The 144,179-nt window shown below is 43.9% G+C and overlaps 2 protein-coding genes and 1 long non-coding RNA gene across 4 annotated transcripts; 2 read left to right on the forward strand and 1 right to left on the reverse strand.

The window, feature by feature from the left end:
* Positions 1-1,792: 1,792 nt before the first annotated feature.
* Positions 1,793-77,169, forward strand: LOC310910843. Its single transcript, XR_014590407.1, has 4 exons — positions 1,793-2,477; positions 67,887-68,053; positions 69,267-69,461; positions 76,509-77,169. It is a non-coding gene; the product is annotated as an uncharacterized lncRNA (long non-coding RNA).
* Positions 77,170-102,650: 25,481 nt separating this feature from the next.
* On the forward strand, positions 102,651-111,775 carry ANGEL1 (angel homolog 1). Its single transcript, XM_083863875.1, has 10 exons — positions 102,651-102,810; positions 104,400-104,999; positions 105,525-105,751; positions 106,310-106,379; positions 106,761-107,194; positions 107,858-107,984; positions 108,833-108,943; positions 110,100-110,169; positions 110,593-110,750; positions 111,599-111,775. Exons 1-10 carry the CDS (start codon positions 102,747-102,749, stop codon positions 111,766-111,768), a joined length of 2,031 nt encoding a protein of 676 aa, XP_083720001.1. The 5' UTR covers positions 102,651-102,746; the 3' UTR covers positions 111,769-111,775.
* Positions 111,776-123,433: 11,658 nt separating this feature from the next.
* On the reverse strand, positions 123,434-133,783 carry VASH1 (vasohibin 1). 2 transcript variants are annotated; one of them, XM_083863877.1, is made up of 7 exons: positions 133,187-133,783; positions 128,319-128,407; positions 127,156-127,212; positions 126,037-126,111; positions 124,683-125,064; positions 124,169-124,281; positions 123,434-123,575 (listed from the first exon to the last, which is right to left on the reverse strand). In XM_083863877.1, the coding sequence occupies exons 1-7, from the start codon at positions 133,454-133,456 to the stop codon at positions 123,503-123,505; spliced, it is 1,059 nt and encodes a 352-aa protein (XP_083720003.1). In that variant the 5' UTR covers positions 133,457-133,783; the 3' UTR covers positions 123,434-123,502. The 2 variants fall into 2 exon arrangements, with proteins under 2 accessions (XP_083720003.1, XP_083720002.1); XM_083863876.1 differs by having other exon boundaries at positions 124,683-125,077; positions 126,020-126,111.
* Positions 133,784-144,179: the final 10,396 nt, after the last annotated feature.

Here is a 144,179-nt window from a genome sequence, read left to right on the forward strand (position 1 = left end):
TGAAGTTTGAGTGATTTCACTGCACAAAGCCTGCAGCCCTTTAGATCTCCCTGCTGTAAAGAAAGCTTGAATCCAAGCCACAAACAAACAAACAAAAACGATGAACCTGGGAATGATTAATAGGCAAACTGAACTCAAGTTTTAATTTTGTATTTAATGTTTGTATACAATAGATGGGTACATTGAAAAAGAAATGTACAGATAGGCAGCAGATTCCCTGCCAGTTCTCCTATTTTCAAGACCCATTCATTTTCCATCTAAGGGATAAATTCTTCCTCCCACTTTCTTCTACTCTCTCTTTTTCTGTGATTGGTCATTTTCTACATATATTATGGATTACTGTTTATCTTAGTCCGGCCTGCAAAGCAATTTCCCAAATAAATTTCAATGGACTAATAAATTCAGATTCTGTTTTCTCTTCTAAATTGAGGGAAAGAAAAATAGTAAGATGAAGTAAATGTTTTCTTTTTACCTAAATTGAACAAAAATCTGAGTTAAACACATATGCCTATTTCTGAATTCTAAGGGCTCACACAGAAGCCCTGTGATTCAACTGTTTTGTATCTTACTTTTGATTTTCCTTTCCCTTCCAGAAAAAAAAAAAAAATCTACTTGGAACTGCAGCCCTGAAAAATGGTGTGTACTGCTTTGAACCCACTGAAAGAGTGTCCATACAAGGACTAGCAGATAAGTCCTTCGTGACTGTTAAATATTTATCAGCAAGGCAAATTCCTCCTAGGTTACAGCAAGTACAGTTTGGAATTACCTGTCTCCGTGCTTTCAAAAATGAGCAGCAGATTCCTGCTAAACATCCATCCCCTCATTCAGCTAGGATAATGTTTTCCTCTCAAGCTTTGAGATAGCTTGATCAATATGTGGCATATACAGCAAATTTCTTAGGAAAAAAAGTAGTACCATATGGGAGCATTCAAGTTCCAGAAAGAAGAGTATAAATTGGATGTTTCCATATGGGTTTGGTCTGACGTGTCTGTCTATCTGCGTTTAGAGTGACCTGCCCTGATTGTACCACGATTGCATTACTGGCTCCAGTACTGCAAGGTGCACCTGCAAGCACACCCTCAGCCACACAGGTATTTCTTTTAGGTATGATGAGTTGTCTTTGAGCAACTGAATTTATCTCTGCTTACTACAGAGGCAGCTGAAACCAGATTCCCGACTTTCTGAGGGTTAAGAGTTAGGTGAAATGAATCTTTGCTCAAGCATTCAACCACAGCTCCTTGGCTTGTGCCGTTAGCTTCCTGAATTCCCAGATGACTTCCCACCACAGCTTAGCCAGGCCTGGAACTGCTTATTTTCTCAGAAGGGATGAGGTGAAATGCAGTTAGCTCAGCAAAGCCAGTGGCATTTCGAAATTATATGTAAAAGTATGTATTTGTAGTCTTGTTTTTCAAATGGTGTCGTAAATATTCTTTACAGACTCAAAATACTCTCTCCAGTTGTGATGTTTTGTAAAAAATCCTGTTCAAGTGTTTATCAAGCCATAAGGCAAACCGCCCATGCAGCGGTCAGTAAGTCGGTAGTACGTGCACAGAATGAAAGCAGATGCTTTCGTGCGCTCCTGCTGCCGCCGGGGCAGTGCCAGCCCAGGTGCTGCTCCAGTGGAGCCCGCCCTGGCCCCGGCCGGGCTGTGCTGCCTGCGGAGCCGCTGCCGGTTTGCCCAGGGTGGCTGTGCAAGAGCTGCGGCAGAGGCGAGAAATTCGGAGAGCAGCCAGGGGCTTGTGAGGAGCTTATTAATGGCGGCGCGTGTGACTTGCAGGTACTTGCAGGATTGCAGGGACTTGGTGACACCGGAGCTCATTCTGGAGACTCCTCTGATTCTGCTGTGTTTTTCTTTTTTAAACCTGGCCTTTGATTAAAAATGCCTCGCTTCCAGCTCACATTGCCTTTTAAATGGCTCTGTAAAGCCCTCTCGCGGTTCCCAGCTCACATCAGAAGCAGGGCTGGAAGTGTTTCACTGCAGAATAAACATACGGGCTGTAAATCCTGTGATTCAGAAGATCGCCTGCAGTATTCCTCCCCGCTGTTGCCATAGGTAACCGGGCTCTGCAAAACACCATTTACACTGGAATGCAAGGAGACACGGAGCTCAGCAAGGGCACTCCGGTTAACCCTTTCCTAGTAGGGGGAAAAAAATCCATCTGGTGATCCCGGCCGAAACTCTTCTCTCATGCGTGTAGGTTCACACACAATAAACCCGCACCATGTACGTTAAGGCGAATTCCCCTCAGAGCGCGGCCCCAGGCATGTGTCCATGCCCTCGGCGAGAATGGCGGGTTTCTGTCGCAGAGCAGAGCCAGGCAGGCACTGCCGGGGTGTTCTCGGCACTGCTGACTCACCGGGCTGTGTGCGCACAGCCTCGGCCCTGAGCCCGACGGACGGGTTAAACTGGCACCCGATGAAGGAACTGAAAGGCAACTGAATAAGGCTGGCCCGCTCTGCTGCAGTCCAAATCCAAGGTTTGTGGAGTGGTACTTGTCAAATTACTTAAGACAGGACCTTAGAAAGGAAGACTTTGAACTCATACTCACCACAGAACTTTTTGGGGGTTTTTTGGTAGCTAGCAAGGGATCCCTAAGGTTTACAAGGTTTTGCCAATGCCATCTAATGGAGACTTATCAAGTCAGACACTGAGTGCAAGTTTAACACTTCCTTTCTGCTTCACACTTCTTTGCAGTCCAGGCACTTTAATAATCTCCTCATGGTCTTCTACTCCATTTCCCGAGGCACTGAATGTTAACAATCAATAGTTATCTGCAGTTTAGGAGAACAGGGGCAGAAAGTGCACCCCACTTTTCTCCTCCTCTAATTCTGACCTACCTGTAGGTTAATGTGGATCCCAGCAGAACAGGAGCTCGAGTGAGCTACTGTGTCTGAACAGTGGGGTTTTTTTGCCACAGCAGCAATGCTGTCCAGAGAGCAGGAAGCAGCATATGCTCTTCCTTTGCCTTTTTTTCCCCCAGGAAGCAGAGTGTGTGTGAAAAGTAAATTCATAGCCCTGTGTTCAGGCAGGGGTTAATTTATACTGCAGAGAGGCTGCAGGTGAGACTGAAGACTTGTCTCATTTTTCAGTTTCACAAACCCTGATACAAGAGCCTAAATATGTTTTGTTCCAAACCGCTGCTGTCTTCTTTCCCATACTCCCCTCTGCAGTTCAATGCATGCAAAAATACACACCACCAAATTGGTTTTTTTTCTTTTATAACACAGTATTGCTGCAGGGTCATCTACATATAGGTAAAAATGGAAAATTCCTGCTCTGAAGTGTTAACAATGTTGATTATTTTTAAATCAAAAGTCTGATGGGAATACAGAGAAATCCGGAAATGTGGATAAGGCTGAAATTACATTTATAAAAGATCATGCAGTGGTTGGGAATCACAGCCCATGAATGGACAAGCCTGTATTGAGACTGCTGTAATCCCTGGGCAGAGCAGGGGGGAATGAAGGAGAGGTCAGTGTGCTTTGCGGGATTCTCTGGCATTACTGGGGCAAGGGGTGTTAGTCCTTCTCTGTTATTTGAACAGTGAATGCATATTTTCTTAAGGATTTTTTTTTTTAATGTTGCTAGAATAAAAAGGAACAGGCAAGAGAAAATGACCCCGAATCATAAGGGGATTGCTGTCTGTGGAAAAGTGCAAACACAGAATGAAATTGTTTTCCTGCAAAATTATTTTTTTTTTCATGGCTTGTTTCCATGCCACCACAGAGAAGAATGGTGAAAAAAAAAAGATATACAAGGAAAGGTACTTTTAAAGATTCCCAAGAGCTACTGATTGGGTGTTGCTGTTTCACATTCTCCAAATTGCTGTTACATCAGTCTGGATGGTGGAGATAAGCTGTAAAACAGCTTAAAAGCTATGGAACAATGCATGGAAGCACAGTGATATTTATGTGTGCGCTGACTTTTTTGATTTATAGGATTTATTTGCATACTCCCTTGGCATTGCCAGAGCTTCTCTGCAGACCTAACACTTGATCCCCTGTTGTGCTGAGTCCCCTGGGAGCTGTTGACATTGTGGGGTACCTGCTGAGGTGTCAGGAACAGGTTGTGTGGGTGCGGAAATGGGAGCAGGAGGTCAGAAACAGGACTGTCTGCAGGGCAGAGCAAAGTGATAACTGGACTAGTTGAGCCTCAGCCATTTCCTGAAGGTCTGAAAACCACTGCAAGCACTGAAGAAGCAGAGGCTGGAGCTTGTTCCTTTTCCTGGTTTTATATGATTGCCTTAAGTCAAGGGTATTTAAATGTCAAGTTTTTATGTAGTCCTAAATTTACTTAGGTTCGGGTGTTTATAGCAGAAGGTTTGTGTCCTTGTGCACTCCTATCTGTGTACTTGAATGATGATAAATGCCAAGGCTTTCTTCTGGGGCTTGTGTTTTTCCACAGCCGAGGTGACACATTCCCATTATGTTTAACCTTCTCCCCCAAGAGTTGATACAATTTATTTCTTTTGGAAGGGAAATATCAGAGCTATAGCAGGCCCAAAGCAATTTTCTTTGAAGGCTGCCTTGGCTGCTACTGCAGATACAGTGACAAAGAAGAGATTGTGGCAGAGCGTGCTAGCCAGGCGCTCAGGCAGGAAAGGGTTACTGTCTGCACAGCTCTCTGTGTCTGGAGCTCCAGGCAAAACCCAGAGAGAGACAATGATGTCAGCACTACCTCCAGGCCCAGGGCCCCTTGCCTGACAATGTGGGCAATCCAACACATTCCCATCTGCCACAACAAGAGCATTCATGCTCCTATTTCCTGACCTCTTTGGATTAAAGCATGTGGAGTTAAATATACATCCAGCCCCGTGCTCATGCACTTGCATTGCACCAGAAATAGACTTATGGGAAACTGGCTGCAGCTTTTGCCACCCGACACTCGGGATCTGTCTCAACGTTGTCATAGAGAAAAGCACATGCTGGTCTGGTCGGGAGATTGTACAGTCATGTACACATAGCTAAAATACAGTTCGCTTTTGTGCCTGGAAATTCTGCATGTAATCAGCACGCAGTCAGAAAGGGGGGGGGGGGGCGGGGCGGGGGAAGGGCAGCTTAAACAGAAAATGAAGATTAGTCAGAGGCAGTGATTTCAGCGTTTTAGCCATCTGAAACTTGCTGAGTTTTTTAGTACCACATAAAAAGTTCTGACAGCAGAGACAGACCTTGGCTGAGCTGGGTGTCTGCACTCCAGGCTGGTGGAAGAGGGAGAGCATGCGGCAGGATTTGCACGCTGCCATGCCGGGCTGGCAGACACAGGGAGTGCAGCTCTGACAAGGAGAGCTTTTTGTTTGCTTTATAGTGAAGCCGGTCTGGTAGTGCAAAATTCTAGTAATTAGAAGCATTTTATTGCTTTTATTCAGGATGTGTGCGTGTGGGGGGTCTGTTGCATGCACATGGGTTTTGTGTTATTTTTTTCTCATGTGTCTGGGTGCTGTGTATCTGTGGCTCTATGCCCATATGTATCTGTGCATCTCCATATTTATCTGTCATTCTGTGTCTGCATTGCTCAGTCTTTTTCCTTTTAAGTGTCGGAGTTGCATTTATTTTCTGTGCACAGATGAGTTTTCCTGTACTATACACTAAGGGGAAAAGAAATGTAGAGATAGATTGCATTTGTTTTTGTCTTTGTTGAGAAAGTGCTTCACAATTGAGAAATATGAATGAAAAAGAAAATGAGGCTTTATTTTCCTTTCTTTCTCTTTTGTCTACAGTATTCTGTCTTATCTTCCCAGTCATGTATTTTCTTTTCTCTCCCTTTCCCCCATCACACTGCAAACTCCTGTTCCCATAACAAATGTTTTAAATGTTATCTATCCTGTCTGTACAATCAGACCCTTTTTCATAGCATGTTTCTTGTACAGTAATTTATTTTTTTTAACAACTCATAGTAGTCCTTAACACAGCAAATTCCTGTAGGCAGTTTGGTTTGGTGTCTCACCCCTTCATATGGCCTCTGCTTATGGCAGTCAGAATCTCAAAGAGCACAACACAGGGAAGCAGAACAAAAATAAACTCCCCAAAATCTGTAGTTCCCCAATGGCTCAAAGGGGTCTCGGAAGAAGCTTTAGCTGATAAAATCCTTAGAGGGTGGTTGGAGGGGTGAGGCCAAATGGTTAATGTAGGATAAAAACTGCAAACCTTTTAATTCTCTTAGTGTTTGGCTTAACCTTGCCTTGACTCTGAAGAGACGGTGGTAAGTAAGGATGAGCTTGTATTAGGAATAGGATTCTCTCTTTCTGCCCAGCCTTGCCTGTGCCAGTTCCAGTATTACAGGGCATCAATACTACAAAATTCTCTATCAGTTTCTGCTGGTAGAGGTTTGGAACTGTCTCATTTCTCAGTTAGTGTAATCAAAGCCAAGACCCTGGCATCTTTCCCAAGAGCTTTCTTCTCTCTTTTAAACACAGAATACTGAAAACCAGTCAGAAAAGTGGAGCCATACTGTAGCAAGCATTGGATTTCACCAGTGGTATAATAAGGAAGCTGCCTGTAGTGTCAGCCACTCTAAAGGAGATATACAGACAAGTTAAAGTGGTAATATGCATAATGTCTGTCATCCAGATATTTCAGAGCATATAATAAGCTGTGATTAAATCATTAAACTAAGAACTTCAAAAGGCTCTGGCTGTGTTGACTGCAGATCTAAATGCTAGAAATCTCCAGTCTTCTTTCTACCCTGGTACCTGATTTGCCACTGCTACAAGCTAGTCATTTCACATGGATCTTTAATTTTCCCATCAGTACCACCAGGAGTTAATAATACTTAAGCAGAGCAGTGCCTCTTACAGAGTTGTTTTGAAGGAAATGGAGACTTACTGAAGAAGTCTTTGTGTGAATTTGCGTGCCAGTTTGAAGTTCTTCAGGAGCAAAGTGGAGGAAGCATGTTAAGCATCAGATAATCACAGAAGGCAGGAGATCATCATAGAAGGCATGAAGGTCTACAAGTACCGGGGAAAGACAATGTTAAAAACAGGAGCACTGCAGTTTGCAGAGACCCTAAATTAGGCTGTGGAAGCTAGGAAGAGTTAGGTTTGCAGTTTGAACTGAGACACATGCAGTACTTATGATCCGGTCTTGGTGCCTGGTGGATCTCTCCTTTTATAACTTGTCTCAACATTGCAAAGCCAAGTAAATGGATGAGAATAGAATGTCTATGTCATGACACCCCATCTCTTGACATGAGTACTTAGACCAGCCACCAAAAGTGTGAAGAATATGTCCTGAAATGTCTCTGCTTTGATTAGGACCATTATTTTGATGATGAGCTTTAATTTTTCCCTAGAAATCAAACAGTTTCTCTGTTTATAGCTACACATACATTTCATATGTCTCTCTTAAGCCAGATATAAGCAACCTTGTGAGAAGTGCTCAGGAGCTGACTTGGAGCAGGGTGGAGGAAAAGAGGAAGCCTGAAAGTCACATCCTCCTGACTATCTTCCTCTTCATTAATGTGTGCAGTCACACTGCCCAAAAGAGCCATTCCAGGAGGTTTGAGAATGTATGGAGCAAGTGCTTCATTTCACTTACGATCAAGATAAACAAGGGCGTTAGCTGAAGCAGAGCTTCTGAGGTGTTCTGTGTAATTCAGTGCCAGGCAGTAGTGACTGCTGCTTAGGAGATGGATTTATTAAGATTATTAGTAAGTGTTATTTGGAGGTGACTGAAATCGCTGGGTGGACTCCAGAGGATTAGCTTTCCAAAGATAGCAAATGCAAAACAAAAAAAAGCAACCCCAAACAAACAAGTCACCAGTACCAGCTGTGTTTATTTAATAAAGTCTCTGCACAGGATTAACTCACAAGCATTTGCTTGTTTTTGTGAGTGGAGATATGGGGGATGGGAAGGAGGAACCACCTTAGCATGTAATTCCCCAAGTAAAAGCAAAGCTGCAGCACAGCATCTGGCGTGGTTCACAGAGTAGGTGACAACGCGCTGTGAGCAGGGCAGGCAGAGGAGGAATCACCTCTTCCTGGATTGCACTGGATTTAGGCAGCCTAGTGTGCAGCAACTCTGCTACAGAAATAACCTGTGTGAAGGAGGCTCTGCTCAGGAGCTGTCATGTCCCTGTACAAAGGGCATGAGAGCTTTAGGCAGGGCATCATGCTGATCTGAGCCCAGGAACTGGCCTATGGGAGAGACAGCAGCAATCAAAACCAGTAATTTTCTATTGTAAGATTGTAAGAGGACCTCAAAGTGATTGTAGACATGAATTCACCAAACATCACCCCCACAAAGCCTATCTCTGGGATGGATGTTGGTGTTGCTAAACCCAGATGTCAAACTGGAGGCAAAGAGAGCTGTCCAGGCTTCCGGAGAGATCAGGCCAGATGTGAACACAGGGAGGGTAGCAAGAAGGGAAGGTAAAATCAGGAGAAAAAAACCCATCCCTCAGAAGAAAACTGATGGGGGAAGGGCCTTAAGGACCAATTTAGCCCATGTTTTAAATGTTGCTAATGTTGCTAAACAAGTCCCTCCAAAATGCTGGTGGTTGGTGATGTAGAACCAACCAACTGTAGAGTCAGTTCTGAAGTGTAGCCTGGCTGTCCTGCTTCAGTACTGTCACCAGAAGGAGAGACACATGGGAGTTCCCTGCTGTCCCTTCAGCCTTCCCCAGCACTGGCTACCAGAGGCATGATCACCTGTTGCTTTTTTGTAATTCATTTAGGCCCCATTGGGATGTGGCAGGAGGGACTGAGGGATTCTCCATTCAAGCCAAGATACTGAAAAGGTGACCAGTGCCCTTGCAATTTCCAGGGAAATAGCTTGTTTTCTTTCATGAGAAGCTGCTTACTTATTTCCTAAATCCACCGGCTCCTCTTCCCTCTTTCACAGAAGTCCCTTATGCAAAGCTAGGCCTGGTGTGCTATTGCCTGTGCTTCTCAAGACTTTCCTAGATACCACGGCAACAGCAACAGCGACAGAACTGGATTTTGTAAGCCTTTAATCTTATACAGAGTAGAATGGCACCTATGAATACAATTCAGCAACTTCATTCCTCAAGGGTGGGGGTTGGGGCTGGGAGGATGAGGATGGGGAAAGGGAGGGGGCAATGCACTATTTAATGTTCTTGGCATAAGCTACAAGTGGAAATAGGAGGAGGGAAAAGCTGCAGCTCACTGAAGTGGAAGAAAAAGAATAGGAACCCCGTGATGCAGTTTTATACTGAGGGGACAGAATTGTCTGGTAACCTGTGTACTTAATCCCACGCTGTGATTGAAGGATATGTCAGCAGTAACTAAAATAGAAGCACAGTGCGAGGTATAGAGCCCTGGATCCAAACTACTCAGCTTTTACAGATGTCTTCAGTGCTAAAACTTGTATTACTGGAATCATTGATTCCTACTACAGGGAAGGTAGAGAGTGTTGGACTAGGAGGCAGAGGAAAAGGGAAGAAAATGGAAGAAAAAGGGAAAAGGGGAAACAGAATCAGACTGTAGTATTTCAGGATCATGTTTTCATTTCTTTCTATTTGGCTTCACATTTTTTATAGGAAACATTATTTTCTTTTGAGAAGTTGATGGGTGAAGAAACTATTTTCTCTCATAGATTCTTTCATAGATAAAATAAAAGTACCCCCTTTTAAATAAAAAAGGCAGGATTTTCCTTTTTCATGAGTTCTTCATACATTGGAGAAATATACTCATTCTCAGGAAAGGAAAGAGAAGCTAACATTTATTTGGAAAACACTTTGCAGTAGGAATAAAAGATAGTACATGCCTAGTCTGCTCTAACTCTCGATTTACAAAGAAGTCCAAAGAGCTTATTGCTTTCACACTATGAAACTGGTCAAGAGGTGCAGGTTGCAGTGTGGTGCTGGTGAATAGATGGGGCTCTAGTGTAGGCCCTAGACTGCTGGAGGGTCTCACTTCTCCAGACAGAGAGAAGTGCTGTGGCACATTTTACTGCCAGGCTCTGTGAACCCATCCACGGTAAAGGGTCTTGACTTTGTGCCTGTGACTGATTTGCAACATCTAGAAAAATATCAAATCCCTTTAGTAAGACTCATTTGCCCGCTCTAATTTACATCAGAGAACCCAGCACATTATGGCTGGTGACACCAAGGGTGGTTTAAGACCACACCTCTGTCCTTGAACTTAATACATATATAGAGTACTGCCAAGACTAAGGATCTGTCTCTTTCTGTGATAAATACCCACTTTTATGGGATTGTGGCCATGAGTTCAATTTAATATTATGAAGTAATTTTCTGTGACAATTCAGGTCCCAACTTCACTCTCATCTTTCTTTCTACCTGATACATTTTAGTGTTTGGTATTATGCCTGATATGGAAAGATTCCAACGAATTAGATGAGGCATTGAATAAAGGGGATGTCTGGACAGTGAGAAGTTTTTTATCTCTGAAAAGTCTTCCAGTGATTGTTGGAATATTCTATTTTAAAATGGGTTTGGCTTAGAAGGGCCACATTTGTATGATTTGTCCTCAATAGAAATTAGAGCCTCTCGGTATTTCTACATGGTGGAATGATTATTTTTTTGAGTTATTCATTATAGTCTTCTGAACCTCCCAGGAGTCCATGAGCTCTTTATGAGCCATATAAAAGGATGCAGACTCACTAGCAGAGCAGAGAAATTCCCAGGAGGAGAGAGATTTGTAACTAAACTGAGATGGATGGAAAGAGATGGGAAAAGTAAACTTCAGAAAGCCTGGAGTAAAAGCAAATTCTTTAACAGCCTAACAATGATTTAGACTCCTGCAAGTCAGGAACAGAGCAGGCTATACTGAGGATGTTTAGGAAAAAACTCACAGGACTAACCTGCAAAGTTTTGTTTCATATCTGTTTTGGCAGCTGGAGAAAGATAGAAGAAGGTTTGTTTTCTAAGGCTTTCTCAAAACAGTGACCCTGAAAAAAACATGCCTGTTACCTTCAGAGGACCTACTCATCTTACTGACATGCAGAATACTCTCCAAAAGAGTAATTTCTCCAAAGTACAATAAACAGGGCATACAGGTCAAAGTGAAAAACAGCAAACCCGGTATTTCAGAGAATTTACAAACTAAAGAATTTAAAGAAAATGCAGACAGAAGTTGTACATACTGTAAATGCCTAGGTCTCTTAATAAACACTTTCGGGATTCCCAGACTGCTTAAGAAAACATTGCATAACAAAGCCCTTTCTCACATAGAGACAATTAGATAAATGCCACCTGCTGACTGCAAAACTGGCTAAAATTTACTGGGATTCACACATTTTACAGGCTCCAGCTTATTTTCCTACCTGGAAACAAAGTCCGGTAGAGCTGCATATTAAATGGAACATGAGAGCCAAAGCTAGCTAACTAATGGAAGTGTATTTGTGAATATTTGTTCAGTGAAAATATTGCCAAAATTCTCAATAAAATTGATAATGAATTATTTAATCACCTCCAGATGAAACTCCAAGAGAATCCCTGTCTGTACTATTGTGCCAACAAGTATTTTGCATTCACAGCACTCCCTCTGCAGTGACTGCAGAAATGCGCTCTGCTTGCCATTCTCCAAGAAAGGCTTTGACTCTGCTGCTATCAGCTAAGTCAAAGTTTCACAGTACTGACAGAGCTACTCGGTCAGGGATGGACTGAGTCAGGCTAATGGCTGAGCTGGGCCAGTGGGATGCTCAGGGCAGGAATACACCAGGGATATGCCCAAACAGAAGTCTCATGTACAAATAAATGGGTGCATATGAGACACCAGTTTAGCTCGTGGTAGTGTTTCTCTCTCCATATAGGTTTGTGCTCTTTAAAAGTGTGCAGGGACAAATACATGGTTTTGGCCACTGTGCACTGGGGTAGATGTGCCTATGCAATATGGGTTGTCCTACCTGTGCACTTTGGGGCACTGATTCCATGAACAGTCTGGGGTAGAGGGAATTCCAGGCGTCTGTCCTGCCTGCAGCATCAGCCCAACGATGCCTCTGCCTCTTCCAGTGTCATCTGCAGTTCACCAGCAGCAGTTTCTCCCTTTGGCTTGAGGACTTTTGCCTGGGCTCCTGTCCAGATCTGCTGTTCAAGCAAAGGGCAGAGGCAGCACTCAGTGAGGAAGTCCCACATATTTCAGGCTGTTTTAGGGATGTTTGTTCCAGCCAGCCCAGTTTGTTGATCTCACTTGTTTTTAACTCATGGAAGGCACATAATTTAGGTCAGCTCTTTCCTCACTCTCCTCTCTGTCCTGCCCTGCTGGAGTACATGCTATTTCCAGATGAGGTCACACATACCCCCCTCTTTCTCCTACCATTCTTGAGCCTGTTCTTCCCATTAGGGTTTAATGAGAGGCCCACTAGCCGTGGCAGTCCCAGCCCTCCAGTCACTGCTGCAGCCAAGGTCAAGCCCGGGGCAAGAATTGTCCACAAATACAGACACCAGAGTGAAGGGAAGGAAAGAACAATAAGAGCCATTTACTTCCCAATGCACTTAAGCGCTTGAGAGAAATGCCCCCCCCGCCCCCCCTCGATTGCTGAGTCAGCAGCGGCTGACAAATTAGTCAACAGGATGACTGGGCCTCAGCTCCTGGCAATTAGCATGGACAAAGCTTTGTGTTGTGCCTGTGTGTTTTCCTATTAGCTGCGGCTTGCACGCCTGTGAAGGGAGGAGGGACTGGGGAAGGAAATGGCTTGCTTTGACTTCACAAACGCATGGAATCTGCATTCCCAAGGTTGCACAGCATTCATGTGGCTTTCTGTTTCAGCATCTTTGCAGGCTGTAGCCATTAAGAATAAAGTATGCTGAGAGCCTCTTAAGAGGGAGGTGCATCAACACAGCTGGAGGAAGGGTGAGCCCTGAATTGTAGTTGCAGAGGCACTTCAAATTGGGAGGGGTTCAGTTTAACCCTTCAGTGTGGCTAACAAAACCAGTACTTTAAGGATCAAGTACTGTTGGCAAGGGTTGGGCAGAAGAGTTTACTGGTGAGAACGGCATTGCTAGTATATTCAGTATGGGAGTAAGAAAGGTGTCACACAGATCCAGAGTGAGAGGCTTTGGCAGAGCTCAGGGTGATGAAATGATAGAGACAGAGGGGGATAAGGACTGGACTAAAAGAGGATTCTGTAGGTCAGGAGTTCAGTGTCTTGTCAAAGCGATTTGGGAAGCCGGGGGCTAAAAGGTGGAGCTGCAGGTCAGGATTAAGCTGAAAGTAGGAGCTGAGTTCTGTCACCATTTGGCAGAGGTCACTGCCTCCAAAGCAGGCTGCAGCGGTCATGGCCCATGCTGTGAACAATGAAACTTCCTGGATTCAGCACTAGTGGAATTACAAACACACTTTGTTGTTAAAATCCTGTCCATCTCCTCTTGTCTTTCCACCTCTGAGGCCAGGTCACCAGGGCTTTTGGACAAGGTGTGAGTTGCAAATCCTTAGAGGACCCAAGAAGAAAGGTCAAGTACATCTGTTTTTTTAGCCTCACCTTCACCCATTGCATATCCATGTTCCTGGTAAGTCAGACACTACTGTGTTATCATCCTCATTTACGATAAGCTGGTCAGAGTGATTTAGCCAAAGTTTGTGGTGACCCCAGCTCTGAAAGGCCTTGCTGTGACCCGTGAAGGTTTAGTGGGCTTTGTTCTGGGTGCTCTGAGACCCATCTCTGTGCTTACAGACTTTCACAAAAGCTGAGCTCAACTGAGAGGTGCAAAGGCATTGAAGCTATCAGTCCTCCTGTTTGTGAGAATGGGAGTGAGAGACAATGTCTTTGTATTCCAGGCACCACTACATGCTCCTTTGCTAAGCATAACTGGAATCTCTGAACTTCAAATCCTGCTGCTGAGAGCCTAGCAACAAGTGAATGTATCTACTTAAGCTTTTAAGGAAGGACTAGGTTAATGGAGGTGAAAGTAGGTCAGAATGTTTTATTTTCTGAGTTTGTTGGATTTCTTTCTAGGAATTGTAATGCTCTGCCTTGTAAGTCACCTCTGTATCAAGAGACTAGCAGTGCCATATCCATTTGCACACCTTTATGCCACGCTAAACCTGAGACAGTTCATTCCTTTCTGTTGACAGACTACAGAAGCCACAGCAGCCTCACACTACTTCACCTTTACCAAAGGAGAGGAGTATGCACCAAGGTGCTTCCTGCAGACCAGCTGACACTCAGCAGCTTGCTGTCCCTATGGTGATCTCTCTGACCCCTGTGATTTTCTGTTTGGCTGTAGGCTGACTTGGGGCAGATTTTTACTTATCTCTTGGCTGCTGAACAGTGTTTTCTGAAAACACTAGCTGGCATCTATCTGCATAATTAGGTGTCTAAATGGCTTTTGAATCTGGATGTCCCTTCATGCTTTGATTCTTCATCCAGTAGAAAGGTCTTACTGTAGTTTGGGCTTGGGTCAGAGTTGTACATCTACACATGAATGTGGCTGTGGAGGAGCTGTGGCCATCTAGGTGCTCCTGTTCTCCTCTCAAGGAATGTGGCTAGGGCCTTCCTTCTGCTCATCCTGTCATGGCAGTGGTTACACAGCACTTCAGTTATGCTGCTGTACTTGAGCTTCAAAATTTTAATCTGTGAATTTTCTCATCCTGTCAGCCAGGACAAGGAGTTACAAGGAGTAAACCCATTTCACCTGGGATACAAACCACTACAGATGCACGAAAATAGTGAGTCCTCATTGCTTGGCCTTCTGCAGTACCAACAGACTTCGTAAGTCTTGCACCATACAGAAAACCCCACAGCTATCTGTTCCATGTAACACACGTAATTTATCAGATATGCATCCCATAAGGAACCATGGACAAAGATCAGACAAATTGTCTTTCTGTTAACCTTTCTCGTGAATGTCAGAAAGTGGTTTATCTCTTTATCACAAGAGATAAAATTCAGGGTAGCTTTGCTGCAAATTCAGGCCCTCAGTTTTAGTTCCACAATTTTGCAGCACTTAACTTTCTACAGTTCTATGATATGCCAAACACAGTTTCTTAAAAAGTCCAGACTTGTTCATATGAGGTGCATGTCCAACTGCAGTAAGATCCATGTTGACTGCAGCATTTACAAGAACATCTGAAGGGACACCAGAGTATCGTAACAAAAAATATGTTAAGGACAAGGTAGTGCCCCAGTGTTATGGCAAAGACTCAAGGTTGTCTAAGATACTGTAACTTTGAGAGTCAGGTACTCATTCTACTGAATTTCATTCCAAATGAGCCATGTTTCCTGCAGCAAACAAACCAGGGATGGATACAGCGCAGGGGTGCAGGTGTATTTTAGTAACATAGTAGTAACATTACAACAGATTGTTACTAACAGTAATTCCCAGATTCCCATTTCTTTCTGAAGCACATTCCTAAACAGCTACTTTTGGGAAAGTGCTTGCAAGTAACACTCCCTGTCTACTGGTACCTACTTTCTCACCTCTGCTCTTTAAAGTGGTATTTTTTATGATGGAAGGCGCTCAGTTAATTTCGGAGCCTAAAAGGTACATGCAGGACAGGGCACATTTCATTAACATGGCCTTGACATTATTCCTCCTGCCCTCCTGGATGTAATGTGTCTGGGGAATGCAGTGGCCTCTTTTCTGGCCTGGAAGCAGTGCCATTTGTAGTGTTGATACTTGTCCCAGTGGGACTTGGGCTGAGATTTTTCCATCCTTCCCTTGCCCAGTTCATTTTGTCCAGTGTGCCAAAAGGGTGTCAAATGGCATTTTTGTATTAATCAGTCTAGACTGGGCTGAACCTGGTGACATGGAGGTGAAAGGATCTGGAGTCTGTTTTCCTGTCCTGCTAAACTAGCCAGTACCTCCTTGTGCTTATTCAGCAGGTTAACTCTGATAATGGCTGTATGAATCTTTTGCTGCCATTTAGCTAATAGCTACATTTCCTGGTGCAAAATCATGTAAAGGGAAATAAGGGAAAAAGAATTGCTGTGGCAGGAGACAAAGGCATAATTCAGTGGCTGGTTTAAGGTGTGCTCAAGCTGTAGGTCGATTACTTTTTACCAGCAGGTCTGACAAAATGTTGAACATACATCCCTGAAAAGGGATATTTGATTTTTACAAACCAAATGCTTGAGATTATCATTTCACCATTTCTGCTAGCTGTTCTTAGGTCTCAGATACCATGTGCAGAGCAGATCCAGCCTAAAAAGAATGAAAGGACTATGGCATCTAAATAAGATATTATCAATGGCGCCCCATAATATCAGTAGTAAAAATAATTAAGTCTTTCTGCTTCTCTAGCGTGTTCCATCTGAGGGTCTCAAAGCATTTTACAAGCATTAATTAATTAAACTTTCATCTTCTCCCTGAGGCTTTTTCTGTGCTGGAGGTGGTTCAGTCCAGTTGGGTAGATGTGGCTGTTGAAATCACAGCTGATTCTCAAACCAGTGGTTAAAACCTGCCTCCGGAAATCTTCAGTTCTTACAGCTGCTGCCTTTTCATCTTGCAACTGTGCTTCCCCATCTTAGTTTGGTGTATGATTTCTCTTCATCTGGCCCATGAATGCTCAGATCTGCAGGTCCCATCTTCTAGCTCTGCCTCATTTGAGCAGGTGATGCCATTGGCATGATCCCTAGGAGCTAAACTGACCCACCACTAGCCCCAGAATTACTCAAGTATTTAAGTAGCTTAAAGACACTTTGAGTTCTGTAATCCTCCCTCCCACTTAGACCAGAGGATCTGGACTAGAAAGAAATTAAAAGAGAAGGCATAAAGATCACTAAGCACAAATATTTGAAATTAACTCTTTAGGTAAGCATTTACATTTGAAATATGCCAAGTGTTTACACATAAAATACAGAAATTACTTATCCCACTGTTGAAATGCAATCATTCTTAGTTGTCATGACAATTATTTAACAGTACAGAGTAGCACTTTCATAATCTCTTATGGAAGGAATCAGATTATATCCAGCTGAAATTGAATAGAAGTGGGAGAAGATAGAACTGCCCAAACTGTGAGGTGGTCATTGGGATGACCCATTCTGGTCCCATCTGAAAGGAAATATATCAGACTCTCGAACAATAATTACAATCATAATTAATATATTATATTACTTGACTTAAAAAAAAGTTATAATAAAAATAGTAATAGTAATAAACAACTATGCAAAGTATGCAGAAAGCCATTAGGGTTTTGTCAGCGAGAAACTGTAGAAATACTTTTGCATTGGTATTTATGTAACATCTTTTGTCTTGGAGATCCCAAACTGTATCACCAGCTGCACCAATAAAAACCTCCTGAACATGGCAAGCCATATGTTGTTCTGTTAACAACATAATTTTGGAAATCATCTGTAGCATTTCTAATCGGAAATATGTAAAGTATTTGATTTCATTAATTTGAGTTCAATATTGTGCATTCCTCACCTAGAAACCAAACCAACTGGCACATTATAAATATGCTGGCATATAGAATTGCAGGCTGAATGACTAATTTAATAATGTGTACTGCTAACTGTGTATTATGTTTCTTTCTGAGCAATGAAGGTGCTTTACAAAGACTGGTGGCAACAGAGAATAATATTTTCAGTTAATTGGAAATGCATACTTTCTTCCCAAGATACAGTTATCCATTCATTGAATTCTACACTTTTCTTGTGTTTAGCATATTTCAGTGCCCACGTTTTACGGGTAAAGTAATAGAAGAGATACATTAAACCCTTCACAGTCAGTGGCAAGACAAGGACAAATTAAAGTCTCTTGATGCTCTCTCTCAACATTGAGAGCATTGTTTTTCTCTCTGTTTTGCTGGGCAAGCAACACAGGACTGGAAGAAAGGGTTTTCTAGGATGACCTGGGTCATCCTCTCCTGTCTCCTGCCATCAGGGGCAACATGTCCTGTTGTGGCTTTTGTGACTGTGACAAAGAAAGAATGAGTCACACTTTTCTGCTGGACACCAGACCACTCATTGATACAGTCCAGGTTGCCTTTCTGAAAAAAGGCAATGATGGTATCTTAAGGCAGCTTGCAGTAGGAAAAGGTTGGTCTGGTTTATGTTCTGGGATTAGAGGAGAATGGCAGCCTTCCAGTGTCAGGTGCTGGGAATTTAAAATAAAGGTGCTGCTGACTAGGGGTTTTCTCACAGACTCAGCTTCAGCTCTGCACTTCGCTAACCATGTCAAGCAGCACCTTCTTAAAGCCAGAAGGCTACTTTTAAGACACAAGAGAAAATTAATTCAGGAAGCATCTTGTAGGAGCATCTTGCAGACTACGTTTTAAACCAATATCTGAGATTACTTAGGTTGGTCACAGGATTGGAAGGTAGGATTAGATCATTCCATTCATCCTCTTATTCCTCACAAGACAGTATTCATGGCAAATGTTAGATGAATTGTTCCTGGGGCTTTGTGATGAGAGTCTCCACATCCTTCTAAGTCCTTCAGGCCTGTTCACTGTAACATTTTACCATCCCCCTCACCGGGACTCCAGGGCTGTTTTATCCCTCTTTTGTGCTCTGCATGAGCTAGTGCTGCCTGAAGAGGTAACTAGCTGGGTTATATGTTTGCAAGTCCCTGGATGTATTTGGTTCAGTTTTCTCCACCTTTATGTCATACCAGTGAATGTGCACAGGTGTCAGCAGGGCCATTAGAGAAGAATTCAGGGAACACAGTGGGAATGTCCTCAGTCTGAGAGCTGGGACGTCTCAGCTTGGCTGAACTTCATGTTTTCCTTGGACTGTACAGTTCTTATCAGGCTGATGACAAATGGGAAATAGCCAGTTCTGTAGCCAATTTTATTCTTTCTCATTTTATTGTCAAAGGGAGGGAAATTCACAAAATTTGTGAGGATCTTACCCATTTCTCCTCTTCACTGCAGAGCTACTCATTTATTTTTGTTTTATACTATAAGTAGTTAGAGAAGCAAGGCTCCCCAGACTTTGAAGTTAATCCCTGCATGTAGCACCATATACATGGCAAATCTGTGTGGTCATGCTTCTCATCACTGCAGGATTGCCTGCATCCTCCATACTTGGCTAGTAATTTGGCTCCTGTCTTAAGCTCTGTCTCTCAAGTTTCAAACTATGAGAGGAGCAGAAGTTGGATGGCAGGGACAGACAAGAATGTGGTGTAGAAGATAGGAAGAATGGGGAAGTATATGAGTGACAGAAAGGTCACAGGAACACTGATGAAGCTGAGAAAAGCATAAGAAATCATAAAGCACTCTCCTGTGGAATCTGGATCACAATTAATTATACCTGCATACTGATACTTCTCATCTGTCAGCTTCCAGCTGTGAAATCTGCTGGCAAGGTGTGCATCACTGTCTTTAGTAGGATATGCATTTGAAAAAACATCAAGCTTTCTAGTAGTTCTAAATCCCTTGTGCATAAGCTCAGGATGTAAGAAGCCTGGAGAGGGAAACTAGATATTGAAATCTGAATTTGGTTCAATCCACTGGACTGGAAGGAAGTCTGATGATGTCCTCATTTGCTGAATACTTTAAGATGTCTGGTATACTGAATAGGCAGGGATTTGAAAGAAAGGAAATGAGAGGTAAAAACTGGACTGCTGCACGTGCATTTCTTACCTCTGCTATCTTTACACTTATATGTAGGTTTTTAAAATACCATGTATAGTGTGCTGAAATTAGTAGTACTACTCTCTCCAGGCACATTATTAACACTTGTCTCTGCTTTGTATTTCTTACTCCTTAATTCTCATGCAAGCTGGTGAAACTTCCTCACGCAAGTCGTGGGTTAGGACAATCAAAACTTTCTTTTTAGTTCTTAGATCTTACCAAACACCAGATGTTATGCCATGGTGCTTTATAATCTTTTTTGCTTCATCCCCATGTGCCGTTCTGAATCAGACCTGGACGGATACTTGAAATGGAGACACTGTGTTCAAAGTGGAGGCTGTGGAGAGCTGTGTCTCTGTTGCCTCTAAAGAGAATTTCCTATCTGGTGTACATGACTGAAATAGTCTGGAGGGGATAATCTGGCACTAACTTCTCCTCCCACCTCCTGGTTGGAGAGTCGATGGGAACTAATAGGTGTTTTCCTGCCTAACATCTGTGGTTCACGAAATTTTCTGTGGCTGACGTGGTGCCAGGAGGCAGAGGGGTTATTTTGGAGCAGAATCCTTTTAATTTGTTTTGTTTTCCTCTTTCTATAGCAGTGTAGCAATCACCGTCCTGGCAGCAGGCATGCCCTGAGGAAAGGGAGAGGAGCCGCTTACGAAGACAGTCAGAATACTTCATGGCTGCTTGTCCTCTCTTTGACTGCGACATCAGCTGGGGGCAGGGGGAGGAGAAGTGCCTCAGGCTCATTCAGAGTTGACCCATGGTTATTTTTAGCTCCTTAATGTTCTTTCCAAGCCCCCTGCCCCTCCCCTTCCTTTCCCCCGTTCATTTCTCTCCTCTTGGCAAACAGCACTTCGTGAGCTACTCAGTCACAGGTTAAAAAGCACTGGAAAAAGTCAAAGGGCAGGCAACGGAGGTACTCCTCCGAGAGAGGCACTTGAAAGGTCAGGAAATGCCTGAGCCGTGGGTAGGAGCCCCTCCTAGCCTAGCTCTGCTTATTAAGCAGACTTGCCAGCACAGGCAGACAGGATGATGGGGTTCAGATCTGAAACACCATATGAAGGAGAGAAGGGGAGGACAGTAAAGGAAGAGTAGGAAGAGAGATAGGGAGATATAATGGAGTTGTGGTAAACAAAGGGGACTAATTGAGGTGAAGGACAGTATGCACTGATTGGGTATGACTGAGAGAAAGACGAAAGAAGAATGAAGAGCAATTTTACCTCAGTTTGGAAGCCTGAAGGATTCTGTCGCCAAAGGGCTATGGGCTCCCTCATCCCTGGCAGAGTCCCTTAATATCAAAGCCAGACCCACACTCCAGAGGTGTGAGGAGAATACATGTAGGCAGCTCCACTTAAGGACATACCTTTTACCTTGCCATTAAATGGGACTTGCCAGTGAACAATGAACAGCTGGACAAGCAAGAAGGTGCTGGGTCCTGGAGAAAGTCTGGTCTTAGCCTTTAGGGACAGAATGAGACAGTCATTGTGGAGAGGCTTTTCCTGTGCTTTGCAGAGCTGTTGGCAGCCCACCCTTGCTCTTGGCTGGTAAAGCATCAGATGAGGTCTGAAGCTGGGCCCAAATCCTAGGACTTTGGTCAAAGCAGGCGTGAAGGATCTGACTCACCTGCACCAGCTGAGGTAGAAAGCAATGCAATAAAGGAGGTTTTAATGCCTGAGGTGCTTGTCTGTGGAGGACCTCAGCATGGGCCACTCTGATGTCTCACAGCATCTTCTGCCTGCGTGTGTTGTTTTGTCTGTCTGTCCATCATGGTGCAGGATTTGAGCTTTCCAAACAATATAGGCAGGAGGCAGGATTATCGTGTACTATACTCCTCTTGGCTCAGGAGCTGGGGAGTGGCTCCTGCAAAAGGCAGGGCAAGCCCTTTCCCCATGCCCAACCTATGGGAGAATGAAAAAGTTTTTTCCTTTCCCGTCTCTTTGTGGAGACCTGGAAAGAAGCAGCTGAGTGTCTTAGTTGGCTGCTGCAGCCAGGTCCAGTGTCATGAAGATGCCAGGGCAGAAATAACCTGCTCAAAATAACATGGCTCCCCCCTGCACCATTTTCTGTGCTACCCCCATGTAGCCCAACCCTTACAGTAGCTTCTTCTTAGTTTTCCAAAGTCCCAGCTGTGTGTTCTTGTCTCAGGCAGGGGAAGCAGGTTGCCTGGATACAGTCCTTCTGCTGAGCAGTGGAGTCCCCTGGAAATCAGTCTGCAGTCCCTCCCCTCCCTTTCCCCAGCATTGCTTCACACTGTGGAAGATAGATTTGGGTCTCTGGAGGACTTCTGGATGCAAAAAAAAGGCGGGGTGGGAAACAAAGCATCACAAATGTCAGCATTCCCTCTTCACCTCAAAGAAACAGTCAGATGAAGGGATTGCAGAGAAAGGCAAGGCAAGGAAACTATTCCACCCATTGTTGGAAGCCAGGATGAAGCTGGTCCTAACCCAAAAAAAGAGGATCCCACCCCTGAACTGAGCCAAGAAGCCACTCAGAAATTGCATCACTAGCAACAGAGGCTAGGTCTGATTGATATAGTCCAGCAAGAGCAAACCCAACTGAGCATACCCAGATGTCAGGATAATCATTTCTCTGAAAATGAGGTTGCACAGAATGGGGCAGGGTTTGGAGGGGATAAAACAATTTCCCTTAGTCTTGGTGTGTGAAGGGATAAAAGAATTCCCATTCCTCTTAGTGTGTCTTTCTTCACTTTCGCAATTGCAGAGCTTCCTTGGCAGCAGACAGCTTCCTTTGGCTGATGTTGCTAGAAAAATCTGTAAATGTGGAAAAGTACCGTGATGTGCTTACAGGCATCTAAACTGTAAAGACCACAAGAAATGTTCACATTGTTTCAAAAGCCTTTAACCAGGAAGAATACAAGAAAGATGAAAGAGCATTTACTATCAATATCAGAAAAAAAAAAAATCATTCAAGTAAGTCCTTCTTCCTTGCTTTATTCCCTAATTTTCTCCGTGCAAGAAGCCACACCTGTTTCATTTCTAGTTAAGAAGTACAAATCCTTACAAAGGATAATTTCTCAGCAACATTACAAAGACTCCATAAAGTAAAATTCTGTAATTGAAAACTGCTATATTACTGCAACAATTCTTGTACTCAAACCATCTGTCATCAGTGGTCTGTCTCCACCTTCCCCATAATCTTCTGACATGGGTCAGTTTCAGAGACAAGGTAACAGTATAATTGGACTTAACTGGTTGATTCCAGAAGGAAAGTTCATGTTTCACAGATTCAAGTAAAGTAGGTGGCTTTTGTAGCAGACATTAAAACGCAACAGACAAAATGTAAAATTCAAATATATTTTAGGACCATAAGGAGGAAAGAAACCCTAAACTAAGTCTCTTTTATGTGGTTTGCCCTGCCAGAAGCACTCAGCTTGTTTGTCACTACAGGCAGGGCATCAGCTGAAGAGTCTCTGCTGACAATGGCACTGCAGGATCTCAGTGGGAGGTAGGTATCTCTCAGTTACACTGGTCTTACTCAGGACTCTAACAAACCAAAAGAACCTTTCACATTCCCCAAGAAAAGCAATGGCCACCCACTGCAGTTTGGCAAGCACTGGTAATTCCCAGTGAGAAAGTCTATTCAGCTGGCAGTCATCTGCATTCAACAGTAGTTTCAGTTTTTTAGTGCACTGAGAGTACATCCCCTGATGCAGTGCCTTAGAGCGCATTGAGCGTGACGTAAATCATAGATGACAGTAGGGATTTCTGCTCTGGGGGGAATGATTGCAACCCTTTAGCCATATTAAGATAGAAAAATGAAGTCTTGGACACTGGCATGTATGGTAATCTAAAATCATTCTGGCTTTGATACCCTCCCTGTGGGGTGAACTGTGAAAACTGGCTCCAGCATCCTTGGTTGCTTTCTTCAACCCATCACCAGCACCTCAGTCATCTCTTGATGTAGTGTTGGAGAGTTACAGCCAGGCAACTGCAGGTTAAGTCATTTAGCTGCATCATATATGCAAATAGAAAAAGACTAACCACAAAGCTGGGATTCATCCCTGTATCAAAAACGCCACAACCTGTGCCTTCTTGCGGGCCCTTTATTAATCCCATATCAATATCAAGTAATGAAAGTAGCAAAACAGAACTGCATAGCACCCAGCAAGTGCCCTGGAGCAACTAGTATGGTCCTAAGATAGGTGTGGAAGTTTCTCTGGGCAAATGTCCTGAGGGCAGGGCAGGGAAAGGAGAAAGACAAGATCGATCTCCAGCAGCAGCAACGATTATAAGGATCTGTAGATGGGGAGTTTCTTTCTTTAATCTCAGATATTAGAATTAATCAGTGCATAACAGGACAAGACTGATGAGACCTTTTAACAATGACGGCTCCTCTGCTCCATTTCCTTCACATCAGACACACTAAAATCAAGAGACCAGTTATAGCTGTCACTGGAATTGGGGTCTGGCTGAGGAGGGAAGAAGGAAAAAGGGAGAGAGAAGTCTAATCACAGGGAGTTTTTTTACATTTTTTTTTCTCATTCCCATTTCAAAGACAGAGAAAAAGAGAAAGACACACAGCGAAAGAGAGCGTGAATCATTTAGCATGAATTTTTCTTGAGTGAGGACTGACATAAGTGTGTGAAATAGGAAGGCAATGTATGAATAATGCAGAACAAGACTCCATGCAGACGGAAGACTGTTATTGTGTCCTTGTTTACAGCTACTGAAAGCACAATCAAACAGATACAGAAAGAGTGCAAAAAGCCTGCATGGTCATCTCATGATGAAAAGGTGTTAAATACATTGTGGATCACAAAATACCACTTCTCAATCACTGCACTGAATTTGCTCATCTGCTCATACCAAGACAAAGAGGAGTTGGTGTTGCTTTCAGTTGGAACTGCAATGACTTCTCTGCAGGTTAGGCTTGCTCTAAGTTGTGCCCAAGCTGCACTGGCTGCTATAGTAGACAAAGGCAGAAATATGAGGGAGAACATCTGCAGAGTACCTCTGTCATGCAGTCTTTACCATGCACTTCTGGAAGAAGGGTTTGTAGATTTACAGAGAACAGGTATTTTTATGAAGGTGACCCCTGAAAGAATTCATGTGTCCTTCTGCTTATTTACAGTTGGTGCGTGCAAGAAGAAATGAACTCATTTCTTATTCCTTTTATGGGAGAAAGTATGGCTAGGAACTAGCACAATCTCCCAGGACGCTTGGGACAGCTGGTTTCTATTTGTGGTCCTGCCACTGGCTGCTTTTGGCTAAATATCATCATTTTTGTGCCACTGGTGAAGCACTTTGAATTCTTCTAACAAAAAGAACCATGTAAGAGCTGGATATTAATTCAGATTCTTCTAACAAGCCCATCATCATACCATGTGGTCTCTTATATTCTGTAATTAAGGCACACTTCTGCCCTAAGGAGGATATTCTTATTCCTTCCCTTGCTTTATTCCAGTTCTGGGTGGAATTTGCAATAATTTCTGAGGTAGCCTGTTTGATCCTCTCCACATGGCTGGTCCTTTTCCAGATCACATTCCAGGAGTTCATCCGAGTAGTCACAGGAGACTCTGCTTGTATTGTGTGCCTTAAGAATTCAGTAGTGTCAGAACTCACACTCCATGGCTGCTGAAGATTTCTCAGAAAGCTTTAAGGAAAAAGGGTGGCATACTGAATAACTCTCTCACTCTCTAATTTACCATTGTATTAGATTAGGAAGAGATATAATATAACATTTTGTAGGTTTATAGAAGTGACTGGAGGATGTTTATATTTTTTAACAATATTGAGAAGTTTACCTGGAGGTCTAAGGAAGGGTGTCTTAAAGAAAGACCCCAGAGAGAAACAGAAGGAAGGCAGGGGGCAAAGCCAGGACATTAGGGCATAAAGCAAGGGAGATTCAGAAACATTGATGTTATATTTTGGATTGAAAAAAAAAAAAAAAAAAAAAAAAAAAGGGAAGTAGTAGTGTCTTTGAGGACAAGAGAACAAGGTAGGATGAGAGCCTTGGAAGAGAAGGACACACTGTGGATTTATCCTGTTTGTAATAGAAATACTATGGGCAAATAGGCATTCTCACATTCTGTCTGTCTACATAGTTAACCCAGTATCATATAAAAAGGCAGACTGTGGAAAGTCCGTTTGCACAGAGACACACAGAGTTATAAGTACAGCACTACAAGCAGCCAGGATGGAGAAGCAGGGATGCTGATGCAATGCAGTGATGAAAAAGCATTCCTGCTACTTCAGGGATAGAAAAGGCACATCCCATCTGCCTCCTAGAAATCTGCTGCACCCTTTCACCAGCTAAAAGAAGCAGCTAGCTTGAGTCAAAACCAGTCTGCTTTTGGTTCCTTACCTCATGCTTGCCCATTTCCTCTTTTTGCCTGGGAAAAGGAGAGGTCTGCCGGGATTGCCATGTTTTCAAGACACTGTATTTTTATGGTAATATTGCAGTGCTGTCTATTTGCTTTTTATCTTTTCACCTTGAAATGGGAGCTGCAGGTGCTTGTATGCTGTGCAGCTATTGCACATAATGAAAAGTGACAGAGCAGTTCAATCTCTGGGGTCCTTTCAGTCCACAGGCTTCCCGCTGAGAAACCCAACAAGGTGGGCACTTGGGTTGATATTTTTCCCGAGCTGTTCTGACATATCTCCTCTGGGAATTGTACTGATGCCCTCTAACTCGTATCATGCAAGCCCCCTGGCTACATCAACTAGCATTTATTTCTGGTCACTCACTGGTAATCTGAGCTCCTATCAAATCAGTACCCTAAATTTGAAAGGCTCCCTGCTGTGGTGTCCACAAGAGTCCTGTGGTGTTAGATGCTTAATAGGTGATTAAAGGACAAGTCACACTCCTTTCAGCTGTGCTTTGAGCTGTTTCGAGGGAGGATGATATGAAGGATGGTGATTAGTGTCTTTTGGAGACAAAGACAAGAAACCTGAAGCAGCCTGAAGTAGCAGCTCTAAAATGCAGTGACATCAGCTTTTTCTGCAGACTGTGCAATGCAGCACAGGAAAATCATGCCAGTAACAGGTCTGATGTAAAAGTAGGTTGGGTTCTTGTGCATCTTCCCTTTTCTTCATAGCAATAGACCCACTTAATTTTGCTTCACTGTGCTCTGAGGAGCTGTAAAGAAGCACTTCCTTCTCAGACATTCAGATAGGCTGCTACAATGTTGTCATCCTACCCCTTTCTCTCCTCCTACAATTAACGTACAGTTCATATTAGCTCCCTATTAGGCATGATAAGGAACAGTGAATCCAGCTTTTGTAAATGAGGGAGCCCACCAAATCTACCTCTGCATAAATAAAGAACTTCCTTTAGACTGTCTTCTGTAGAGGAAGATATATTATGCTGAATCCAGGGACTTCCACATACTCTAATACAAATGGAATCTTTGCCTTTCATAAATAGGAAAGCATAAACAGAAGTCAGAAGCTCTACTGTGCAGAGTCCACACTCCCACTGTATTGAACCTGCCCTTGTCATCCCAGTGCTATTGTTGAGCTGATTCACCTGTGTTACTGGTGAATCATATGGTATCCAAACCTTATATATATATATATATATGAGGGCCATACTGAATCATGTCCCCCAGTCCCCCATACATAGAGAGATATATTCTGCCAATTTGCTCTAAAAGCAGATGAACCTTATTTAGTCCAAAACACCATCCCCTTTAATGAAGGTTGAGATATTGATCTCCCTGGTAAATCAAGGTGAGATCTATAGATCCCTCCCAATAAATGATGGTGAATTTATTGATTCTTTTCTTCCCACCCCCTGAAAGTGAAAGCAAGACATATTAGTTCCTCCCCATTAAATGAAAGTGAGCTGTATTACGGCCACCCCCATAAATACAGGGTGGGCTATGCTGACTTAGACTTTAACCACATAAATGGAGGTGAAATGTATTGATTCCATCTTCTGTAATTGAAGGAGTGTTGTATTATGGTGCTCCTTCCAACATAAATGATGGAAAAACATATTGATTCCATCACTCTTGAATGAAAGGTTAGTTTTGCTGAAAATCCCCAAAATGAAGAAGGAAAGCTATGCAGAATTTAGCACCTTATCCAGAAATTTATTTTGACCCATTATTTACACATGAAGGCTTTTACTGTATTTGGATGGCAGAGGTGCTACTGCTTAAAGCTCTGGGCACAAATTAAGTGATAAGGAACCATGCTTTCATTGAAGGGATGTAATGCCTAAGTAGAGGGCCTCCTGAGTTCCAGTACCTGTGCTCTCATAGACCACCTGATTTAGGCAAGTTTCTTGGCTCTTAAGTGTCTTGCTTATCCAGTAAGGATAATGATCTTCCTCTGACATTAGGCAGTAGAATAAATTTGTTCATGACTGTGTACAATGTTCTGTTTGTTAATGGGACCAAGTAAGTTCTGGATATAACAGCAGAAGTTGATGAAACATTATAGGGCAAAATTGTTTTAGAATAAGGTGTACTGTATAAGCCCTGTGCTCTAAGAGAAGCTAGGCCTGGACCCTGTGGACCCTGTGGAAATGTTTGCTGTTTAATTATTCCTGCTCTTTCCTACTCCCTTCTACTAACAGCACTGTTTTTAAATTGCTTTGGCTGATGGGAAAGATACCAAAGTTACCTCACCTCAGAGCCATTCAGAGATTTGGTCTTTTGGACTGTGACTATTGCAAGCAAGGCAGCTGGGACAGTGCCCATCTGGAAAGCAAAACATTCAGACTTAACTGCACCCCTCCAAGGAGAATCATGTTCAGCCCAGCAGCATGACAAAGCCCAAGACAGCACAGGGACAGCTGCTGATAGTGTAAAAGAAAGGTGCCAACTCCTTGCTTCCCCAAGGAAATACACTCATTTTCCCCACAGTACTCCATTGCACAGCTGTTGTCTTTTGTTAACCTGTTACAAATATCAAAATCCTTAGGGAAGCTAAGAAGACAACTGAAGAGGACAGACCCAGTGGAGCCTTGCAGAGAGACCTGCCTATGCCTTCTTCACAATTTGTCCTAACAGTAGCAACAAGATAGGAAAAAAGGAAAACAAAGAAGACAAACAACAGAGTGAATGCAGGCACACGTAGATGACACTAGGAAGTTAAAGACAAAGCCCTTACATATGCCACACAATAAATCCTATCATTGTCACCCTTTTGCCTAATGTCACAGAAGAGAAATGCACCTCTGGTAGTATGTCTTGTGATGAGCAGGCAGTTACGGTGCCTTGCGGTGTCGCCATGCATTTGCACCTCCCACCTGATGTCTGGGGAGCTACACATGCAGAGAGGGGGACATGACTTGGATATGTGTTATTATTCTGCAAATCTGTAACAGTACATACCTAAGAGAGTCCCAGGCATCCTAAAAGTAGTCATATCCAAGATACAATCATGAGTAATGCAAGCTTTGGTCTGTTCTTTAGGATGAAATACTGAGGTATATTTTACCATGCATTTCTTAACACATAATAATTTATCTTGAGATCTTACAGAAAGTAAGATGTGGTAGCTTTTACATGAATTAGCTGTTCCTGGAATATCTTGTGTTCTTCCCATGTGGGTATTTCCAAGCATACTGCTTTGCCCAGAACAGACTTTGAAAATGCCAGTCAAGTGCCAGCCTCCCCCTAAGCCCTTCAATGGAAAAGCCCAATTTCTTTGCAATTCTCTCATATCACCAGCTGTCTAAAACCCTCTGTGAGAGGATTTAAATTGGATTTTGTGCTGATTTTATACAGTTGTCTTATGTCTTCCCCATGTGTGGTGAAAGAGATTTGTTCCATACAGCACTGGGGATGCAAATATCATTCCTGTTTCAATGCGTCGTTTGAAAGGAGGACCAGACAGTTGCCATGGCAACTGCACATCTGAGCCAGCTGTAGTTGCCATGGAAACAGAAACGATGTGAGCCAGAAAAAATAGTCTCAGAGGACAAAGCATTTTAGAACACACACAAAAATTCCCTTAAACTAAAATAAAATCTTGCTGTGAGATTCTAGGATCTAGGCTCTCAGAAACAAGGGGCAAACCAGAGGAGAATGCCAACATCCTCTTCTGATCTTCCTATTTTTTTTTTTTTTTTTTTTTTTTTTTTTTTTTTTTTTTTTTTTGTGATGTGTGTGAGAGGCAAGGGACAAGTCATTGAAAATGATCCAGTGGTTGCTAGAAAGGAGGTGAAAGCAAATTCCACCATACCTTTGGCCTGGTCTGCTGACCCCTTGGGAATGTGAATGCTCTGCTTTTTTTTGGGTAGCTCTGTGCCATGGAGGCACAAATCAGTACTCCTGTCAGGTATCCCTCTTGTTCACAGCAGGCTCTCCTTCTATAAACCTAACCATGTTTCATACAAGTGCTTTCAAATAATGACATCATATTCTTTAGGGGACAAGATGCACTGAGATGTCCAAGGCCCAAGTCTGGGATCTTCAAACAATGGCTGGATGCCTGGCAGCACTGCAATATGTGCTCCAGCCTTCAGGGGTGGACCAGTGTGTTTGATAAGTACTAAAGAGAATAATCCACAACATCCTACATCTCATCAGAGTCTTTTGTTACTGTTTATCTGTAACTCTTTTTTAGCTTTAATGTTACAGCTAATCAGAGAGAATGATTAAAATGGAAAATGAATGATGCCATAGAAGATACTAAGGCAAACAGCTCCAGCATCCACACAGAAATGTGTGGGTTTGGGGTCTTCTGAGAATGTAATAAGGGCAGACATAAGGGCTGACACTGGGACTGAGCAAAGAGAAGAGACCAGATGGAGAGAGAAGATGACAGAATAGATCGAGTAATAGGGAAAGGAGAGGGAGGAGAGCCTCAAATTGGGAAGTGATAGGGATGAGGGTAGAGGCTGGAGCCATCTGTGGTAAAATAAAATGCAGTGAGAGGTGAGTAGGATAGCGGGTGAAGTTTGAGATAAAGAACGAGGATGGAAGCAGGCAGAGATGAGGATACAGAGTGGAGCCGGATGGGAGACCACAGGATAGGAGGGTGAGCAAGCTGAGGGCAATGCAGTTGGCACAGCAGTAAGGGACAGGAGAGGGAAGGAGATGAAGCCTGGCTCAGTACACATAGGAGCAAGGAAAAGCAAGAGAAACACAACATGTGGAGGCCAGATAGGGCACAAAATGGTTTGCAGGGTAACAGACTTTCAGATGGTTTTCTTAATATTGCTGTTGTTCAGCATATTTCCCTGGCTTTTCTAGAATCACTGCATGTGTAAATACTTTTGTTAGCTGGTTCACTCATCACACTGTGGTGAAGGCAGCTTAATCCAATGTAGTGTTGTACTTAAATTTTTCAAGTATTTCTTTCCTTGCTCTATACAGCTAATGTTATAAAATCTTTCAAGGTGCAAACTTTGATTATTTTCCTACCAAAAGCAGATTTACAAAAGCAGTTTATTATCTCAGGTGTCTTTGAATTGTCACTGCATTTTCTGCCTTTTCACTTTGTGATCTCAGTTCCTGCCCCTTCATTTCAGTCCCACTACTCTCTTTCTGTCTATAATAAAGAGAGAGATGGGATGCCACAATCTGCACACACCTGTAATTTCTGTTGAAGCCAAGGGAATCTGCATGCATGTGACTAACAGGACTGGAGGACTTGGCCACGGATTGCTGTTTAAAGGAATAATAAACTGTTCACGTTTACTGAGAAGGAGAAAGAAAAAAGTCTTTATTCAAAATGTAGATATCTTCCTGCTGAGGAGCAAACCCAAAAGTCAGCCTTCAGGATATAAATATTTATGCCTCTTGCATAAACAGCAGATGTAACATTTCCAATTAACTGTCGATCTTTCCATTTCTCTGGCTGCTGATGCTTTCTCTCACAGTATCAGAATGAGCAGTTTGCTTGATTTGCCTGAGCTCAGAACTGTCACAAATTTCCACAGTCAGTAAGATGAAATTGTTCCTGAAAATGTTTGTTTATCAGAGCCTAACAATTTCCCTGTATTTTTTATCCCTGGTGTTCAGTTTAAGATGAATTCTATCCTGCTGAAAGATGTGAGATTCACAGCCCAGGTAAGACAACGGAGAAGGAGTAGAAGCAGGCACTGGTGAGAGTACAGACTCAGTCACTGCAGTACAGTCCAGTCCAGACCTAGAAGAAGCCTGCCTGGCATGAGACATCTCTGACCCATTTGGCCATTGGCCCTTCTACCAAGGCTGTCAGGCAGGGGGTGGGTAGTATCAAGTATAAGAGCTATTATGATATAGCCACCTGTTCATGAAGAACTGCTTCCATCAATTCTTCAGTGTCAGCTTTCTCAGGTGTCTGACATTTAATTTCACTCTGCTAATGGCAGCCTCCCTCTTCCATGACTTCTTCCTCTCTGGGAGAAAGTGTGAACTGTGTAAGTAAGAAAATGAACCCTACTAGAGCTGGTAAACATCAGTTTTCATTGGCATCATGCCTACAAAGCAGAAGATTTTGCTGGAGCACTGGAAGGGAAGGTATGAACAAAAAGCATCACCAAAGAAGCAGTAGTAATACTTAAAAGATGGAAAGACAGGTGCAAGGGGAAAGAAAAGCACTTGGAAATATGTCAGAAAAGTGGGATCTCTCTGTTCTTTTCTGCTGAGAATTCTTTTGTATGTTCTCCTGTCCTCTGACCTGTCCCTCAACACCACAAAATTTAGCTCAGTATCTTAATTTCCTGGGAATCCAAAAATCGATTGAGCATTGCTGCAAATCAGGAGCTGCTGTTCAGCTGATCCAGCTTTCACTGGGAGCTTGAGGGAAGAGCTCTTGGCCTTCCTCCTTATAGGGAAAAGTCTGGCCTGGAAGCTGCACAGCTGGCCTGGGACAGGGCTTTGTGCTGCCGGTGGAGTTAGTGTGCAGGTAGCTCAGCCTGGTTCTTTACCTTCCTTGGGAGCTGCGTCCTGATGGCTGGCAGCTCTGGTAGGTGCTGTTGCTATGGTAACTGGCTCTGCTTTAAAACCATCCATGTGGCAGTGCAGGGATGGAGGCACCTGCAGTCCTGCCTGCTTAGGGGTGCACCCTCCTCATACACTTCTGTTATCTGCTGCCTGCTTTCCTCCAGGTTCCCAGGACTCTGAGCTGCATTTTTGTCCACTCCTTTGGCTCTGTCTGTCACATTCTTTCTTCAGGTTCAGCAGGATTCTCTCACTAGTGTAAACAGCTGGCCTCTTGTGTACCATGAGAAATCGTCAAATACTAACTTATAAGAGATGGTCCAAATTCACAAGTAACTGACATTTTAATTGCTTAATAAGCACAATTTTCACTCTGTTCTGTGGTGTGCCAAAAAAGCATATGTAGAACTCCCTGTCTGTATTCAAGTACAGTCTTTACTCAAGCATCTGTGGGCAGTGATAACGTTATCAGCACTATAAACCCCCAAATCATCACCAACATTTGCTTCAGATGAGCTAACTGAAGTGCATTTTGACTACAATTAAAAGCTAACTTTGTTGGCCCACTTAGTGCAAATCCTTGCATATGTAGGATTCCATCACCAGTGAAGCAGGTGCTCTGACATAGCTGAAGTTATTACCAGCTGCATGCTACCTTCCTTTTCTTCATATCAACCTCTCTGTGTAACCAGTTACTTCTAAAAGAACCTGAGGTAGCAGCGGCAAAATGTCCAGACTTTGCCTTCCCATGAGGAACAGGAGTCAGGGTAGCACCAGTGTTGAACTGACTCCTCTGTCATGCCCTGTCCTTGCTGGGACTCACACCATTCCTCCTGCCTGGGGAGCTTCAAGGGGATGAGGTGGCCCTACCAACTTTCTTAACATGGATCAGTGCGTATTAACAATTTAGAATGGAGCAATCTTGGAGAGACTGAAAGTCAGTTTTCTTAAACCACAAGCTTTTTTTTTTTTTTTTTTGTGTTCAGCTCTCTTGACTGTGGCTGACTGTCTGGTATTTCTCTTGAGTTTTCACTGCTGGCTGAAGAGTCTCTCTAGTTTAATGGCATCCATTAATCATACAACAATGCATCTCAGCAGCACAAGAGCTTAGAATTCAAGTTACAGTACTGATGAGCATTGGACCAGCTTCTCAGGTTGAGGGTGCTCTAAAGTCAAGTCAGAGACTTCAGGTTCTGTTCACATTTTGGATGTAATGTAGGACACCCAGGATGTAGGCAGCTACTTGTTTGGGCACAAGAACAGATTTGCAGCTGAGCATGCTGCATGCTCCAGGTCACTGTCACTTTGTGGATTTGAAGGAGATCTGAGAGCTGCAATGACCCTCCCAAGAGTTGTCCCAATCTATGTCAGCAAATTATGTTAGCAAAGATTTTTAATCCTTACAAAGACCAGGGCCTCAGTCTCTCATGCCCACTGGCTGCTCTTCTAAAAGCAGATGATCATCTTATGCGCTCTTTGTTCTCTGTGTTTTCCCTAGAAAACAGGTTGCTGCCAAGGTATCCAGTTTTTCCAGTGCTAAAGGACCCAAAGTCAGCACTGTCTTCTCTCAGATGCCTTGTAGATGCTGTGATGATCTGCAGGTACAGTGAGAAGCAACTTTCCAGACTATCCTCCCCCTCACAGCTGGACACAAAGGCAATTGAAGAGCCTGTGGCTCGAGTTGGCAGGAGTGAACTAAAAATGGCCTTCAAGGGATTCCTTAATCAGCTTTTCCTATCTCTTCTGTTGCCAAGATGGTATTCAAAGGAAAATGTCATGGCCTGATCACAGCCCACAGATTGCCAGTCAGACAACTCTGTGCTACACCCTCCTGGGTTTGCTTTTTGTTTCAAGGCCTTGGGTCAGCATTATGGTGTGCACTGCAGAACGGCTGCACCGGTACCTTTCATCTGTGCAGCCAGCAGTTGTTTTTGTCACTTTTTTTAGGATACAGGATCCTTTGTGTTATTATAATACTGTGCTTTACGTGTCTTCAGGGCCCTGATACAGCTGTGAAAGTACACTAGTGCAAAAGCAGATGACATACATCCTTTTACAACTCCCATGTAGCCTCAGAGGGCCCTTTAAGAAAGGTCCCTTTTGAGAAAGACACAGCCTGTTTGTGCATTACATTATTCCCCTTGTACATATGCTCACAGAGTATTTGGAGTAACTCATCCTCCTCAGATTTTAAACTATGTTTCAGTAGCCAGGCCCTTGAACTTGCACATTAAGCAGCAAGATTCACTGAGCTGATTCTCTGGAGTCCTGACATGATCCATCCTGCCTTTCCCATGTTTTCCATGTACCCCATTCCTTTTTCAGTCTGTGTCAGACAAAATGACTCAGCAAATACATAGGCTTCTTGTTGGCAGGTAATGTAGGAATTTGCCATGTTGAATATTATATGTCCTTTCATTTATCTTGCCCAAGTGCAAATTTGACCACAGACTGTTCCATTGTCACTATAATATTTTGTTCAACCTCCCAGCTTCCTTCAAGAGAGGAAACAGCCTGCAGGTGCTGCAAACACTTTTTTTTCCTTTATGACTAGAACAAACTACTCTATTCCTCTAAGGCTTTTAGTCTGACTTGATCCTGGCTCACCCACCTGCCTGCTTTCTCTGGAGAGGTGGCAGGTGAATATTTTCAGTAATTTACTTTAGAGCTGTTCTATCATCCTGCTATTTATTTCTGCCATAAATTATGCCCAGAGGTTAGGATGCTGTTATTTTCCCATTCACAAAGGAACCAAAGGAAAATATTCTGCAGGGCACAGAGGCATCTTTGGGTGGTTTGTAAATATTTCCAGAGGCAGATACACTGGGGATTGAAAAGAGCTGTAGTCTCTACCTTGTAAGCATTGCCTGAATTAACCTGCATCTTCTAGGTTATGCAACAGGGAGCAGTTGTGCTCACACAGCCCCCTCTTCCCACTGTGATTTACATCCAGTGTCTGCGAGATACACCAGCTGGTGCTTCAAAGCATATAGAAGAAATAATAAAAAAAAAAGCCTTGAGAGATTATAGCTTACTCCTCATGCAGTGGTTTGACTCATTAAAATCAGTGGAGCAATTTTCAGTGACTTCTCTGGGATTCGATCAAGCTCTAAAAGCATAAGCCTTGAGAACTGGACTGCAGCCAACTAACTTAAGGGAAGCAGAATTCCAAGTGAGTTTTCATTTTTAATTCAGAAGCGAAATAAAATTGAACATCGGTGCATTTAGATGGGTTAGCTCCAAGAAAAATCCAGGGAACTGAAGGAAGTGATATTTCTTGTGTGTTTGCCTCTTCTTAGCTATACCCTAAGGGGCCAGTTGCTCTACAAAGCAGTATCAGTTACCCAGCAATAGACTACTGCTCTTATTATTACTACAGGTTTATGTGCTCACTGTAGACCATGATTCCAGCAAGCTGGACAATAAACAAGTATAGAGCAAAGAGACTGGCCCTTGTCTTCCAGAGAATCTCAGTCTAGATTTACCATTTTATGATCAGTTTGCTGATGGGTGTTGCACCACAAAAAGTGGCTTTTTTTTCCCCCTGTTGAAGTCAATTATGTTCCTAGTGCCCCAAGAAGGTGATAGGGAGGTTTGAGCTTCTTGCTTTGACAGAAAATATAAAACATTAAGTTCTGGTTTTGCCACTCAAATTCCTCTATGTTTTGTTGGAAAACACTTGCAGAATCTTATTCAGCATGAGGGTGAACTTGGTTGTATCCTACAGGCCTATTTACAAAATGCAGCATTGCCTGCCTGAAGGTCAAATGGGTACCTTGTGCCAAGGCTCCCTGCCCCAGTCTAGGTACCATTGGAGAATTAGCCTACACTGTCTCAGTACTTCATAAGTAGGTGCTTTCCTCAGAAATATCTCTTTTTCTGCATTTTTTAAAAAATTATCTTCCTCAGCATGCACTTTGATATCTCTCTTTGGTTTTTTCTTTTCTGATAGCATCACCTAGTCACCCTCTGCAGATAATTCCTCTGGAGAAGGGCAGACATACAAAAATAATAGTTGTAAATCTCTCCCTACGATTCACTTGGTTTGTGAGGTGCAAGAATAGACTTAATTATTTAATTTTTGAGAGGCTGCTGTGCTCCTTATGTTTAGATGAACCATAATCATGTTCCTCCAGACCCCAGGAAAGGAAGCTCAAGAAATCCTGGAAGAAAAGGTTGTCCTTGTTTCCAGCTTTCCCTGTCAAAATCCTTGCCAATGTGAGATAAAAACCCCCAGTATGAGCAAAAAAAGGATAAAGGAGGAGAGAGGGAAAGCAACTCAGAAACTTGGGGGCAGTTCTGGTTCTGCTCCAGCAGTTGGTGCTCATCTTTGACAGGTACAGGGAGAAATCAGACTGAAGAGGGATCTCAAGCAAGCAAACAAACAAATCACCTAAATGAACAAGCTGGGTAATAAAGCAGAGCTGAGAATCAGTAGCTAACGAACACATCTCTGTCACTGCACTGTTTTCTCCTGGGTAGAAGGGGAGTCAATTACCCACCTTCCAACAAGCTATTGATCAAGCTGCTGCCATGTATTGAATTGGAGACCTGGCCACCCTGTGTGTGGCTCTTTGATTTTCTCTCCCTCTGTAGTAGCACGTGGATGGAAGCTAGATGAGCCAGCACAGGACTATCGATCAATCCACCTCCTTCCTCCTCCTCCTCCTCCTCTTCCTCTTCTTCACCCTGGTTGCTATGGCAACTACAGCTGCTGCAGCAGCAGCAGCACTGTTTACCTGGCCTATTTATTTTCCTTTTCAATATCCTTCCCTTCCCCCCACTGCTCTCACCTTGGCATGATATTGGCAAAGCACTCAGCAGTTGTAAAAGGGATGAATTTTTATGACTCTGAGGAGGACAATGCAGTTCTCAGCTCTACTTTATCACCCAGTTTGTTCATTTAGTTGATTTGTTTCTGAGGAATCATTGCCTATAAACAACAGATATCTCAGTCACCAACTAGGTCATGCTTCAGACATGGAGGAGGACCTGTTATTCCAAAAATACAGGTCTCCTTCATATGGTTTAAGTGTGTCTATACTAAGATGTACATTTTCTTCTTATATATTGCCCAAGAGTGCCAAGAGAGAACTGGTATTATTCCTCGTATGCCATCATTTCCCAGCTGTTAATCTCACATCGACTCCTGGGACAGTGTATCATAAATGTCAGATGCACCAGCATTTCTTTCAGGTCTTCAGCCACCTTTGTAAGTTGTGTTGAGGGTGCAGTGTCTTACAGGGACTAGCTGCTATGGAAAGAACAGTGACCAGAGTCATCTCCCAGTAGAAAGCCTTTGCAGAATGTTCACCATGGCTTCCAGCTGCATACAATGAGCAGTTCAGTTTCTGGCTCTTCCCAGTTCAACAGCACGTTCAATCATCCTTGCAATCTTCCCAAGTGGCAATGCAGTCTTGTCCCATCTCTTTTCTCATAGTGCTTTCATTGCCTGAAACTGTCTTCCCATTTCTAGGGAGGATGACAGTTATGCTGCAAAGACCAAAGAGTAGATAAATGAACAACATTCAAGGAATAGCTCATTTCCCCCCTCTTGAATGTGTTATTTTTTGTGCTGAATCATCCATCTGCTGACTCTCAGTGTAGGATTCTCTGTTTAAAAAGGCTTTGTGCAGGGTATGAAATACAAGATACACAAACAAAAAATATTTCTTACAATAGAATACAGGTGTCCACCTCGTCTCAAAAGCCTTCCTGGCTTCCTTTTAATTGAAATTCTTCACCCAAGTCTCATATTCCTGATTCTTTCCACTGTAAAGCCAGGAGACTCCTAGTCTCCCAAGAGACTCCCAGTTTTCCTCGCAATTCAGTATGATTGATACAGGATGTAAAAAATCAGTTGATATAATCAAGAATGTATTATCTCTCCTTGAAGCAAAGCATTAGGGGATAAACTGTGGAATTTGCTACTGCATGATATTAAGGAAGCAAGTACTGTATTTTAAAGAAAAAAAAGACATCTCTAAGAAACAGAAAGGCACTGGGAATTGGGTGAAAAGAAGTTCCAACCCCCAGTGCTGCGAGGCACAGAAGAGCTGGGGTCAGTGAGGAGTCCTACTTAATCCTTGTGTTTTGTCTACCCTATACCACTGCCATGCTGGGAGTATTACAGAACCATCATCCTTGCCTCTGAACAATTTGGCTAATCTCACTGTCAGATACACTACCAAGTTCAACTAGCCCAGAGTGTCTCTTTACGCAGGAGCTCAGATCTAAGATTGGCTGGGCAATGGATTCATTAAGAATGAGCAAGTCTTGGACAGGCTCTGCAAAATGAGACTGGAATTGGGTGCCCAACCACTACCACACATGGGGGCCTCACCTCACTGGGGGACAGTTGATTCAGAGTGCCATGAGATAGAGGTACATGTTTGACTGGCTGGAGCAGTGGTCTGATGTGACATGGCAGAATGTATGATACTAATGAAATTGTTATGCTCATAAGGCACTTCACACTCTGCAGGAACAGAAAAGAGCCTGGGCTCTGCCCTCAAGAGCAGAAGATATAAAAAGGCAAGCACAGACCAACAGTGAATGGAAAACAATTAATACAGAAGAGTAATGAGAAGCATCACATGGTTTTGCAGTCACAATTTATGTCTGGTTTTGCAAAGAAAACATCACACATCTTGTGTGATCACAAGGTGTTTGGTGGGGGAAGAGTGTATGACATCATAGGTCTGTCAGATGCATGTATGATTTTTGATACATTGGTCAACTAAAAGCAAATTGGATGGGTGAGAAGCTGGTTCAGATATACTTAATTTCATTAAAACAAAAAAACCAAGAGAAGACTTTTCCTCAGCTCTGAAGTAGGTTGCAACATGACTTTGTATTTTCTCAGACTTCAGAAATTCACACAGGCTGCAGCCCTTAAAAACACATGGAAGAAAGAGCTTTTAACTGGTGCTTGGCATCAATAGAACACAAAATGGTAGGAGATCAGACTTCCTTAGCTGCAGAAAGCTGACCTGAGTAGATGCTGCTGCAAAAGGTGGAGCAAAGAGGTATTAGAAAATGCCATGAAAGGGCATGAGGAGACTGGCAGGGCTAGCAAAAGCTCACAGTATTAGTAGAGGAGACAGGGAGAAGCATACTGGAAAAGATGAATGCACAGTCTTGCACAGGTGACTTTCACTGTAAGAAGTTCCTTAAACTCAGTTAAGTAGGAAGCAGTAGATAAATTCAAGCCAGGGACATGACAGCATGCTGCAGAGATGACCTTTCTAGCTCCATTTGCTGTGTACTGTAGGGAGGAAAAGTGCATGTCTGATCTGGGAATGGTAATAAAGATGAGAGATGCAGGGCCTTTGATAAAATACCTATAGGAAAAAAGATCTTGTGAACACTGGGTGTGAAGAAAAATTAGTTTGTCCACAAACTGGATGGATGAAGTAAGAGAGAAAGGAATTGCGATACCTAAGCCACACAGGGGTGGCTATGGAGTCTACCAGAAGAAAATCAGTGAGCAGCAAGTGTACGAAAGATTACGATTTCATTTTTATCCAGTATTTTAATTAATGGCAAGATGTGCAAGAGGGAGTATGCATTCAGGATACCAAATGACAGTCTGATCCAGCCCAGCCCGTCTTTTCCACAGAACATTAGCGTTTCACTAAGCACACGCTGCTGTGCAGTTCCATCAGCCCCGCCGCTCTGGTGTGTATCACATGCCATGGCAGCCGCTCCGGCAGGCGGGGAGCAGCGCAGCCTGTCATTTCCTGGTCATATGTAGCTGGGTGGGGAAGCGCCTGATCCTTGGGGTGAGTAATGCTGAAATGGTACCATGAGGCAGCCTGCTCTTGCCTGTTCGAGGCAGCTGAGGTGTTTTAGCAGACATTCCCCCGAGCATCCGAATGCTCCTGCGCTCTGCTACACTTACAACACCCTCCTCTAACCCGTTTTGCTGCGCACACCCGGTCACTTTCCCACCTTCCCAGCCTTTTGCAGGCGGTCGCCGCTGCAAGGACCGCGGATCCGAGCGCGGCACACTCGCCTCTCCCCTGCCGCGGGGGTGGGACAGGACTGTTTGTCTCCGCCGCCCTCGCTGCCGGCCCCAACCGAGGCCGGCCCGCGCTGCGGCGTTTATTTGGGAAAGGCTGCAGGCGCTGAGCCCGGGGGGAGCCCCTCCGGGCAGCTCTGCCGGCCTGCCGGGGCCAGGGCCGGGGCCGAAGCCGGGGCCCGCCTCCTGCCCGCCACGGCCTCCCCGCCACGGCCTCCCCACGGCCCTCTCCAGGCGAAGCTTGCTTGTTTTTTTTTCGTTTTGTTTTCTTTGTTTTCTTTTTTTTCCCTCACTTCCATTTTTCCCCCCTTTTCCTGCTCCGAGACATTTTCCTACGTGCGTTTTTCTCCAGCCGAGCTAATTTACGAGCTGGGTTTGGCGCAGGCCGGAGCTGCGGGCCCAGCGCGGGGAGGGCGGCCCGGGGCAGGGGCTCCCGCTGGGCTCCCCAGCCGGGGAAGCGCCGTCTCCCCGCCCGACATGAGCTGTCATTTCCGGCAGACATTTGAGGTCTCCGACATCTGCAGCTCCCAGCAACCCCCATGGCCGGGAGCGGGACGGCCCCTCCTGCCTCCTCTCCTCTCCTCCCCGGCCATTTGTGTTTTACTCATTTCCTGCTCCCAGTAATGAGGGCAGCCATGCCGGGGTGGCGGCGGTGCTGCTGAGAGGGCGGATTGTCACACACACACACACACACACACACACACACACACACACACACACACACACACACACACACACACACACACACACACACACACACACACACACACACACACACACACACACACACACACACACACACACACACACACGTACGTTTTTGTTTCAGGATGAATTTTTAGTGCTCCTGAAAGGGCGGGACTAAGCGGAGCTCGCTGGAGCCTGGCACAGGACCAGCAAGCTTCCCGGCAGCCCTCTGCCATAAGAATGCAGACATCCAGCCCCCCGCCCCGGCTCCTGTGGCCCCTTCTTGTCCCCCCCGGCTCTTGAGGGGCCCCTATCCCTGCCCGGGGACCCTGCAGCCCCCTGCCCACCCACGCCCGAGCCCCTCCACTGTCCCAGCACAAGGTTCCTCCCGCCGTGCGAACACACTGCAGTCCTGACCCCTAACAACTTGATCCAAATTGTTCTTCTTGGTCGTTTATGGAATTACCGCAGGAGGGTGGACGGAGGCTATCCTATTATTAGGATATTAACATCCTCGGAGTCGAAAACAACTGGAGGCCAAATAGATTCATTGCACTAGTGACTTGAACTAGGTGAAATGTCGACAGAATTACTCAACACCACGGCCTCAAACTCTCAGTACAGAAAATAAACAAACCTTCTGGTCATGTTTTGTATAGTCTCTAGCCCAGCCCCAACCCACCCATCTGTTTTATTCCTCAAGGGACCGAAGGGACATGGGTCTCCTGGCATGTGACCGTGTTTCCCTACACATCTGCCACAGATGAACTCTGCCATTTGTCTCCTGTTACAGTGTACTAACAGGATTCTGCGGGTTTTGTTCTGTTTTGATTGGATTTTAAAAAAAATTGTCGTTAAAGAAAAAAGAGAACAAAAAACTTTTTTGGCTGCAGCTATCAGCTAATTTTTGGTTGCTTTCGAATGCCAAGGCCAGCAGGATCCAGGAATTCATCTACTGGTGCCAGCAAGAAAGCAGTGACCCAAACAAGGGAGCCAGAACTTGGACTGCAGTCCTTGCCAGGGATCAGCAAGAGGCCAGAGAGACCATGCTGCTGAGTCATCACCGCTCCAGCTGCTGCAAGCCTTTTCTGGGGACGCGGCTGTTGCTAAGATTCCTGGGAGCTGACTGATTGCTCCTTCTATAGTCATGTAACACACACACACACGTCAAAGGAGCAAGGAGCAGCAGCTGGGGCGAGCTCAGAGCGAGCACACAGCCTGCTGGCCGTGCGCCGCCAGGCTCGGGGCTGTGCGGGACCTGCGGGAACTGCGCTGCTGCTCGGGGCTCTTCTTGCAGGCATAGAGCTACTTCGGTCCCTGGAAGCTCTGTCTGCCTCCCACTCATGGAGGCATTTCAAAAATCAAACAGTCCAGGCAGTGATTCTGTACAAAGTTTTCTTTCTGTTTGTACTTGCATGTTTCACTGTATTTCCACCTGCTGCACTTAGGGGTAGGGACATGCTTAAAATCTGTGCAGTGCATTCCTTGCCGGGTCACTGTTGGGTCACTCTCTTCATGCAGTAAATAAATATGTTCAATCAGCAGCCAAGTAAAGCGAGCACTTTCCAGTTCTAGGACCCAAAACTGAAACAGGTGATATTTCTTATTAAGCCCCGTAAGGTTTTAGAGTATTCTGCAGTTTCAAACACTGCACAGGAAGGGAATGCTTGTTCATGAGCACTCTGCATTTTCCTCCTCACAGTTTAAGATTTTTAATCTTTTTATTCTCCTGCCTTTTATCTGCCTGAGATACTTGCCTTCCTCAGATGATGCAGTTACCCTTGGTTCCTGTTCCACATTTGACAGTCAACAAACTACATGCACTCAGGCTTTCAAATCTCATGCTATATAATCACGTTTAGGTTGTTAAAGCCTAAGGGTATAGGATGTGTCTTCTCTCTCTGACATTAGACACATCACTGATTTCAAAGGAATAACTAATCATACTAACATTTAATAGTAACACTAATAATTCCAGAGCCCAGTCTTCCTGCTTCTCTGCTGCGTGTTTGTTGAGGTGTCAAACTCAGAATTACAAATTGCCAAACGAGGATGCAGAATACTTGAGTTTTGTGGTCACTCTTTTTTCAGTAGCACCTCAGAATCCTACCCATGATCCAAGATCACTGTATACCATAATGCTAAAAAAAGGCTCTCTGCTCCAAAACGTTCAGGTCTAATAATAAAACAAGGGACCAACAGTAGGCAGAGGTAGACAGGGGAGGATCAGCAGGAAATTAATTGGTTTTGGCCAGCATGGCAGGAGGTGTTTTTCACAAACAAGTAAACCAACTAAATTTTAGGGCAGTTTCAGGTCAGGAAGGAGGGAGTTTCTGAGATCCTTAAAAAGGCAGTTTTCAACTCAATAGCTCCTTTTTGCAGAAGAAAATAGGCACCTGTGGCTATTTCCAAGAAGGAGCTATAACTATAGCATAAGGTCAGTAGCACATTTAAATCTACTTCTGGCTAAATCAACACAGAGGTAGTCCCTCAGCATATGGAATTTGTTTATCGAGACAAATATAAGGTGTAGCCAACTGCAGACATGAGTAAACTTACCTGTTAACTGTTTTGAGAAAGATGATAAGAAATCATATACACATCAATACAGAAACAAAAATTGCTCCAAGTGGATGTGGGCAATCTCCATCCCACCAAATACAAGAAAAGCCTTAAGGACGCAACAAAACTGCTACGAAAAAAGTGCTTGGGGACTAGAAGAAGCCACTGAATACTGATTGTAAAGGAACAGTTTAAATGGGATCAGATACAAATTTTCTAGCTTTAATTTATAAGGTGGTTTAGGTATTATAGAAAACAGAGAGGAAAAAAGCACTACACTTGAAGTTTCTAATTACTTGCATACGCAGACTCAGAAGCTGCTTTTGGCTTGTGGTCTGATGGTATGCCTGCATGGGTGGTGAGAGACATGTATGATGAAGCTCATCTTTCCACTCCATGAAGTTACAGGCATGCTGTGCTTAAAAAATTCTGCAGTTACAACATCTGAATCACTCTTTTGTTAACCAAGAGTGATTTTATGCCCCTAGAGTGAATAGCGCTTCAGAGTACAGGGAAGTCTGTTGGGTATTGCTTTCAGAAGCTCACCACCACCAATACAATGAGAGAGTACACTCTGGCCTAATACGCTACGCATCATCCCCCATTCTCCAATTTAGGGCATTTTGGTATCATAAGACCCCTTAGATCTGTTGTAAAGCATCAGTAACCACTTCTATTTGAGACACATCTCTTCTGTGGCTGGGATGGATGACAAGGGATGCCTAGGAGCAGCTTAGCTGCAGATGACAGGAAGTCTTAACACTGGCTTTGAAGAAGAGGTCAAGCTCCACTCCGTTCTGAGCCATACTGTTGTTCAGCCAGTCCCTATAAATACTGTCTCTGGAGCAATCAGATCTTCCAAGCTGCTAATTGGTGTTGAACCTCCCACATTCAAACAAGATAGTAAAGTGGCCCATGAAGAGATGCTCCCATACACCTGTTTGTCACTGAAATCAGGTGAAATAGGACAGTCCTCAGCAGAGGTTCAGGTTTGGTTGTAGTATAAAGAGTGCTGGTAGCCCTGTATTCGTTCTCCTGGGCTTGCCTGAAGTGCTAGCTTCAAGCTCCATCTAGCCTCTGGAGCCTTTCTTACTCCAGACACCAGTGATAATTACAGAGCCTTTGAAATGGATCCTTCCTCCTTATAAGAATGTTTGTTCATCCGATATGGACAAGGATAGCTGCTTCCTCTGCCTTCAGAGAAGTCATGTGAAGAGCCCCAGAAGGCTTCAGCCTTCCTCCACTACCTTCTACATCAATTCTAGGTCTTTATGTTTATTTTCAAGGCTGCCTGTGAAACTATCCAAGAATATATTAGAAAAGCCTCTTTCTTTGCATGTCGATAGTACTGTTCTTCTGAACCTTAGGATAATGAAAGACAAGGCATTCTGTAAGCAGGGTTGTGGCTTTACAGATCACTCTGCTTGAAGATACAAATCTCCTTTCTTTGGCTTTACTGAAGACAGATCTGAAAACAGCAGAGAAAAGACAAGAAGACGAAAGAAACAAGAGATGAAAAGAAAGCACGAGAAAAGAGCTAAAACAGTGAGAGAGAGGGAGTGAGGAAAGAAGCAGCTTGAAAATACAATTAAATCAGTTACAATGAAGAAAAAGGTTTTACCTTTCCTGAGACGTGGGAAAGAGAATCAGCCCAGTAGGATGCCATGCATTGTTATGCTCTTAGATACTCTAGCAAGAGTTTGTGAGCATATGGAGAAAGGAATTCCATGCAGTACAAAGAGAGATGCTTATATAGGTGATGTGTCTGCTTATACAGCTTAGGGCAGTCTAGCTCTGTGCGGTACATAAACAAAAGTCCTGTACCAGGGGGTTTGCAGCTGTTTTCTAATGTCATTCATGAGAGCATTTGACTGGATGGCAGCAGGGATTCCATGTGGCATTGCACCCCAAATCATAAGCTTTTTATGGCATGTAAGTTTTAGCCTTTCTGATATTTCTATTCTGAAGCTTTAAAATTACTGTAATAATACACTCTTCCAAAGGTCACCAATACTAAACAACTCTGATATCCACAGATACTGAACAATCTCAGGACCACTGTGAGATTATACTATTGTCAGTGTAAGGAGTCTGTCATGGGTAGAGAAGTCCCCATTCCCATGTAGATGCTTTTGAAGGCCCACAAACCTTTAGTCCAAAAGACTCAATAGGATTGTAATTCATGGAAGTGTCATGCTTTAGTGTCAGTGTCATAAAAGTTTAAAAAAGTGTAGTTAGTCATTAATTGGTTTGTGATACTAGAACACATCAATTACATTTAAATCATAAAAATCTAAATAAAGCACACATATCTACTATCATTTTATAGTGCAAACCTTTAATGATATCTCAGTCACTGTTACATTCCATTGTCCAGCTTCTGACGCAGAGCAAGCCTGACAGTGCTGTTTGTACCACTTCAGCCTTACCAACAGACAAATACTTCCCTAGATTTTCTTTGTATAAACTACTGGCAGGTTTTATTTCATCTATGGTAGAACCATCTCTTTCTGTCTCTGCTATACTATATTACAGTCCACTTTCTTTCCCTCTTCCTTATATAAGGTAGTCCACTTGCAAAATCAGGGTGCATCCCCATTTCTCAGAAAGGGTTCAATTGCAAAGTGCTTTGGTGAATTTTAGCAATAGCAAAATCTAGTTTTACAGACTGTATTGCATTACATTTCGAAAAAAAATTGAAAACCTTAACTATTGTTCTGAAGTAAATGAGCAAAAACATGTTTCTGAAGGCAGAGTAACTCAAAGGGTTCAGTAATACACAACAGGGTTCCAAGTAGGGAATGTATTAACATGGGGTTCCTCACAGTGGGTCATGAGGTACTGGTTGATCACATCACTGTTGAGCAGAGTACTTAAGTGCTTGCTCAGCATTAATACTTGTATGGAGAGGTTAAAGAGAATTAACAGAAGGCAAGGAAGCAACCATCTTGAAAAGGGGTAAAAGCAGATGTCGCGGTGTCCTTCACGGAGCAGCGTCTCCATCCACCTGGGCTAGCCTGACACCGCAGAGATGCGGGGAACACTCCGCTGGATCTTAGGAACCAGAGGAGTGGCTAAGGGAACCTTCCCTTGGTCATGGGAGAAGCCTGCGACGATGGCAAAGGAAGGAGTCTGGCTCAGCTGGAGGGCAAAGTCCAAGACCTTTATGCAGTCCCAGATGGGGCTCCGAGTCTCAGGGATGCTGCTCCAGCTGAGCACTTAGACTAGGGAGACAGCAGCTTATAAACGGGGGAGGTACAGAAGGAGGGATCAAACCATCAACCAATAGGGAACAAAGCAGGAGTTGATTAGGGTCAGAGGGACTGTCAGGGGATCCAATAAGAAAAACAAGGGGAGGAACTTCCTCTGTTCCTCATTCGACGCCCTTCCACGAACTTTCTAGAAGCAAAAGGGAGCAATTGAATGACAGACAGGACTCAGGGGAGGAGACTGGGAAGGGCACAGGAGGATTGACAGCAAAGAGGGGCAGGGATAAACTTGTGACATAACATTTTTTTCAAAAAACAGAGGGAAAAAGGAACAAACCATTATTACATAACACAATACAACGTCCAGACTTTGACATTGTGAGTCAGCTAGCTTTAATATCTGAAAGCACACTGGAATAAATTATCAAATGATCAATTCCTAAGCACCTAAAGGATTACCTAAAAGTAATCTAGGACAACCTGGCTTCATTTGTTAAGAAAAAATAATGTTAAAACAATCTAAATCCCTTTTTGACAGGGTAACTGCCTAACAGTGAATGGCAAAATAATAGGTATTTATGTCTGGATTTCAGTAAGGATTTCAATGTCTCATTTAACCTTTGTCTAAGGATATGGCAGAAATGTGAGGTAAACTAAATCATCATGAAATAGAAGCACAATTTGTGGAGACACATTTTTGAAGAAGTTCTCAGTAAGCTGTTTGCTGTCAAAGGGGTGGCTAGGATTTTAAAAGAAGCCCCCAGGTCTGTGCTGGTCCTACTCAAAGATCAGAATTTGTAAGTTTATGGTAAATGAAGTAATGGCCAAAATCTGGTTCAGTAAAAGTATCCTGTAGGCACACACTTACCATATTTTGAGTGCCATGTGTCCCACAAGACTAAACGAGAATATGTGGGCTGGAGCTTGTGATAGCAACAGCAATAACAGTTAAAAGAAAAGCCCAGCCTAAATCAAATCCCAGAATCAGAGTGATGTAAAAATTAATTTCAATGGGTCTTGTGGTGTCTGACTTGGAGTCGTTTTAAATTGGCAGTCATGGGTGTTATAGTCAGGTTCTATAAAACACAAAAGCAGCAAAAAAATCCCTGCATATACATACCCCCCTCCGTCTCACATTATACGCTTATCATATATTCAGAGAGGACAGTCACACAAGTATACACAGATATTCTCCCTTGACACAAGTAAAGAACTGCTGACACCTTTAGTACTGCCATCCCCTTAGTGATACTTTCAAATATTTGATGCATTGCCATACAGCAGTTTTTGTACTTTCCCTCCTTGGTAGTTTCCCTGTGACACCATGGCTGCAGGGGTCGCATGTCATCCTCCCAGTGAATAAGGGCACAAATCCTGGCTGTGGAAAAGCCACAAGTCAGAGGCTTTGCACTTCTGTCACCTTCTTCTCCACACACATTGTGCACAGTCATGGGTATGCAGGGCTTGCCTTAAGATAAGGGTCATTATTCACTTACTCCAGCGGCTCCTATTAAAAGATCAGAAAGACTTTGTAGAATTTCTCTCTCACTACTGCACACATAGTTGTGCTGGATGATCTTACTAATGAACACGGTTACCCACTCTGGTAAGGCAGTGTATGTAAGGGAGTGAGCTGGGTGTTGCTCTGCTTTGTACCTCCATCACATCCATGATAGCTGGGCTGTGGCAGTGGTTCAGGATAGGCAGGGATTAATCAAGCTAGAGAGAGGCTGTGCAGTGAAGTCCAAGGAAGGAGAGGGGATCGGTCTGTTTTCTGACAGTGTTGTGTTCTCCTGAGTTCAATATCCCTCTATTCTGAGTCCCTGTTCAACTTAGTGAGCCAGTGGCACGAGGACACTCAACTCCCACCCCTTTCCCTGGGCCCCTTGACACAAACTGTTCCACAAGTGACCTGCTGAAGAACATAAAGATCATACAGGTCATTTTGTGCTGGGTGTAGCTCAAACCATAGATCCTCAGCAGATGTTTCTGGATCAGTTGTGTAAGGAATGATCAAGGGCTGAGTGGGACCATGTTTTTACACTCTCTATTGAGTTAAATATCTCCAAGAGCAGAATTTCTTCTGCATCCCAGACAAGATAATTGACCTTACTGTAAAATTTTTTTTGTATTCATCTAAATCTTTCTTATGTCTGATTCAAACCACCAAATATTGATACACCTTTTTCCTTAAAAGCAATACAGTCAAGTACTGTCAAAACCCTTTTCTGTATATATCTACTTAAAGACTGTAAACAAACTATGTTAAATAAACAGATTAGGCATTCTAATCTGTTATAGAGGGATATATTTTATGGCTTCCATTTGTTTCGGTATCTTGCTTCAGAACCTTTTCCAGCTGATCAGCATGCTTCCTTCAGATGTGTGTATTTGGATTCCTCTCACCATCTCAGAATATTTTTCCAGATCCCTGCAGTCCTGGAGACACTCCCATTTTGGAAGCTCTTGTGCTAGTTCTATGACTTTGTACTTGACTGGAATCAGACATGTGTTGTTTGGATAAGCCCACCTTACAAAGATCTCCAGGTTGATCTTTATAATTACCACTACCCATCATTATTTATTTTATTGCCAGGTCTTCTGTCACAAAAAGGGATGTTCTGTTTTCCTTTTAGTTAATTAATAGATATATTGAATATTTTTCCACTCAAAACAGATTTCTTATGTGCTCAGTAGAGTAAGTCACATATAATGATAATCCTCCATTTACAATTACTTTTTAATAGAGCATCAGTTGAGTGGGAATTGAATTTGTTTAGTAAGGGCAACATTGATTTGTGTAGTGATTTTTTTTTAATCAAAGGCCAGAAAAGACAATGTCAGCTGCCTCACAGAAACCTAAATATATTGTACCAGTACCAGTTACCTTACCAACCAAATTTGTAAATGCATTGAAACCAACATTACTGTTTTCAGTGGTACAAGATATTCCTTGCTGTCACTTTGCTTGGTATCAGTTGTGTCACCTTCTTTTTATACTTCACTGTTTCCCAGTTTCACAGAGCTAATGCCAGGTTAAGAAGCCCAGAACACTACAGCAATATTACTTAGCTTTGTAAATATTTGCACACATCAGGTTGTATTCTCCAGTGCACTAGAATTATCTTGGTATTCTGAAGCTTATTGAACAGAAATCAAAATGAAAGATTCAGGGTGGCATGCATCATGCCTAACATTAGCTTTCTAAACCTCAGGACACCGCCTAAATTGGTCACTTAGGCATCTTCCATATTTTACCAAGAGGGCAATTTGCTTCTTTGTAAGGTGTATTTCTGAGTGGGTGAAATGAAATACCAGAGGATGAAATTCCCTTTGGTATGCTGCTCTGTTTATTTGTGAAGTGCATGAGGTGAGCAGTTAAATGATCTTTTGGGTAGGTGGCCAGTCAGGAGTTTTGCCAGCCTCAGAAAGTTCCTCATTCTTCCTTTTAATAGCCTTGTTTCCAGGCATACATAATCATTTTCACTCATCTAACCAGACCAAGTGGTCTTTAAGTACTTCCTTAGGTAGACATCTGGCTTCTCATTTTTATCCCATAAACTAACACAGATACACTGATGTGTTTTAATTATGTACCTGTGCTGGAGATACTCTGATGTCTAGGCAAGGCAACGGATCATTTAGGGATGGTACCTGCAGTCTTTGAAGGAAGGAGAGTGTACAGCCCTTCCTTTGGGACTGCCCATACAAAGAATGGCTGCAGATGCATTGCATAGCATAGGCCAAGGTGCAGTTCCTACGTTGTTATCAATGGTGACCTCAGGATGTTAAAGGAGACATGGTGAATATTATTCCAATATAAACAAAAAGGTTCCAGTATAAAGAATGGTTAAAAAGAAATGGAGATTTCTATACTTTTCCAGACCTTTGTATCAGTGCAAGAAATGTCTTGCTGGGTCAGATTATTGGTTCACTTTGCCGAGTTTTTTGATTCCAGCAGTGCCAGCTGGAGACTGTATTTGGGGAAAGCATGAGTATTTGATCAAGAGAGATATTACACAAATCAGCATTGCCCTTATAACCAAATCGGGTTCCTTGTGAGCCACGGTGGGGAGAATAATACTAAAGCAATTATCCTCCTACTTGCTGTTAGGATATCTCATTTTGGAAAGTTTGGAAAGCACAGGGACAGTGTCTTTCTGTGCAGTTTTTCTGTAGGCTGTTGTTCCTGGAGTAACTTTCAAGATTTGTTACATGGACACAACCTTATAACAGCAGATGAAAGATGGAAGAATTGATGCCTTAACAATTTCAGAAAGCAGTCTTAGAAAATGAACAGCAATATTAGAATTTGAAATAGTCTCATTGTTCTAGTCCTTGACTTTTATTTCAATGAATGCTTAGCACTGGCTAGTGGTTACGGTTAGTCCCTCTGTGCCTCTGCTTCTTGACTTTAAAATGCAGAAAGTAGTATCTGTCTCCTTCATGGGATATTGTCATTATGAATACATAAGAGATTATGAGATATTCAGATACTGAGGAATAGGCTCTATTTAACAGTCTGATCTAGAGATATATAAAATACAGAGGGTTCCAAGAAGTGGCTGGAATCTCTTTTTAAAGGGGAAAAAAAAATTCCATCTGAGGAGGTTATGAGAGCACTGGGAAAATGAACAAAATGTGAGCATGACCATTACAAAATAAGAATGTAGAAACATCAGAAGAAAGATTAAAAGGAAGCTTTAAGCAGGACATTTTCACAGATGTGGTTATAAGGGAATCACATGGGAATGGGAGAATTCTGCCTAGAGCTGGAAGACCTAGTGTGGACAGACTTTTCTTCTTTCATATTCCAAAGTCATCATTGACTGACTCTGTGGCTCTGAGTAGGTCATTCTATGTATGAGGCATCATCGCCTCCACTGGTGACACAGGAGTAATGGACCATGATAGGAAGATGAGAGATTACAGATGGGGAGATTACATTAACTGATGTCTGAAACATTGTAAACTCTTCATGGGGTATACTAGAGGAAGATCAAAAATATCGCCATTTGTTAGTCACAACATTGACTAGAAACATTTGGAAGATCATGGACTGCTGTTATTTTAAAAATAGAATGGATGTTGTCAGTGATGAAAGACAGAGAAGTGACATAGGGACAGTTGTTCCAGTGCAGGGGCATATCACTCATCTGATCCCTGCAGTGTTGGCGAGTAGTATCTGGTATCCTCATTCTTAAGAATCAGTTGTCAGGTCCAGCTGTGCCTCAGACCAGTCGTGGACCACCCAAGGATGAATAGCCTTTTCAGCCTTCCTCCTTTGAGAGGAAGAAGTGCCAAGTGTGATGTGGCTTTTAGAAGGTGAGAACCATGTGAACTACTCTGAGAACAGGTAGTGCAATTGCACTGGTTGCAGGGGGATGTTACACATGGTCTTAGTCTCATGGGCAGCATTGGAACAGGCAGCATGGGCAGGAAAGCATGGAGAAGACATCGCAAAGCCCTTGCAGTGTCCAATCAGCCTTTTTCCAGGTGGAGATTCATTCTCCTCTCTTTACTCTGAATAACCAAAACATGCTTTCAGCTGCTGTTTCAGGAGACAAACCATGGATATTTGGCACCTCTAGAAACCATCTCAGTGAATTAAAAGAACCAGAGTGCATACTAAAGACCTTTAAGCCACCTACTTGTTTCCAGGTAATTGAGAGGCTACCTCAGTGGTAGCCAAGTTGTTGGTCTGGATTCCAAGCATCTTTCCTCTGTCTGTGACACTATCACTTCTTCGTCCCCTTCATTCCTTTTGTAGCTCACATTTAATGTTGAAACTCGGCATTCCTTGGGCAGGGCCCATTCTTTTCTTCTATTTGCACGCTGGCTAACACAGTGAGGTACTGGTCCATGACCAGAACAACTGGGCACTATGCTAATGACTATAATGGCAGTAATTAATAATGCTTTGTTCTTTGATCTCTGGGCTTGCCGAGGCAGTCAGCTGCTGTAATTGTTCTCTGACCTAGGGCTGAGTATGTAGTCAGCTTGCTCTTTTTGGCTATATCTGTTGATTTGATCTTGGAGCCCCATTCTATATGGTCACCCTGTCTTCAGACTGGCAGACTGGAGTCTCCTAAAGTGATTTTGAGGGCAGTTAGCCAGTCTGCCTTTGGATCCACTCCTTTCACTGGGAATAGCTTGTTTTCCCTTGCATGCTCTACTGGTAGTGTTATCTTTCTCTGTGTTCACACCAGCTCCCAAATAAGGTGTTTATATTTTCCTGTTGTGTTGATGCCTTGTCATGATATGGAGGTGTTTTTTTTTTTACACAGATGAATATTATTCACAGACAGTTGTTACTTCCAAGTCCTTATATCAATACACAACTCCTGTTGGTTGATTGGGAATTTCAAGTGGAGAAATCAGAAGCAATAAATATCTGAATGACTAAACTGAACATCTCAGCTAATCCAAGGAGGAAATGTGAGAGGCTGAAATCTGACATGTGTTTCATGTCACAAATCATACATGCTTTTACATTTTATTTTTTTGAGGAGATACACTTCCAATTGTATGTGTAGTCCTGGAAATGGCAGTGGACATCCCTGTGCAGCTGTGAGGGAGACTTGTCCCTTGAGGGACAGAGGGAGACTTCTCAGCAAATGGCTTCTCTAGAGCATATTGCTTCTCCACTTAGTACTTGCCCTAATAAGAGAAGTAAGTGATGAAAATTTGCATTTCCCTCCCTTAAAAAAAAAAAAATTCTAAAGCCATTGCTAATTCCTTAACAATTGAAGAGGCTTCCATTCGACAATCTTTCTTGGTAGCTGAACTGTATCCTGCTGGTATCAGCTGTTCTGCCAAGGTCTGAGTGGTGTCACAGGGACAAGCCAGCTAAACATATTGGTGGATACCTGAGGTCCTAAAGAGAGGCTAGATAAGTGTGGCCTCTTCTCCCCAGCAAGACCTCTAACACCTTTTCCAGAAGTGGAGTGGTGCTGTCTGCATGGCAGGTCTCTGCAGCTGTGATACCATTTAGATCCTTATATAACGGCATGCCATCAGAAGGCAGAGTGTGAGGAGGCAAGAGTCTGGAAAAATGGGAATTGAAACCCTCTTGCCTTTATTCCAGACACTCTCAAAATAATTTCCAAGCCACCCAGAACAGCCACAGTACTGCACAGGTCTAACACCTAAAGAGGAAACTAAACTAGTGAGTCACTCCAGGAGGGCTGGACTAATGCAGCAAAGTTTGGAAACTTCATCCCTTCATCAAAGCCACAGAAGTCCAGGGGAATGCCTGGACTGGCAGGATTAGAAATACAAGGGTAGAGAACACAGCAGGACTCCTAACGCAAATTTGGTGACCTGCCTGAACAAACACCTATGACAAGGAGCTGAGGAATATGATATTTGTGCTTGTGTGAGAACCGGCTCAGTGGAATAGTAATTATCATCTGCTGAATTGGCCAGAGCATGGTGGAAAGTCAGGACAGATCTTTTCTAGTTGGAAAATGTGACCTATCAAAAAATGATTGATTGTCTCTCAGGACTTGCCAAGTCTTCCAGGTTATTCAACATCACTCCAGCTGCAGTAGTGGAGAGGACAAAAACACTCTTGCAGTTAACCTGTGTTCATACTGGAGATCCAGAGTAGATCATATCTTACACAAGGCTTCAATTTTCTTGTGAGGTCTTTTGGGGCATTTGCAAGCAAAGCCAGGTCCTATTTTGCTTGGGGAAAATGTTTCATGCAGTGAAGAGAATCAAAGATTTCCTTTCTGAATTCTCATACTCCCATTCCCTCTACTTGGCACAGCAATCAATACCTCTAGCAATGGATTCGGTCTTGCAGATGAACTGTGGGAAGAGAGCTGAGGCCCAAACATCTCACTACGCCAGATCCTTGTTGGCTGGATTCCTTAAGTCCACAAAAGAAGGAAGATCAGCATAAAACATCTGAAAAGCAGAACTTGGAACAGTCAACTTCTTCTGAATACTAAATTCCCAAGAGTTTCTTTTCCAAACAAGATGGGGCAGTTTAGGGAAGAGCCAGAAACTTTCAGTTCCATTTTATTACTGCGTTAGCAAGAATCACCCATTAGCTCATTCTCATCTTGCTGCTTCACTTAATGGATTTCAGATACTTTCTCATATCTACCCTGAGACTAACACTGATCCCTTCTGATCCCTAGCCTGTCCTCCAAATCCATTCCTTGCAGCTAGGAAAAGACAGATGTCTTCCTGCAATCTTGGAAGAAATCAAGGATCCAAGTACATTTAAGTGCTGGTACGCAGATGTTATTAAAGGGCAGAATAAACCCTGATGCAGGGTTACACCATTGTGCATGGAGCTGTTCATTCTTGTACTGTATTGATGTTTCATTCCCATTTTCTTTTGTTTAATGAAAGGTTTGCAGTCCTTCCCTTTTTGTAAAGAGACTGCAGTATTTATTACGAAGATTCACGCTCTGTGGTCGGGGGAGAGTTAATAAGCACATAGTAAACAAGCAAGAACATGTGTAAACAATAAATACAGATAATTCTTTATTCACTTTGACCACAGAGTCCTGAGTCTCTGAAATCTTGGCAACCCCCAAACTCAAGAGTTCCTCCCTCCACTGGGATGAGACATTAGCTAGTGTATCAAGCAATTACATAGGGTATTTTTTTCTGCAGAGCTGTGACATCATGCTTGGCAGCTCCCCAAGGCACCAGATCCAATTACCTGAGTCACCAGCAAAGGGAAATTGCCAAGAGGCTGTCACTGAATTCAGCTCTGGTGAATGCAAGAGCAGAAAAAGCCAAGTGAAATGGCTGACAGCAGACAGGGGGAGGGAGGGGGAAGGGAAGGGAGCAACAGCAGTTCCTCATCAGAGACATGGAAGGAAAAATGGATAAGGAAATGATGAAAAAAATCCAGGGAGAAGGAGCTAAGAAAGAGCCGTAGGGTAAACTCTGTAAGGGGAATTTCCGAGTGTTCCCTCTGTCCTACATAAGGGATGATTGGAGTCACTAGATTGACACAGGTCAAATGCTCTTGGAAGAGTTTTTTGGTATGTAATTTAAAAATTAATCTTCATTGTCAATGGAACTGATGCCCTTTTCTTTTGTGATCCCATCTGGAACATCCTTTTTCAATTTGCTGCATTTTCCAGCTTTCTGCTAAAGCTGTTCTCAAGGACTGAGAAATGGACCTCATTGGTGCTTGCTGTTCCCAGCCTTGGGTTATGTTCCCTTTGCAGCTGCAATATCTTCCTTGCCTGGAGGAGTTTGCAAGGAGTACAAGGTTCCTCTGAATCTGGCACGTGGTGCCTTGTTTTCATAACGAATCCTCTGGAGGCTTCTGTTAATTACTTCACCAGAAATCTTATATATAGCATCAAAATGAAATTCCCCTAACACAGAGGAGAAACATAGGCCCCTGTTGCCTAAGGAGCCAGCACTGAAGTGGTGACTTTAACATGCACAAAAGTATATCAATGGATATCAAAGCCCTGGCATAAAAAGGTTTCCTACACAGATCACATTTGCAAATTGGGAGGTGCTCACAGGGAGAATTCCACCTGCATGCAGCATAACCAGCTACAGCCGGGGAAGGAGGTTTTATGTGCTGGGCACAGGCAGTGTAGGCACAGGGCATTAGTCAGGAACACCAGCACACATAGATGTACCTGTTAAGATGAAGAAAGAAAGTCCATAAACCACAGAAATACTCACTGCTCACAAGCACAGCTTGAAGTACTGTGCACACACAAAAGCTATTAAGATGTAGATGCAGCCTCATTAATCTGGGCTGTTTTACAAACCCTATTCCCTAGCTTTCGTAGGGGATTTAGGTGATAAATGAGGCCATTTTGAAATCTGGCAAAATGCCGCCTTCCTCAGAGCATACTACAGAACAAAATTCTTATATAATGTGTAAAGCATGAGGGGGAGGGGGCATCTCCAGAAAGGAACACATGTCTGGGCGTGCGTTTGCATGTAAACTATTAGCTTTATCTCCACTGCAGTGCATTTGTGCAAGTATTCTCTGTGTCTGTGCTGTGTGTGGGGCTATGGGTACACAGCTGAGGCTATGTGAACTGATTTGCACGTTAGATAGGAAGAGAAGGGACCCCTCTGAGTGTGGATGTCATATCTGCGCCCACCCCCAGGCTGGAAAACTTGCCATGGCTGACCTTCAGGGTCTACTACAAAGGTTATGGGTTAAGCAGGAATAAGGGCCTTAATTTATCATGGGTGGGTTGGGGAGTTGTCTAGCAATAAAGATATCTTGTCAGCATCATGACCTTTGCTTTGTGTTTGTGAACTTTTGCTATCGGTACCCTAGGGGCTTAGGAGAAATGAAGGATATGAACATAGATATATGGGTATGTGTATGGTGTGACTACTGTGTTCATTAATTAGAACCATGTGTGAAAAATATTTGCATACCTCTTTTTCTTTCCCCTCCTGCATTAATATCAGAGTTACAGACACTGTAACTTATCAATTAGTCTTCACTGAGATTGCCTCTGGCAGTGCAGACTTTCAAACAGCTTTGAATGGGTGCTGCTGATGGAATCTTCTGTAAATGAGTGATGCTTCATCTCCTGTTGACCCATTGCCTACAACTCCCTAGTTTGTACAGTAGCCTATGTCATCTCTACATCTTTACAACACCCCACTTGGGTAGGAGACTGCACATACAGAAGTTGCCTCTGTTTTGACTGGGCACCAGTACAGGTTCACTGGTCAGCTGGCTGCTAACAGAGTTGCTGCAGTTAGATTTTGCTCCCCTTCCAGAACTCTGTGGAGACACTAATTTGGGTTGCAGTACTTGATCCAGCCGTTCATTTTCATGAAACTTATTGCATGAGGCTTTTCCTGGGATTTAATTGCCTGAGGGTTCTGCGAATTGGACTGCAACTAATCCACAGAGTTAAAAGGGTAGCAAAGAGAGAGGTGTGTAGGCAGCACACTCACATAAGCTTTCTTTCCTTGGAAGGTAGTCTAAAGAAAAATATTTACTTCTTTCACCAAACAGAATTTACTTGGCTTAAGACTGAAGTTGGGCAAGATTCAGACCTGTAACACCAGCAGTCATTGAGTTTGGTATCTCCCTGCAGGTGTAAAAAAGAAGTCAGCTTTATCTTGTGACAAAGCTATTTTCAAAGAATTATGGTGGGGGGAAAAGTTGATTTGATTTCTTCTTTAAGATTAGTTCCCCCCAGTTTCAGCTAATCATTTCCATGTCTGAAATAACTGACCTATATAATAGCATAGTCTGTCTTTCAGGAGGTTTCTCTGGGCATACTCTTCTAACTGGATTTGTGGAGTGTATTTGCAGAACACAGAGGCACATCCAAGCTAGTTTTTCTTGGGTTAACTCAGGTTAACCCACTACTGTTGGAGAAATGTGATCAGCACAGGTAGCTGCCTCAACAAATACCCCATTACCAGGAATTCCCACTGCTTCTGCTGCAACTCATCCCTCTGCACTTCCCTCTTCCTCTTCTTTATGTGTGCTAGGTTAAAATTAGTCCTTTTGCATTTCTCCTGGGCACAAATGTGTTTGCCTCCAGTGCAGGTCCCGTTCTGCAGCTGCCAGGGCAGAAGGCAGGTCCATGTGGGGTGAGTGTGTTGAACACACAGGGCATGTGGGGTCCAGCACCCGGCCAGGCACGGCACATCTTCCATGCATGGAGAGGCTGCACGAGGCCTCTTGTCTGTGCCTGCTTGGAGCCGTGGCTCGGGGCATGGACTCTCCATCTGTGCATGCCTGCAGTGAGTGCACAGGCACGTACCTTCCACCTGTCTATGGGCGGAGTGGCTGTTTGCTGGGGACCACTTGGCATCAGGCATGTTGTCAGAGCTGTGGTGGGATCAGGAGGCTGGTCCTTGTTCCAAATATCCTTGTTTCTCTCTTTTTCCTTGTGCAGAATTTTTTGATGGGAAAGAGGAGCATGTTGAGGAGCATCCCCAAAGGTAGTTCAAGTGCACAGATCTGTGATTTATGTGCTGCTCAGAGGATGGGCTTATCAAAAGTCCAATTCCAGAAGAGACTGTGATACTGTACAGAGAACCTACAGCCCCTCTAACATCCTGGCTTGGGTGCTGGAAGCAGTCTGACTGCAGTGGCACTGAGCTTGATTCACAAAGATTTGCTGTGTTTGTTTTGTCATACAGAGTTTGGATTTGTTTTGAATCAGACTGTCCATCACAAATCTCTTCATTTGAATTCAGTGTCTATTTTGTAGTGGCATCTGGATCCTGAATAGGTCCTTGAGGTGCTGCTACTGCGACAATAATGCCAATAATGATAATAACTGCAAGTGGAGGATCACAAGTGCAGCACAAAGTACTTGCTCCTAGCCTTCAGATGGATCAATACTCTGACCTTCAAAGTCAAGGCATATTTATCTACTGAAGGTATTTTTCATATTTATTTGGAATTTTAATGTGGTTTTATACTTTCCCTCTGTCACTTCAGCAGTTTGTTTGTGGTACCAGGTTGCCGTGTGGCTCAGCAAGGAGAGGCATTCAAAATACCCTCTGGAAAAGGTTTCAGAAAATTTCACGCTCTTTCTAAAATGGCTGCTCTGTAGCACATATATCTTAGAAGGATAAATGGTGATAGGTGGTTAGAGATTTGTGTACAGTGACCTGAATGATTCATTGACAACAAGGGTGTGTGAGCAAGTGCAAAGAAAGCTGTGCAGCCTGGCCTGCCTGTGAGCCTGCCGTCAACCAAGGAGCACTGAACTGTCTCCTTGTGCCCATCTCATTTACAGAAGCCCCAGAGTGTGGCTGTTTGAGCCTGCTTTATCCTCCCTGGCCCAGATGTCAGTCACGCTGGTGGGTGTCACTTAAGCAGGACCCAATCTGGGATGCCTTTTGAGCAGCTGGACAAAGCTTCAGCTGGTCATGATGGTTTTTCATGATCTGCGTCCCATGGGTGCCTGATCTGCAGAGGATGCTGGTCTGTCACCTCTACTACTTCAGCTCAAGCAGTTTCAGAGACTTATGCTTTATATTTTGGAGACAGGCACTGCAGTCCTGAGGTGGAGACAAAATGGCTGTTGTGGATACTTGCATATTCCTTTTTATACATGGCATTTTAAGCATAGCTAATGTATGGTGCAATGCAACCTGTATGTGCATAAATGGAGCCTGCTTTCAAGCTTCAGTGGTCGCAGCAGCCTGCACTCAGCCTTTTCTTACAATGCTGGTCCGTGCCTCTGGCCAGAATGCAGTACATTCCACTGAGGAGTGAGATTTCACAGCTGAACTCCCTGAAGTGGCCCTATTCTCCAGCCTCCTGTTGTTGCACAATAAGGCATGGGGTGTCTAACTGAGGCTGCAGCTCTCATGTTGCTGGCAGGGAGTGGAAATGGCAGCAGCATGATTTCTAATGAAAGTGCCTCATGACCTGTTCTGTCCAAAGCAGGATGCTGTTCCCCAGGGGCCTCCTGCCATCCACATGTCTCTGGGCTAGCAGGAAAGCTTTTTGTGGTAGGCTTGTGACCCCCAAAGTAGATGGATTTTCCATATTGCACACACAGCCTGCTTTCTCCTTTTAGAGTATGCAAAAGATGTGCCAGGACCTGGGTCTGCAGCATTCCCAGGAAGACATGGCTGCATGTGTGGCAGTGGGGTGGAGAGCAACAGGATGGGAACAGAGCAGAGGATAAAGAATACCCTTTCTGCCATGCAAAATCCGTCCTCCTTCCTTCTCCCCCCGTCCTCCCCTCTTCCCTTATATTTTTGTATCTCCACATCTGTGCAAAATTTCAGGCACTTGAGGCTCCCAGGAGATAGCATCATTTTTCTGTTAAGGATTCTTATTGAATTTGACAAATGATGATTTATGACAGGGCAACCCGCATGGGGCGTGGTGAGGAGTCTAAGTGCCTCGTCACAGACCGGGATTCTGTTTCATTCCCATCTCAGCTCCTCTTTTGCCTCTCATTGGAGCTTAGAGCAGATCAGACTCGACAGATGCTGGGAATGTATTGCTTAGCTGAGAGAATGAGTTTGAGAGAGAGCATGACACAAACAAAGAGAGCAGAGTGAGAAACTGATCTTCCCATATCTCTCCCTTTAACCCATGACCACACCTCCAAGACCTTGTAGGACACTCAATAAATAAATTAACTTTTAACTGCTCTGGTAGCCTGGGTTCGAGTCCAACTTCACTGAATTTTCTGCATGTCATGATAATCTGAATTCAGTTTTCAGGCTGCATTTGCTGTTTTCTGGGCCAGCTGAAGGCCTGACCCTCTGGATGCAGCTCACTCAGATCTGTAACAGATTTTGCTACTGTCTCCTTTGGCCATTCCAGTTCCACTGTGCACCTTTGACTTCCACCATCCTCTCTGTTCTGGTGTGGAGCCCACACACAGCTCTTCCCCTGCACTTCAGTCTTTGCTGCAGATGCAGAGAAAGTTGAGCCACACCAGGTGTGGCAGAACTCAGAAACAGAGGTTTTGTGCTACACCGTGTGACTGTGCCCTTGCTGCTTCCAGATCTGGTTCAGATCTCTGAGCAGCTTTGCCACTTCTGCCAAATGTAGATCCCAACCTGATAAACCCGTCCCAGATAGAACCAGTGGGGTTGTTTCAGGACCCTGCTGCTGGGGCTGTGAGGGCTGGGAACCATGGTGCAAAGATACGTCAGAGATTTCACACAAATCCTGCTGGATTCACCAGGGCTGGCTTAGTACCAGCCTGACCAGACCTGGACTCCCTTGGAGTCAAGCAGGTGTCTTTCCACTGTGCTCTGAGCACAGTGAAACTCAGTTCAAGCACTATGGAGATGCAGAAAGGCAGCTCATGTCTGGCACTGTGCCCAAGCTAATAAACCCTCCCAAACCCAGAGTGCTGGGAGGCGCAATGTGGAGACACTTGAGTGGTCCTGTTGGGAAGCAGCCCAGGTCCAGCAGAGTTGATGCTGAGCCAGAGCTAATAATCCTTTCTGGACTTAGGCTGAGCTTGTGCAGAATGACTGGGTGTCCCTGCATTGCATTTCCAGCACATCCTCTGGGCCCCACATTAACAGGTCTTTCCGCTGTCTGAGGTATATCCCAGCCCCCTTATCTTGGGTCATGGAAACGTGACAGTAATGTCTCGGGGACGGATGGCGCATGCAGCAATCCCCTCAATGATAGCAGTCTATGAGAGGTAGGAGGTCTCTGGAGGGAGGTCTGGAGGGAGACACTCCTCTGCTGGCAGCACGGTGAGGGGGAGGCTGGGCAGCACATGGCTGCTCCAGATGGAAGCCATTAACCAGGAATGTCTGTGATGTGGTCTGGAGCAGTGTAAACAAGAGCCATGAATTATCCCGCACCTTGTAAGCAGGGCTGGAAAAGATCCCCTGCCATCTTCTCCCTCCCTCCCTCCCTCCCTCCCTCCCTCTTCTATCTCCCTCCTTCCTTTTACCTCCTCTCCCTTAATTCCCCATATTGCTGTAGACATTTTTTTATTTCCATGTGTGATTAAGTAAGGCTGTGCTTTCTTCAGTCCTTCTGCTTTTAACCCATGCTGCTGTTCCTGAGAGAAGGGGAAAGGCTAGAGCTGGAGAGGGGCCAAGGTCTCATGAACAACCTCCGAGCTAAATCAGCCCTTGGATGAGTGAACACAGCTCACTGGCATGCTGGGCACATTCACTGCTTCAGACACTCCTGCCAGCAGCAATACCCTCCCAGTCACCCTGCCACAGACTCCGACTGCTCCCTCAGCCTCCATTATTATTGAGTGAGCTGACTACTAAGAAAGGGGAACACCATCAGCTTGCTCAAGGTCTAAACCCGCTCAATATGCTGTCACAGAGCCTAAAACACAGTTTACAACAGCACTAGTGAAGAATCCTGTCTTCCTCAGGCTCCAGAGTAGTGTTTTTCAGGTTCTCTAAATACAGAGATCAGCAGAAAGGATTGAGGAGAGAGTAGCTGGGCAGCAATGTTCTTTACCTGACAGGTTCTGGTGGAGTGGCTAAGCTGACCACACTGGATGCTCCTCCTTGTTAACAGCTGCTTCTCCAGACAGCAAAATCAAAACAGGTTTATACATTTCAGCAATCCCAACTAGAAGCTCTAGAAACTATAAATGTTAAGATCTCTTCACTTACAATTGAAACATAGCTATTTCTGGCAAGGAAGAAGGAAGTTATTTAACAGACCATAGCAATGCTATGCAACATTTGAAGTAGCAGGATGCTGCATCCAACCATCTATGATATGGAAAATTTAGGAAGCAAAATTAAATCAGTCAAATTGAAATACCAGTTAACACATGGTTCTCCAATAAAGCCTTGTATTATTTTAGGTCCAGAAAATGAATTTCAGTTTTGAAAACCAGATGAGTCTTCTGGCTATATCATGTGCCCAAAATAGCAATGGTTTGTCACTCCTTACCACCTGCTGAACTCTCCATGCCCCGTCCTGTAGCATGTATTTCCCTTGGACTCATCTAAAAAAGGTATCATCCACTCAGACACCTCTGCATCTGAGCCCCCGTGGGAACACTCTCCTGAGCTAGATAGCTTCAGAGCAAACATCCTAAGTATCTGCTTTTCTAACTCTGCAGTGGCAAATTATTGATTTGTTCCATTTTAGCCAGCCAAATGCAGAGTATCTCCATGGGGGAATGATCTCCAATGCTTCTGGACAAAGGCATTATAACCCCCACCAGTCCCTGCTGTTAGGGTGGATGTCATCTCTCCAGGACAAAGGATGGGGCATGGTGGCCCCCTGCAGTGACACACGTCCCAGGAAGCCACTCAGCTTGGTGGAAAAATGTTTTTTGACGGAATCTAATATGGATGGCAGTACCTCAGAAAGCAAATGTCAAGAGGAATAAGCCCTGGCCAGCTAGACTGCTGCATGATTTAGACAGCAGCCTAATGTCTATTCCTTACCACCTCCAGGAGGGTGTCTCTGCTAATAGGGCTTCTTCCTATCAGCAGCCTTTCTCGGTTTCTTGAACACTAATGAAGCAAAACTGGTTTGGGAAGAAAAATGTAGATGAGAGCAGGCAGAACTCCAGACCTTTTCCAGTGTTCTTGTGAACACATCCAGCAGGTCACATCGACTTCTATGTCATGGGACAACCCACAACTCAATTCTTCTAGCAATCCCATGGCCTAATCTTTATTAGTGAGGTTACTCTGTACACCTTGTGGATCCTTGTCCTACTGCCCACCTCAGAGCCAAATAGTCAGAGTAATGTTGTTATAATTCAGGTAGTTTCTGTGAGTTCAAGTAGGATGTACCATTTTACACCAGAAATGAAAGTGGCCCATTTATAAGATCTGGGCTGTAAAATAGTCTGGATAATCTCTGATCACTAGCAGTATCTGCCTGGGAAAAGAGTGGTGATCAGATATGGAAAATACAGTATGCACAAGAGGTAGAAGTTTCATATTTTCAAGATCACATCTCTGGTTCAGTGAAATTTCTTTTCCTGTATAATGAAATGTACTCATGACCAGATAGATTATCTGCTATTCTCACTGTCCTCTGAGATATCATCAACTGGACACTGTTAAGATTGGTCTCCATAACAGGTATTCCCAGTTGATCAGGTAACCCTCTGGTCATGTTTTCAGAGATTTTAAGGACAGAAGAGATCATCTTCTCTATTTTTTTACATAATGCAAGCCCTGATTTTAATTCAGCTGGGGCAGACACTATTCATTTTCACTTTCAAACATAATAAGGGTAAAGTATGTCTTTGCACAGTCCTTGTATTTAGAGCTGGAGAAATCCTAATTGGTCTAATTTCATGTGTCTCCTGGGGACCAGCAGAGGATCGTTTCCTTTACTGAGTGCAGATATAAGTTCTGAGTGATTCAAAAGATAGAATTTTCACTGCTTTCCTGGAAAAAAAAATCTCCTTCTGCAAAAAGGTCTTGCTTATTATCTACTCTGTTCCTAGTATTATCTCTATAAACACAACTATTCAACTCTCTGAAAATGTTTTGATCTCAAAGGAGGCTACCAGCTTTCTCTGTGTGCTGCCTCTCAGGGATTTGTACAACTTCTCCTTGACTCCAAATTCACTTTAAGATCACTTTGACTTTTTTTTCAGGTGCAAAATCCACGGATCCTTGGATCCACTACTTTCTCATTTTCTTGGCCACCTCGGGGAAGTCCTGCCTGTCATCCAAGCTTGAACCCTCTGCTGCAGAGCATGCTCAGCAGTGAGTAGCTTGCTGAAGTACTGGCTCTTGGGCGTCTCTGCAGCCGGGAAGCTGCTGCCGCCCACTGCGTACATCAGTGCCAGAGATACTGTCTCCATGGCAACTGAGAGCTTTTTGTTTTTCTGATGAACATGAATAGAAAGAATAGAAAAAGCACATCTGGAGTTGCCATATCAGCTGCTCCCTGCCCCCCTGCCTGCCAGAGTCAACAAGAGACAATACCTCAGTTTTAGCAGACCTGGGCTGAACATACCAGGAGACAGAATGAAAGCAAGTGAGGTGTACAAGAGAGGGGAGTGTGGTGGAGTGTATTATTGATTTAAGGATGGCTTTGGGTTGGTTACCTTACTGTTTACATGTTAGAGGCTTTGCGTGGGAGTAGCTCAACCACACCAGCCTGCTGTGTATTTTCTACATGCTATGTGTCGCTGAACATCTGAGCAGGACTAATTTTTGTATCCCTCAATTGTAAAGGCAGAGTTTCTAAGTGCCCTTAGTTCAACTGTACTTTTCTTAGGGAGTAGAAAATTATTATGTAAATTTTTTTGGTCAGTGCTCAAAAAGGTTCTTTGGAATTATCATTATTTTCACTTTCTATGTCTGGTTCTAGGAGCAACTGTTTTGCTGCTGTTGTCTGCTGTGTGAGAAAGCCTCTTTTTTACAGCCCTTAATGGCTTCTGGGTTATCAAACAGGAAAGCCGTTACTGCCATGGGACCATTCATAGCCCTTTCTCAACTGTACGTGGTTCCTTTAAGCTCTTCATAAGAAGTCTTCTAAGACTTCTTATGGATTGTCCTTCAGATAATTTTTTGCTCTGTTCTCAGAAAGGAGATCAGGTGATCGGTTCCTTCCCTGCCTCACACCAGCCTCTCTTGAATACAGCAGCAGACAATAACAAAGAGGTGATGCTGGCTGGCTGTGTCCGGCACAGGAAGAGGCAGAGGAATTGGGCTCCCTGCCATCAACCTCTAACTTCAGCAGGCGGGATGTGGGAAAAAGCAAAATCCAACCCCAGCCAAATAAAGCTGGCCTGCAGAAGACCTTCATTCCTGAAGAATTTTTGAATTAAATACTGGCTACAGCCAGCCAGATTCCACTGAAAATGACTATGTCAACTGGTTTTAAATAACAGTCTTTCATGTATGTGCTTTTTAAGTTGCTTCCCATTGTCTGTTGATTTCCCCATAGACACTGAGAAATTAAATCTTTTGCTCAACACATTTTTGTTCCTTCTTACTTGGCAAACAAGGGATTTTGAGTCTGGGTAGAAACAAGATGGCTGTCTTTGCACTGCTCACCATCCGCTCCCCGAATGGCCGTTGGGAGGAGGTGACAGCTGCCTTTGTGCATCTGACAGAACCAGTGCCTCCTTTGGGTTTTCTGCACGCCCACGACTCATTCCTCTAGCAATCCCTGTTACTCTTCCTATTATTTTACTAGTGCTGTGGGAGTCCTTCTGTACTCTTTATGGAACAAGCCAGTCCTGACTACACTGGGCTTCCTTTGTAAATAGGCAATTCAATTCCAAACCTTCTCCTAAGAGTGCCAGTCCAGTGTGCAACAGTAGTCGCAGATTGCAGAATTATTTCTGTAAGTTACCTACCTCCAGTGTTGAGCCAGGAAATGAGAATTAGTCCCTCCTGGGGACACAGTGCCCTTATTACACTGTATGAGAAGAAGTCTGATTTCTTAGTGAAAAAAGAAAAATTGAAAAACTAAAGCCACCTGAATCCCTCTCTCTGGAAGAAAGTCTGACAGAGTCTTGGAAATGGCAGCTACAGTGTTCCTTGAAATTACTGAAAGCAAATGGTAATGAGGACCAGCTGGAAAGAATGAAATCTTCCACATGGCTGTATGTGCCATCTATATTGGCTCAGATTGTATGGCTATGGCCTATAAATAAAGAAATATCCCTTATAAGCCCCCTTATGTTCCATACCATTGCTACAGCACGGATTTTTTTTTTTTTAATGCCGCCCAGAGTGCCCTGGGATAGGACACAAGGCTGCCTTCCCACATCATGAGCCTGTTGATGTTGATGTTGCTACAGCACCTAAGAATTAGTGGCTTTCCTGCTGCTAAAGCAGACTTCTCCTCAGGGTCAGCAGCACATGATGCTGTTATTCAAACATTTGCGTAATACTGCAGGTCTTGAACACAGTTGTCTTCTGTCTGCATCTGCTTTGAAATATAACATTAAGTAAACATAATGTCCCTCTGGCTTTTGAGTGGCAATGCCCAGCATTGTATTGAAAGATCCTCAGGGCAAATCTAAAGCCTCTCCTTAAACCTGGCCAGCTTTGCCTGGGCCTCCTTTGCCTGGAGAAACTGCCTCAGTCATGATCTGCCATTTGATTTGCTGATTCATTTCAGCATCTTTGATTTAAGGGAGCAGTTAAGGACAAAAAGCAAGAAAGAGTTCACTGCAAGGCCTCATAATCTGGCAGAAGTTGACTTTTCAAATGGCTTATAATCTCTCTGTTTCTGGGTTTTTTTTCCAAAACTGCTTGATACCTAAACTGTTCCTTGGGGTTTGTAGTAAAGTCATCCATAACTACCATATCATATTTGGAGAGAGATACAAACCTAGGAATGTAATTTGTTTGAGTTTTTCTCACTTGCTCTGCCAAACATTTGTAAATACTTGGGAAGTTCAACAAAAACATAGTGGATTAACTATCTTTAAATCATTGGAGTTCATACCTTATCACAGAGACACCACAGCAAGAGTGAGCTGAGAAACAGTTTGAAGGCTGACAGGTTCATGGTATCCTTTTTGAAGCAAGAAAAGCATATCAATTCTTGCCAGAAGGACTCAAAGTGGGAAGTGAGAGCTGTTTAGAGGAGAGAACAGACAATACAATAAAACCAAAGCTTCCTCATGGGGTGAGAGGGTAGCTGGCCTTTCAAATCCAAAAGCAGTTTCTCTTTCTGCCAGGAATTAAGTATATGTTTTATATTCAATTATGTCTTTAAGCATGTAGTCTGGGATCTGAGAAGGAGGAGGGAGACCATGGTTAAACAGCATCAGAAATTCCATACCATTTTCCGAGTGTGGGGTCACTAAGTGGCTGAGGCTGGATCTGGACTCCATAAGCATGTTTCCACTCTTCCTTTAGCCTCTGTGAGCTTGGTCTGAGTTAGGTATGTATAAATCTTTTATGCACCAGTTTTGTGTGATTTAATTGACAATCCAAAAGGAATATGGCCTCTTCTAAGTGATCTCCTATTGTAAATAAAATTTGCTCCTGGCATCCTTCCAGTAGAAAGTGCCTGTGTAGCACCAAGCAGTATCATACAGAGGTTTTCAAAATTAGATAAGAAACCTAATTTGGGTCAGGAAATAAATGCATCTGTGTTCACTGCATACATTTAAAATAAAGGCTAAGGAGCCCAGCTGAGAGCACTACATTAACATGACTGCATTGCTTTGGGTACTAGGGTTGACTTGGACCTCTCTTAATGGCACTATATGATGGACACCCCACAGACACTTCAGTTTATATTTCGATCTGTATACATCCCTCGAGTGGTTTAAAGTGCTTCTGATGCAGAAGAAAGATTCCTAACTGAGTCACCCCTTTCTCCTTCATGGTTTCACAGCTCTGGTCCCAACTGGGAACACTGGGGGCTTACAGATGTTCTTTAGCAGCAGCACCCCGGTGAATCACTGCTATGGAAACAGCCAGGAATTCTGTGTATGACATTTGGAGAGCTTCCAAAGAGGTAGCTCTAACCACATTCAGCCCAAGCCATGCACATATCTGTAAGGTTTCCACTGTCTTCTGCCCAAGGTGCCAGGTGCATGAAATTGTTCAGACTCCTGTTTTGATGAGAGAAGGCCTAACCAGTTGCAAACTAATAATAGCCAAAATATATCTGTCAGCATTAAAAGATATACGTACACATAAAAAAATTAACTGCTAGTAAAAGAATGTAAAAAATGGAGAGTGTCAGTAAAATATTTTGGCATTTCATTGGTATAAATACCCAGACATCCTAAGCACTTTCAATGCATAATCCAGATTTACTGCCTTTTTGTGATGGCTAAAGTGGTAGATTCTTTAAAGCTTGACGTGACTGACCATAAGCATGAATTGTACAAATCCAGAGTTACAATTTTATGGTCTGTGTGAACACTTTTCATCATGTGCTTTAGAGATTTACTGAGATCCTCAATGTTTGAAACGTTTTTGTGAAGAAAATTAAAATGCCAGTTAAAAATGTGAAAATGACCACTAAATTCTCGCTGGTTTTTGGAGGCTAAAGAAAAAAATCTGTTGATTTGCATCTGAAATAAAAGCCCTCCATCAAAGGAAAATAATTTTTCCCCTCATCTCCTTTCCTATCTTTATAGTTGATTCAACTTAATGAGGGTTACCAGGCCAAGAACTTCAAACATGGAGGATGAAAAATATCAAAACTCCATACAGCCAGGAAAATGCAAGTAGTGACAGGACTAACTTCCCCTGTGTACTCTTCCCCAGCCAGCATGTTGGTGCTTCCATTCACACAGTTCTCAGCTTCCTAGACTACTGCATAAAGTTAGCTGGTAAGTGGATGGAAACCCTCTACCCTAATTCACGAGAGCATAACAGCTCTCACAGAGCATAACAGTCATCACCTTTCTGTACCAAGAAGACCTGAACTGGTGACTTACACAGAAACCACATCTATATCTTCTAGTGCAGGGAACCATATTTCAAACCTGACTCAGCTCATCACCTCCCACCCTCGTAGCCTCAGATTCATGCTGAGACTGACTGCAGAATGATGAAAATAGCAAGACAAGGCATTTCATGTTCTATTTCTGATCTGTAAAGAAAAGCAAAGAATGAGAAACGGCAGGAGTAAAGCCAGCCTTAGGAGATAACCTCTTCCCAGACAAAAGAGATTTGAAAGCACAACCATCTTTATTTCAATGCCTTTCTGAATAAAACCTCTGAATCTCTTATGCATAGGCCACCACTAATGTGATCAAATCATATTCAGACTGTCTGTGGGTTTTTAAAGTACCTATCACTGCCACAGCTAGGTGACAGATTACAAGAATTAGAAGAGACATTGCTGCAGTTCCATTTATACTGTATTTTCTGTCCCCCCTAAGGCACTTTAAGATGGATTCTCTGGTCTCCGCTAAATTTGCTTTGCACTGGTTATGGAGCATAGAGAGAACTCAAACAGGCAGGAGATTCCCACAGGAAAATTCCCTCAGTACGTGAGGTCTGTGCCAGTTGTATAGCTGTGTCTCCTCTGCTGCCTGTCTGTCTACTCTCAGCAGGAACAGGATGAAACAAAATGCTATATTACAACAGATCTATCTCTAGTATAAGGTCCATTATCTTGTTTGCTCTGGTGGTGTAAACTGGAGTATGTGATTTATTGTTACAGCTTCCAGTTGGATAAGACAGCTAAGATTTGGACACCTGCCTCTCCAGCATGCATTAGTCAAGGGTCAAGGTCTCTCATATTCTGTTCTGCAGGAAAGCCATGGGGAAAGGCGCCCACTGTCTGTTTGGCAAATGACTTCACAGAAAAGGATTACTGCATGCAGACCATGTATTGGTCTCAGCCTGAGGTCAGGCTGAGCTGTAACTTCACTGGAGAACATGACAAGATGTTCTTATGGTTGAGGTTTTCTGTCTCAGGAGATCTTTTTGCCTCTGAGGATGGCAAAACAAAATTTAAGGGCTTCCCTACCTCAACTGCTCACAAGAAAACCAATCATTATTTCTTTCTTCTTTTCTCTTGCCTAGGTTTTCACACAAACAAATCGCAGATACTTTTTCCTGCCTGTTGTTTGTAATCTCCTCCTGTCGCCATAAATATCTCTAAACCAAGCCAGCCAGCCTATCGTTGGAGAGGAGTTAGTTTCAGTTTCCAGTTTTGCTTGGATTTACAATCTGTCTGCTATGCTTTATAGAGTCATCATGAAATCACATAATGGTTTGGTTTGGAAGGGACCTTAAAAATCATCAAATTCCAACCCCTCCTTTATTATTTAATAAATTCATTAATTTATTTTGCCTTTCACTGCTATGGGCAGTGACACCTTCCACTAGATCAGGTTCCAACCTGGTGTTGAACTCTGCCAGGGATTGGGCATCCACATCTTCTCTGGGTAACCTGCTCCCTTGCCTCTCTACTCTCATTGTAAAAAGTTTCTTCCTTATAGCAAATCTAACTAAACTTACTCTCTTGTACTTTAAAACTGCTGCCCCTTGTCCTATCACTACATTCTTTTGTAAAAACTCCCCCTCCATTCTTCTTGGAGGCCCCTTCAGGTAGTGAGAGGCAGTATGAAGGTGCAGTTGAAATTTCTCAGGTTTTATTAGCCTTCTGTTTTCTCCCACCTACTGGGCCCTGCAGCTGGTTAGCCAGAACTCATACTGTACTTACTGCAGCCCAGAATGCCTCAGGACATTCCTTCTGGGCTTCCCACATCCGGCTCCTTTCCTAGCATAGCCAGCCATTTCATACAATCAGCTGAGGAAATGTGTTTAGCTGTCTCTTAAAACCAGCTTGACTTTTGGCCTTACTAAGCCCATTGATTGGCTTTCACAGAGCCATCAATGTGTTCAGCATTAGAAACCTGACAATCCCTAGCCTAAATGTATGCATGGCCACTTCATACCCATTTGTTCTTGTGCCAGCATTGTCCTTTATCTTTAAATAGCTTTTTTCTCCTCCCCATGTGTTCAGGCCCTGAAGTATTTATTTATAGATTGCAATTACCCCTTCACTAGGCTAAACAAGCCAGACTCCTTAGTTAATTAAGATCTGGTGAATGAGGCAAGGCCAAGCATCATGGATGCCCAAAATCTGCCTCAGTCAGGGCTACATTAAGATTGTCAGGAGCCAAAAAGGACACACCTAATTTTTACCAGAGTTGGTTCTAGCTGCTCTCCTACTTAATGGCAAGTTTCTTAGTTCAAGCTGTGATCAAGTCTTCAGTAGCCAGTCCTCCATTTTATCTTTAAGGTAAGGCAGATGTGGGCTACCTTTGAAGCACCCCGTTCCATCCTTCTTGACATATCCAAGTGGCTGGGTAACCCACACAACCTTAATCACATTGGTTATTTTTAAAGTAGAATTAGGAAGTGAAAAAAATAAATGAACCTCAGTTGCTTGCTTGTTCTAAACCTGACCAGACAGACACAGGAAATGTGTGAGAAGCAACAGTACTGCATCAGCTCTGGGAGATGGGCTGGAGGAGTTAACAGAGCTTTTCCATCTCTACACCGCAGGACTGTTGTAATCCATCATTTCTATAGCACCATAATTTACACGGAACTTTGCAAACACAGAGGCAGTTTTTGCTTCCCTGAAGTAGCATGAGTCTCAGGACAGGGTGCCTGGCTGAAGCGTGCTCTTCCCCAGAAAGGCTTCCACTATGAATACATGCCTACAGGACTATGTGACAACACTGCCCCATTGTCCCATCAGGAGTGGGAGTAAAAAGGCTGGGGAAGGCAGAGGGCTTTTTTCCTAACTCCCCCATATCACAGCTGGACTTCTCGTCTCTGCATGGCCTGTTTTAGCATTGCCCGGATGGAGAATAGGCTTCTTGGGGCTTTGATGCAGTCTGGCTGTCCTCCAGCAATATCCACAGTACACCCTCCCCTCCCATATGCTCTCCATTAATATCCTCCTGTCTGCTGAATAAGGAAAGAATAACTCTCCCAGCCCCAGCCAGAGCCCCTGAGCCAGGGGAGTTCATCAGTCAGACTGGTTTCTCCTGAATCCAGAATAGGCCCCGTTAATGGGCCAGGAGGGGATTTTATTTTGCCTTTCAGCTTGTGGCTGCCCTGAGCCAGGAGTAGAGTCAAGTTACTGTGTCCGGGAATCTCAGCTATTCCAAGAGTAGGAGCGAGTGAGCTGCTGACTCAGGAGGTTTCCTAGTGTTTTCAAGCAGGGCTCGGTCCTGTCAAAGCAAACTGAACTGCTGGCCTTGCCTTCTTCTAGCCCCAGGATAGGCATTAACAAAAGTCACAGTTGACTGGAAGAGGCTGGGGAATTGATCTGGAGCAGGACTGTGGATCGCACTTTTTCCTGGCATGAACATAGGTCCCTGCAAAGACTCATATATTAATCCTTTACCTTTTTTTACTCCTGTCCTTGGAGAGCTGTTTAGTATTGTACAGATATCCACAAGCTGTGAGGCAGCTCAGCTTTATTTGCATAATTTTCTAAAAGAGAAGATAAAATTACAAGAAGAAACAGACTTATGAGCCAAGATGTTTCATTGCAAGTCAGTGTTAAAGGGCCAAGAATCCCTGCCACCCTGAACATTGCAGTCATGCAGAGACCACCTTGCTTCTGTGTTATGCAGGGATGCAGGAGGATCCCTTCTGTGTGGATAAATTGTCCTTTGGACTTCCCAGAGCCTGGAATGGAGTCACAGCCTGTGTCTGGAACAAGCAATTAGAAGTCATGCTGAGTTCAGGATTCCTGTCCTCATTTCAAGTCTGCCTACATCCTCTTATCTCTTCTAAAGGAACCAGTTTCTAGAGGTTAGCAGAGAGGACAAGTCTACTGTAGCAGTCCCCTGCATTCACCCCTCACGCAGCTGTGCACACTCCTTTGCATAGAGACTGAAGTCAGTGGAGAGCATATGCTCCCAAGTTTGCAGTCCTCCATCTCCCACCACTTCTGTGACTCCATCCAGCCTGTTATAATCTGTCCCCTCTCAACCTCTCCAAAGTTCTGTCATCAGAGAGTCTCAGCTCTTTTCTTTGAGGTCATGTTAGTCTTTACTTCTTCACTACCTCTGACTGTGGGCTGCATTTTCTTACTGTCCTATTCCCTTCTTCAAACTCACTTCACCAGTGAAAAATCAGCCTAGTATGTAAAAGGCAATTGGGTGGAAGCTGGTATTTATAAAACAGAAGGTTTCTTCTGCCTGCAGCTATTGGCATGTCTATCCCAGCCACATGCCCTAAGACTAGGATCTGATACAGGGACAAAGAAAGATAAGAGAAGAGCTTCTCTTACTTGCCTTCAGTCTTCTGGATACAGAGGTTCCCAGTTTGAACAGCTAAGGACCTCTTGGCTTGTGGCCTCTTGGCTTGTGGCCTAAATGCTACCTGTTTCTGCAGTATGGCCAGATGGGTAGGATGCCTCTCTTAGCTAGCATCTGACAGAGATTTCCCTAGGTAAGGAGAATTTTCAGCTATGTTTTTGAAGGACTTACTATCCCTTTAGAGGTGCCCCAGACCCCAACAGTGACAAGCTGCAGACTAAGGCTCTGGCCTGCTTACTTCTGCATGCTGTTTGTTTCAGGTCAGGAGCTCTGGCAGAGGTTCACAGATGGTGCCTGGGACTTGTAATGGGTACAGGGAAGTAACCAGGGAGGAAGGCATGCTCCAGGACATTTTATTTTCTAGAAAAATGACAAGTGCTGATTTTCCTCCATAATTTAACACACCATTTGGATTAGGATAGGAGTCCCATCTACAGCATTTGTCCATTGAACAATGACTCAAAGAAGTCTTGGTGTCTTCCTCCAAAATCTTTGCATCAGAGGGCACTGAATTGTTTCATTTCAGCTAACCAGGGTATGATCAGGTATGTGGGACTGGAATACAACAAAAATGAATTGCAGAAAGCAATACCTGTAAGACCAGATTTCATTTTGCCTGCTTGCTACCTATGAGACAGTGATCGCTGTAAAAAAAGGCAGGACAAACCTGCTCTGATAAATATGACCAGATGAAATAACTTATTTCATAGTCTGTCATCTAGTTCAGTGAGTCACATGTGGTATCTCTAGAAAGTTGGTAACACCCTAGAAATCTGTAACTTAATACATATTTAACTGAGGTCTTGTCTCATATTTAATAGCAACTCCAACTGGGCTTGCATAACAATCTAGAGAAGGGTGGGGACTGCCAACACAGGTTTGAATAGAGCACTAATAACCCTTTAGTATCCATGATGCCTAAGAAAAAATCATCAGAGCATTTGTGTTTGTAGCTAAGGCTTATTTGCAAAGCGATAGAAATGTGATTACCAAGACACTATGCTACAGCTGTATTGGCTAAAAAGCCAGAATCCAGGCTGAGAGCAAAGGATGGACACAGAGTGGTGGTAGGGATACTCTGAGCAGGATGGCTTCCATGTAAGGGCAACATTCAGAAGAAGCTGTGAGCTCCAAATGATCAGCTCAGAGACAAAGACTGTCTTAAGGGTTTCAGGATAAACACAGATAAGGTATGAGGACGCTTTATCTTCTCAGAGAGCACCCAAATGCTGCAGTGTTTCAGGCAGCCAGAACAGCATTTGCTGTGTAATGTGAAGTATTTAAGTGCACATGGGCTTCATGGTGTTTCCTGCCAATCTGCAAAGTATCAGTGTGGTGTCTTGTCGTGCCAGGAGCTGGATTAAGGAGAGGAGCTCCCCAGTGGGCATAACCTAATTGCTGTCCTACCTCGGGCACATGGCTGAAAGGCTGTGGGGAAACCCTGATATGTCACAAACTATCCCTTCCAGTAAAATAAATAAATATCTGCCCCATCTCTGTCTTCTAGAGAGTATTGTACCTTCTCTAGCTGCATACCCGAGGAAACATAAATACTCTCCAAGTTCCCCAAGCGGCCCCAGCTCTGCAGACCAGGGGCTGTGACAGAGTAGTACAGCATATAAGGACTGTATTCTGTGCACACGGTCTGCCCTTCCCTCTGGGCGGCTTCACTCCCATGAGCAGAGGTGACTCCTGGTGAGACACTCAGCTAGCTGCTTCAGGTGATGTACATGTGCCTACTTGAGTCTCTCCTGGAAAATCTCATGTCTTTTTAAGGGTTGTTCACACCCATCCATATACATACACAAGTAAACAGCATGATAGCCCATTAACACAGTTATGACCTATGATAATGGCAGTGAAACATGAAAGCTACTCTCCTCAAGCTTGTTTTATCTGGTTTGAAAGACCAGGGTGTGACTCCCTGAGTGGAGGAAAGAGGGGTAGGTGCTCCTGTCTGTTTAACAGCCTTGCTCCGGCACTGGCAAGGCAACTGAACTGCAACTGCTTGTATGTAACGCAAGAGCTTCAGGTCACTTCTGACTCGAGGAGGCATTTATTGTCACTGGTAATTGTTACTTCCTTACACAAAGCAAACAAAAATACCCGCTGCACCAGCACAATCACCTGCTGTGGTTTACCCAGGGGAGAAGGAGTGGGCAGTAGGGCTCAGCTGATGCAAGAGTGCTCTGTGCTACTCCATGCTGCTTTGTGCCTTTTGGATGATTAGGGACATGAGAAATGTTTCAGACAGTACCTTAGCCAGTTTTCTTCTCTCATGTATGTACACCCCACACTGTCTGAGATAAACTGAAGTGCTTATAGGTGTGTGACTTGAAGTGCACACGAGAGGGACAAGCATATGTCCCTTCCCTCCCAGCTGGCCTGGGAGGGTGGATGGAAGGGGGCTGGGAGTGGTGAGGGAGTGACCCACTGAAGATGACAGGGATCCAGTGCCGCAAGCATTTTGCAAATGGCTTCCTTTCGTCTGAGCACAATGAGCTTGCGAAGCGAAAGGAGGCAAATGCCGTTTGCAGAAGAGCAGGGATTTTTTTTTTTTTTTCCTTCTTATTGCAGGCAAGACCAGCTGCGTTCCAAAGCCGTGACTGCAGCAGCCATGACCCCTCCGAAAGGAAATCTGAGCCCGCGAGCAGTTGTGCTTGGGGAGGGCCGTGCTCTCACGTTTCTCTGTTTTGTTTTGGAGCCTCGGATAAGTAGTGGGCTTGCTTTTTCCCTTAGTTTCTTTTCTTTCTTTCTTTCTTTCTTTCTTTCTTTCTTTCTCTCTCTCTCTCTCTCTTTTTTTTTTCTCTGAATGTATTTCCACAGCCTCAAGAAAGGAATTTAAAAAGGAAAAAGAAAAAAAAAAAAAAGAAAAAGAAAAAATATGCTTTGGCATGGGAACAAGTATGTTTCAAATTACAGAAAGGATGTGAAAGGTTCAAGAATTTGAGCCCTGACTCCGCCTGTGTCTGTCTCCACCCCCCCACCTCCCACCCTCCATCCCCCCCGAGAGCAGCTCTCATTGTGGCTGCTCCGCTGCGCCGCACAAGGAGGTGGGAGCGGGCAAATCCCGCCGGGCGGGGCGGGCACCGGGCACCGGGTGCCCTTGGCGGGGCGGGCGCTGCGCCGCCTGGACCCTCCGCACCCTGCCCGCCTCGCCGGCCGCTGCCTGCCTGGCCCTCCCAGGCTTTCAACCACCCTCTTCCCAGCTCGCAGCTTTGAGCTCGGGTTTTTTGTCTCCTAGGGTGTGCTCGTGGTTTAGCTACATCCCAGGAATGTGCCGAGGTCCCACTTCTGAGGGCGGAGCGCCCTCTGCTCGCTGGGGAGCGGGGAAAGCTGGCAAAGGTGCAGTTCTAGGGTGGAGAAGCAAGTTTCCTGCTGCTGCTAAGGCGTAGACGCTTGCCCAGAGGAGCCTGTGCACGGACACAGTGCCCTCGCAGTGACTCGAGGGAGGGCCGGTGGCGGCGCTGGGCGCTCTGCCACTCCAGCTGCCCTTGCTGCTCCCCGCGTGGCTGCCTCCCACTGCAGAGCCACAAAAAGATGGGGTGTGGAGAAACCACTGGCAAAGAGGGCCTATTCTCAGTCCCTATGGAGAATCATATCCTGAAGACCTTCTCCATTATATGACCACTTTATCCTGTGACCCCAGATGGAAACACAGACCACCATGGAATGCACATCCTCAGTTTCCTAAAAGGGAGATCGTGTGAATAAGGTTACATGGCAGAACATTATTTTCTTGTCCTCCTGTAACGTGATCAGGTACCTCCTTCCCGTAAGACTGTGAAAGCTGGCATATTTGTCCCTTGAGAGTTGCACAGATAATTGCAAGTCAGTGAGGTAACTAAGGTCTTCATGAAATGTCTGGAAGAGAGAGGGCTACCAGAGCAATCTGTGAGGTCTGTAGCGTGTGTCTGACTGCCATCTCAGCAGCCTACATGAAAGAGTGGCAAGGAATGAACTATGGCTTGATTGAATTTTCTGAATTTTCACTGAATTTAGCCTCTGGGCCAAATTCAGAACGAAATCTTTTTGGTTGGGCTCGTTGGATTAAGAAACTATGGAAGAGCTTCAGTATTGTTGACAGATAAGGACTTAACCACTTAAGAGGGACAACTATAACATAAATCTTCAGGAGCTGAAATGTCTATCATGGTCTTGACCTTTACCAGTGTCTTGTAAAAACCATTAGCACCAGTCAATTAACTCGAATCTGCTGCTTCATGCTGAAAAAATTAAATTTTGTCCTTGCAAATTTTCACTCCATCATCTCTTCAGATTCTGTAACTTTGCTGTAAATGATTCAGGTGAGGGGCCTGAAGCATCTTAGTTGCACTGACCAGTATCTTATACATGGCATGCTCCCAGTCCTATGATGCTTGATTTCCTGCATGGCTGCAAGATGCCCTTTTGCACAGGCACATGTCCACTGATATACACTGCACACTCCTTATATGAATGGGAGGCTACTGGAACAAAGCACTATTGATCCAAGTTTAAAAGAGGAAGACTAGGATCAGTGTACCCACTTCAGCACCTCCTTTGCAACTAAAAGCCAAAAATCTGCAGGCCAGTTCATTTAGACAGATCAAAGGTCTTCACTGTGAACAAGCTGAGATAGTTTGTCATAAAAGATTAGTGTTTATACTTACTCTGAAATTTCCAAAGATTTTAATTAGTGATGTCTTTATAATGTCTTATATGTTGTCCTAAGTATTGTGGTGGTGCCTAGGAAATCAGTCTGAATTGCATCTCTATCTGCTGGATGGGATTCATTACAAAAAGATTATTTTCCTTGCAAGACATCCAAAGGTTCATCTAAACTAGCTAACACATTAAATACCCTGGTGTACATATTGTGTTTTCAAAATATCACTTAAATTGTGTTATTTTCTTTCTAATATTGAAGAGCTCTGACAATGTCACTTGGCTGTGTCACTCTCAGAAGCTATGGGAGATATGTAGTGTTTAGCCAGCTTCTTACACTGTCTAATTTTGTGCTGGCAGGCTGAATTCCTGAGGTATGTTAGATGAGTCTCAGAGCTGCCTTAATTTATGCTAGCCAAACCATTTCCGTCTGCGCCATTTCACAGGTGCAGGATCAGCAGAGCAATTCATGTTCCACTCCCCATCCGCCCCTGTTCAGTGTCTTACCAGAGTTTATCCCTGAATTCCCAGTAAGGGGACAAATGCTGCCACCAAGCTTAAAAAAGCTTTACTGATCTGAGAATACTCAGAGATGTGCACAATACAAACTGCAACTACATCCCTCTGCCATACTGCTTGCATGTGACCAAAATCTTCACTCTCAATTTTAGTTGCATCAGGCCACACAGTAGGACAGAAGGTTGCATCTAGTTCCTTCCCAGAGATTCAATCTCTGTCAATTTTGTGTTCGGCAAAATAAATAATTTTTATTTATCAAGCCCTTCTGGAATGAAAATGTGGTCTCAAACTCTTCAGCTGAAAGAAACCATCCAATCTCCCTGCAGGTTTTTCTGATGCAAAGGTATAATCAAGCTGCCACGTTGTTGCTCTGGAGTTTAAGTGGACACTCAAATAAATAAAAGTGACACCTGCCGCAGGCCAGTTCCCATCTCTATTTGATTATGTTGTTTTTGTACAGAAGGTTTTTGATGGCTGTAGCTAATCTAGAAACTTAAGTGCGATAATTGAACAAATCAGTTTAGCTGGACATCTGATTCTGTGCAAACCTAAGTGGAATAGTAATGCGTGACTAATACACAACAGCACTTTGCATGAGATAAAGATCCATGTGTAACATATGCAAGCCCAAGACACTGTGGGAAGAAAACACCAAAGATATTGAACAGTATGTATGTGCTACTCCTCTACTCCTAAGTGCACTCTTTTCCTGTACAACAAATAGTGATGTAAGGACAGTGAAGCAGGACCTTCACTCTCTGACATTAGGTACCCTGAGATCCTATTGTTCTCTCTTCCTGATTTTCCACTCTGAAAAGACGTGAGAAACTTCTCACTGCTGATCCAGCTTAACTGACAGTAGGTCATCTGCCATTGGTAAGCCAGGAGACTCATTTCAAAGGAAAAATCTGGGATGCTGCAAATCTTGTTTTCTGTTATGTAACTATAATTGTGTGTCATGCATAAAAAACCCACTTTTTTTTTTTTTTTTTTTTTTTTTTTTTTTTTTTTTTCTCCAAATATAAAATCATTAGATGTTCACAACTCTGTGGCCTTAATTCTGTGTCTGCATATGTTGGTATTTCATTTTATGCCTCTTAGGCTGAAAAAAAAAATATTCAAAAAGGGATTTCTTGGGACTGAGAGGGAGAGAGAGGCACGGATATTTTTCACTGGCATAGCTAGGGAATGGTGAACAGTTGGTCAATAGACTTGGAGCCACTGAAGAACATCCTAGGACATGACCTGTTTCAAACAACAGCCCCAGAAATGCAGAGCATCTACACTCAGGTCTGTGGATCAGCTGCAGTAATTTCAGTGGGTCCAAGAGATACTAAGACTGTCCTGCAGCAGTGAGACATCACACGTGTGGGCCGTGTTGCCATGTTGCCATACCAGTATGACAGCTCTGCAATGGCAGAGTTGTCACACCGGTATGGACCAGTTGTCAGGTATCTTCAGTTCCTCAACCACAGCTGCACTGAGTCCAGCACAAAACATGCCACAGCCACTGCTGACACACCAGCCTCTGGAGCAGGGTGCTGGAGGGACATTGTACAACAGTTAAAATGATGCTGCTGCTGGTAGTTTTTCACAGAAAGCAGCAATGAGGTAGTTGTGAGAAGAGTAGCTCTGGTGAGACCCCACCTGCATCCAGTTCTGGGGTCCACAGCACAAGAAGGACATGGACCTGTTGGAGTGAGTCCAAATGAAGGCCACCAAGTTAATTAGAGGGATGGAGCACCTCTCCGTTGAAGAAAGGCTAAAGGAATTGGGACTGCTCACTTGCAAAAGAGAAGGCATTAAGGTGACCCAATTGTGGCGTTCCATTGGCTGAAGGGAACCTACTGGAAAGCTGGAGAGAGACATTTTGTAAGATTATGTAGTGATGGGACAAGGGAGAATGACGTCAAACTGAGAGAGAGTAGGTTCAGATTAGACATTAGTCAAAATTCTTTGCTGTGAGGGTGATGAGACACCGGAATAGGTTGCCCAGAGCAGTTGTGCGTGCCCCATCCCTGCAAGTGTTTAAGGCCAGGTTGAATGCAGCTCTAAGCAACCTGATCTAGTGGAAGGTGTGCCTGTCAACGACGGAGAGTTGGAACTGGATGACGTTTAATCTCGTTTCCAGCCCAGGCCATTCCATGATTCCATGAGAACAGGCTGCGGGCGAGGCCTCCGTGCGCGCTGTGCGGTCCCGGCGGGCACGGCCGGGGCTGTGCTGACACCTGGCGGCCGGCGCGGGCATTGCCGGGCCGGAGCGCTGCGGGGCCGCTGGGGGCTCCCATAGCCCCGGGACGGGCACCCACCGCTCCCCGCCCTCTCCCAGCCCCGGGCAAGGTCCTGTGCTGCTTAGAGTGGGGTAGAGTTAATTTTCTTCCCAGCGGCTCTGTTTTGGATTTGTGCTGAACACAGGGTTGATAATAGAGAAATGTTTTTGATAATACAAAGATGTTGTTGTTGTTGCTGGGCAGGGCTTACACAGAGCCATGGCCTTTTCTGATTTCCGTACTGCTAAGCTGGTGAGGAAGTTGGGGGTGCATGGGAGGTCGGGAGGGGACACAGCCAGGACAGGTGACCCCAAGTGCCCAAAGGGATACTCCAGGCCATGTGACACCATGCTCAGTATAGAAAGGGGGGGGAAGCAGGAGGAGGGGAGGGATGTTTGGAGTGATGGTGTTTGTCTTCCCAAGTCATCATTACACATGATGAGGCCCTGGTCTCATGGAGATGGCTGAACACCTGCCTGCCATGGGAAGCAGGGAATCTATTCCTTGTTTTGCTTTGCATGCATGCATGACTTTTGTTTTCCCTATTAAACTTTCTTTATTTCAACCCACAAGTTTTCTAGCTTTTTACCCTTCCAGTTCTCTCCCTGACTGCACTAGTGGGGGAGTGAGCAAGTTGCTGCTTGGGGCTTGATTGCTGGCTGAGGTCCATACCAACCCTAACCACAACAGCTTCTATGAAAATGTACCTCAGTTATTAGCAGTAGTCAAGAAACACTAATGACTTTTCAGGAACAAACAGAGAATCCCCCAGTCTTATACCCCTGCATGTGCAAACTTGCCAGCATTTCAAATGCTGCTCTGATTCTTCATCTCAAATTCCCACGTATTCTATAGGTGATGGTGGCACTGACTACAAGTGCAAGGCAATTCTGGAGGAGTCACAGGCATCAGAGGACACAGACCTGCAGGGGTAATGAGCTAATGCCATCATGCCAACAGTCATCTTGACCTCTGATTAGGCACTGGAGCCACCTGAACTCTATTTAAAGGTTTCAAGATATTTCAAAGACTTTTTCTATATGGGAATTCCATTGGGAAAGAGAGACTTACCAGATTGCAGCTAGCTTCTTTCTTTTCCACTGAAAGCTGATCTTCCCACGGCCCTTACCTCAATGTTTGTCCTTGTGCTTTACCTCAAAAGGAGATAGTAACAATATATGAGTGTCTTGGTTTCCCAATTCCCACTTTTTGCCTTCATCTTTGTAAGTAAGTTCATTACTGTCAGCATACAGAGCAAGACAGATTTGGTATCCAGGTTCAAAGGACCGATCCCTTCCTTAATGGAAGAAGACTAAACTGTATAGGAACCTGCTGCGTAACATAACATCAGCTTCATTGTTATATTCAATAACTTAGACTGTCAGAGATCCCAGTGTTGGGCCTCCCCAAGCCCAGAGGCACTCTGAGCTTGCTTTCAATGGTTCTCATACAATCTTGTATGAGGTTCTCATACAACCTGCTTCCTTGCTTCATTTTTATGGCTCTTCCCTCTCTTCCTCCTCCATTTCCCATTCTACAGGCTTCTGTGCTGGCTCTTCATCTTTTAAGTGACTGATTGAAAATAAGTGAACCAGCATTAATCTAGTAAAGTGAATCTTCTCTGTCAGGTATCTTAAAGCTGCTGAGAGGATCTTGAGGAAACAGCCTGAGGTAGGAACTCAGGAGTAAGGACAGCAAAGGTCACAACTCTTCTGATTCTTATCTGCAAGGTGAATATTACCATTTCACACATCTACAGTGCTAAAATGCATCAAGAATCTAGATAAGGGGTACATATATGTATCTATTTTCCCCCTTATATCAACTCTACCACATTAATGACACCAGATGAAGTCTTTTTGGGCCACTGGGTTTCAACAGTTTTATCTGCTTACTGGTTAACCATAGTTCTGTAAGTTGTGCCTGAAGAGCCTGGGAATCCCATGTAACCTCTGACTCAAGCTTAAACAGGCTAAAGCACATCTGGCATCTAAGCATGGATGCTTTTAGTATGGCACTGCTATGTGAAGGAATAAAGACTAGACCCAACAAATTAATTTGCTTCTCTTTGAAAACATTAGGAGGCTAAGAGCAAAACTGACCCATTGCTTCTAGCTTTAAAACTAGACTACAGCATATATTTAAACCCATTAGTATGTGCTGAGGGATGGGAATATTTGGGCATGATTAACATGGCTTTCAGCTGATGAGTGTCAGAATTGACTGAAAATCTAGGGGGACTTTAGGGTCCAATGACAAGCGGTTTAGCCTGCAGCAACTTAACAACCTCTTAGGAGTTTGCTGCTGAATGCTCAGGCTCTCAGAACTTGGACATGATTGCTACAGGCACTGAGGAAGAGGCACTTCCAAGAGAATGAAAAGTTCTGTAGTTTGAAGGCGGATTTCCAGGGAAAAGTAGGTCTCCTAAGAAGAGGAATCAGAGAGAAAGAAAAAAAAAAAAAAAGAGTCCCTGAGGATGGAGGAAAAGTTCTGACAGCACAGATATGCTGTCTTTGCAAATCTTACTCTGGCTGCAGGGGGGATAGTGTTGAGCTGATGCTTCTCATCTTAGGTTTAGATGAATGAAAATGCCATTCAGCCTCTGAGATTCGTGCAAGATTCTCCTGGCAAGTTTATCAAATTGGAAAATAAGACTTGTGGTTTGATTCAACAAAACTTATAAGCAAACAAGGTGTTTTTTCATTTACATTTTACTTGCATAAGTAATGGACTGGCCAAAAACATGTCTCTTCACATCCTAAGATGAATAAGGTTATTTTTATTTGGTGTCAAGCTGAATTAAAAAAAGAAAGACAGACCAGGAGTTATTCACCTGTAATCCACAACTGCTGTCTGAGTCCAGTCTAGATTGTGCACTAGTTCACTAATTTCACCTCAGTTCAGTGGGATGCTTTGTTGGTAAGAGGAGAAGTGCTAGGAAACCTGGCTAATTTTAAGCAGAAAAATCATCCATATCAGTGTGGGACCTGGCTGTCTTTTAATAGGTGAACAGATGGCCTGGTGCATGGAGGAAGAGACATAGAAAAAAATCCAGAATGGTGGTGAAGATGCAATTTAAGCCTCTTTTTTTTTTTTTTTTAATTTTTTTTTAAAATTTTTTTTTTTTAATGAAAGAACATAACGTCTGGCTGACCATTGCTACTGACCCCAAGCACCACAGTGGTTTTGGCAGGAAGACAACTGTCTCCTCCATTCTACAGGCAAGGGTTTAGATGCCTATTTTTCACTTTCCCATAGCAGTAAGACATAAGAATCTATCAAGATCCTGTATATCCTATACAAACAGTAGATGTCTATGATATTCTAAAGTTGGTCTATTATCACTGATATCACTAATATCACTATTATCTGCAGTATTTCTTGGGCATCATGGCATTTCTGTTGGTCTCATTCTAGGCTCAACTTTTGCTATGAATGAATTTTGCCTTTTAGCCTTAACAATCACAGAATAGTCTGAGTTAGGAGGGACCGAGAAGCATCATGATGTCACCAGCAAAGCTGGCTGGTGGCTGTGCTGCAGCAGAGAGGTTTCCCTAGAGCAGAACCCTACCAGAAGAACATTCTGGCCATGCTTTCAGAGGCACACCTGCATCATGGCTTTCCAGAAGGCTGACAACAGGAATCTTTATGTTTCCCTCATCTTCCTGAAGAAATTCTCAGAGTTGTAGGTTGTGCTCTTTCAAAGAGTTCTGTTGGAAGCAGAGATAAAACATGGGCATGACCATGAAACAGCCAATGATACCTGCCTCCAGCTCTCCTCTTATTCTTCCATTACCCTGCTTTTATTCAGCCCATCACTGAGAGATATGATTCGTCGACTCCTTGTGCAGTCAGCCTTTTGTCAGAACAAAGACCTTTTGTTCAGGTTAATTCCATTCTTCTCAGTTATATCTTCTTCTCCCTCTACCTTGAAACAAGACTCAGTAGTAAACCTGTCTTTTTTCCCTTATAATTGCATATGCTTATTTGGTCCTTATCGCAGCAGCCACTGCTTGGCTAGGCTGTCTGATCCAGACAGTTCTGTCCCCCAGATCTCTGATCACTTTAGTTACTCTTCTCTGATTCAGCTTCTGTTTGAATGAGGATACCTGAATACCATAACGGCTATTAAAAACTACTAAGCATGGTAGTACAAGTATCACTAGCTGTGAAGCACAGCAGCATTTTTTGATGTGAGCTAACAGCCCAAGCTTTTGCTTAAGTTCATCTGAAACCTTATCCACAGCTAATTCTCACCCAATTAGCTGAAAATGTGCACAGCAGTTAAGAAACAGTGAAGCTGATAGTGCAATAGTGTTATTTAGCTCAGCAAGGCTCAAAAGCTTGCGTTAGCTTCCAGAAAGGAGGACAGCACCATCTGCTGCTATCCATGGAAAATGCAGACATTGAAAAGCTGAGTAATGTCTATTTCAGATAGTAAATACTGTATCCTTGTAATACCATATCCTACTTTTATGATGCACATTAATTTTGATGCTAAAGCAAAACTGCCGGAGAAGGGTTCTGTGAAGGACAGCTACTGGGATGGGCTTGTGATGAGGATGGACACTCATTTGGATCATACCTGAAATCAATGAGTTTGTTTTACATGGCAAGCATCTATTCACATTCCTTTTTTTCCCCTCAGTGCTCTAAGATCCCGAGGTAACAGATTCTCCAGAAGATCAAAGGCTTTGCTTAGTCAGTCTGTGTGTACTGGGATGTGTGAACATTGTGATTCTCTTTGTGCATTTACTTCTCTGAAGGAACTTGGCTGAATTTCTCACTTGAAAGAAAACTTACCCCTTTGAACCTCCATCCCTTCAAGGGTCTGCAGCATGTGTACTGTGTACAAGGAGCTAAGGACACAATTCAGTAGCTCACCTGAATCACTTCCACGGGATTTGGATGCTATTGGGAATCTTGGTGATGCAGCCTTTGACCGTACTGTAGATGACATCTAGTTCAGGATGCATTTGACACACCAAATCCTGCAGCTTGATAGAAGTTTCATCTACAGTTGTGCTACATAGGGCAAGGAAAGTACACTCAGTGTGGACACCCAGAGAACAAGAGAGCTGTTCTTGTGTCCATAAATACATTAGCCATTCTGTCCTAAGGATGGTGCCTTCTGCTATCTCTGCTCTTCACTTTCAGGAAACCTCTGGAGACCCAACCATAAATAAGTGTTCATCTTTCTCTTTTTCCATGTCTGAGACAGAAAAAGATCTAGTAATCTGTGTAGAAATTAGCTTAATGCAAGGTAGATGTTCATTAGTAGATGTCTACACCAAAGACCTCTTTGGCAATAAAAGTGATTCATGTTCATCCCTGAGACAGTCCTAGATGGGTCTCCTCTCCATTCTATTAAAATGCAGACTGCAAGTTGAACAGTTAATGGACACAATGTGCCATAGAGTTCTGAAAAATAAAAATCAAAATCACCCAAGACCTTAAATGATTAGTATCTCCAGCAATGGAGCTTTGTAGCCCATAAGAAAGATGATCTTCTCTGGGAAGGGGCTGGGTGTCTCCAGATGAACAAAACTTTTGGGAAAGCTCTGCTTCATTGTGTAACCCTAAGAAGTTCCAGTCAGCAGAAGAAGGCCTGACATTTATTTTTTCCTAAGAATTTCAAACAGGGTAGTGACAACTCAGCATTTCAGAGCTCATGTTGTAAGTTTTATGTTTTAACGTATCCTGAATGGGCAGTAACACAGTGTTCTGATTCGGGCATTTGGAATGTTAGAAAGTAAGCTGTCAATGCAAATATTATTGATGCCACTGTAAATTATTCCTCTAATTTTAAGTTATGGCAGATTTTACTTTGTGTTGACTGATCTCTGAAAGACATGACTGTGACTTTGTTCATACCCATGATGACAGCAGAAATGTTCATGTATTGTGTTCATTATATACTTAATTGTTGAAAATGTCAAGGCAGCTTAGGAAATTTATGAAAGCTTTTGTTTCTGTCATTGTGAGAGGTTCAAGCATTGTATTTTTCCATAAAGTTTATTTATAGTTTGCTAGTGCATTCTTACAGCTTCTTTTTGGAAACTTTAGATCTACTGTTCTGCACGTCTGTCTACAAGCTCATAATCTACTGTGCAATAAGCTCTTGACTGTTACTACTCAAATCCAGTCTTGAACCAGTCTGGGTCCAGCTGGGTTTATTAGCTTTCATTCAGCACCAAGGGTTTGATGGATGTGGAGTGGCTCTCTGAAGAAGGCATTCAGACATCCTTGCACTATGGACAGCAGCAGAGTGACCTATTCCTGGGAATGCAGCACAGGAAAACTCGAGTTGCTTTTAAGGCTGCTGGGTCTCCTCAGAGTTTCCAGCCTGGTTTAAGCCCATGACAAAGCCGGAGGGCTGCCAGTGCAGCCTCAGGAGCAGCATAATAAAAGCTCCATGTCTGGCCTGACAAACAGTGTTGGGGTCAGGCAGCATCTGGAGGGAGCCAGCTACTTTGATTCATGATTTCTGAAAATGTTTGATTGTCAGTGTCTGCAAGTTGGAACCCTATGTATAGAGTAGATTATAAAAATAATGTAGGGAACTACATTTCTAATGCTTAGAAATCTTGTCAGAAGGAATAAACTGTTGTTAAAATGTGCCTTTCCATTGCTTCACCATTGCTAGTGCTGTCAAACCCATGCAAAGGCTTCTAGATGTCCTTATTCCAAATTCCTCTTATAGACACACTATTCATTCTTTAGGAGTCAAGATAAGCATGCACCACTGAGAGAAGGGGCAGAAAAGGCTTTTATTTATGTCTTCCCTTAAGTTTCCTGTAAAGGATTAACACCTCTACTGATTTCTCAAAGATTCAGGACAACAGAAGGTCTTTGGCACTGTATATTTATGATTACTCACAACTGAAATTCAAGACTCCCTACATCACAGGTGGAAGGAAATCGGTCAGACAGATTAGATGTTTACCTACAAGGATTTGATTGGGATACTGAAATGTCATTGTAAATTTATGCCATTGACCATTTATCTTGTGAAATGCCAGGTAGTTTAGACTTTTGCAAGGGTGAGATGAAGAGAACAACTGTTAATCCTAAAATGCAGATTCATAGTGAGATTAAGGTTGAAGATTAACTCCTTGCCTCAAAGTTTCTGAAGTGTTTCCTTTTAAATAAATGCATTTCAATAATCTCTTTTAATTTCTCAGAATTTAGCTAAAATTTATTATTCTTTCAAATGTTATTAATTGTTTAGGTTATTAGTAATAAAACTAGCAGAACCATGTCTATTGTAATGCAGCCCTTTACACCCTTTCAGCCTAGTTTTGTTTTCCTTTGCAGAATGAGGCCTGACTCCTTGCAGACTTGGAAAATAATTCTCTTTGATCTTAATTTATGCAGGAAAAAATTTTTCACCCTAGAGGAATGCCTGTTCTTGATCTCTGCTGAAAATATTTGATACTCTCAGGAAACTGAAAAATGATCTCTGCTAAAAGTATTTGATACTCTCAGAAAAGGCTGTGGATAAATATTATATATTCAGCTAATTTTTAGTTTCTTTCATTAACATAGTAACAAATAAACATGTGCAGATGTAACTTAGATACAACCCATTACATGAGTGTCCAAAACTGCCCATCAACTTTATTTTTAGTTTGTTTCAAGTGTGAACATAGTATTTGCGTTTCAAGTCCCAAATCTAATTTTTGTGAAAATGTTCTTTCCTTTAATCACGGTGCTCCCGAATGTGGATGGAGGCCCCTGACACCTTCTGTAACTATTCCCATGAGGATGCAGTGGGTGGATGAATAGGAAGGCCAGGACTGGACTAACATATACCCAAGTGTTTCTCCCGTGTTGGTCTACAATACAACTCCTGCCCTCACTCAGGAGCTTAGGAGCATTTCTCAGTCTCCTTCTTTAGAGGCAATAGAGGCAGCACATAAGGTTACAATATATGTCACTCTCCCACCTTGCTACAGTGTATGCTAAGATTTGGTCTCTTTGGTTTCTTTTTCCTTCCTACCAGCCTTTTAATGTTTGATCTGCATTTTTAAAAATAGAACTGCTTTCAATGCCTTGAAACATCCATTTTCTATTCCTCAGACATACTGATGGAATATCAAAGTACTTCACAGTATCTAGCATCTTAGGCTACCCTGGAGAAAGACAGCTCAGAACAGAATAGAATTCATCCTCCAGTGGTAAGTCACTCCCTGTTCTAATTCTGCTGTTAGAAAATGGAAGGGAGTGGAACTACAAGCACCTCTCCAGAGCTGGACCAGCACTAGATTCTGCATGTCTCCTGGAAGGGTTGTCAAATACTAATCTTTTTTTATTAATGACTGTACATAAATGAAACAAACAGCAAGTGGCAAAACAGTCTTGGAAAGGGGCAGCTCTGTGATCCACCCACTTCCTAAAAATACATGGTGTATGGTCCTGGAGTCTTGAATTTGGAGAGAAATCTGTTCTTTCTGATGGTTGTGACTAGTGCAGTAGCATCTTCTGTGGTCAGGGGTTTACTGGTCTTCTGTAAAAGAAGAGACATAGATCCTGACATGGTGAGAATGAGGATGTCATGCCTAGCAGAAGGCATGCTGTAACCTCAAGGATGACCCTTTCTTCCCATTCTTCAGCAGGCACATGGAAAAAACAGTGATCTCTTTCAATGGGTTTGTTTGTTATCTCATCATCTCTTGTCTCTGTCCCACAAAAGTCTGCGAGCTTCCAAGTCAAGTGGAGTTACTTTCTCAGTTTCTCTCTGTCTCCTAGTGTGAAATTCCATGTATCAGGTCCTTTACATGTATCATGCAGAAGGATGTGATGTGGATCACATTCAGTCGTGTGATGGGGAGAGGCTGAGGCAATGGGATGCATTTGAATGTGTACTTGCTAGTAGAGCCCCTCTGGATGGGGTTGTGCCCCTTGGGACATTTCCCATTCTCTTGGCTCCTCTTGGCAGCACAGCAGATCAGAGCTCAGGCTGGTCTGCCTGCTACAAGGCCTGGCTGTCTGGTGTGACAGGGCTGGCACTGCTGTGTGCCTCTCTTGAACATCATTGCTCTCACACCTTGGACCTCATGTGCAGTCCCCATTCCCACGATTAGAAAGAAAAGTTTCTTTGTTAACATTGGGCAGCAGAAGACATGTTCTTGTTTAGGTCCTTTGTGCTGTCAGCTCCTAAGACAATCTGAGTGGCTGCAGAGGGAGGGGGGATGCCTCTGGGCGAGCTAGTGACTTTACCTCAGGCCAGATTAAGAACAAGGCACACAGACACATTTATTTACATAATCTGAAACAGCAGGCCCAAAGACTGGTGTAGTTGCAGTGATTTACAAAGACAGGTGTGTCCAGAGACAAGCCTACATTAACAGCTTTAAAGATGCCCCTCAACCACCATAGTGTCATTTGATGACTCTCAGGATGGTGACATTAGATCTAGCGAAGAATGCAGCTTGTAAGCAAGCTGACTTTTCTGAGCTGAATTCCTGGAGTCTGATCTTGGATTGAGAAGGTGTGTTAGCTCCCAATTCTCACCTCTGGAGGAATTTTAGCTGGTTATTCGGTTTTGCCCTTTCAGGGATTATTGACCCCTGTCTTACTAGAAGACAGTTTTGGCTTTCTTTTGCCAGGGCTGGGTAATACTCCTCTATTTTAGGTAGTGCTGTGGCATTGCCCTGTTGTGGCAATCACAGTTTATCCTGTGCTTGAACAAATTCTTAGCAAATCATTTACATTGTGAAGGAGAAAGGTAGAGGGAGGGAGGATTTCTTATATTAATAGACACTGCCTGTTTTTCTCACTATGAAAAATGGCCAGATTCTCCTTGCCACATCTAAAATATCAGGACTCACTCTACTTACATTTGATTAGCAGAGGAGAGGAATTCAGCTTCTTATGATAGCTGTGCCCAGCTGTACATGTGCCAATGCCAATTCACATGCATCACACACCTCAAGGTGTAAGTTCTACTTAGAGCAGGGTATGTGTGAATTCATTTGTGTCTGCTGTGACACTGGGAGGGATAGGACTTGCTGCCAACACTTGCTTTGCATTCTCAGAGAATTTCTCATCCAAAATTTCCATGTATGGAAGGTTGGATGGAGGCAGATGGTGAATTTAGCTGGCTTAAAAATATTCCTTTTAGAAACAAACCAGAAAGAAACAGGTTCTGCAGTAATCTCTGCTGCTCCTGCTTCAAGTGAACTGAAAGGAAAGAGATGGAAAACCTTGAATTTTGGAGAGGCATTTTTCTGAATTAGGAAGGTCGAAAGTTTTAGTACAGATCTCCGTGTTGCCTGCAGGGTTTTTCAAGGCAGGAGCACATTGCCTTGCCCTCAATTCAGTTTTAATTGTTCCATATTTTAAAGATATGGATTTTTATTAGAAAGAGATAACATATCAGTGTGAATACTGAACAAGGAGAAGGAAGGTGTTAATGAAATGGAAGGCATTGCATTATTGAGCTGCTCAAGGAACACTGGATGCTCACAGCACATGTTTGTGGCCATTATGGTAGCAGGTGTGTGGAACATACTGGAGGAAGAAGGGCGTTCAGATATTCATGCAAGTCTTTCACGGTGTAGTAACAGCACCTGAGATTACTGAAATACTAATTGTTTTGTTTGCTTTTCCTCTGAAGGACTACTAGCACACTTGGGATCTCACTTTGTCTGAACAGACAGATTAGTCAGCTTAATTTTATTCCTTACTGTGCAATGGCTAAAACCATTAGGTTTGAGCTAATTACAAAAAACTGAAGTAGCTCCTGAACTTTGCAATCAAGACAAACAATGGTTCCAATCCTGGATTTTAATAGAGTGCAATTCTCTGTTTTATATGCCCTGAGATTCTTCTCTTTCAGCTCCTTCCTCTCTGACAGACTGCTCTGTTACTGTGGTTTCTCATGCTGCATCTATGTTCCCATACATGACTCATAGTTGATAGAGTCACCTGTGGTGATGAGGGTGAGCCTGTGAGCCAGCCAGAAAGCTCTGGATCTGGGTGCCCTGTTTTTTGTACTACTCACAAAGTCATGAGGCATTCTTGCTAGAGAAGGAAATGCATGTTCACTGTGCTGACACCACCTAGCTCTCCAGTGCCTGTACTCCTGTATCCTGGTTTTTGGCCAGGATAGAGTTAATTTTTTTGCAGTAGCCATGAGGGGCCAGAGCCTGGACCCACATGGGCATGCCTAGGTTGTTATTGTCACCACCTCATGTCACCACCAGGGGTGGAAGTACAGGACTCTCACCTCCAAGAGGAAGGTGGGTGTGACTTGCAGTCCAGGAAAAGTGGGGGCGCAGAGAGTTTGTTGTTCCCTGTTTTGGGGTGATGCTGTGCTGAGTCAGTTGGTGAGCATTTTTTGCATGTAAATTATCCTCTTTTTGTATAATTTTGTTATTAATATTGTTGCTGTTACTGTTCATTTTCTTACCTCATTGCTGTTTCCAGTAAATTGTTCCTCCCTCAACCCGTAATCTCTGCCTTTTTTCTCTCTCATTGGAGAGGGTGTGGTTTTGTCATGGTCATAGGGAAACATGGTAGAGTTTCTATAATTGCATACCACCCACATCATGGCAGAGGCATGGGTTCAACAGCAAGAAGCTGGAGCTGGAAGGATCACCACCTTTTGCTGGGCTTGTGCTCAGGGTTGTGCAGGTTTTAGAGTCAGCCTGGTAGAGCTAGCCCCTCTCTGCCATGGTGGTCCCTTTCCCCTCTCTCTGAGCTGCGGCTTTTCTGGTTTGGTTCTGTAGGTTAGAGCCAGTGAACCCGAGACACTGCTCTAAGAAAAGAACAAAAACGAAGAAAAGACTCTCCAGTAAAAATACTTACTGGAGAACCACAAACTTTTATGAAGTTGTGTTACTTACACAGTTCTTAACATTTGTTTCTCAGCCAGACACACATAGCTGTCCTGAAAAAATGTTGATGCAGTTCTTCCAGCACTGTGTCCTCTCAGCATCTCATATTTCTGAATGAAGCACTTAGCAGAATTATGCCAGGAAATCATGTGGGCATTGCCAAGTGAAATCATGCCAATTGAGGGCTGCAAATGACCTTGGATTTCAGGTAACTCTGTATTAATGCCTCAGCATTAATAGTGCAGTTAGCATTACTCATGCCTCAGCATTAGTAGGGTGCAGTCTTCTCTCTAAAGTTGTTTTGTGGGGAAGAAAAGTATGTTAACAATGCACTGGTCTCTCCTTAGGTGCTCTGCTGGGGTCTGCAGAAAGGTGTGCTTTGAGGTAAAAGCTCCAGTCCATCACAGTCCATATCCAGCTGTAAGAAGTTGTGGTGGGTTGACCTTGGCTGTACATCAGGTGTTCACCATGTCTGTCACTCACCTCCTCTGCAGAATGGGGGAGAAAATAAGACAGAAAAAGCCCTTTTGAATCAAGGCAAAGGCAGTTTAATAAGGCAAAAGAGAAGGTCACACATTAAAAGCAAAGGAAAAGATTTGTTCTCTACTTCCCATCACTAGATAATGTCCAGCCACTTCTCAGAAAGTCAAGCTTTAGTACACATGGTGTTTTATAGTGATGTATACACATAGAAGTCCAGAAGACAAACATTGTAATAACGGATGTTCTGCTTCTTCCCACCCTCCCTTCCCTTTACCCCCTGCCTTTCTCTTAGCTTTTATTGCTGAAAAGATGTCATATGGTATGAAATATCCCTTTGGTGAAGTTGGATCAGCTGTCCTGGCTACATTCCTTCCCAAGATCTTGCCTACCACCAGCCTAGTGGTGAAGGGGGGAAGATGTTGGAGAGACAGTGTTTGATGCTTTGAGAGCCAAAACTTTCCTGTGTTTATCAACAACTTTCAAGCTACCAATGCAAATCACAGAAGTATGAGGGCTGCTATGGGGAAAATTAACTCCATCTCAGCCAGACCTGATGTGGAAGTTAGTAACTATTCTACTTCGCTCCATGGAGTGGAATTATCCAAAGATGTGGGAGATGCTCCCGAAATTAACTAAGTTCCTCTTGAGGGCCTGGTTTTCAGAGATGCTGGAAATTGAGCAGCTCAAATATTTAATCACTTTAAGTCTAGATTTACACTGTTAATCTAGGTTCCCATCAGAGACATAGCTGAGATATTGATTTGGCCCATAGTCCAAGTAATATTTTCAGGGTGAGAGACTAGAATGAAATACATATTACTTCACTTCTACAGCCAACAGTGTGTGTGTGCATACAGCCCCCTAAGAGCTGAAAAACATCGAGGTAGTATAAATTATCCACAAGCAAACTGGCAATGGCTTCAGCTCCTGATGTGTCCAGGTACTTATTTGAGATGTTTTGGAAGAAAAGAAGGGAGTATAAGAAGGATGAGTCCAAAGAATGTATTGGTTTTACTGTCTTCTTAGTGTCCAAGATACCAAGGGAATAATGCAAGATGAGCAATATGAGAAATGTTAGCCAGACAGTAATTAATGTGTATAGGTGTATTTAACCATGTATCCTTCCTAACACAAAGTCCTAGAGTCACCAGTTTCACATAGATATTTGTCTTCAGTGAACCAAGAGGCATTTCGCCAAGAATCTTTACTTTCAGTGTAACACAGATACCATGGCCTATCAAAATGCATTTTGTATATCCCAGTTTCAAATTAAAGAAACACTTCCACCAGTTGATATCTGAACATTTTGCACTATTCCCTTAATCTGTTTAGGAAAGTTTTTCCATGTCATATTGGAGAATGAAATTTCTTGACCAAAACATGTTTTCTGTTGGCTAAGCATAAACTGGAATGACTTAGTTATGGTAATTACTGTCACATCTGCTAATGAAGATAACAGTTCCAGACTCACCAGACTGCCACTTTATGCACACTTCTGCTTTTCACAAGCTTGTACATTTTAAAAGTATTGCAGCAGAAAATATAATGACTTTCAGAATGTGAATGTTTTTGCCTGGGAACAACAGTTGTTTGGTTAAAACTGGTTTTCTTTCAGAAGATTGAACTTGATGGGCAATAATTTTGACCACGAACTATGTCAGATCAGGTACCAGTTCTTGAATGAATGAATTCTCTCACATCTCTCCTATGCATATAGCTCCTTCTACCAAAATGTAGTTGTCTTCCAACTCTAATTGTAGAAAGGTTGTGTTGGACTGGGAAGACAGAAAGGTAAACAAGACATACAAAAAATTACTGTAAAATTATCAAGGAGGGTAATTTCCTTAGTCCATTGCTGAGACACTGGACATTTCCTCCAAACTTCAAGGAGCATTGCAGGTCTTGAGCAGTGATCAGGGGATGTGACAAAGCCATGGCAGTGGGAATTGGCATGCAAAAGAGATGTTTTCCAGGACAGATTTTGGGTGGGTAGGACTTCCTGTTGCTTTGTGCCAGCCTGGAGACCCAGGTTCATACCCAGCTTCAATTCAGGCATTTTGAGCCTGTCCATGGGTGAAAGTTGCACCTTCCTATGCAGAACCCAGAGTGGGATATGAGTCCCTCCAGCCCCATCTGCAGCCCTGTAGGGTTGAGAATCACTGAGGGCTTGTGTCCCATGGAAGAGCATTGGTTGCTTTTGGGGATAACTCCATTAAAGGACATCAGTGCCACACAAAACTTTCATGTACAGAGGATGAGAAACATTAGGGACGCTCAGAGTTCCTATGTTTTTTTATCCCACACTGTGTACTCATTGATGACTTCCAGGCCTGAGGGAGGCCTAAAATTCCTAAAATTCTCACCACCATAGCACTAACAATGTCTTTGACATCTTTAGGCCCTAGACCATCGTGGTTCAGATTTATGTAAGGCTTAGCCAAATTTTGAATCAAGTGTGAGGCAGGCACCACTTCTATCAGCCTGTGTTCTTCCAAGTATATGGACTCTGTGCCCATAATGTCTGCAAAGGCCTTCTCAGGATCTACAGAAAAAAAGTATATTGATTAGTGGTGCATTGTGTCCCCCAATCTGTATTAAATAAATTAAACTACTTAATAAAATTAAGTAACACTATGCCTATGCAACAACAGCACAGTTTTACTCTTTATGCATTATCATCTCCTGGTTCTCTCCATTCCTTTATCCCAGACATCCAGGAGTAACTGTATCCTCCTTGCTTATCTCTTTGACATCCAGTGACTTGCTGCAGCTTCTCACTAGTCTGCAATGTGATTGAACTTTTTTTGGTGTAATTGAGAACTTTTGACATCAAGCAAAAACATTCTTTCCCTTTCCTTTCCTTTCCTTTCCTTTCCTTTCCTTTCCTTTCCTTTCCTTTCCTTTCCTTTCCTTTCCTTTCCTTTCCTTTCCTTTCCTTCCCTTCCCTTCCCTTCCCTTCCCTTCCCTTCCCTTCCCTTCCCTTCCCTTCCCTTCCCTTCCCTTCCCTTCCCTTCCCTTCCCTTCCCTTCCCTTCCCTTCCCTTCCCTTCCCTTCCCTTCCCTTCCCTTCCCTTCCCTTCCCTTCCCTTCCCTTCCCTTCCCTTCCCTTCCCTTCCCTTCCCTTCCCTTCCCTTCCCTTCCCTTCCCTTCCCTTCCCTTCCCTTCCCTTCCCTTCCCTTCCCTTCCCTTCCCTTCCCTTCCCTTCCCTTCCCTTCCCTTCCCTTCCCTTCCCTTCCCTTCCCTTCCCTTCCCTTCCCTTCCCTTCCCTTCCCTTTTTTCTTAATTTAAGCATGCAGCTGATATTGCCAGCAGAGGTAGGGCAACTCAGAACATTCTGGCTTACAATCAGCAGAAAGAATCCCAGCATTTTCATCTTGGGCATTGGGTGTTGTTGACACAGCTGCAGTGAGACATATCAGTGCAGCTGGAGGCTGTATTTCCACAAAAACCTGTCATTTGGAATTCCTTCATCAAACCCCATTATTTAGAGCTCATATTTCTCCATGTTGCTATATGCATTCAGCAGTCTAACCTCAAAATAAATTTCCCTCTCAACGAAGCCATTCACCTGTCTGTACCCTCTAACAAAACAGTCTTTGTTCTTGAGTTATTATGTTTTTTGACTTTCCTTCCACTTATAACAAGTTCTCTTCCCAAATCATGGATAAATCCTACTGTTACAAAAATGAGTGCAAGACTTGTTTAATCAGATGACTGACTTCATGAGGCAGAAAACAAGAGGAGAGCCACCAGAAAAGAGGAGAACCGTTGTGGCAAGCCCATGGTGTGCCCACGACAAGTGCTACAGTGTTTCATCAGGAGTGCACAAACAGGGATGCAGGGATCCCATCCCTGGTTTCACTAGCTGCTCCTGCTGCTCTATTAACAGCTGGAGGAGATAATAAGGAACAAAGAAATAGTCCTGATGTGTAGAAAGCAGTTGAAGAAAGATGTTTGACATCAAAAGGAGAGCTCTTAAAGGGAAATTCACATTTCTCGTCACCCTCCCCCCCCCCCCCCCCCTTCTCTGTGCCTTTATCAATAGCCATATTACACGTGGCTGTCAGAATTCTGGCAGAATCATATCCTTGGTCTCCTTTTTGGATACATACCAGTTGGTAAATTCTGGCAGAATCATGTCCTTGGTCTCCTTTTTGGATACATACCAGTTGGTAAGTACAGCTCTGACTGTATGGAAAGGCTAGTGAGTGCAGATGGTCAGTGTCAGGAGCTTGAGTTCCCTTCTCTGCTGAGGCCTCACCCAGCATGACAGACTCCTGAGGCTCACTCATTTTGGACATTTCATTCTGGTCTGCCATGAAGCAGATTCAATTTGTCAATGCAAGCCTAGCAGAGGTGTGACTCCCTGGATGTAACAGATCTTCCATTCCTCTTACTGAAGCCCCTCTTCAACATGCTGTGGATTTACTCCTGCAATCCTGCTTCCTGCGCAGCACTCCATGTGCACTATATCTATGTGTGCTGGCCCTAGTGTGGGGAAGGGCTAACTCCAGTGCTAAGCTGTCCTCAAGTTCTTCAGGCCATGTGCAGGGAACTCACAGTTCTTCCACATTAGGTTCTTGTTCCCTCACAAGCTACCTTTCTCCACTTTCTCAATTTCTGAGCCCACCAGGCAAAGCAATTGTTTTGTCTTCATCCCTTTTCCCCACAAACATGCAAGCCAAAACCATACCAGCCACTTGTACTCCTCTTGAACTGACTGACAGTTCCCCAGGCACAGGGGCTGACTTTGTGATCAGACTCTGGGAATGCTTTGCAGTGTACTCTTCCGGCATGGCAGAAGAAAAAGCATTTGAATGCCACCTTATATTGGGACTGAGTATGAGTAGACTCACTGGAAGTGGTACAGCTTCTCTTGCCTACAATTCATAATTTATTTTATAGTTACAAAGAAAAAGAATTTGGAAAAATTCCCTTTTAAGGGGACTAAATGCATGAAAAAATTATGAAGTGTTATTTTGCCAAAATAAGTTCTGGCTAATAGCATAATGCATTTTTTTTTCCTTTTTTACTCTGTCACTGCTTTTACTGCCTTCTTCCCTTACTCTCTATTTCCCTTTAGAGCTCCAGGCTATTGACCTGTAATTTTGTACCCTTCCTGGGTGTCACCTAGCATTGATGTGGAATGTGGAGCAGTTTAGCTGCTCATTCAGATCTGTGTGGGGAAAAGACTGGCCAGCTGGCACCCACATCACCACACTTCAACCATCTCTGCAGCTGCATCTCTGTTATTAAGACTCTTTCCTTCTGCCAGATTTTATTTGTCAAATGATGGGTTTACTTGCATTACTCTAGTGTGAGAAAGACAAAAAAGGAAGGGTAAAAATAGGTTTAAATCTCATGTAAAGAAGTCATGAGACAAGTCATGTGCCAAGTACATTAGTCAGTCCTACAGTGTGTGGATTGAGCCTTCTGAGGTAGATTGAGAAGTGATTTTGGCATTTCATAAATTGCATAATGCACTATTTAAATATAGAAAGACAAGCCTAGAGGAGTGTCCCACATATGTCCATGCCTTACAGTAATTGCATTATTTAACAAATAAGTGCATATATAACAACAAAGGAAAATGAGAAATTAACTTGTAATGACTAACAGGCCAAAGAAGGTTTAGAACTTTGAGAGGAGCTGTTGTGCTAAGCTAGGAAGTCAGGCCAAAGAGCTGTGAGCAGCCCTGGCACTTGACTCTGCTGTGTACCAGCAAAGCCTGAGAGCAGCAGGTTCAGAAAACCCTGCTGCCCCCATGCCCTGCCTGTCCTTCTTGGCAATGAAGAGCTCAAACAGGATCTGGTCTCAAAAGATGATGAGCTCTGACATCACTTACAGGCATTAGGGGCAGCTGGGTGTGGTGTCCTGGAAGCTGGTACTGCCAAGTCCTCTAATGATTAATTTTGTTCTTTCCAAGCTGCTCCCGTATGGCAGCTCCCATCTCTGGCTACTGGTACCCTGGATCCCTGTTCACCACTTGTCATTGCTGCCTGGCCTAGGGAGAGAAGCCTTCTCAACTGGTGATCGGCCTGGTCCAGCCACAGTCCCTCTTAGCTGCTGCTGATTTTTCTTTGGCTATTTCTGACAGTTTCTCAAGTGAGTTTGCTAGTAAGTAAATCCTGCACCTGCCCACAGATTCTCTGTGTCACCACCAGTGAGTTGCAGGTTCATTTGCTTTTTCTCTTCTGTAAATGAAGAGTTCACAGCCACCTCCTAGATCCTGTATGTTTCTCACACCTACACACTAAAAGTGCAGCTGCTTGGAGTCAGAACATCTCCATGAGGAATGGTGCCACTTGGAAGACCTGGGTTCTTGATTCATGCTGCTTATAAACAAGAGAATCCTATGTCTTGCTTGCAGGGGCTGCCTTGGTGTTGTGAGAAAGCCCTGCAGAGCCTGTTGTTGCCCTGTGCTACCACATCACCCTTATGTGACTTCACCTGCACCTTCTGACTCTTAAGGGTGGCATTCACTGCCAGAAACCTCATCGTTCTGGGATCCAGTCAGCTCACAATAACTGAGAATAGCTAAAGTTTTGGCTGTGTCACCCGTAGATATATCAAAGAGTCATGCCAGGCTGCTGCTAAGTGTTCTTGTCTCTTTTAAGTTCATATTCCAGTTTGTACAATTTTGTGATAAAGTCAGATTGTGGCAGTTATAGTGTTAAATGAAAGGAAGATAGGAATGTATTCACCTTTTTAGTCTGGAACAGATTCAGACTTCCCTACTGCCAAATTCCCAGTATGTTCAGTAATAAAGTGTGGCTTGTAAATATGTCAGCACTTAATGGGGCCTTGAATCAAGTACTCACTCATTCCACCAACTACTGGTGGTGCCAAAAGTGGTGCAGTGCTTATTATTTTAAATCTCCTTTACTAAGGACTTTGTGACTTTTCCTAGGGTGTTAAAACGAAAATTGTAACAGAAGAGGCTTTCTGATAAAGGCTGTGCAGAACTAATTCACACACTTGGAAATATTTCAATTTTCTCAAGAATAAGATAATTCTTATGGCTTTATTCCCTTAGGTTCTACACAGACCTCTCAAACAGTCCAGTCATTATAGACAGTGGAAGGGTTATATTTTGATAAAGAACAAAATACCACAAAACCCAGTGGAAGGCTGGACCCTGAAGGAGATGACCATTGTCAGCTTTGATTTTATTGCCAAAGTTTGTAAATATTTTTCTAGTGTAGGCCAAACAACTTTGGCCACACTTGTTTGCTTGTTGGGAGCACCAGCTAACATTCTTCTCTGATTTCAGTCCAATATTTCTGATGTGGGTTGAGTCTGCAGATCTTTTCTTAGATGTTTCCTTTTAAGGAACAGGCTGGTTTTAAATGACCCAGCCGTGAGCGCGTAATGTTGCAGATCCTTCCTCTGGAGTACACCCTCCATTCTCTGACTAGAAACTAATGATGGATTGGTTACTGCAACAGAAGATGGGAGACCACGGTCCAGTGCTTTGCCAGAGACATCTCTGGGATTTGAGACAAGTCCCCACTTCCATGGTCTGTGGTGTTTTATAAATGGGGATTTGAAAAAGAATGGTAGGGTTATTATTTATATACATTATAACATCATCTCAGATCCTAGCTATGGACCCTCATTGTGCTGCTTACTGATGGGAGAAATGGGTCTTAATGTCTTCACAAGCAACTCGATGTGAAAGAAGCAGTCAGGTTCTGGAAGAATGGATGTGGGGATTTTAGGAGAAATGGGTGTTAACATCTTAAAAATGGGTCATAACGTCTTCATCAATATCAAGCTGGATTTTTTATAGAATGCAGATAATTTGAGCTTTTGAACTGTAGGGCAACGTGTAGTAGGTTGTTTGGGAAGTCTGTACCTTCCTAGTACCCCAGCAAATGGGGAAAGGAGGGGCTGCAACATGGGGCCAGGAGTTTAGGATAAAAGGAAGCTGTGTCCTCCAAAAAGAGAGAGAGACCTCATGGGGGCATGGCCTAATGGACTCTATCCCATTACTCGAATGAAGTTGCAAGGTTCCTCTGTCTCTTTTGTGGACACTGGCTTTTCACAGCATGATATTCTGCACATCACCAAGTGTTTCGTTTAATTATGACCCATGAGATGGCAGCTGGTCACCATGAAGGGGACAGTTTCCAGCACTCATCAGTGCAAAAGGCAAGGATAACGTGAATCTTGACTTCATTGTAGGTACCCATCTTAGAGTTTGGAAGAAGGCTACTGAGATGACACTTTAGAAATGTGTATTTTGTGTAAAAAAGCTGTGGTGTGCTCAGTTCAATCTGTTTGCCTTTGAAAACATTTTATTGTGGAATGAAGCAAATATTGAAATTCTAGACTTCAACCAGGACTTCACTTTTCATATGCAACTGTCTGGTTTCAGCATGTGATGGATCTCAACTTGCAAACGCCAGAGTACCCACAGCCAGGTGAGGACTTATTTTGCAAAGCTCTGATGATCTCTCAGCAGCACCGAGCCAGGGCAGACTCCTGCTCTGCTGTCGCCCCCAGCCCATCACCACTGCTGCACAGAGGTTGTGCTTTGCAAAACCTTGGCTATTATCAGTGCTGTTCGAAAAGCCTGTATAACATCTGGAGCAAATGGCGACTTCCCAGGGGAAGAAAAAAAAAAAAAAAAAAAAGGAAATTGTCCTGTTTGTATTTTTGAACTGAAAACAGGGGGTGAAAATTTTTGTGTGAAACCACAAATTTCAGTGCGGCGGGGCCATAAAGAAGCCGTCCCTCAGCGCAGGGTCACGGTTCCTGACCCCTGGGCCCCGCCGGCCCCGAGCCGGGCGCGCTCCCGCCTGTAACGGGGCAGGCGAGGGCCCCACCCCGCCCCGCCCGGGCCGTCCCACGGGCCGCGGCCTCCCGGGAGCGGGCGGTCCTGCAGCGGCGCTCGGGGAGGGCCAGGCCCGGGCCGGCTGCGAGCCGCGGGGCCCGACGCGGTGAGTGAGTGCCTGGGCACGCCGGCTCCGTGCCGTGAGAGCGCGGCTGAGGCGGGGCCGGCGCGGCGGCGGGGCCGGGCTGGGGGCGGTGGAGGCCGGGCCGGGCGGCATGATCGGCACCTTGCTCTGCTACGTGCTGCTGCCGGCGGCGCGGCTCCTCCGGGCCCTCCGAGGTAACCCGGCCCCGGGCGGGCGGCGGCAGGGGCAGGGGCAGCTGGCGGGGGTGGCCCGGAGGGGCGGGGATGGCCCTCGCCGTCCCCCGCCCCGGCCCGAGGGGTTTGCGGCCCGGCTGGCCCGGAGCTCCCCGGGGCCCTGGGCCTGGGCAGGTGGGGCCTGGGGAGCCGCCTGTCTGGAGGGAACAGCTGCCGGCTGCCGTGCTGCAGAGGCGGGCGGCGCTTTGCGCAGGGGCTCCTGCTCCTGCCCCCAACCTGCTCTCTGGGCTTGGGGAGATCCTTGGAGATGGGCTGCTTAGAGGGCTGTGATCCCCCAAGGGCTTGCGGGTGACTTTGTGGATGGACTTCAGTTTTGCGTGCATCGCCATTTCATTTAGCTTCCCTAGATCCTGCTGCTACTTCACAGTCCCAGGTTACTGAGCTCATGTAAAGCCACTCTCCAGCCTGAACCTGTCCCCGGGCCTGTAGCAAGTACTGGACTGTCACGCTGTCTTTTTTCATAGTGAGCAAAGAGCTGACTCCTCTCAAATTCAGTTCCTATTGTGTATTAACACGCTCTTGTAGGCACTCATTATGCCTGGCCAGTGGCATGTGGAAACATTACATTGGTGCGCTGGTGTTTCTGACATTAATGAACTTAATTACTAAACCGACAGAGAGGAGAGGAGTATGTTTCTTAAAGCTCCATTTCTGACACATACAGAAAACTTTGACACAAAGGATATAGTGAAACTATACGTGGTTGTTGCTGACTCCTGTATGTTACTGCTGTGACTGACAGACTGGGATCCAGAGAAAAAAAGTCATTTGTAATTAACAGAAGTGGCTAGTTAACAGTAGGGACAAGAGTCTGTGCAGAATTCATAGCAAAATGTGAATGCCATCTCTTTTATAGATGCACGTGAAAGGAGTCTCTGCCTTTTTCTACTTTACGGTACAAATATTAGTATATTCAATGTTACATTTTTATTTTTTGCCACATGCCAGTCATCAGGTAATCTGTAATTCTTACTAGGACTATTTCTGTGCATATACTCTCTCTAATAAGGCATATGTTGGTCCCTCTGTGTCTTCATTTTTCATCTCTTAGTAACATATTCTTGTGATACATTTTATTCTCTTAGCTGACCGTTATTTCTTACTCAGTCCCTGGAAAGAAACTTTTTCCAAGTGATGATCTACAAGAGCTTGACTTCTTAGCCCATGCACCTTCTCAGCTAACTACTAGAGACTGTGCCTTTACATACGTTGCTGAGAGCTGATAGTTTGCACATGGCCTTTCAGCTTGGCTGTCTGTGGTGCTGCATGAGTTAGAACTGCATTCCCTAGATTTGATAAAGCCATTGCTGTTGTGTGCAGTTTCAGTGACTCGGACTAATATAACTGCACTTGTACCTGGCTTAGCATTCTGGAGGAGGCAGGGGAAGTTATTTAGACAGTAATTGTTTTTCCTCAGAGAAGTAATTTGTTTAGGTTGCTATGCTGAATGGTTATATTGCACAGAGTTACAGCAAATGCATTGGAATAAGAAAAGAATGAGTAAAAAAGCATTTCTGCTGTCTTATTTTGATTTTGTTTTTAAATGACAGATGCTTTCTTTACGTATCGAAAGAATGTGCTTGTGGCGAAGAGCCCGTCCACCCAGATAGAAGGTGTCTTTGCTGCAACCACAGGAAGATTGGTCCCAGAAGAGCGAGAAGCCCTTCTCCAGCAGTGGCTGGAGGAAGGAGTAGGGAATTTGCCAGCCAGTGAGGGTGTTCCAGCAGTGAGGAAAGTATCAGTTACACTCACTAGTGACTGGTTAGAAGGTTCAGAGCTATTGATGACCAGCCTCAGTGACCTGAATACATCTCCGGAAGTCACCCCGTGTGCTGATCAGCAGCACTCACAGCTAAATGCCTTGGCTTCTTCAGAACTGCAGGATCATGCAGTGGCTGAACTGGCAAGATTACCATCAGAGGAAACAGTGACTGTAGCAGGCAGTGCACCTTGGGCAGCTGTGGTGCCACAGACAGATCACCAGACAGCTGGCTGTGCTGGTATCAACGTGGAAGTGCTGAATGATGACCCAGCTGTGCTGGCCTGGGGTTTATCGTGTGATGCAGAGACAGTGCCACCAGTGCTCCCAGCCCAACCCATTCAGGATGCAGTGCCGTTTTATCCTGTCCCAACAGAGGTGCCCTACCACGGTCAGTGATGGCTCTGAATCTAATGTTTAGTTTGGCATTTGTAGTGAATGTGGTCAGGTTATCGTGTCTGGGCTTGCTGTCAGTAAGATGTGGATTGTCCCTGCAGAATTGACAGGATCTGGTAGTGAAAAGTACTCACTGTAAAGTGAGTTTTTGCTGAGAAGGGGCTGGTCACAACTAGTGGTTTCTGTGCTGTTAGACTGTCTGGTCTGAATATCAATATATGTTCCTTACTGTTCTCAAATGCTGACTTTGTACTCTAAAAAAACACCAAAAAGTGGGTCTGGCGTTTCAGTATTCTTGACTCTGGTCATGTATTATGCCATCCCTACAGACAACTATCCAAAGATATCCAGAAAGAGCATCTGAAAACCAGAGTGGGTGAGGGTTTGCTCAGAGGCTAGAGTGCCCTAGCTTAGGGAATGAGAATGGCTGTTTTCTGGATCCCAAGGGAGCCAAAGTATCAGCAGAGTGGCTGTGTTACCCAGTGTGGCTGTAACTTTGCTTTTTGTCTCTTGCATATAGACATCTTATGGAGAGACTGGGAGGATCTTTCTGTCCAGCCCTGTGTCTTAGAGCAGGTCTCAAAAAACACTCCTCTCTTTGAATTTCGAGTCATGTCTTACAACATCCTTGCCCAGGACCTGGTGGAGCAGGGCCTTGATCTCTATGTACACTGTCATCCAGACATCCTGAGCTGGAACTACCGCCTTCCAAACCTTTTGCAGGAGATCCAGCATTGGGATCCTGATGTAAGTATGACTGAGCCCTCCCTACATCACCAGAATTGGAATTCCTTGTTTGATCTAACAATAGTAAGAAAAGAAAAAGATGGGAGCAAGTCCTAGGAAGATACTGCCTGCTTAGTGACTGGACACTGATGGTTCCAAGAGTGTTTGAGGACTTTCACAGACAGTGTTTTTGGTGTCTGTCTTGCTTATATTGTAGAAACTAGTCATACTTTGATAGCAGGGCTTAACTTCTATAAACAGCAGAAGTAGAGGAAGAAGGACCAGTTTTCTAAGGTAGCACAGGAGAGGAAGCCTGCATTGAAGAGGACTCCATGAATTTCTCTATTCTTTCTCTTTGTTTCTTTGAGTTCTCTTTGTGGTATGAAGGATCTTTTATCTCACCACTAGAAAACTGAATGATAAACTAATGTGGCCCAGAAAGTAGATGACAGAGTTGCATTGATGACATTTCTGTTTGGAGGGTTGGTGTGTGAGTGCACTTTTCCACTTTCTTCCTTCCCAAAACACGGTAACTAGCAAATACTTGTGGAGCAAATGAGGTCTCTGCCTTCCTTCCAGGTTCTGTGTCTCCAAGAGGTGCAAGAGAACCATTACTGGGAGCAACTGGAACCAACATTCAAGGAGATGGGTATGTCCAGCTTTTATGGGTCTGTACATCCAGCTCGTGGGACTGACCAAGCAGTGCTTCATCTTCAAAGCACTCAGTTTCAAAAGACCTCTTCCTGTTTGCCAGGTGGCTGCTGGCCCTACTTCTGAACTATATGTCTAGACCTTTATCCTCTCTTTTGCAGTTGATGTCTCTGAGTTGAAAGATCAGAGTAACAAAACAGAGGGCCCTAGAAGGACAAGGAGAGAGAAAATACTCTCGATGATTAATAATAAAGGGGGGTTATTGGAACAGAATTGGGTATATTGCCGTACCCAAATGTAGGAACTTTTTCTATAGAGACTTGCGGAGCCTGAGGCAGTGACTGGATAAACCTTTTAATGGGTGATGGTTTCTTTTCAGGCTTTGAATGCTTCTATAAACGGAGAACTGGGACGAAGACAGATGGATGTGCTGTGTGCTATAAGCACAGCAGGTTCCAGCTGATCAGCCTCAGCCCCATAGAATACTTCCGGCCTGGCCTGGATGTCCTCAACCGGGATAATGTGGGCTTGGTGCTGCTGCTACAGCCTGTGCTCCCAGAGAGTCTGGGTCTGAAGGCAGTCAGTCCTTTGTGTGTGGCCAACACTCATGTGCTGTTCAATCCCCGTCGAGGAGATATCAAACTGGCCCAGGTGGCCTTGCTGCTAGCAGAGATTGACAAAATTGCAAGGACTGCTGAAGGCAGCTACTATCCTGTCATCTTGTGTGGAGACCTGAACTCTGTACCTGATTCTCCACTCTATAAATTCATCAGGAATGGTGAACTTTCCTACCATGGGATGCCAGCCTGGAAGGTAGTTGCCAACCAGAATTGGGATTGGATAGCTCTTTGTTGTATGCTGATAGAGAAATGCATGGCTGCATTCTTCCTTGTGTGATAAAATAGTCTTAATACTGAGTTAAGTTATTCAGAAGTTTTCCCCAATGTCTCCAGCACTGAAGGGGAAAGAAGCAGACAAGTGTATGCATGTTGTTCCCACCACTGCTCTTTTGGCATCTCTTGAGGAAGACTTGTGATAATAGACCTTTTGATTTCAAGTCTTTTTTCCTTTCCTATGAAGTTTTTATGCCTGGGTGGCTGGAAGTGTAGGGAAATACAACTCCACCAAGACTTACTGAAATTTTATGTGGACATTTGTTCAAAAAAAAAGTTTGAAGTGGGTGCTTATGCTAGAGTCTCTTGTGGTTGTCTTACTGTGTGTCTGTGATCAAATATATGGTTGTCATTCAAGCTAAATCATCACTTCAATAAGATACCTGTAAAGTATCTTATCAGGTGACTTTAGCTAATTGTATCTGTCCCCTGCAGCTGAAGGTTTATTATATCTGCCCCATACTCTGAACAGCTTAGTTCATGCCTTTCTGTGAGGGCATTCCCCTGTCTGTACATTGTCTATAGCTTGCACATCTGCTCTGTGTCACTGATGGTTGCTCTCCTTTTGTGGCCCTTCTTGCAGGTGTCTGGTCAGGAAGACTTTTCCCAACAATTGTATTCACGGAAACTGCTGGCCCCACTGTGGCCGAGCTCACTGGGTGTGACAGACAAGTGCCAGTATGCCACCCTGTGCCAGCCCAAGAAACTTGGTGAGCTCCAGTATGCACTGACAAATATGAGTTTGCTGAGGATGGGCAGTTTGTGGGCCTTGCTGTCTCTCTTGAGTAGCTTCGGCATGTGCTGCATGAGGCACTTGACAAAGATTCTCTCCTTCTACTTTGTATATGAGTTAAATATGATTTTTTCCAGACCCTATTGCATTTCTGCCATTTTCTTTCTCTAGTCAGGAGCTAAAATGTTCCTCTACCACTAACAATTGCTCTATGTGTCTCTTTCATATTCCCAGACTTAATACTTTTGTACAGTTTAAACTGTGTTCAACAGGCACAGCTTTCATCTTCAGGTGTTTGGGGTGTGGTTTTGGGTAGTATTTGCAAACCACTGAAAAGAAATCATTCCTAAGACCCAGTTACGATCATGTCTGTTCTCTGCATCCATAGTGAGGATTAAAAAAATGGAGCCCACACAAAATAGCTTTTGTTAAAATCTTGAATATAGAGCTTGTATTCAGCCTGATCTCCAGAAATGTTTTTCTCAGCACACATTTCCTGGAGTTGCACACTAACTGATCTGCTCAAAAGTCCCTTGAGCTTTTGGCGTCTCACAGAGGACATTCTTACTTTGTGCTGACCATGACTGTTGCATTTGAGGCGTAGCAATAGCTGTGCTCTCTTTTTCTACTGTTACACATCTGTTCTGTTCTACATGTAGGTTATTAGGTGATTTCTATTCTCATGGTACCAGAGTGCTTGGGCACAAAAGCCTCCCTCAAACCAAAGAGCTCTTGGAGGCCCAAAGGTCTAAAATACATGTAGGTGCTCCCTGGAGATGTGACTTTGCTGCAGTTGCTTCTTTTAACTTGTACTTTTCTCTGCAGGGAGACGTGAATACAGCCGTGACTTCCTGCTCCAGTTCCGCTTTTGCGATGTTGCCTGTGAGCGACCACCACAGCTGGTCCTCTTGGAAGGTGTGACAGATGCTAAACCAGGTATTAACAGCAGACTTCTCCACTTGTCACTCTCCTAGCTCAATGGAACCTCTCCTCTGAGGACAGACTGAGAGAGTTTGGACTGGAGAAGAGAAGGCTCCACTGAGGCCTCATTGTGTCCTTCCAGTACTTAAAGGGGGCTTATAAAAAAAGAAGGAAAGTGATTCTTGACACAGGTATATAGTAATGGAACAATGGGGAAATGGTTTTAAACTTCCTAAAATTCTTTACATAGAGAGTAGTAAGGCATTGGGTCAGGTTGCCCAGAGAAGTTGTGGATGCCACATCCCTAGAAATTGTTCAAGGCCAGGTTGTATGGGGCCCTGGGCAGCCTGATATAGTGGGTGACATCCTTGCCTGTGGGATGGAGGGATGGAACTAGATGATATTTAAGGTCTCTTGCAACCCAGGCTGTTCTATAACTGTATGATTCTGTGATTTCAAGGAAAACACGAGGTGGAGGTAATGCCTGGTGAGAAAAGGGAAAGGCAGAAGGGTGCCTTCTGTGACATGATTCCATGGGAGCTCAGAGAAGTACACTTTCCTCCCTCATACACGCTGACTATGTTCCTTGAGGTGGTCTGAGATTTGGCTTCTTGAAGCTGTTTCTTACAAACTTTTTTTAAGCTGAAACATATGTATATTTCAATTTTCTGCTTCAAGATTTTGGTGGTGGAGAGCAGCCTGAAGACTGTAATGATACATAATGGTCCCAATATAGATGTCTCTGGAAGCTGGTACCCAGTAGACATTGTTGCACATCTGGGCCTTGTGGCATGGCTGGTTCTGCTTTCCCCATTTCTCTTCTGCCTTTCTAGACACCCTTTGAGTAAGCTGTGGGCTAAGACAAGCAAACTTTCTTTGAGAGCAAAGGCTGAAATGACCTGGACTCTGATAATGTTAAATGCTTTAAGGACATGTCCTCAGCATGACTTCTCACTTGTTTGCACTGATCTGCTCTAAGGATGTTCCTGATAGTCTTACAGCTTGTGTTTCCTTTGGATATTTTCCTTTAAGATGTTCGTGACTGGAAGCTATCTGCTCTTCTTGGGCAAAAAGATTCATTTGTATTCAGGAGAAGCTTCTCAGACTTGGGATGAGCAGCCCGTTCTGGGATCTGTGTAGGTCTGGCTGGAATCTCTTTGCTCCTTTGCAGACCGCCCTGCACACTGGCCCAAGCCTGCTGCCATGGTGAAAGACCCTGATCCCCAGCCATTCATCCCAAGGTAACTTGGTGCACCTTCAATAGCCCCAGTCTTCTAATTCAGCCTTGTTTTCCTGAGCACTGAAAATCTGGCTGAAGTAAAGACTGAAGTAAATGTGAGAGTGAAAGATAGTAAGGAGGACTATCTGGAAGAGCTAGATCTACCCAGAATTCTTCAGCAGCTGCTCTGTCAGCATTGTGTTGGTGAGTTTGAGAATGGAGGGCAATAGGTATATATAGGACTGGGTATTGAAGACAAAGGAAATTCACAGTCTGTCTTGCTTTGGTGTAAATGGAGTAAATAGTTCTGAGAGATTTTATGTGCTCACAAAATAGGGGTAGTTCAGACAGTTGCATCAGCAAGGGAACATTCAGCTGTGACTGCAGTACCGAAAAGGCATAATTCTCTTTCCTTACTTGATAAACAGTGACTGTTTGTGTGCAGGTGTTCAGGTGTTATCCAGCATGGCCTCAACCTGACCTCTGTCTACAGCCACTTCTTGCCACAGAGGGGACGCCCGGAGGTCACAACGATGCCCATGGGGCTTGGAGCCACTGTTGATTACATTTTCTACTCAGCAGAGCCTGTGGAGAGCAAGTCGGGTAAGTGTGGCAGTGCAGGGTTTATCCCTGGGACGTTGGAAGAGGACTGTGAGATAGGCCAGATGGGCAGTGCATTTCATTAAGCTGGTGGATCTACAGAATGTGTCTTTGAAATAATACACAAAGTGGAAGTAACATTGCCTTATATACCGTGAGAAGACACTCTTTATCTTTGGTGTGAAAAAATGAGGCTGCTTAGGTTCATGTAGACTTTTGAGGAAGCTAGAACAGAATGGATTCTTCTGTATAAATATCTTACTTTTGCTCCTGGCAACAGGCAGTGCTGGGTCCTGAGTTCAAGCCTTGGACTTCTTATCTGTGTGAGATAACATGCTGTTCTTGGAACGAGGTGGCTCTGGTTCTTTCACAGAGGCACCTTCTCTCTGCTGTCTGAAACAGGAGTTCTGTTGATGAAAGACTGCATGTAAATGCATCCAGGAGCTCTCTTAGAGCTGATTTGAGTCATGTCAGAATCAAGTTTGGGGAACAGGTTAGGAATGAAGAGATTAATGCCTCCTTGGGGGAGAATCTGAAACGATTGCTAGGCCACAGTCCATGAAATGAACTTCTTATGTAAGCAGTACCTGGTGACTTTAGTGTATTCTTGTGTCTTGGTTTGGGAAGACACCTTGCTTCCTATGCCTGCAAGTATATGAAACTATGAACAGCAGTATTGTAGGATGCTGCTTTCACATCTAGACTCAAAGGTGCATGTAGTGTTTGTGCAGGCTGTCTTCATTTGTTAGGGAAAGAACAGGAAAGGATTGACAGTCATCCCACTGTGAGTGTGTAGAGTTAATCTGTGGTGCCAGTCTCTGGCTGATGTTTCTTTCCATTTTCTTTGTCAGGTCGCAGGCTGTACAAGGACGGGGCCCTAAAGCTGCTTGGCCGTCTCTCTCTTCTCTCTGAAGATGTCCTCTTGATGGCAAATGGCTTACCAAATTCTTTTTGTTCATCTGATCATCTCTGCCTGCTGGCTAGCTTTGGCTTGGAGATCTCCAGCCTCAGAGAGAGTTAGTGTTGGTTCCCTTTCCCTAAAGAAAAGCTGTTGTGAATACAGCAGTTGAGACTCTGGATTGCACAACCTGCTTGCAAGAAAACCCTTTCCCTTGTCATGCCCTAAAAGTCCTTTTCTCCCTTCACACCTTCACTAAAAGCAGGGATGGGAGAGTTGGAGTGCTTTTTGCATTGGTATTTTGTGTGTCTCTGCAAATCTGAGCTGTGTTCCCAGTGGGCTGCCAGGTATTCAGGCATTAGCATCTCTTAAAGAGATCCTTGTTCCACTGCCTTGTTTAGCAGGTATTTTTGTGCTGCAGGAACCAATGTAACTCCCATGTTTATTTGTCCCTGTGTGAGATTTTCAAGGAGCTGGAAAAAAGGAGCAATGCTATCTGCTTTTGGTTAGTTTAATTGTTGCCAAGGAGCATGGGGATGTATATGCCAATACTCTCTCACACCAAAACAATAGTTCTTTTAATTTCTCAGTAATAGTTTAGTACTTTCAGGGCTAGTTGTTGCATTGCCTTTTAGATTGGATCTGCTAACTGCTTAGAAATGCCTTTTACTTAATAATCTGTAAGGGCTGACTTGCTGACAGAAGGGTTTGTGTTGTGTAACAGTTTCTACAAGAAACTGCTGTGACTGATGGACCAGAGAATGGGATTGCCAGGAAGGGAACCAGGGGTTCTACAGAGCCACCCACAGCAGCTCTAGAACTGCAGCAAAAGCCTAGAGACCTTGGAGAAGGCTTCCTTCCTTTCTAGCAGTCTCAAAATGGTACCTAACTTGTAATTTTTAGCAAAAATACTTAGGATCGTCCCAGTGAATATCCTGTAGAAAAAATTACCCTATGACAACCCCAGAAGGCTGTAACTGATTTGTCCTAAAAGAGAGATGAAAATGGAAAGCATGGGAGTCAGCAGAGTCATCAGATGGAAGAGCTGTTCTTGTCACTTGCCCTATTCTTTCCTCTGTGCACTCTCTATAGGAGTCAGCCTGCCAGGGGTCAGTAGCCAACCTGCAGCATCCATCTCTTGCGCCAGACTGAAGTCCATGCTGCATCCTTCTTCTGGACCCAGCCATGTTTAGGTGCAGATAGAACCCTTAGGATCAACTCCTGTCTCTTGACATGTACTGGGAGGAAGGGGAAGGTTGTGTAACTTGGGGCCAGACTGCAGTCACTTGGATCCCAGTGTACCTTTGGTGTCCTGTCAGTGTGCTTTTGTAAGCAGTGGCTTGGCCAGTACAAAAGCTGTGGAGCTGTACCTGTTCCTAGAGTAAATTCCCCAGTTCAGCCTGACATTTGGTGCTCAGTTTTTCCCTAAGAGCTGAAACCAGTATTGGCAGAAACATTATCAATCTTCTGTTCACAAACAAGGCAGGAAATCCAGTCCCACCTCAGGTTTATGTGGGAAGGTACAGGAGACTTGAAACATTGTTTGTTCTTCATGGTCTATATTGAGAGACTTTGATATTTTAAATGTTACTTTCTTTATTGAAAAATAAAGTACTGCTAATCCAAGAAAATATCACAAAGCAACTGCAGCACCTTGTATTTCTGGCAGTTGAACCTGTGAAGATCTGCTCAACAAGGTTTTTCTGGCTCTGAGGTGAAAGATGGCAAATTTGCTACACAAGTAATGAGAGTTGAAGAGAGGGAAGAAGTGAGCCTAATTTAATCTCCCAAGACTTCCCTAAATCCCAGATGTGGCTTCTTTGTTTTCAGAATTTTCTTTGGCATGGGACTTGTCTTGCCCCCTTCATCCTCCCACCTCCTCCCGCAAAGCAAGATTTGCCTTCAGGGACCCTTGCCCTCCTCCCTAAGAAAGGAATACTGCTGATCTTTTACAGCTCACTTCTGTAAACAACAAAAACAAGGTGTGTGCGGGGGGATTGTGTTCTGTGCCCTTATAAGCGTGTAAGGGCTACATATTCCCTTCTTGCCCTGCCAGATGGTGTGGTATTTGTCTGGTGATGTGTGGATGACTTCTGCTACCATTTGTGAGTTTCTGTAAGTGAACAGCAGTCTTGAGGGGGTGTGAATAATTTTGCCCTTAAGTAATAGTTCTTGCATGGCGCTGGTACATGGGGAGGGATGGATGCAGAGGTGTGCATTTATATGACTGTGTTTATCTCTCAGTTTGATGATTTCTGCAAGTACTCTTACTCTGATTTTGTAAGTGGTTGTATTTATAAAAGGAGGGAAGGAAAGGGTGATCTGAGAACTTTGCTTTCTATCTGGCTCAAAAAGAGGTTGCCAGAAGGCAGACTGATTGCAGATGACTCCCTCCTGCTGTTAACATTAGTAGTAGGGACCTTAGAAGACACTAAAGGTTTAACAACAACCAACCAAAAGTACAACGAAAAGTTCTGTGACACATGGTGTTGGCACTAAGAACTTTAGCTGTCTGCTTCTATTGTAATTGCTCTCTGAGTCTGAGGTCAGTTGGCCAGGTGGTGTGTGTATGGGTATGTGTGTATGTGTGAATGAAAGCTGCCCCTAAGAGAGCCAGACTGAGCTCTCTTGAGACCCATAAGGTGTGCACCGTACACCAGCAGATGAACTGGTTGCCCCTGCACTGTCTGAAGCACTCTGCCAGTCCTGTGATGTAACTCAGGTGGAGGACCTGTGTTCCAGTATCACAAGTGCTTTTTCCATTTTATAGAAATCAAAATCTTGACTTGTGGGCAAATTGCATGGAAGCATCTCAGGGAGCTTTTAAGGTTCCAGCGATACTTTGCTGGAAAATGTAATGTTGCACAGGTCAAACAAATGCTTTCCCTTTCCATGCATGAAATAATATGGTTTGCACTTGGAATTGTTAAGTTTTTGAACACTGGATATGGAGTCATGTGCAGAGAAACCCCAGGACAATGCCTACAAGTCCAGAAAGGATAAGTCCTTTCTGGAGATTGTAGTGCTCCCAGAGTGACTTGCAGCTCTCAAAGCCCTGGCTTACACGTGCTTTGTTGGGCATGCAGGTGAAATTATGGCAGAAATGCAGGACCATTGCTAGTGACTGCATAGAGACACAAAGGCAGAGTTGAAGACTTGATCTCTGTGTTTATTTTGATAAACAGAAGCTGTCCCAGGAACTCTAATATGGACTCTTACTGAGGTAGTGTATTTCAGGAAAATAAAACCCCCTGTGTTCTAGAGCAATTTGGAGTTAATATCAAATGAATCTGGAGACCTGTGAATGCCTCTTGACTGTGGGATTATAGGAGGAGTTTGGAGGTGGGGTGGGTAGAAAGTTCCTAACTGTAAAATCACAACTAGCATATAGTTGTTGGGAGAAAAGAATGTGTTTTGTGATGCTTTCAGAGTAGCACCCACAGATATAATCAGAGCCTGTGGTAATGAGCATTGTAATGGGATGCAGAACTGAGATTCCAGATGTAGCTCTTAGAACTGTTTCTGGACCTAAATGCAGTTGTCTTTAACACAGCTTTGTGATGAATTACAGAGGTGTCTGTAAATAGTTATGAAAGTAGAACAGCAGTATCTGCAATCCTTAGAGAAGGAAGGTGTCACAGACATAATTACCAGCTACATCACCTTAGTAGTGATGTGGAGTTCAGGGAGATGGGTGCTATGGGGAAGTGATGCCAGAAACCACTGGCAGTGTGTGTACTGTTCCCTGTTAGCAGCCTCCTAAACTGCAGGAGCATGCAGCTGTAGAGGCAATCAAGTATTTGACAAAGTATCTTTGCTAAAAAACAGCTTAGTTTGCACCACAGCTGCTAGGCTGTATTTAGTTATGCTATTTAGATAGAAGTTGGACTTCCTTCATTTTCTCAGTTTTAAGTTCATTGCTTCAGGAGGTTGTCCTTCATAATCAGTTTTCCCAATTACATGGGATGGGAGGAGTGGTAAACAATATAATTGCTTTAGCTTCTTTCCTGCTTGTAATAAACGAAACTTGGCTGCTGTTTGAGGTCTTCTTTCTCCATGCCTTTTTCTTATGAGCTATCTCTCCAACAGCTGTTTTCCCATGACTGCTCTATCCAATTAGCTTTCTGAGTTGCTGATGTTTATTTTTTCTGCAGCTGTATTTCTTCAGTTAAAAGTTATGGGTGCAATTCTCTAGGGCTAAGTTTTATTATAAATGCAACATTTAAATGGTGTCAAGAAGTAAGATAGTGGGTTTCCTTACCCCTGAAGAATTAAGTGGGAGAAGTGAGAGATCTGAAACAAACACTTAGATGAGAGTAACACTTGTTATATAAAGCAAACCTCGAGTTTCAGATTTATTGTTAGTGCTCTGTACACCACCTGCTTTGTGAAGGCAGAACTCTGAAATATACTTGACCTTAGTTTCTCTTCTCTGAGGAGTCTCCAAGAGGTCTAAGAAGTTCAGCATCTCAGCGGATCAAGGTATGAGTCCTGCTCTTAATGATGTGTTGATGGTGGTGTTGGCAAACAACAGTCTGCAAAGGGGGTGTTGCTACAGTCCGAGATCTGCTCCCATTGCCACCACCTCAGTATTGAACATTTATTGGATGTACTCTTTAGAAATTTGCAGACATACCCATGGATCATCCAAATGCAGATGAACCCTTTTGTTGGTTACCTAAAGGGGGAGCATACAAGCATTAGTGGGATACCATCTCCTTTCAGGCTTCTTGTTGTGCAGACTAATTGAATTGCTGGCTGTGACCTGCTGCTTACCAGACTGTTGCTGCCTGGCCTGTAGTGCTTCCCATAGTATTGTCAGGCTGAAATGCACAAGCTGAATTGAATATACTGCACTGTGTTTCTGAGTCTGATACTGAGTTTCTGAAGAGAACTCAACTGTTACAATTACCAAGATGACAGATTTAACAGCTGGCATGCCTCTAACTCCTTTTGTCAGCTGTAAACGTTTGGCTCCTTCTGTTAAGGGAAGTTGTCCTCCAGCTTCCACTGAAAAGGTCATTGTAGTCTTGATGCTATTTTTATTTATTTAAAAAATTATTTATTTTCTTTCAGATTTAGACTGTACATGCTTGTGCTGTTGTATAATAGCTGAAAAACTCTTTGTCACTTTGATAAGGCAAACACAGCAGCTGTCAAGGTCCAAGTTTGTCAAATGGGAGGACTAGGCTACACACTGGCTTGTGCTACAACAAAAGATGTATTTGTTCTATCCAGTCTTTAATTTATACACGCACACACACACACACAAAAAAAAAAAAAAAAAAAAAAAAAAAAAAAAAAAAGACTTGGCTTCAAGCTGTAGCAATTTTATTCAATTTTTCGTTCTTTTCTTTCTGGATGCAAAACCTTCTACTTACATTTATTCTATATATTCAGTTGTTGGCCACTGTCTGGAGCTGCTCTTGAACTGGGAGTAGATGAATGCAATAGTTATTCTATAGTTATTCCTCTCCTCCTTTCCTCCCTTAAAATGAGATTAGAGATAGGATGGCACTCACTCTTTGCCAAAATAAAAATATAATCCAGGAAAGCAAACCTGGCTGAATTGAGTTAATTCTGTAATGGCCTGCTATCCACAGCATGTCATATGCCTTTGCTGGTCATAATCCTGCAGTCTCTGCATGAATAGTGCTCTTAAGGCTCAGTCTCACTCACTCATGAATGAATTTCTGTGTGCTTTTAGACATGTGAGAGCCTTAATTCTTGGGCCTCTCAGTGTAATAACTGACAGGGTATGGGGTTTATTTATTTATTTTTTAAAAAATTTTCCACTTCAACATGTTGTTTATCCTTCCCACAATAAAGATTTTCCCCTTAAGGTTCAAGCAGGATCATCTCTAACTGACTTGAAAACCTAAAATTGCAGGAACAACCAGGAGCAGGGGAAAAGCCTGGTGTAAGAGGGAGCAGAAAGTCTGTGGTCACATCACTGTTTTGCTGTTCTCACTCCCCTGTTTAGCAGTCACCCCGATCTATACATTCATAGGGGATATAGGAGTTACCTGATTTAAAGCAAAATTTGTAAGACATGGAGCAGAAGGTGTTTTCAAGCAAGTATCTGAAGCAGATGTTTAGAACTGTGCAATTACTTTCCCTCTGGGCAAAAGCTGTTCATGTAATTAAATTGGCCAAGATGGACTATTGCATGTGCCTTTCTCTCTGGAGTAACAGGTCAGAGAATGTTTATTTATTTCCTATATACACTGTAGGCTTGCCTACATCCTGGCCATGGTCCCAGCTATTACTCATTTCCCTAGAGAGAAAGGGTATGTTATGCCTGAAAGATGATAGCCTGAATAAAGTTGGATCCCTTTGCTGGGGATCCTTGCACTGAATCTTGCAGCTGACTGTCCTTTATTAACCCAGCATTTGTCTTGAGAAGTCCTGGTGAGGTCATTAGTCTGGAAGGTCATTAAACACAGACTTTGAGCAGAACTGCTTTTCAGGCCAGGAAGGAGACTGAATTGTACATTGAAGAGTTGAGCAGTGCAAGAAGAGCTTTGTATTAACTCTTACAGTATTGTTTGTTACAGTATTGTAAGACTGAAATTTTTGATGCTGCCTGCACTGATTTTTTATTCCCATCCAGCCTGACTGATGGCAGTTCAAGAGGAAAATGTGAATTCTGGCCTTTGCTAAACAGCCACATATGTACGTTCACTGCCTCTGTGTGCACAGACATACTCACCTGTAAAGGAGGATGAGGGCTCTTTCATGTCCATTAGTGTAGCAAGTACAGGACATCTTTACATCATTTGCCTGATACCATCACTCAAGTCTGTCCCTTTGACTTCTCAGCTGACATGTAATGGGAAGGTTTAAAGCAGAAAGAAGGACAGTACAGACAACTTGTTTTCTCTGCACCAGTTGAGAGCAGTACAGAGGGAATTTTATTGTCTAAGTGTCAAAGGAAGCAGGAAGAAGTATCAACATGAGGGCCATGGGAAGTGCAGTAAAAACTAAATCTAAATAAAAATTCTGTGTTGGCTATGTAAGAACACAGAACCACACTGATTAATTACAAAAAGACACACATGATACTGTTCTTAAAGAAATTTTCCATTTCTTAGTTCTGAGCTGTACCAGTGATAAAGATGTAAATGGTTTTGGAGCACCCTATCAGTGCTGGAGTAGAATACTGATGTGCATGGAAGGGGACTGCTCTGGTCCCACTAGCACCATCTCAACCCTGACCTGGAGGGAAGCTCTGCTCTGCAGAGATTATGGGGGATTCAGTAGCCTTCTGGGCCTAAACTGAGTTGCTCTTGAGCAGAAAGGGCCAGGGCACCACTGAAGGAGAGTGGTTGTGATACAAGTAAACACCTGCTCAGAAGACACACAAAAATAGTAAATTCCCTAAGGAGTTCAGCTTGGCTGTAGAGGGGCCATCTCCACCTTGCTCTGGGAGAGCAAACATCAAGGCAGAATAGCACTTGCTTTGTTAAGTAAAATCATAAATCCATAATGCAGGTCTAAATGTTGTCAGGACAACAGTGCAAGGCCACTGGAATGTGTGGTGTTATTTCAGCCAGACTTGCACACACAGTACACCTGGGACACCCCCTGCCTAAACCTACTGTTTGATCATCAGGACCACTTGAAATACTTCACTCAGAAGAAGCAGGTAGCCAAAGCAACCACCCGAAGTGATTAGCCAGAGCCACTGGAGCAAGGTCAGGCCAATCTAATCCAGATTCCTGCCCTTTGGCAAACAGGAGCTTTCTTCTGTTCATTATGGTTTCTTAAACTCTGAAATTTTAAGGACAGTCATGTTCCAGTCTATACAACACCACATGTGAGCCTACCTTAGGGGGCAGGCACCTGATTAAGGCTTTCACCTGAAATACTTAAAAGAAAATACATCCTGTTAAGCAGATTTGAAAACAGTAATACAGCTACTATGTGAACAGAAACTATGTTTCAACTACAGTTCTGGAGATAGATCCAAGGGTACTATGTATTGACCCATACCCTGGCCCACAGGTAAAACAGGAACTGGAAAAAAAGCACTCTACTCCCACCTAACACACTTGCTAACACACCTCAAGTTCCTAAAGATTCCTTTAGCTTCTAGCAGTTAAAAAAAAAGGCTGGTGTGTCACAGACTGATGGACACCCAACCCTGCTCTTTAATATACAAAGTTTGTATCAGAGTGATGCTGTAACAAAGTTTTGCTCACTAATGAATCTGCCCATTAAAAAAATTGCAGTTGGCTAGGTATCAAGTGCCTTGTCTACATAAAAGTATAAAGAGGGGCTCTTCTTTCAAGGTTTGCATTACATTTAGAATAGTTTCACCAGTAATAGGTCAGCATTTGTTGAAGCCTTTCAAAGCTCAGCTTCACATACAATGTGTCTATCCATTCCTAGTGTACAAACATGTTTCCTTTCCACAGAGTTCACAGGATTTGTACTGCAGAACAGACATCAGTTCTACTGAGAGTAGACCTACTGAACCTACTGAACAGTGAAATTTACATCACAGAACTACATGAGCAACCCTATTAATATTTAACATTAAAAAATTAAAAGGACTCCTTGAGATCCATCTTCCTTGTTCTGCAGGTACTGAAAGAGTTTGAGTTACATTGTCATTCCTTCTTCGTAGCTCTAAAGCCTGCAGAAGTGAAAAAGACTCTCATCACCAGCCTTTTTTCCTTAAAGGCAGACAGACCAGAAACCAGACCAGGTAGATGGGGGTGGAAAGAAATTGAAGTGCTAAAGTTTGTCGTGCACTGTACCCTCAGGTTTCTTACAGCATAAAGCTAGATTGTATTAATCCTCTCTGTCATGGAAGGATGTGGTCTTGTTTGTTAGGAAGGAAGCAAAGCTTTGTATTGAAGTGATTCATCCTGTTACAAAGATGGGGGAGCAAGAAGGGGAGAACTCTATGGTCCTTTTCCAGTTTCTTGTACCATCTGCTAAACTGGAGATACAGAAACAGTAAGGAGCAGGAATTCTACAACACAGAGAAACATAGTAAAAGGCTTGAAATACTAACCCTAACAGAGGGCATTTGTCTGCTTCTGTGTCCATCTTGAGAAGTTTATCAACATTAGATACAAGTAAAGAATTAAACACTTCCTAACATATATAATTGTGCAACTAAATCTTGAAAAAGGATGTTCTTGTCTAGCTGCAGCTGAGGATTAAGAGACCTTGAACTCTACCTGTCATTCATATCTTAAACATCCATTTCCTTTGGTTTTCTAAGCTATTGGCCTCAGTTACATCCTGCAGGAAAGCACTTAATTACAAGGTCAAACAAAGCATTTTGTTTTAAGCCATTCTGCCTTGGTCATCTAACACTGCTGAACACCCCTGTTGCCCTGCTCTCAAGAAAGCATCATTAACTTGCAGCTGGCCCCTCACTTGTCCCATCTGTTTTTAAGTCTTCCTCCCACCCCCACATTTCCCCTTTCCATCTAAAAAAGCTCAAGTCTGTCCAGTTATTCAATGTTCTCTGTATTAAACTAGTAATTACTCTCAAGAGCTCTCCAGTTACTCTGAATTAACTAACCAATTGACTAAACAAAGTCATGGTGAAGATGCATTCTAGACATCTTTATAATTTTGTTTTTAAATTCTGGATTTCATCCACTTTAATAAAACCTGACAGTCAGTCTCCCCTTGCTGACTGCGGCTTGCATTTATCATATGATTCACAGTGGCATCTGAACTTTCAGTTCGCTGCATAGCAAACATTATGCAAAGGCAGTTTGTGGCTTCCAAGTGGCCCATACTATTTACAGGTAACTGTGGTGCCTTTACAGCTAGCATCATCATTACCACCCAGACCTAAATATGTTAATTTACAGCCACACAGAAATGACCAGAGGACATGTTCAATGGGTGCTTGGCTCACTGCTGCTGTTAACTTAAATTGTTGCATGTCACTGGAATATACGGGAGTGGACAGGTGTTGCACTGCACTGTGGAAACTGGCATCCTCTTCTGGATTAACCTTCTCTTGGCTCAGCAGCAAGTTCTGCCACCTTCTTACAGATTTTCCTCCTGGTTGTACAGCACAGCAGAAAAGCACAGACTACAAAGGGAGATTGGAAGGACCAACTGCAGTGGTATGGATTCGCCTTGCAAGTTACATCACAGTTAAGGATGTACAATTAGGAACCTGTAAGGCGTGAGTTAAATCGCTTGTGGGTGGTGCCTCAAGGATTAACTGCTTTAACTAGGCAGAAGAGCTGATTTGTTTGGGGTTAAGAACCCATTCTCTGCCACCAAAATAGCTCTGCTTATTATGAGGATGTGGCACAAGAATACTGCAACAAAAAAACTAGTAGAGCTAAGCTCCATCATGTTTCTAACAAAGAAAGAAGGAAAGGATAAGCCCAGTTCTAACAAAATTAAATATGTAGTATTTCAGAAAGTTTAGCTGCTTCTCAGTGCTGTGATAAAACAAGACTGTTTCTCTCCAGGAGACTCCCACACTCAGTTTTTGCATTCCCTAGATCCATGCATCCAAATTTCTTTAAGACCATGCTGTTCTAGTTTCTGGAAATCCCACTGTTCCCATGCCTTAGGCCTGAAATAGAGAGGTCTGACAACACTCCAGATTTCTGTCAAGCATTACACTACTTAATCAGAAGTACAACACTCCCCCAAAAGAAGCATAGGAAGTCAAGGCCAGAAATGGCAGAAAAGGCCCAGCCCAGCCCTTTGGGGAAGGTTAGTTTAAGTGCTGTTACATACTACAGCTGTCCAAAGAGCCAGCTCTGGCACTGGGGTGGGGAACTGCTTTCAGGAGGCTCCAGGAAAGCAGCTGCAATTTCCTCAAGCAGAGCTTCTCACAAACAGGTGTATGTAACCCTGGCACTAACACTACAGAGAGGAAGGAGCAAGAGCCTTGTGGAAAGGAGAAGATAGTTGTAAAGCTGTTCACATGATTACATCCTTCTTTAACTATTTACTCTTAAAACTCGTACCTCAGTGACTGAAGTGCCTTCCACAAGCTTTCTGAGGAGCAGCCACTAGAAGTTTATGGAGAGCAGGCTGATGAAGAGACAATGTGAGGTTCAGGTTTTCCAGCAGCCCCCACCTGCCCCATCTCCATTGCTGGAACAATTGAGGTCTCTATGCCTGTTTTCATGTAGCAGTGGTATAGGCATATCCTGATCTACTCAACCACCAAAGGACCTACAACAACATTTCACCACCATTCCACTGTCTACCCCCTCAGAGACAATGAAATGCATTGAAATAGGCAGGACTAAACATACAAGATGTGTTTTTTCTGGATGAGAAGACTTTGTATGGTCAATAAATCAGGCTGAGCAAATTCAGACCTATCTCTCATAAGAGCAATGATAAAGTGTTTATAATGCAAAACCAGGAGTTTTTGTACAAGATTCAGGGCCATCCCATGCCAGCATCACTTCTCCCTCAGCCCTGCAGACCTTGCAGGGGTTGAAGACTTCTGTACAGACAGGGAAGAAGTACTGTTGACAAGATGTTTCATCTGCTCACTGTCAAGGCAAAAATAGCAAGTCCACTGACACCACTCACTTCATATTCTTCCTGAAGCAAACTCCCACTAATGTACAGATTTTTTTTTCTTAATTTTTTTCTTTTTTTTTAAAAAATACTTAAGTGAATTAAGATGGTCACCTCTCCCAGAAACAGGCAGGCGAATCCTCTGGGACCCATGGGATCCAGCTCTGGGACTGGCCCACTAGTAAGTACCTGGGAAAATCAGCACTCTCTTTTGCTCCCACTCCCCTGTCCCATTTGTCAGAATCACTGCAGGTGGATCCAGGTCCCACAACTGTGGCCAGCAAGAAGTCCATGGAGCCAGGCACACAAGGCAAAGCTCTCTTCACACCCGGATCTGATACCCATTGAGGTCTGGCATGGCTTTGGGATCGGCAGGCTTCTTCTCACCAGATGGCCTGTGAGCAAAGAGGGTAACAACTCTTCAGAAACTGTTTTCAGTCAGGTGATGCTGCACATAGAGATGGCAGCACAGGAAAAGGTACACAGAGCTTCAGACTGATCCTGCACTACTGAGGACGCGACTATTCTGCAGCCTCCAGTAACTCTTCCAATGATCTCAACAGAACAGAATGTGAGTTAGGAAGTAGGAGGTCCACTCTGGAACCCCAGGTTATTATCAGGAAAACAATCCTGCTGACAGCAGAATACTTTTTGGAATCTCTTTGAGACACAGGTCTGTGAGACACCAGAGCTCAGACCCATGCATAAGGTTAAAAGTCAGCGACCAACATCACTATCTGAGCTGCCTTTCTCCTCCCTGCCAAAAACAAGCAAGCAAAAAAACCCCCAGCTGTCCCCTCAACTACCTAAGCAATGATAAACTCACAGTGATACTGACTACAAAAGAATGCTACGGCAGGTCAGAGAAATATCCATTGCTCTAAAGAAACCCAGTAGGACATCAGAAGGATCCAAAACCAAACAACAAGCTGAAGTCTGAGGAAAACAGATGTTCTAGATAGGTCTCCTGCCCAGCAGCCACACTCACCGTCGGTCCCCACGGCTGTTTCGCCGATGGGGGCTGGCCTGACCTCTTTGTGGGGAGGAGACATCTTTCTTTCTGTCCTTGGTGGGAGATGGTGGTCCAGTTCCTTTCCCAATCTGCCAGAAAAATACAATTATGAGCTACATGAGCAGAAAACCAACATGAGTAACAACAAAACCCATATAAACCAACAATGATTTATTATATGGGAAAAAAAGACAAAAAGACAAGGCAAGTGCATCAAAAATGCAGAAAAAACAAGTTACAGTGACAGCTATGGCTCCAAGGACCGTATACAGTCCAACCTAATCACAACTGCAGCACTGCATGAACATCCATTAGGGGACCAGCTTGTATACAGTGGGTGGTAGTCAGTATAAGAAAGAGGCCCCAGCCTCCAATTCACTTTGTACTCCACACATCTAGGACAATTTCCTGTCACTTTATTCCTCCAGTACACCGGCAGCCAGGCAAGACAGTGGATGTGGCAGTGAGTTACTCCATCCTTGCTGCTTACCTTCAGCCTCATATCACGGGCATGTCTCTCAAGCTCTTTGCGAAAGTCTTCCCGGGTTAGCTTGTCTAGATCCAGGATGGAATGCTTCCACTCAATCTGCTCCACACTGTGTGGGTCATGGGACACACAGTGGCCCAGCTTCACCTTTTTCAGAGTGTGCCAGCAGCGGCGATACGCCTCCTCAAAGTCAAAGATGAGTTCGCTCAGTGTGCGGAAGACAGGCGCTTTGTACATAAGTTCCTCACGGCGGCTGATGCCCAGTGCCCCATAGCGGCCGCCAAAGTTCACCCCCAGCACGATGTGTCGGAAGTAGTTCCCTGAGAAGTGGGTTTTGAAGCTGATGGGGAAACGGTCCAGTGTGGTCATGTTGTTGGTGAGGTAACTGACAGCAGCCACTATTCAGGAAATAACCGGTGATAAGTTTCCTGACAAGACATGTCCTACCTGCTCCAGACCCTCCCAGCCCTGCTTAGCAGACTCCCCACTGATTCAGGCATCACATAGACAGGGTTTGTTCTCCAGGTCAAGAGCCCAGCTCATTGCAGGCTGCCCTACTTTCATCTGGGTTATGGGGAAAACAGACTTTGCCTCTTCAAGGAGACAGTCAACAAAGAGAAATTATTTTTGATGCAGTTCTGTTGCAATGCTAGCACTTTAATGTACTGTATTCTATAGCTCCCAAACTGTTGCCACTGCAGCATTATTCCTTGGTTTGTTTTAACCTCTTTCACTAGCTACTGTTTCATACACCTTCAGGATAAAAACTCACCAACCTCTGCTTTTGAACCATTTCATTGAACATCTCTGCCCCTCCAGGTGCATGAAGAAACTACAGCCCAAGTATCACAAACTAAACCTGGTAGATAGCTAGGAAAGATGTGCACCTAAAGATAACACACATCTAGAACTAATAAAGATATTGCCTAAGCTAGTAAGTGACATACACCATAATTAGAAGTTGGGAAGGATGTGTAAGTTATTTTAATGCAGAACACATGGAGGCAGTAAGGGAACAATGCTATCCACTAAGGATTTCCTGACCTAACTGTAGCTAGTGTTTTGGCTCCTCTTTAGATGCTCTTTCATCTTTTACTATCTTATATGGCTGACTAGAGAAGCACCACCCTTCTTGGTGAAAGAAGAGTAACTCCAAAGGACTAGTTCTGATACTTTAGAAAATTGCTGGGATTTGGATTTCATTGATGGGGTTTTGTGGGAGAACTAGGGAGGAAAAAAAGAGAAATATGGGGCTTGGTGACAAAATTATCACCACCCTCAAAGCATCACAAGCAAGAGAGCAGAGGCAAAAACACAAGGATGGGCAGACATGGACAAACCCAAGAGGAAAGGATACATTCCCAGGATCACAGCTTCCAGGCATTTTATTGGCAGGGCCTCTTTGGTCATTTCTTTGGCCAGGTCCATCAGCCTGCAGAGTGGCACAAGGGAAAGATGAGGACAGTTAGAGGGCTTGTGCTATGCAATGTGGCCAGTTCAGCCCTTTTGCATTACATTTGTAGGGCAGGTTTCTAGGAGAGAGGGTGGCCCACAGAGGATAGGGAACAGAACAAAGTATCTTCTTTAAGAAGATAAAAAATCCAAACCAGGTCTCTGTCTTATGCTATTGTTGCTTCCAAGAATTCACTTGAGTGGGTTGCAGCAAAACTGCTTACTGGCCAGCCTGGATTCTCAGGGAGACCACAGCACCAATGTGTCCACTAGTAAAACCCTCAAAGGACCAAGAGCCAGCAGTACCTGCCACACTAGGCTCAAGGACAATAAAGCCACCTTCTCTGGCATTAATCCTAATCTCTGTTCAGTGAGTACCATGGAGGAGACATTGGACTGATTACAAAACAAGGCATTTAGACTCTCATAAATCTATGGACTAGACCAATAGTAAGAAGCCAGTCTAGGAAGATTCTCCATATGCTCTTCAAGAGAGTCAATGAAGATCAGGTGCTTATGACCAGGAACTTCTGGGCCACAGCAGTTCCCAAAATCTGCAGTGAGGAGAATACCCTTTCTTGTTCAAAGTATGAGTCACCAAAAGCTTAGTGAGCCTAGATTCTGCAGAAGCACTCACAGGAGCTATGAATTCAGACCTGTAGAGATACTTGGCTTTCACAAAGCTTTTGTAGAGCAGGACCTAATTTCAGAATCCCTCAGAAGTTCATGCAGTTACATTCCAATTAGAAACAGGCAGAATATGCTCATTTTTGCAATACATTATCTTTGGTTTACTGGATTCATGACAAAAAAAAACCACTTCTCTCTTTCTTGAGAAAGACCCTCTGCCCAGCTATGCCCCAGGTGATAGAAAATAAAGTTACCCAAAGCAGGATGCAGCTGCAGTACTGAAAGCCCTGAGTGCCACTAGACCTTGGGCAGAGGATGGAGAAAAAGCAGAGTGTATAGCAGGGCTCCAACATCAAAGAAAGGATTAAATGCTGTAGAGGCTGCCAGCACTTACCCAGTCAGAGGTCTGCTCTTCTTAATCTCAAAGAATTGTGTCCCAGTGTGATTGTACCTGGAAGCAAGAAGTTAAGGGCTTGGCAGCTTGGAACATAGAGTTTGAAGAAAACTTGTCTGAAGAACTTTTATGTTATTTACTATTCTCACAGCAAAGTCATGATCCCACAAATGCAGCAGCAACACAAGAAAATCCTTACCTCCCTTTCCTGTATTTCTCCCATTTATAATTCCTCCTTACTTCCACTGTATTTCCTTGTCAATTCTTCTCTTCCTCATCCCCACACACGGGTTTCCACTCCAATTCCCAAAGGTTCATGCTGACAGCGCATGCTCTGCTCAGTTTTCCAGTTACCAGGGCAGAATAGTTTGATAAATCTCTTCCTGCTCCAATCTGCACATAATACATGGAGCAATGGAACATTCATGGTACCTTATTCTAAGATTGACTGGCATCCAATCCAAAGCACAAACACCTTGGATGGGGGAAAGATGCCAAAAGGTCAGCCTTCTTAACTTGAATTAGAGCTGAAGCCACAGCTAGATGTGTATCTCATCAGTGTTTGTGTGACATATACCTCCTCTCCAGCACAACAGGAATGGAGAAATCCCATTCCCAGAACACAGCCACACAGGCAGCTCTGTGTATAAAGGGGCAGCATACCACAGACACACAAAAGCAGGGTGGCTGAGTGTTGTTTAGACAGAGAAAAGTGATTGAGTAGGATGACCCGAGAAGGTTTGCCCATCACCACAACTCACCCACACCTTAACAGTGAGGTGATACAGTTTGTAGTACATCTGGCAGCTGGCTGTCAGGATCTCAGATATGTGTGTTTTTAATGAAGTACCATAGTAATGCCACTGCTCTAGAAGAGTGCATTGTGGGGAAAGGTTTTTGACAACATTCCCATTTGTTACATGCAGTGAACAGAAACAGAAGGTAAACTGGGCAAAAAAAAAAAAAAAAAAAAAAAAAAAAGAAAGAGAGCAGTGAAACAAAACATTATCCCAAGTCCAGCTTCCTGTTTTCAGGCAACAAATTTCAGTTCTCCTTTGGCTACAATAGAAGGAGCTTTTCTGTTTGTCACAGGTAATAGAAGTCCTCTTGCTCTTTCTTCCTGGGTTATCAACACCAGTGAGTAATGTAACAGCAAAGGATACTGAAGCTCCCTGATGTAGCGCTGTACCGCTTCCAGGCGCTCAGGGATGGGGGTGGATGGCTGGAACACAGGCACACTTGGTATGGGAATCTGCAATGAGGAGCAGAACATAAATCACTACTTCCAAAACTCTCTAGCTTCTTGCTGAACTCACTGGCACATAGCTATAGGGAGCATGTTCCTCTGAAACCAGACCCTTTTTGCTGCCCTAAGTGACCACACCAGAAACATTCCTCTATTTCCACAATGAAAGTTGGGAAGGGATTCAGAATGAGGCATCACCACAGAGCTGCAAGAGAAACTATGTGAAAAGGTCCCGCATTTATGCAATGTTACATTGGATGAAATAGAATTAACTGACAAGGCAAGATCCAAGAAAGGAAAGCTATCATCTGCGGGAAGGTGGCCTCATTTGAGTATTTAAACTGAAAGGCATGAAACAAAAATAAAAGAAGGAGGCAAAAATGGACAATGAGCTTTCCAATATCACCAGAGTGTGGAACAGTCCAGCAAGCAAGGGTAGAAAGGTCCTTCACTGCTGCCTGGCATTTCAGATGAGTTGGCACTGATGAGGACACAGGCTTGACAGCATGACTCTCTGCCCTGCAGTATCTGGTGTTTTGAATTACACGGTCAGAGACTGACTTCTGGATGTTCACATTTCAAACTGCTGTCCCATTCTGAGGCCTCAGCCTTATGGGTCCAGTCAGATTTTCCTCACCATTTTCACCATTTGCTCCACAGGGGATAACTGTAGTCTAGTCATCAGCTGAGAAAGTGCATCTAAGGAAAGAGTAGGAACCTGTCCACAGGACAAATAAAAAGGAGAAGACATAAGTTTGGGACGACTGACAGGCTTGGAGAAACAGCCCAATATTTTCTCTCTGAAGGATGGCTCATGCCTTGCATGCACCTTGCTAATATCAGACTGCATCTTTTCTCAGCTGTTTGGCTTTTAACATTTCGGTTCCTCCTCAGACTTCTGCCAGAGCTGGCCTATCCACAGCTATGAAAGAGTGAGCCAGAACCACAGAACCAGTTCTTCCTTTGAGCCTTCCACCCTGCTGTGCACAAATGCCTCTGCTGGGCATGGCTTCGTAGCCAGTGGTACTGCTTAGTGCACCTTTCACATGTATTTCTGTGGCCACTCATTTCCATATACCTCCTTCTTCTGTCCTGTATTGGTACAAGTGACTGGTGAACCTGGCACCTGGAGCAGCTGAAAGCTGAGCCAGCAAGCATAAGTAATTTTCAGCCAGATCAGTTCCCTGTCCTGGCTTGCCACATGGTTGCATTCTGCTTGTGCTCCCCCACGGTACAAGGACCAGAGACTGTGTAACCTTGAGATGGGCTGCTGCTGCCTCTCGCACCAAGCAGAGGCACCGGCTGCCTCACTCGCAGGGGGCAGCACAGGCACGGTGGGAGCAGATGTGAAACTGGGTTTGTTCAGCTGCAGCAGGAGCAGGGAAGGCTCCAGAGAGTGGCACAAGGATGGAGCCATCTCTGGCAGTGCACGAGCTGAGTCAGTTTGGATGCTGTGAGCTGACACACTGAGTCATAGGAAATAATTTCCAGGCAGAAACAACGAAAGAGGTAACAGTCAGGGCAGGCTGACTACTTAACTTTGTTTCATTTCTTCAGCTTGGAGACTTTCACACTTTTGAGTGGAGACAGACAGATTAAGTGCATGTTGACAGCACAGTTCCTCCTCCCTTTACTAGTACAGACCCCCAGATCTCCTTTTCCTCAAAAGGACTGTGCCACACTGAGGTAGCATAATGGCAATCAGTTCAGCAGGGGACTAGTTAATGTGGAAGAGCCTCCTGCACCTCAAGTAATTAAACTGATGAAAGTACACTGTGCTCTCTCTCAGATCTGGGCCTGCAGCCCAGACTGGGCTACAGTTTCTTTTTGCATCAGGTCTATAGCATTTTAATAGGGCAATAGAAGCAGAAGAAGAGGAATAAGGTCTCCATCCCTCAATTCTACACTGACAGGATGAGAGATCCTAACACTTTTTTTCTTCTCCAGCATCATCCACTGCACATCTCAGAAGAGCTATAAATATTAGATAGTTTTCACAGTCCTTCAGAAAGTAGAGAGGAATTTATTTATAACAGAAAAGATGGGAAATCAGATCTATTTTGACTTCCCTTTAGCTATTCTGAAAGCTGGAGAGAGAACAAGGAAGAGAGCCCAGATTTCCACAAGTATATAACCTCTGCCAGGCTTAGTAGACCAAATGAACACACCCTTGATCCCTCATCACTTTTGTGGAGTAGCTGTATCACCCCACTCCTAGATTCACGGACCCTGGCAGGCTGTCTATATGCATGGGATTGGGACTCTGCTTTTAGAAATGGGAGCAAGGCATGGGCAAAGCTCCACCCTTAGTGGTATCACAGAGGTGCTCTTCTGGCCGGCCTAGTTTAGAGCAACAGTTTCTTTTATAGCACTCGTGTATCCAGGCACCTCCCGACTCTTCCTTCTGCAAATTACACAGGAGCAATATCAGCCTTGGTTGAGAGCCTGACTGAATAAAACAGATTATTTTCTCTGGCTCTCTCAGTCTGAATCCATTAGATGCAATTCTTCCTGTCTTTGCCCTCATAACCATCATCATTTAAAAGCCATAATTTCTTTATGAGCCAAGCACACATCACTTTGTACTTCCAGCATGGACCCATTTGATGGTTCCAGCAGCTTGAAGCAAGGCAATGCCACACCCTGTTGCTGGAAAGAACACAACCTACAGGAGAGTGGCACTCTCGAGCCTGCTCACTTGATGCCCACTCACCCCAAGTCTACTGGAAGGAAATGGAGACTAGAGGAGCTCTCACACTCCAGTGAGAGACACAGCCCCTGAAGCTGGTCTATAAACGTCTAATCACAGCCTCCTCTAGTCATCATTTTATACTATTTTAGTTTATTGACAGATTATTGGAGAGTTATTTCCCCTAGCACCCAATGCTGGCTACGATCCATGGCCAAAATTTTGGAGTAGGCAAGTCACTGTTCTATTTCCAACACCTAAAAAGGACTATTCACCCTCCAGCACATGGAGAGAACCTGGCTTTTCAGAGGAGCTAGCCTTGCAGAGTACACTTACTGCTCTGATTCTCATCTGTTGCACCAGCCTTTCAAAGAAACTTATGGCACGGAGACAAGTGGTGATAAGCAGCCCTCAAAGAAAACATACTATAGGAGAAAACATACCATAGGAGAAAACGAGCTAAGGAAACAGAGCTCATCCATCCTTGTGGTTTCCTGAATTCCAGTATCTGCCCATCTACATGCTGAGTGAGCTTGGGAATGGGATCTCAGATGGCAGAGTGCTGAATTCCCAGGGGTGCTAGCAGATGCAAAAAAACCTCTCAGCAACTCAAAGCTCAACAACCCCCAAAACAAAACAGCCCCGTTTTGCCTCTTATTGCAAGAGCTCAGACCATTTGTTTCCCCTAACTGTAACTAACCCTCTTGGATGAAGACTATAAAGTGAGAACAGCGGAAATTCTTGACATAAGACCAAAACAAGGGACTGAACACTTATTCCTCCCACCCTCCCTGTCATTCACTGGAGTCTTGTTTGTCAGCTTCTTTCTTCCATTTCCCTCACCCTTTTTGGCCAAATCAGTCGTTATGGTTAGGAAATCAGGTAGTGTGTGTTCTGAATGATCTGAAACATGTTTTCAGCCTTTACCTAGGCTCAGGACAAAGTCAGAGGAAAGGAAGGAAATCTGAAGAGGAAGGAAGGAAAAGTCTGATAGAGTTAGAATAGGGACTGTAATCAGCACTCAGGATTTGTTACAGTTGCTGCCACAGATGCCTATGACTTTACTGCACAAAGGATGTTGCATCACATGCTTCTCCAGAATTCCTTATGGAAAGCAGTATGGATTGTCTGTGCACTATATAATAGCATGTTCTTCCATACTTCAAATTACCTTCCCAAGGAGGTAAGTCCTTCCTAAAAAAGCCTGAGATGAAAAAGCTTCATCTTTTTGTATCTGAATATCCACTATTAGAGTGATGGGAATTCTCTTGTAACCCGCCAGTGGAGTGACACACCAAATGTTTGCAGTGTCTTTTGTTCACAGTATGCCAATAAAAGGGAGCGATTTTTCTCCAGCTGAGATGCAATACAGATAGTAACAAGTAACAACATTTGAATTCACATTCAAATGTTTCAGTATGGTACAAGGCTCAGTGAAATGGTCAGTGGTTCCCCTTTTTGTAGAGTTCTCTGCAGCAAGGCCAGAAACGTGCTTGGAAATCACATCTGACCCTACACCAGCAATAAGCTCTGCAAGCCATTGCTAACTCCTCTTAAAACGCTTGGCATCAAAAGTCTTTTTTGACAGACACAATTCTGTTCCTGAATGCCTTTTGGTGTGGGAGACTGTACCCAAATCGAATTTCTTCAGGTTCAAAGGCTCACCTCCACCTGCCTCAATCCACCACCTCAACTATTTGGACTCTTCTAAATTTAACTCTCCTCATCCCTTCTCCATTTATCCAGTCTTTCTCTTCAGGCATTGCCCATTCCCGCCCCAGCTCCCGGCCGCTCACACTTTAGCTCCCTGCAGTCCGTTTTCCAGCAAGGCCGCAGAGGAGGGTGCAGCTGGGCACCGGAGCCCCGCAGACACTCCGGCACTGCGAGTTAGAGCGCGCCTTTGCTCCCGGCAGGAGCAGCCCGGGGCCCGTTTATCCGAGGAGCCGGGGAGATCAGCCTCCTGAGGGGACAGGCGGGCGCCTCCCGCCAGGGGATGCCGCCGCTTCCCCCTTCCCTTCCCTTCCCTTCCCTTCCCCTGGTCCGCGCTGTGGGGGCCGGTCCGCCCCGCTGGACCCCGGGCTGGGGAGGGGGCTCACCTTGGGCAGGTCGGCGGCGCCCCGGATCCTCTGCGCCACCCGGTCCCCGTCGGGGTGGATCCTGCCCACATGCCGCCACATCCGCTCCCAGGTGGGCTCGTCCACGGGCAGCCCGCCGCGGTTGACGAAGAAGGGGACGCCGCCGTCGCGAAGATCCTCCTCGCCCTCCTCCTCCTGCTGCTCCTCGTCCCGCGGCGCCGCCGCCTCTCCGGACGGGGGTTCCCCGGCCGCGGCCCCGCCGCCCCCCGGCCCCGGCATCGGCATCGGCATCACCCGCGCTCAGCGCCCGCCGCCGGGCCCCCGGGGGCCGCGCCCCGCATGGCCGGGGCTCCGGGCCAGGGCCGGCACCGCCCCCGCCTCGCCCCCGGGGAGATCAGCGCGGAGGGCTCGCCGCGGGAAGGGGAGAGAACGCCGGGCGGGGCGGGGCCGGGTGCCGCATCAGGCCCGAGCCCCGCGGCGGTGACGGCGGGCACCGAACGGGGCGGGGCTGCCCGGGGCTCTCCCGCCCCCGGGCCCGGCTGCGTGCGGGGAACAAAGCCCCGGGCGGGGCGGGGCTGGGCCGGGCCGGGAGCCGCTCCCTCCGCCCGCTCCGCCCCGGGCCGGGTCTCGCACCGGGGCCGGGCGGGCTGTGCCGCTGCCCGCGGGCCACACGGCAGAGAAGGGCGATAAGGGAGGCGGCTGCCGCCGGGCGATAAGGGCGATAAGGGGCGGGCCGGGAGCGGGCCTGGGCAGCCGGGGCGGGGCCACGGAGCGGCTGCTGAAGGGTCGCCGGGAGACCCCCGGGGGTGCCCCGGGCTCGGGGACGGGCGGGGTCGGGGCGGCCCCGCAGGTGACAAGGCGCTGCTGGGAGCCGGGGGCAGGTACCCGGGCTGACATAGCTTTGGGGAACGGGAGAGCTGGGATGAGCTTTCCCGGTAGGAAGCAGTGGCGGATGGAGAGCGCGTTTGGATGCTCCCGCAGCACAAAGCAATAGCGAAGGATGGACTCCTGTGGAACCGCGCCGCTTATCCGGGGGTGTGCTGCATATCGCCAGGCCTCCCCTCAAGGGAGGGGCCCATCAGGGCTCTTCTGCCTGAGGAGAGGCAAAATACAACCTGCTTAAGGTCTGGAGATGCCCCACAAGCGAAAGACCGAGCGTGTTCTCTGCTTCATCGTCTGGTCTTGTTTCAGCTCTCCTGTAGTGCTGAGCAGTGTGAACTCTCATGGAGGGTTCTCCACACGCTGCAGGAGATTTGTCAGCCTGTTCCCCGGTGTGTACCTGCTGCAATGGCTGTGTCCTCATCTCTATGAGGCTGTGCCTTGCCATAGCCAGGACTACTGGCTGTGTTTTCTCACCACACTGTACTATTAATCCATATTGAAAGCTCTAATGTAAAAGTATTCTGTAATTTAAGCACCAAGTAACAGAAATGTGTACAAATTACCGGGTTAGCTGCTGAGGAACCCTCTGAAGGGCATCTGAAAATACTTGTATTTAGCTCTCCCAACAAAAGGCTGCGGTTCAGCGTCAGTGTGGGGAAATGAGAAGAAATACACGCCGGTTGCCATGGAATTTGATGTGCCCTGAGAACAGGATATAGCATTTACAGAGCTGGGTAGAGGATTTCAGAGAGAAATTCCACTTCTTCTGTAGTGCTCTGTAGGCTGTTGCTCGCGTGAGATCATTTCTGAAGTCAAAATACTTGAACACAGTTTTCTGTGACAACAACATTGCCCAAAATGCTGAAAGGTTGATTTTTTTAAAGGAAAATTAGAGTAAATGTGTATCCCTGCTTCTGTCTTCCAAGCAAATCACCAGCAGCACTTCATACAGCCTACATTAACTTCTGTAATACTTAAACATATAAGTCACTGAATAGGGATTTCTTTTGAATGGGGACCTTTATTACCTCTGTAAGGCTTCTGTTGTCTTTATTGACTTTGCCTTTTAGCTGTGAGCAGTTGATGGTTGGTTGACATTGACTCCTTATATCTAAAGAAGCCGCAAAGCCTGTGACAAGAATCACTCTACAGCCCCTGAATGGACAGTGTCCAGTGCTCCTGAATTTTGCAAGAACAGTTCATAACCTCCCATGTCCTCAGTCCCTCTAGAGGCCCGGGACTGGGAGTGTGCCAGTCATGGAATGGCACAGGCCCATTGGGGGACATCATCTGCATATTGCTTGAGAGGCAGTAAGAGCACTGTGGAAAGGACAGGGTGCAAAGATTTTAAATGCTTCTTTTAGAGCTGTATTGCCTCCCCTGGCTGAAGTTAGTCACAGCTGTCCATTGAGGCAAAGATGCTTGTTTTGATTCTGAGCTACAACTCTAATTCAGGGCTGGTAGTTCATATTGCCTTCTGTACCTCAGCTTTTCTACCTGTTAGAGGAAAATGCTAATAACTCTGACTTGCAGCCAGAGATTTTGTAAAGATTAGTTGGCTTTTTTGGCACATTAACAACTATTCTTTCTTAAAAGTAAAAATAATCATAGTAAAAGTGAAATACAATTCTTGTATGTTTCATGTCTTAAAATATATTCTCAAATCTCAGTTGGAGGAAATGTAGCTGATAAGTATCAGCAGACCTCAAAATAAGCTTATCAAGGGATTTTTGTTTCAGTTTATATTGGATAATAATTAGGCAACATCCCTCCCTTCTGACCATCACTCAAATAATTGGTCTGTAACAGGGCATCTGTATTTTAAGGTAGTGCCATGGCACTAAGCTTTGTGAAGCTGAAAAAGGATAGAGCAGAGCCATGCCAAGTGAGCCACTCCCTTCAGTGGGATCTGGACACAACAGAGGTGACAGCACAGGACAGAGACTTCCCCTTCTGCACAGCTTGTGCTTCCGTGCCATGGGTGCTGCTGCCCAGAGTGCAGGGTGTGTAATGTGCATTAAACACTGCTTTTCATTTCTGGAAGCACACTGTTGTGGCTAGGATGATGAGGGACCAGAAGGCATGCAATTTCTGTTTAATAACAACATAAATTGTTCACTTACTGGTGCTCTGTAGAGGAAGATTGTGCAAATACTCTCTGTGTATCACACCTGAGAATGGTTTAAATGGGTGAAGCTTTAAGACAGAGTTAAGCTTTGGTGTTAGTGAAAAATAATTAACATTGATAAAAGGATTGAAATCAAGGCAGAACTTGTTGGAATAAATAAATTAATTTTTAAGGTATAAAATATTTGATAAGAATATGCAAGAGGTATACAGACCACTTGAGAAATAAATTCTTTCCTCTGATCTTCTGTGTGAAGTGGGAGTTTTGTCTCTATTTGTCTCTATTAGAGAGGATCCAAAATTAGTTTATGTGGACATGGAATACATGGATAGTGAGTGATAGTGTTCCCTTTGTTTTATAATATCTTCTAGGGTTTTATTAATATTTAATTCTTTTTACTTCTGACAATCATTTGTTCTTATGCTGTCATTTTGGGTTTGGGTTTTTTTTGGTCTTCAAATACAGTGTCTTTGTGATCTTGCATAAGACCAACTAAACACTTAGCAGAGATTTCTTCTTCTTAATGGCATTTTAGGCCACTGTTTAGTTACATTTTCTTAGTGTGAACTGGAACATCGTAATGATCTTAAGGGTTTTTTCCCAACTACACAATTCTATGTAACTGTTGCTTAGAGCATGAGTAGGGGTTGTGCTGTCTTTGTCCAGCTTGGCCTAACTTTTTGTGATCTAAGGTTCTCTGTGGCACTAACTTCCTTTTTCTGTAACTGTTTCAGACTGGGTTCCTTTTTTGTATTCCTGAAAGAGCTCTGTCAAAAGCCTCATGTGACAAATCAGCATGAATCTGAATTTATTTCCCAGAATACTTAGCTTTGAGGTTATTACCTAACCTTGTTGGGTTTCTTTCAGTGTTTTTAACATATCAATTCTGTTTAATTCTGTGTGTGTTTGGAATGCTTCTTTCAAAGGCATCTCTAGTTTTTCTAAATTGATTTTTCAGAACTTTGCCTTTGAGTCAGTCAGTGCCTCTATATCACACTGGATAGCCTGCAACAAATTAGGTGAACTACCTTTCAAAAGTGTTTTATTTCCCCTTCCCCCTGCTTTTTTTTTTTTTTAACGTTTTAGTTAAAGACAGAGGGTTGAAACTCATTGTCTAAATGGTGTTTGTGTGTTTTCCCCCGTGTTTAGTTTTCTCCAGCTCACAGTACTCCCTTTAGCCTATTCATACAAATGTTTTTACTTACAGTGAAATTCTCTGCTGGCAGAACCCCATGCTGAGATCACTGTGCTGCTGAGCACTTTTCATGTGCTGCAGTAGATCTTTGCCCTGAGCAGGAATTCTACCTTTGCCCCTAAATTTGTTCTTGCCTTGGCTCTAATCAGGACTACCTATGCAGATAACAGCAACGCTTTTGTTACTTGATTACAGCACATGTTAGTCTGTCTGGGAGATCAGTTGGCATAGCAGTGCCAGAATAGCCCTGTTTTGTTGGCAGCTAAGAATGACTTCAACAGAGACTGATGTAATGACTCCACACATTTTTCTCTTCAGGTGCAGTCATTCTGATTTCTTCTCATGCATAGGTCACACCTAAGAGAGAGGAGACTTAGATTCAGTCAAGATTTAAAATGTTAGCAAGTATTTATGAGACTTCTGTATTTATCATAGAATTATAGAATGGTTTGTGTTGGAAGGAACCTTAAAGATAATTTAGTTCACACCCCCCCCCCCCGCCCCCCCCCGCCCCGCCATGGACAGGGACAACTTCCACTAGATTAGATTGTTCAGAGACCCATCCAGCCTGGTCTTGAACACTTCCAGGGATGGGGCATCCACAACTTCTCTGGGCAACCTCTTTCCATGCCTCACCACTCTAATGGTAAAGATTTTTCCCCTAATATCTGATCTAAACCTACCCTCTACCAGTTTGAAACCATTTCCCTTATCCTGTCATTACATGCACTTGTAAAAAGTCCTCTCCAGATCTCTTGTAGCCACCCCAGCTTTGAGTACTGAAAACAGGTCTACAGGAAAGACCACAGACTCATATGATTTCACATCAAGCTTCACTGAAAGGAATATGGCTATAAATATAACAGGTATAAAGCACTGTACTTAGCTGAGAAGGAAAAGGGCTTTTTTTCTGAAGGGAATGTGGAACACAAATTGCAAAAAATTGTACCTGTTTTAAAGTTCATTATTAACTTCTCCAGTGAGCTTTTGGATAAAGGTAGAATTTTATAGTAAAATTCTTAACTTCCTTTCTGTCTATCTGATATTCTTTTCTAGAGATGGAGAGGAAACAGGCTCCTATCCATTAAAACATTTCTCCTGTTCTACACTGGTACAGAACAGACACTTCTGAAAGATTTAACTGGAAACGGAATAATGAATACAACAGGCAGGGTATTTATTTTTTATTTTTGAAAGAACTGCTTTCAAATCCCAACAATGCTTTGTGTGAAGTAAAAATGTAAATGTAACACTCCTCACATCCAAACAAATGTGCTGAGCTTGGCCTAGCATGTGAGCCTGTCTTATGGGGGTTATGGTGAGCATTCAGTTGTACGTGCAAAAGACACCACTCCTGTACTAGCCAGGGCAGGAACTTATGTGGAGCCTTAGGTTTAATTCCGTGCCAAGTCTCGTGCCTGCAGTTTGAACTTCTGTCTTATCATTAGCAGTGCAGATTGTCAGTACATTCTGGAATTGGTGCCTCTCCCTTTTATCAGAAAATCCTTCTTGAACCCGAGTAACCTTTCTCACTAGAAATTTATTTTTCTTCAAGAAATGTTAATTAAGTGGCACTTTCCAAAAGGAAAGGTATTTTCTAAAGACATTTTTTTATCATTTTCCAAGTCAAATTGATTCTGATCAGTTTTCTCTTCACAGCTTGGTCCTTAGTGTCTCCAATTCTAACTTTATAATTTAGTAGTAATAGATTTTAAATTTTTTTCCCCTGATGCCCAAGATAAAATTATTGCAGGAAAGCAACTTGCAAGTGCTGCTTGGGTTTTAGAGTTCTGCTTGCATTCCCTTCTCTCTGGTACTCAGTTCTGTCTGCACTGCCCTAGATTTTTTGCTTGTATGCCTACAGCATCTTTGCAAAGCATGGAAGGGCTACTCTTCTCTCTCTTCTAATGAAGAAAGGAGATAAAGAACAAGCAAGTGTTTGATGTTGGTGAGCACACACCTGAGCAGGCTGTGTGATCACTGACCTCGTGAGCCAGGCAATCACCTCCATGCAGCAATACCTTAATGTGCCAGTACATACAGGTTCAGCAGAGCTGTGCCATGTGTGTCTCCTGGTTGGAGAATCTGCAGCTCAGAGCACTCTGCATTGTTCTCTGCTGTGAACTGTAAACATGTCCTGAATGACTTGTCCATGATCCCACAGGAAGACAGTGGCAGACCAGGGACATAATATGAGTTTTCTCCTAAGTAGCAAGCCAACCTTCTTTATTTTGGTTTCTAGGCTACATAAATTGTAAGTGAATAAAAATTCTGTGCATGTGGAAAAACTTCAGTATCTTTTTAAAAGTAGGTTAATTCCTATAGCAAGGTATGTTTGGGGGACTGGAGAAGACTGAGCACAAAAGGATTAGCTCTGCTAAAGCAATAGTTTATTTTCACTGTTGGAAAGGCTTTTGGTGTTAGAGTAGAAATGCATCGATCAGTAGGACTATACTGATCTGCTCTGTTATGTCGTAGACTGAAAAGAATATAGGAATTTGTTAATATTCTAACACATTGAGGAATGTATTAGAAGAGTATGAATAAAAGGTTGCATAAAAAAGGGTCTATCATTATTAACAAATGGTACATTGTTTTTGTCAGTGTTAATCTCCTGGTTCTCAATTTCCCCTCCTTCCTCCCTGTTTCTATTTCACAGTCTTATCATATGTTCTCTGGTTTGCTAAAACCTGCTAATCTAGTAATTATACTTTCACATTCAGTTTTGCATTACATTTTCTTAGGCATCACATGAAATATCCTCGATGCCACACAGTGATGTCATTTTATACAGGGGAGAGAATTTATCATTGCAGGTTTTGCAGGTTTCATGAAAGTTGAAGTACAATGCAAAGAGCTGAATTTGTTTTTTATACTGGCTGTAAACTAAAAAGGTACCTTTTCCAAGGGAAGATCTTATAAGGTATGGCGAGAGATGGCAGGTAGTCAGCTTCATTGGGATAGGGGTGGGGTGCCCAACTTCAATGCATCTATGCAATTTCATGCAGTATGGGGAATAAATGAGAGGAATTAGAGATGTGTAGGTGGCTGCAGGGCTATGATCTTATTGGCATCACACAGATGTGGTATGTACCTACATATAGTGATTTTGTCCCTCTGGTCTGCTCTGGTGAGACCTCCCCCCCTCCCCGGAGTGCTGCATCCTGCTCTGGGGCCCCAGCATAAGAAGGGCCATGAGGACAATCAGAGGGCTGTAATTCCTCTCCTATGAAAGCACACAGAGAGACCTGGGGCTCTTCAGCTGGGAAAAGGGAAGGCTCTGGGGAGAACTCCTAGCAGCCTTCTGGTGCCTAGAGAAAGACTGTAAGAGAGCTTGAAGAGGATCTTTTGATGTGGGCTTGTAGTTACAGGACAAGGAAGAATTGCTTCCAACTGAAAGAATATGATAGGTTTAGATACTAGGAAGAAATTCTTTACTATGAGAGTGGTGAGGTGCTGGAGCAGAGAAGTTGTGGCTGCCCCATTCACAAATGTTTTCAAGGAAGGCCAGGTTGGAAGGAGCTCTGAGCATTCTGTTGTAGTGGAAGGTGTCCATGCCCATGGCAGGAACTGGATGATCTCTTAAGTCCCTTCCAGCTCAAAACATGTTAAGATTCTATGATAAGGAATATATTGCAGGGATCAAGGCTCACACTTTGGGAATATAGTGGACTTTGCAGAGACTTAAGAGGCGATTCTTTCCACCCGAGTTGTTCACTTTGTTGCTATTTGAATTGGAAATTAATTGAACAGTTAATACATCTGTGGCTGTAACTATGGGGTTGATCTTTTTACCCTCTCCAGATGAAAGTGGTGCTGAATCTATCTCAGCTTCAAAACATCTTGACCTATGTGTATTTGAAAGCTACTTCAGGCGTACAAAGAGGCTATGTTTGGGAAAACTTTGTGCCCTATTTGACATGTTCTCTATTTCTCCGTAGTGATTGTTTAGCCTTTTTTTTTGGACTGTTTTTACGGTGGTGGTGGGCATGAGACAGAAATGGGTTGGGTGACATCTAGCGGTTAGGAATGAGAATGTATAGGATCAAGTCTTTTTCCTGCAGGACAATGAAAAGTAAGGCAATTCCTAAAAAACGGTCTGGAATTAACTTAGAATCTAGAAAACTTGAAATTTGGAGAACATTTCCAGTAAGTGCAACTTCTTCTGTCAGCCTCTGTAAGCAGTAACTTTCCTGAATGATATCTGATGCCAAGGAATGAATTTCATGTCTGGTGCCAGGGCCCAGTTACTTTCAACCCATTCTGGTGTCTTCTCATGTCTCTTTCCCTTTTCATTGCTGGTTTGATTTTAGGAATATTTTTGCATGGCTCTCTCTTTGTCACCAGCAGAATGACTTTAGGATCATATAGTATTCTGATTATTAAAATTTTTTAGGCCATTGGAAAGAGGTGATCTCATTAATAGCTCAGTTGTGAGAAACTGATCTTGGTAAAGATCTACTCTTTTGTACTGCTGAGAACTCAATTGTCTTATTTGTTATTTCCAGAGTTAGAAAAGTTGACCTTGTCCACTGTTCACTTCCACTGGGAAGGATTCTAGTCCAGTTCTCTGCTATCTCAGACAACCTTGTCAAATCGATTCTGTCTAAGGATACAGAGTGGATTATACCTGTATGATGCCTGGTGGAGGAAATGGATGGCTTTAGTAGGTTATTTCCTCTTATAATTTCCAATTATTTCTTTTCTAGACAACTGGACCGGTGTAACTCATCTTGCTATCAAATAAATACTTTTGAACAAATTCCAGCTGCCAGTTGCCATTGAAATGGGAGCTAGATAAAATCTCTATCACTGTAGGGCAGTGCTTCTTGTGTTATACAACATTGTGCTTTCCAGTTATATTTGCTGAGAAATGAGCTAGTGTGTGGTTGTATTTTTTTAGATTTCAGTGATGAAAATGTTGTGCCTTCCTACTTGCCTTGCAGGCTTCAGAGAAAGTGGAAACAGATTTTTCCTCAGACTTGAGAAAGGAGTGGGCTCCACTAAAATTAGATCCATCTTTCTTATGGCTTCCTGGGAAGTCACAAGCATATTCTGAAATCTGCCTGCCCATCCACTATAGTATGAAGCTGGGTAAGTTGTTTAGTCAAGTTTGGACTAGTGACCACTGCACATGTTATGGAAAATTCCATGAAAAGAGGTGGCATTTAATACATAGGAGGAGCAGTAGCTACTGTCAATCTGTCAGGTCTCATGACCCTTTGATTGGGCTTTGCATACATCCAGATAGCTCTGGCCAGCTCAATTTCCTCTCAGTACTTCAGGGGTGTAGAAAGGGAGAGAGGAAGTTAAAGGGGCATGTGGCACATGTGCTGTGTGTGTTAGTGACATATCCGTCACAGCTGTAGGATCTGAAAGGAAAAGGAAGGAAGCAGGTGAAGTCTTTTGTGCTCAGAGGAAGCCAGCATGTGTTTGAGTGCTAGCAAATGACAGGCATTTTTCTGTAAAAGTCTGTGCTCTCCTATTGTGAGTGTGGGACAGGCATGCCATTATTAGACACCACCTTTATGAAGCTATAAATTGAGCTTACTTGTTTGGTTGCAACTTTGGGGGAGAAATTCATATTGTAACAGGGACAAAGCCTGGTGCCATCATTGTGTGCCTCTGGAGCAGGGAGTATTATGGACAGGAGCTGCATGTAAGGAAAAAACAGCAAGGAGATTATTGCAAGACTTCAGTAGTTGTAGCTACCAGGATATAACAGAAACAATTCTAAATTTAACTTCAGTGCTCTGCTGGGCAGAAGTAGTTCTTCAGTGTGTATGCCTATTGCATTATAACTTCTGCACAGGTTTGTAAAGCACATGTGGTCTGGCAGTGATTGCAGGGGAAGCCACGCCAGCTGCCTCTCCTGCAGTGAGTCCAGGCTCTTAGGCCTACAGTGGCAATGGCTTTCTCCACTCATGGCTTCATGCATGAAAATGTAAGAAATACCTTATTTTGTCAAATCTAAGGGCCACCTTGACAGGTATCTTTGCCTTGGACAGTAAGAGCAGGCAATAGTACATGGAGCTAGGACATGATCCTGGCCATTCATTTGTGCATTCCCCTCAATCTTCCTCAGCATTCACAGTCACTGGACTAAAATCTCTGGGAGGTATGCCTGTGGCCATTCCCTTACCCATTTTGGAATGGCTGTCTGTAAAAAAAATCTCTTTTTATAGCCTGCTTTTTTTGTCCAGCCTGCTGATATTATTGGTCTCTTAGTCCTCTATCACCAAAATTTCACTACAGCTGTATTTGCAAAATAAAATTATTTCTTTTGTTTGTTTGAAACCTATCTTGCATGCAGTTTGAGTGAGTGTCCATACTTGTAGTATTACAAGATATGGTGACTAACAATCTGCTCTCACTTCCTCAACTACCGTCATGAATTTGCAGTTCTCAGTTGTATCCCCCCTCAGCCTGCATGTCTTCAAATTAAGGAGAGAAATCTCTCCTCATAATGCAGCTGCTCCATCCCCTAAATTCCTGCTGTACAATTTATGTGCTCACATGTAACACGAGTGCTTAAATGCGGATACAATTCAGTCTCTCGGTCCCTACATTTCCCAGCTGTCTGTCACAAGGCAGAGTTGGCTGCCCAGTTAAAACAGCCAGAGTGATCACTGCATAACTCTGAGCACCTTCTATCTGACCTTTTTTAAAGCTGTAGCAAGCAAATTCCAAGAACACTTGTGGGATGAATAGCAGCAGCTTTCTCTGTTTGTAGGTGGAGACTGGCCAATTCACAGCCACCCCTACGGATGTTCAGCTTTTTCTTGGCCCGAGACCAACTGTTCCAAAGG

This window comes from Zosterops lateralis, assembly GCF_965231275.1.
Source record: "Zosterops lateralis genome assembly, chromosome: 6".
Lineage (NCBI taxonomy): Eukaryota > Metazoa > Chordata > Aves > Passeriformes > Zosteropidae > Zosterops > Zosterops lateralis.

What these genes read in the sequence shown, in the direction of transcription:
- ANGEL1 (XM_083863875.1), top strand. Translation starts at nt 102,747, where the DNA reads ATGATCGGCACCTTGCTCTGCTACGTGCTGCTGCCGGCGGCGCGGCTC. An exon ending in GTGCCAGCCCAAGAAACTTG is followed by an intron (nt 107,985 to 108,832) that starts GTGAGCTCCAGT and finishes TTTTCTCTGCAG; the next exon opens with GGAGACGTGAATACAGCCGT. An exon ending in CCCCAGCCATTCATCCCAAG is followed by an intron (nt 110,170 to 110,592) that starts GTAACTTGGTGC and finishes GTTTGTGTGCAG; the next exon opens with GTGTTCAGGTGTTATCCAGC.
- VASH1 (XM_083863876.1), bottom strand. Translation starts at nt 133,456, where the DNA reads ATGCCGATGCCGATGCCGGGGCCGGGGGGCGGCGGGGCCGCGGCCGGG. An exon ending in AATGTATCCTTTCCTCTTGG is followed by an intron (nt 125,078 to 126,019) that starts GTTTGTCCATGT and finishes TTTCCTGAATAG; the next exon opens with TGGCTGCTGTCAGTTACCTC. An exon ending in CCCGTGATATGAGGCTGAAG is followed by an intron (nt 124,282 to 124,682) that starts GTAAGCAGCAAG and finishes TTTTTCTGGCAG; the next exon opens with ATTGGGAAAGGAACTGGACC.